This window comes from Struthio camelus, chromosome 15, assembly GCF_040807025.1.
Source record: "Struthio camelus isolate bStrCam1 chromosome 15, bStrCam1.hap1, whole genome shotgun sequence".
Lineage (NCBI taxonomy): Eukaryota > Metazoa > Chordata > Aves > Struthioniformes > Struthionidae > Struthio > Struthio camelus.
The window spans coordinates 2,074,126-2,209,595 of NC_090956.1; the positions used below are offsets into that span (position 1 = coordinate 2,074,126).

The following is a 135,470-nucleotide window of genomic DNA, read 5'->3' on the forward strand; positions in this document are numbered from 1 at the left end:
GACATCAAATGGAGGTCTCTAAGGCGAGCAGATCTCTCAGCCCCCTCCACTCCATGATTCAGTCTTTCTCCTGGAAGTAATTTACAATAATGAAAGTGAGCAAATACCCACATGTGCGAAACGCAGAGTATATTTGGCTCCAACCCGAAGCATGTTTACTGTAAGGAGGAAGAGCTGTGAGATGAATCTTTTCTTTGACAGCTCTGAGATCTCTTAACCAAATCCCACACAACCTCGAAGCGCTCTCCGATTTTCTTGAAATTTAATTAGTGGAGGCTATATTGTACACCTAATTATATAGGTGTAAGTTAATTGGAGTGGAGGGCTCTAAGGCATGTAGCTGAGAACAAAATTTGTCTTTAAGCATATCTGCACAGGTGGAGTATGTTTTGTTTGGCAGGAACGCTTTGCTGGATTAAGAGCTGTATTTGTAAAACCCTCGGAGATAACAGAAAGCAGGCACATTAGCAGTCCTATTCCTGTATCAGCACTACAAGGAGAATTAAATACGCTACAATTGTGTTGCAATAACAAGAAGCGCAATGTCCTACACAAACGGCACGCAATTCTTGCTGCTATTTAGGCAGTTGTAGGTGTGAGATTGACGACCCCCCCCCCAAAATCCAGCAGCAATCAAACAAGTCAAATTATTCAGAGCAGCGTGGTATGGCTGGTGGGGCACCAAGTGAGGAGTCAGGAGCGCTGAGCTGCCCTCCCAAATTTATCAGTTATTTGCTATTTGACCTCTCCGACTTTCTGAGCCCTAGTATTGCTGACTGTAAGAAGAGGGTAAAACCATATCTCTCCATTTGAAAAGCACTTCAGATCTCGAGACAGAAGAACTCGTATTTGCCAAGTTTGATGCCAGACTGGGTTGAAGCAGGGTATCTAAGGCTTGGTTACAGCTCCCAGTTTCACAGATGCTCCCACCCTGCCCAGATCCTCGTGGAGCCCCTGCCACGGCTGCCCCTCTCTTGTTCTGTGTGCCCAGGCGTGAGCTTTCGTCCATGAACGAAAGCCAGGGCCACCGCAGCAAGGGAGCTCCTGATGCCAAGTTGCTTTGCTTTGGTCCATTTAAGTTAGCTCCCTTAATGTTATTTGAAAGTAGAGCTCTCTCAAGGCCCTCATCCTGTTCTGGGAATTTGCACATCGACTCTTCACCTTGAAAGCTTAATGCCGTCTCTTCCTGCCACTATTTCTTTGCATTCTCGTCTAGGTACTATATTTTCTGTTAGCTGCACTTATCATGCTCTCATCCTCCAACAAGCTGTTGCTAAAGAAAACACTATCACAAGATTAATGTTTATAAATGTCTTAAAATACAACTCCTCTTCCCAGCATGTATGTCTCCTCAGACTTTAAGGAAACCTCCCCTCCCTGTCCATCCTCCTCCCTTTAAGGAATCACTGCTTTTCAGAAAAGCTTTTGTCTCAACTGTATATTGGGAGGAAATTTTCCACTTCAAACCTGAAATCAGGCATTGTGCAAAGTGTATTATGCCTATTGGTGAATCAAAGGACTAAAGTATTCCTATACCTCTCTATAATTAAACTTTTGAATAGAAAAACATGTTTCAGTTTAAAAAAAAAGTGACCAACTAATGTGATTAGCAATTGTAGACTGAGATATTTTTTAAATGCAGGAAGATAACAGGCCAATTTTCTATCAAAGCCACAGGTTTTGACTGTTGATCCAAAATCTGGTAGAGTGAAGAAACTCCACGGACACCTGAGCACTTTGATATGTCACATACGGGTTTCCTCATTCACAATGGAATAGTTAAGTGATGTCTCAGAGGAAGCCAATGTGGTGTGTTTGGGCCAAACAGTGCTGATTTCCTGGTAACCTAAAATGCTATTTTGAATCTTAGAAACATGGTCCCTGATCTCTAAAGATAAACAGATGTTCAGGACCATAATTTTAAACCTGCCTTGAAATGAGGTATCTGAGTGAAGCTACAGCTATAAACAGAACAGTAGGGAAGTGAAGCGTAGCCCTAAGACAAGAGCAGCAGACTTACTAGCTTGTCACTCTTAAACTTGGCTTTTTTAGCTTTCATATAAAGCACTGGTTTGGGGCATCAAGTCCAGCAGATATAGAAGCCAGAGCTCCTTCTTCAAGGAATGGATTATTCCTCCCCTACAGACTGTTTACTTCGCTGCGGACCACCACGCTGTCCTAGCTGCAAAACCTGAAATTACAGCCGCAGTGTCAGACTGCTGCTACCACAGTGAGCGGCACACTTCAGGTAACACCAGGAGGAGGAGTAAGGTCTCTGCAAAGAGTCCCTCTACTAAGTCCCTCCCAGATAAACGAAATGTTTGTGATTTACTCAAAAAATAAGAAGCCCTGACAAAATCATCACTTTTCACAGAAACTTTGTCAAATGAAAGCATATGTTGCTGTTATGCACTAAGTATCTCCACCGCAAATGAACCAAATCCACTTCACGCTGTGAATGTGAAATTAATCTAAGGCATAACCTTTAGGTCTACACTTTGACAATATTTTAGAGCTAAATATAATTATTTGATCTGTTGCTCTTCTGAATACAATGGATTTGTTGTGCCCATCTGCACAGTTATCAGTTATTTCAAGGAATATTGCTGATTAAATGATTTGAAACAAGGTATTTTCTTCTGATATTATTACACGATATTTGGCTGGTAAACATGGAAATTAACTATTGCTAGCATTAATATTAACTCTTTTTCTTCGGCAGAAAGCATTTCCTGCTCGACAACACACGGAACTAAGTACCAATCAAGATATTTATAATGCATACTGAAGCCTAGTTAATTATATATGATTATACTTCTTTATGTTTTTGGGTCATACTTAGTGCTAAGATCCAGTTTCCATTTGCAATTAGTAGAGAAATAAAACAGAAGTCATCAGCAACGAATGATTCAGTCCATTGAAAGAGTATTATAAAAACCTCTTTGCACTGTGAAATAAATTAATCGCAATCCATGACTCACATACACTAGCAGTATAATTTTTCAGAATGATGATGAGTTGAAAGTAAGCTTTGGAGAAAAGTTCGAACGCTGGCTACTTAGCAGTTCTATTGTTCTGCTTGCTCAAAGTACTGACACTAAGAAAACAGTCACACGTTGCATAATGATAATGAAACAGGACAGAGAATTTTTATTAGATTTTACAGGTGTGTAAAGATCTATCACACAGCTATAAAAGTCCTCCTACAAACACACAGAGTTGCAGTTTACAGGACAGCGCACAAAGGATTGCTCAAACCTGGTATGCGACAGTGCTATGGAGTGAGTACAAGAAGCAAGAGTTCAAAGAAAGCTAACTTTTGCTGCGGCTGTATGGCAGCTTGCCAGGCGCTTGGGGACTGGGTTTGTTTGGTTCATCTTTGGGCTACATGTAGAGAACCGGGCAGAACCGGGCCTCCCAGCTTGCACTTGAAGGATTAACACCTTACCTGCTCTTCACTCAAAATAAACTTCCCGGTTCCACTTTAAAACCGAGAGCTCCGTGAGACTGGGGAAATCTGACTGGGGAAATTTTTCTGGCAAGAAAAAAAAAAGTCCAACTTTAATGGCTCGTGAAGCTTGGCTTCACTGTTAAAGGGACACGAAACCTTCAGCAGTTCCCCCTTCAGACACTGATTATAGTAAAAATCATCTTGGAAGGAGAAAATGTCCTAACTGCTCGGAGGCCTGGAACGTTGCCTGCAAGCCACTGCAGCACCCTGGAAAATAGCCAGCGACCGCTTTTCACCAGGAATGCCCCAAACACTATTTACAGGGAAAACAAACTTGTATGAACGCGCTTTGCAGGATTCGGTGCTCAGCTCGCGCCAGCCGTGAGTTCTGGCGAGCGACACGGATCAGCTCCTACTGTCATAACAGAAAGCCTCTGAGAGGAAATCTCAAAAGTGCAAACTGTGGTTCTGCCCAGTTGTTTTGTCACAATGTTCATTGTGATGAGTAATGTCACTTTTAAGCCTAATTATGCAGGTGTATTTATTATCCTATACTTGGCCATATCGCTGGGGTACTTGCGTAATTTCACAGACGAGTGACACTTAAGACAGCACATTACTGTCAGCAGCCTCCATCTCATTTCATGCTAATTGCTCTCCAAAATTGTGTGATGCAGCTTTGACATGAAAACATTTTCAACAGTGCCATTAACTTAGGGGGGCACATTTCCTGAAGTAATTACAGCCAACATCCTCGGTCATTCCTAATTATTTATTACAGCCCCACCCTACCCACACTTTAGTGTTGATTACCAAAAAGACATATACTATCCACTCTCTAATTGGAAGTGTGATAAATGGCTCACTTTAAGAGAAAGCAAATATTACCTGTTGTATCTAATGACCCAAAACATTCAATTACTTAGTTTTTCTGTTGGCCAAAATACTTATCTAACCTATAACTTTATTTATTTTACAGCACAGGTGTTGCTACATGCTACTGGTGTTGGACTAGGTAACACATTTTAATGAACTGGCCACATTTTATATGCTCCTTTGTCCTAAACTGATCATTTATGCATCACAAAAAAAGTGAAGGGTCTCTTTTAACTTAAATGTCAAAGAACTCTAGTGCAAAAGAAAGCAGATCTGAATGATTCAGATGTTGCTAATCCAACCTTCCAACTAGCCACGATGCACAACACAGTAGCGCTCCAGAATTTACCATCAATTTTAATGTGTAATTTAAAATGTTTTGTCTCCATTTCCCTTCCTAGAAAAAAAAAATTTTGAGATGTTTTATCTTCCTAAGGCTATCATACTGTGCCACTGAGTAACCTAAGCATGGACTATTTACCTGCTCCTCTGAGGCATGGTGTGCCCTGGAATCATTCGTCATTCATCCTGTAACAACAGGTTTGCAAGTCATGGGAGGAGCCCATGAAAAATTGGACCGTTTTGTCATTTCCAGAACAGATGGCAGCCCTTGACTCAAGGGACAAGACTCCAGTAATGTTTGCTAACCTGAGTGATGTGGTGCTCAGCCGGTGACACATTTGATGACGTGGCAGAACAAGAGCCTCCTGCGAATATCTTTGGGTTTCTTGAGACTTTTGGAATAGACTTAGATGCAAAACTTGTGTTTTAAAGGGATCTGATTTTTCATATTTCGCAGGGAAAGTGAATCCAGCACAGGTTATGTAGTGGGAATCTAGGAGGAAAGAGTGGGTAAGCAGAGAAGTTTGCAAAACAGTGTTTGCCTCTTCTTCGGTGCTGTATGCAGAGAAGCTTTTACAGTTTTTTGTTTTACTTTCAGAGGAACATGGCTGCTCAGACCCTGTTAATCGGCTCTGGGCGCTACTAGAGCACCCTCTTCTGTTTGAAGGGCTGCAACCAGTCTCTGAGGCCCCGGCGAGCAACCCAGGACCTTTCAAACACGAACTGGGCCCTCACAGCCGGTGCCCAAACGCATGCTCCTCTACCAAATAAACAGCCATATCGATGATTAACTCGGGGGCTGCATTAACTCACGCCTGCAACACCCGAGAGCCACCACACGCTCGGGTACCGAGCGCATTCGTCACTGTGCGCGGCCCACCTCCAGCGAGCGGAGGAGCCCGCGCGGCCACCGCGCGCCGTCAGGCTAACGCTGCCCGTTGGCCGCGCTGCGCCAACACCCGCAATGTCCTATCTCCCGCAGCCTCGCGAGGCTGCTTTTAAGCAGTTTGTCTCCAGGCCCACCCAGCTCATTCTGCACCGAGGGCGCCGGACCAAAGGCCCCAGAGGTGCCCGCAGGCCTCGGCCCTGCCCGGGCAGGCCTGACGCCACGAGCGAGGCCGCCGCGGCCCGGGGCAGCGTTTCGGGCACCCGTGTCGGAGGGCCGCGGCCCTTCGCCCCGCGCAGGGGAGCCGGGGGAGGGGGAAGCCAGCCGCGGGCACACGGGCCGCAGCTCCCCGCCCTCCCCGTCGGCGGCCGGGCCCGCACCGCGGCCTGGGGCCGCCCAAGGCCTCCCCGGCGGCCTCCCACCGCCGCCGTCTCAGGAGACCAGCGAGAGGCAGCTAGAGAGACCCCGCCAGCGGTGGGCGCTCCTGGCAGCGCTTTTCCGTGGTAGACAGAGCACAGCCAGCGAGGTGCCGGGGGCGCTCTAGGCCGCTTCTCTATGGTTGGCCGCCGGAGGACGTGCGGGCTGACGTAAAGAGGAGTGGCGCTCTAGCTCTTTTTGGAGCGAGATCGGAGAGGTGTCGTGCCGCTCTAGGCGGGGGGGGCTCTATGGTCAGCCTAGGCTAGCGCGACGCGAGGAGGAGGCCGGCTCTCTATGGTCGGAGGCCGGGCGGAGCGTCGCGCGGCGGGCCGGGCGGCGCTCTAGGCCGGTGCCGGGCGCGCCGGGGCGGTTGCTAGGCGGTGCGGGGCCAGGCCGCGGCGTGTCGGCGCCGCCATGGCGGCCTCGCCGGGCGCGGCGGCGGCGGACGGGCCCTGCGTGCTGTGCTGCGGGGAGCTGGAGGTGCTGGCGCTGGGCCGCTGCGACCACCCCATCTGCTACCGGTGCTCGGTGCGGATGCGGGCGCTGTGCGGCGTGCGGTACTGCGCGGTGTGCCGCGAGGAGCTGGGCCAGGTGAGGGGCCGCCGCGCTCGCCAGGCCGCGCCGCCCCCGGGAGCCGCCGGGCAGGGCCGGGGGGAGGCCGGGGCCGGGCGGGGGCCCCCGCGGCGGCGGCGGCGGGGGCCCAGCGTGGGAGGGAGGCATGTGGGCGTCGAAACGTGGAGAAAACGGGGTGTAAAGCGCGTGTGTGTTTTCGTGAGGTCAGCACGGCTCCTTCTCTGAAGTTGGCATGAGATAACGTCAGCTCGCTCTGGCATCTTGCTGAATTTCTGACCTGATTTTTAGGACGGGGAGGGACACGTTTTGTATTGCGTCTGGGCTTGGTCGCGTCAGGATATCGTTCTGCGCTTGCCTCTTCGCTTCCTGATAGCGTGAGCCCGTATGCTTAAAAAGTAACGTCACCTTAGCTACAGTTTTTCTGACAGTTTTTTTTGTTTTCTTCACGGCCCACTGGTCCGTAGTTGCGGAGTGTCGTGGAGTTAGGAGGAGACGCTCTGCTGCTGCCTTGCATGGGCGGAGCGGGGGGTCTGGTGCAGTGTTGAACTGTTGTGAAAAACTTTCTTCCAGGATTGTTTACCAAAACAAATCTTTATATGTGAATTTGTTCTTGCAGAGCCGATGCGGAGAGAAACAAACCCCCCAAAGGAAAGAATTGGTTCTAGCATTAAATGAAATGCTGTAATAAGATGGTTTAGAAAATGAAGTAAAATAAGTGTGTGCGTGGAGGGCTCTTGTGTTCCCCCCTCCCTTGACAAAGGGAGAGCCTCCTAAACAAACCCCTTGGGCTGCTTGTCGTGTGGTTGAAATGGTTGGAGAGAGCGGCAATCTTAAGCCGCGTGCTTAAGATCCTTAGACTTTGTGGAGGCCAGAAATGTTGATGTGGTTTTTAGTGAGCTGACTGGCACATGAGGGGCCTCTGTGTTCAGAAGGATATTCTCTCAGAGCAGGTATGTCACGGATCGTCCTCTGAGCAGCTGCTGCTCTGCCCTTTCTGTCGTAGGGAGAAGCAAGCTGGGATATTGGTGTTCTTCCTTAAAACTGCTTGTCTTAGGGTCACAGATGGACTGTTAATCTCGAGAGCTTTTCAATTTTGTAATAATTGCTTTATTATGTGGGCTGAACTTCAGTTCATTAAGCCATCTTTTTCTCTCATTTATTAACTGTTTAAAACGATCCTTTTATTATAATTGCCTGAGAGGGCCTTTTTAATGTCTGTTCTTTTTTTCACTTGTCTTTAAGTGCCGCTATGATACTGTTCTGTCTGTTCACTCGTCTCCCCCAAAGGATAAAAAAAAAAAAAAAGACATTGGGGCTGTGCAAATCAAACCAAAAAATGTCCTTGAATGAACTGAACATATATGTAGGTTCCAAAACAGGGTTTGTTAATTTGAATAGTCTGTGTGGAGTTAGAAGTAGTACACCCCACTACTAAATCTTGAGAGGTGTCATATTGATTAGCGTAGACTGCACTGGTAAGTGTAATAGCCTAATGTCGAAAGGGAATAAAAATAACTACAAAGATGACTGCGTCAGAGTACCAAATGGAGGAGGCAGCAGGATATACTTGTTATGGTAATATGTGCTCTCAGTGATGCATAATTACTGCAGTTAAGTTAGGAAGGATTACTTGTTGACCTGTAAAATAACCCTGAAATATACTTAGGGCTTGGAGGGTCAGTCGATGTGCTTATTATATACATATGTGAGATTGTTCTTGTAACTGTTGTAGGAAGTTGTGTTGGTCTCCTGCAAAAAAAAAAAAAAAAAAGAAAAGAGAAAAGCTGCTTTTCAGCAATGAATTCCTCCCTTCTAGAACTCACTTCAGGCTGAAATGAAATGTCTATGAAATTTCACTGAAACTGAATTTTTTTAAATAATTGGAATTAGACATAGTTGTCATCTCTCCAGCCAACTTTGACTTTTATTCTCTTATTCTATTTTAAGACTGACGTTTCAGAGATTGGGTAATTTTTGTTTTGGTTAACTTACAATTAACTACGCTGTAAAGAAAACTTAAAAAAAAAAAAAAAAACCCACAAAAGACTTATTCCAAGCTATTTCACCTTAACAGAGGTAGAGGAGCAGTTATTTTGTGATTTAACAAGATTAAACTACATGTGTATTATATAATTAAATGCTTTTGTTAAGGTTGTAAGTATTTCTAGATTTACAATGTTCACTGCAACAACTGAAAGACAATTACTGTATTTTGTATTTTTGTACACCTTTGTGAGCTGGCACAAGTAAGTCCAGCTGTTTCATAAATGCTGCTGCTGCTACCCCAGCATTTCCCAAATTGGTACTATATGTTGAAGTGGAATGGTGGCAGGCAGCTTCTAAAGAAAGACTTAATGTAATAAATTGCTGCAGTATGATACACAAGCTGTTTGGAGGTCGTTAGGAGCAATTGCAAACAACCAGGTTGTCTGAGAAGGAATACGTGGTACAAATAACTTTGGAAGTGATGTAGTGTTTTGTTTCTCTCTTTCCTTGTTAGAGAAGGAAAAAGGAAACTGCTCTTTCCCAATCAGACTCTGAGTAATGTCAGTTTGTACTTTCCGAGTGTGAATTTCTGTGATCTGCTACTGAGAAACAGGAGGAAGCTGAGTGCAGGGCTCTGGACAGACATTTGCTGTGCGAGGGCCTGAATTGGTTGAAGATACTTACCCCCAGCACAGTTATGGTGGCAAAACATGTCATAAGAGTTCCCTCATCCAAAGGGCTAGTCCAAAATCCAAAAACCAGGACAGTCCAATCCACCTTCATCTGACTCGCTTGCTAGAAGCTGATTAAGGGAGGAGCAGTCACAGTTGCTTTGCTGACAGTTGTGGTGACAGTAGCTGGTAGCTGGTGGGCAGTGACAAGCAGCTGGGGCTGGCACAGAGCTCTGGAAATGCTATCCAAGCCCTCGGCTAGGAAGAGTTCCCTAACAAATGAAGTTTGTGCCGAGGAGTTTGACTGTAATCCCGAAGACTCTACGGCTCACATGCGCTCTCTCTGATCCTTGTGTTGTCTGCAGGTTGTCTTTGGAAGAAAGCTTACATCTTTCTCGACAATAGCACTTAACCAGCTGCAGCATGAGAAGAAATACAACATCTATTTTACTGATGGAAATGTTTATGCACTGTACAGGTAAATATTGGAATCCTTTCTGTAGCGTATCCCTAAAACACCACATTCTTATCCATGTTATGTAACAGGAAACGCGTGCCTTAAGAGAACAGTGTGGTTTTGTTTTATGGAAATAGAGTGACTGTTTGTGCTGTGTACCTTAGTCACTCTGCAGTACAGGTGGCTTTGGTAAAAGGAGAGGCTGGAGCAGCGTGGTTCATGTGAACTCTCGGGCCCAAGGTCAGCGAAGGGAGCAACTCAAGACTGGAGTTTTAGATTTTCAGATGCATAATATAGAAGTGTTGCTCTAAGCTTCTTTACCAAGAGCAAACTTGCTGAAAGGCTTTTCATTTGTTGCATGACTGTTGTGTAAATTAGAAAGGACAGTATTACTATCATAATTGTGTTTTTTGCTGTGTTGCATAAGGGCTAATCAAAAACAATTGTATCATACATTGCATGAAAAGAAGAGCAGCCCCTTCTTCCTGCAAAAATCTTGATTCTAAATGGGTGAAGTAAAAAAAACAGTACAGAGTAAAAATAAAAATCAGCATCATGTTCTTCAAATATTTTTTTCATAACATCTTTTAACTGGAAGGATTTAAATTTAAATAAAATCAGTTAAATGGAAAGAGAGTGAAAATAAGAGGCAAAACAACGTAGGCAGTGGTGCCTTTTTCTTAGAGACTTGTGCAGTATGGCCAGCCTGATTCGTGCTAAGACTGTAGCTTTGCTGATATAGTTTTGTATAACTTCATGTTTATGGAACTGGGCAGTAGGTTTAGTGAGCAGGATCAGCTCAAAGCATATTCTGATTAATTATAAACCAGCTCTGAGGGTTGCTTTTGATGTTTCTGGAGAGTTGCTGAGATTTCAGTTCCATGGGTAGCAATCAAGAGCGAGTTAGTGGGGTCTCCCACTGAGACCAGTTCTCGGTCTTCAGCTGTTGTTGGGAATCGTGGTACTTATTTTAGGCTCCTTTTCTCTTATAATTCTTTGTGTCCTCCTTGCTTCCTGTCATATTCTTCAGTTACAGACAGCTGAAAGCATAATTGGATGTGAATGTTGCATGAATTGGCTGAGTCTTCAATAAGCTGGAGATCTGTTGCATGGACATATTACAGGCCACTCACAAGCTTTGTACTGGTAGCGTATTACTTGCACAGTAGCTATTCAGCTTTTGTCTTACAGTTCAAGCCTCTATGTAATATGGTTCTGTTCTGTTCCTGACAAGTGACAAGGTAGCTTTAGAATAAAAAGGACTCTAACCTCATTACAGATTGCTGGAGGAGCTATAAAATTGCAGTGTTCTGCCACTGATGGAACCTTTGCTTTTTGGTAAAGGTATAAGATTGCTGAGAGGGAATAGGATAACTGTAATAAACCTTTCTTTGTCCCTTAGGAAACTGCTGCAGCATGAATGCTCTTTATGTCCAGATGCGAGGCCGTTCAATACTTTTGCAGATCTGGAACAGCATATGAGAAAGCAGCATGAACTCTTCTGTTGCAAACTCTGTGTTAAACACTTAAAGGTGAGCTAGCTCAGTGTTTTTAAGGTATGGGAAGGAAGGGTGCTTCCTTACATGAGCTCAAAGAGTATTCGGGGAGGTGGGAGGACGAGGGTGGCTGAAGAGCACCAATTTATTTTTTAAGTTTCCTCTGTCTGCCTGCAGTGAGACCAGTTGCTTCATTTCAACTCTTTCTCCTTCATAAACTGATTAATGAAGGAGGTCTAAAGATTCTAAATGGATTATGCTTTAAATTTAAACCCAACCAGATTAATAAGCTTTTGAGGTTAGCTCCATCCCACAATGTATACAAGTACCAAAGACCCAACCTTCTGATAGGAAGTTGATCCTGACTTGTAGGCAGGCTTTGTTATAACTGTAACAATAGAGATTTGATGTGTATAAGACTTGCACCTGTAGCAACTTTACAAAATAAAACTGCAATTGAGAAAATATTTCGTGCCAGTTCGGAAAACGGAGCGCGTCACGGAACGTTAGTTTCCTTTCTGAGATCAGAATCAACTTAGCATTTACAGTCAGATCATGCACAGGATGAGAGTTCATCTTGCTGGCTTAATGAAATATAATTGTATTTCGTTATCTTATTTATTTGTTCAGGGCAAAATTCCTATATCTTGTTATAATCAAAATGTTGATTTGCTAGGAAGATGAAACCTGCTGTTCTCAGTGGTTGAGGTCCGCTGTGCTTGATGTACCCAAGTAGAACATGGCCAGTGGTAGTTTTAGAACATTTCTTACCGCCCGCTAAAGATGAAAACAGTTGCTGGAAAGCTGAGTTGTCTCCGTCTGGAAAGGTGCTGTGTCTTGAGCCGTTAAACTATTCATCTTCCTGTCACCATCGTCTCCCTTTCCCACCCCCCAAAATTTCACTTAGAATGGCTGCTATGTTAGTCAAAAAGGCGATGCTTTTTTACACTCTGGACGTCTGGATTCCATCTTTCCCTAGAGCCAGAGTGCTTTTTTGCATTTCTGAATTGCATGTCAGCCAAAACCAGTAGCTACTGTTAAATCAATGCATATGACCGCTAACCTGCGTCCAACTGTTGTCAGCATTGCTTATTATGATAGGAGGGAGTTTAATGCACAAACGAGTATTTTTAGTACTCATTACACATGGTTGTGTATGTGTGTTTGTTTTCTCTGAAGCTGATTAAGTATCAAACTAGAGAGATGCGTTTATCCTGTGGTGTCGTGGTTGGCTTATGTCAATTGAATTGTAGGTTATTGCCAGAAGGGGCAGGATCCAAAAGTGATTAGAGCATTCATCTGAATGAAGACTAATATTTTTCCTTCTTTTTGCAGGGTTAACTCTCAGTGAACTGATTTGACTCTCTTTCCCATGGTCGCGCAATCACTAGAGCTAATTCAAGGGAAGTAGGCAGGGAAGGGCAAAACTGCTTCTTTTGGTTGCAGTGTGCTTTTGGCTCTGGTTAAGAACTGTTTCTACGGTCAGCAGGAAGCTAGTTTATCATAGTCGCTTTGAGGGAAGGCACAAACAATAGTAGAATTTGTTGCGTTTTAATTTCAGAATACTGCAGAGGCATTTTTATTTTGGAGAAATGATGTCATATTGCTAGCGATTCCTGAAGAGAAGTTCTTAAACATACCAAAGTTTCAGGCAGTCAACCATCGCTAAGCCAAACTAACCTTTTCCCAGAATAAGTTAACGTTCTTTGTCTAAGCAAGAAATAAAGGATATCTGTTCTCGAGAACGTGTTGATCTTTTTGGCGTCTTCAGAACCCTTTCTACCAAAATAGCCTGTATGTAGGGGCAGAGTATTGGCTCATAATGCAGAATTTGTTCACTAAACCGTATCGATTATATGTAGCTATATGGGGTAGTTGCTATTGGAGGAATGCAAAACAGCTTACCTCTATTTTGCATTTTTTTTCAAGTTCAAGTATGCAAATACTGTATGTTCATAAACACATATTTAGGCTTTTTTCCACCAGAGATTGTAATTTAAACTTTGTTACGTTATGTTACAAAAAAAAAATCTCATGAAGAGAAAAAGTGAATTTGTTTCTTTCCAATGTTTAAACTGAGTGAACTGCAAGTTGGATTTAATTTGGATGGATTGCTTGAATTTTGGCTCCTATTCACTGAAGTTTTTGGGTGTCAGTTGTGAAATTGCACCTTTCTGAGGCTGGTCAAAGCAAATCTTCCACTCTTACAAATGAAAAAGTTGTGCAGAATCTGGCTTATTCCATGAAGTATTCTATTCACATGAAGTAATACATATATATATTTCTTAAGATTTTTACGTATGAACGGAAATGGTATTCTCGTAAGGACCTTGCCCGCCATCGAATCCATGGAGATCCAGATGACACCTCTCATCGTGGGCATCCCCTCTGTAAATTTTGTGACGAGCGTTATTTGGATAATGATGAGTTACTGAAACACCTAAGACGAGATCATTATTTTTGTCATTTCTGTGACTCTGATGGTGCTCAGGAATACTACAGGTTTGTGAAAGTGGCTTATTTCTCTTTCTGTAGCTTAACTTTTAAAGGAAAACTGTTTGCATCTGCTTTCAGTTTTGTGGAAAGTAATGCTTGAAGACAGAGGGCCTGAACGTGAACAGATTGGCTGTAGTTTATACTTTTTTTTTATACTGAACAGGACTAAGAATTCTGAAATGCCATCTATCTTTGTTTGATCTGTTGTTCCTTAAACTAGTGGCAGCACTAGTCACTTCCTGTCTAGTTCTTATTTTAGTTTTCTTCATTGGCTGTGTGGTATGTTAACTCTAGTAGTCCAAAGTTTTTGTGCAAAGGAGATGGGGAAGAACCTTTCCTTTGAGACACATATTTTATGTACTGCTGGATGTGATAATTATCATCTGGTAGGTTTAGTTTAGCTTCTGGGGTCATGCATTAAGGTATATGTCTACACTGCACAGAAGTGGTTTCGGTTGGAGGACTCCTGCAGCTAAAGGAAGAACCAGCAGATAGGCTTGCCTTCACTCCATCTTGCAAAGAATAACTGTACATCATTAGTAAAATGTATTGGGAGAGTTGCAACTCAGCCTCTTTTCTCTCTACAGTGATTATGAATACCTTCGTGAACACTTCCGCGAAAAGCACTTCCTTTGCGAAGAGGGACGGTGCAGTACGGAACAGTTTACCCATGCTTTCCGCACAGAAATAGATTATAAAGCGCACAAAACAGCCTATCACAGTAAGAACAGGGCAGAGGCTAGGCAGAACCGGCAAATAGACCTTCAATTTAACTATGCTCCTAGGCATCAGAGGAGGAATGAGGGTAAGTGGGGTTGTGGGCAATGAGATTAACAAAAATGTACTCATAGGAAAATTGGTGCGAATGATCTTAATGGCTGACTTTCTGTTCCCGTTTGCCATTACCTGAATTACTTAGATTACAGGTAATATAAAGTAGGGATGAACGTGGAGCATGAGACCAGAGTAGCATATCCACTTAGGAGCGCAGAGATTGACATACATGCAAACTTTTATTTTATGTAGAACTCTGTATAGAGGTGTCTGCACATAAAAATGAAAGTACTCAAAACTCGCATCACAGGTTACCATGTGTGGAATCCATCTACTGCAGAAAATGTTTTAACGTATCAGTCCTGAAGGTTATATAGAGTACATAATCATTACAGGTGAAAGAAATCAAAATAGATTTGTTTGTACTAGTTTATTTTTGCTTTTTCTTGGCATAGCGTGATGCCGAGATTAGAGAAATAACTTTTAAGACTGATCAACCATCCCTCCTGTTCAGGTGTTATAGGTGGAGAGGACTATGAAGAAGTGGACAGGTATAACAGGCAAGGGAGGTCAGGCAGACTCGGAGGCCGAGGAAGTCAGCAAAACAGAAGAGGCAGCTGGAGATACAAGAGGTGAGTAGCACAAATCTTGTAGATTTGTATTGCTGCTTAGTGCTATTTCTTAATTACCACTTAAGGCTATGTTAGTGGGCCAGTAGGAGAGAAGTGAATGCAAAACCTGGAAGCTTCTGTAGTAGATCTTTAGCTGAGGTCAGAATTAGCTTTCAGTCTAAGCCTGCATGCTGATTACTTGGTCAAAGTGAAATCTATTTTGTATGAAGTTTCAGCTCTCTGGACTTGCCAAAGGAAATGAGCAATGTAATCTTCAACAAGTGGGTTAACTAAGCTCAGAGTACTAAATTAATTTTCAGCAACTGTTTTTTGTGCGAACTTTTCTAAATAGGATTTTCTGAAGTAAGTGACAAGCCTTTGCAGGTTTAATGGACTTTTTGGTCTGGGTAATCATGACATTCTTATTCTAAGGACCATACTTTTCATTGAACTAACAGATCTCTGTGTGGCCAGACTGAGTGCTTTGGAAAAAGAAGAGGGTTAAGTATTGATATGAAATTTTGCATTTATATGTCTTTTCATCCACACAAGACCTGAGTGCTTTATACATACTGCACATCTATTTTTCTTCTTTTCTTGCTGGACAGTCAGCTGGTTCATTACTGGTAATTCACTGGGGAAAAATTCCATCTCCAAGCACCTTATATGTCAGTGTCGCATGTGAATTGTGCATGTGTTGAGAGTTCATGACAACTCATGTTTCAAAGAGTTACTTCGACCTACAGATAAGATTTTCATACATTTGAAAATGAATGGGAGAGACAAGTGTCCTCATGCATCCTTGCTACTGTCTCTCCCAGTTCACCCGGGTCTCTTCTGTACTGAATTGTTATCACCACATGTAGAACTTGCAAATCCAGGGGTTGAATGTTGCCTGTCTCACCAGACCGCGCTGGGGGTGTATTGGAGTAGCGGGTTTGTTTCAGCCTTCTCAGCAGGTGGCAGCACAAGGCCAGGGAGTGCCATCGGGATGTGACTCTGGAGAGGTGAGAGCTGGAGTGAGACAAAGGTGCTTAGTAATCCTTACTGTTTGACCAAGAAAATCTATACTGTCCTGTAGGGAAGAAGAAGACAGAGACATTGCAGCAGCAGTCAGGGCATCTGTTGCAGCTAAACGGCAAGAAGAGAAAAAACGGGTAGAAGATAAAGATGACAGCAGCAGCCGAGGTAAAAAGGAGGACCTGAGGGATTCGGAAGTACCCAGCTCCAAACGTGTGCCAAAGTCTTCAAATGAAGCTACAGGTTAGTGTTGAACATACTCTGCAGCTGCAAGGAGGCACGACTGGTCTGGAGATCAGCCTGGCAAAGGTGTGACTTGCCATGCAGTGTTTTCAGAAGCTAGTGGATATGGAGAGAGCTGTGGAGAATCTTAATGCAGCAATACTCATCTGCACTGAAACGTGTCAGAGTGCACTAAGATTCATGCAGCTGGTTATTCTGAAAATGGAACCGGGTAGAAACGTTAAATGCAGTCTTAAATGCTATTTCCTACTGTAGCATGCAAGAGCTGATTTGTTGTGATGCTTGCTTGAGCTAAATGTACCCTTTGTTGGGAAGAAGTTATTCCCAGTAAAAGCCTGTAACTGATGGAAGCAAGATTTGAATTGTTTCAACTTGGGTCCAGTTTGGGGACAAACATGTTTAATGCAGCGGTCTGATATGGCTGCTCCAAACCTCTTTTCTACTGTTTACTGTTCCAACAGCAGATTCCTAGTTAAAGGTTATATACTTTAATTTTGAACTGAAGCGGCTGAGAGCTCTAGTTGGTTTATGGGTACAGCTTGACTGGGGATGACTGGCAAGGTGATCTCCCCCAGCTTCGTACCCTGCTTTTGCTGCGTTCATGTCTAAACTATTTTCAATCTGTCCCTGAACTGCTGCTGCCTGCCACGCTGCGTTTTAAGGCAAATCCAAATTGGGGGTGCTTCGTATTTAAATGCTGCACTGTAAACTGACTGTCCAAGAGCTTATTGCTGAGCAGCTTGGGCATCTGTACAGCAGAGATGTAATGGACAGCTCAGAGGAGTAACTTCCCAAGTGAAGCTATTTTCATTTCTCGGTCCGAGCACTGGGGCTCAAATGAGCATCCTAAACCAGCACAGACAACTGAGTGCTAACCTCTGGTAGAGGCGTGGAGCAGACAGCTGGGGGCAGTAACATCTTAGTCTCTTGAAGGTTCGCTCAGAATGCACTTATCAGCCAATGTTTTGCTCATGTTAAGTATCATGAATTTGCTACATGCTAAAGCTAATGCACAATGACGTAGTGGTGAATGCAGTGAATTGAAGGAAATGGTGACACATGGATTTAAATTGTCCTTTTGGAATGTCGCAGTTAATGACATCATCAGCGGCTGAAAATAGGACCTGATAATGCTGATGTGATGTTCATTGATAGCTTTTATTCTGAAATGAATGGATTTTGGTTGAAAACATATCTTTGGTCTTTTTGTTAATACTCCAAAAGAAGCAGCTGCTAATGGTGCTTTACGCCAAGATGACTTTCCAGCGATTGGTTCAGCAGCGGGACCTCTACAAAGGTAAGTTTGTGCAAGGCTGCAGCAATGAGAAAAATGATTTAGAGGCTTATTCCAGGTCTGTGTTTTTTGCAGAAAATAATTTTACACATCACTTAGGCTGCAAATGCTTCCTTCCCCTCCCTCTTTTTCCCTCGAACTCTTGCTCTGCTAGTCACCCGCATGACAAAGCATAGGCTGTTGCTTCAATATGTGCCTTGATCTTTGAGTAGTTTCAGTGAAATTCTCCACATCCTTCATTCTGGTAATTTTAACTTCATAGTTTATCTTGATGGAGCCATATATTTTGGGTTGTAAAACGCATCATCTCCTTAAATCGGAGATTATTAGGATAGAGTCTGTGCAAGGCAGGGTGGCTAGACTGCCCCCCTGAAGCCTGCGTACAGCTTGCTGGTCAAAGTGAGGTGTACAAAAATAGTACTGATAACGCAGGAAGGCTAATGTGACTTCTTTGAGGAAACGCATTTCAGACACAACTGATAAGCCTGAGTGCATTTTCATTCTGTTAACAGTTATGGTAGTTGTGCTATCCTGAGTGATAGTTGGAGGAAGACTGCAGTCAGGTGTTAAGCTTGTTCTGCTTGTTGGAGTTGCACTGCCTCTACAGCACCACTGTAACTCGGTGTACTTTTCCTTTCTCACAGTTCTGCCCAGCTAGCGGCAGTTAAGCTTAAAGAAGAAGATTTCCCAAGCTTGTCATCTTCTGCAGCACCCACCATCTCTTCTGGAATGTCTTTGACATATACAGCTACTGCAAAGAAAACAGCTTTTCAAGAGGAGGATTTTCCAGCTCTGGTGTCCAAAATGAGGCCTAACAACAAAACAGTAACTAACATCACGTCTGCGTGGAACAATGGTTCCAGTAAAAGTGTGGTCAAAGCCATTAGTAGCCCCAGTGCAAACCAGATAACCAAAAAGCCACCCTCCTTAAATAGCAGTAAAGGAAGCAAGAAGAGCAATAAACTCTCTCTGTCAGATGATGAAGACAGTGGCAGTGGCTTGACAACGCAGGAGATCAGAAACACACCGACGATGTTTGATGTATCATCCTTGCTGGCAGCTTCTACCTCACAAACTTTTACAAAAGCGAGCAAGAAAAAAAAGATGGGGGTTGAAAAGCAGAGACCATCCTCCCCGCACCTCTTACAGGATACGCCCTTTCCCAGGTCATCTGCTGAAAAGTTGCCAGAAGCAGAGCAGACATCAAATGCCTCCTCTGCTCTTCATGCCCCTGACAGATCCGCAACTGTCATGAATGGTCATTCGGAAAAAACATTATCAACCTGTAGTACACCCAAAGAGCCCCCTGGCCTTAAAAAGCCCACAGTGACTAACCAATGCCCTTTACCTCAGGAAGACTTCCCAGCTCTTGGGAGCTCAGGATCAGCTAGAATGCCACCGCCACCAGGTAAGCGCTACAGGGCAGTCAGCCCTGTTTGGTTGTAGCTCAGAGAAATGCAGCATGTGGCACATGGAAGAGAAGGACAGTCTGCTCCTTCTGGCTCCCACGTGAAGAGCAGTTCTGGCACATGGTTAGCGTTTGAAGTAAAAAAGGCAGCCTGGGCAACTTCGACTCTCCTGAACGTCCGCTGTAAAACACTGTTGAAGTGGTGGCAGTGTTAGGACACCTTTGCTCCGTGCAGCCACAGGTGTCCGCTCTCGCAGGGTGGCTCAAGGATGAGCAGCCAGTCACGCGTACATTACTCATCAGAAAAGCAGCGTTTTCATGTTTTAAGGTCGAGCTTGGAAGCTCCTGTGGGCACTCTCTGTAGCTGAGACCAGTACCTGCTGGCACCACTGCATTGTCAGTTGGCTTGCTTGGTCCCTTTTGTTCTGTGTTTGCAAAGATGTAACGCCCATGCTTTTAGCGGTACCACAATCTTGTAAAACTGGAGTAACATAGCAACAAATGCAACCTAGAGTGTTTTTTAGCGAAAGTAGCCTCACATCAGGAGATGCTTGCACAGCTATTTTGTTCTGTGGTGCTCTGCAGATACTGCTAGGTGGACTCTGCTATAACATATGTGACGTTTAGTGCTGCTGCAACTTCTGGAGTGATTTTCAGTTCATTTCAGTAATGTAAAAATATCTTTCGTCATGAGTTTTAGTGTTTTCTAAATTATTTTCCTAAAGCTCTCTGGTAGAGTAACATCAGCTCTATGAAGTATTTCTTAACTTGACTGTTAAAGCAACGGATCTCTCTACCTCTTAACATTTTAGGTTTCTTCAAACACGGTGATATATGTTGCTGACTCTTACTCCTTGGTGCTTCTGGAGAGTACATCAGACCATCGATGCCAATTTTAGATGGTAGTATATGGGTGCCACAGATACATGCTATAACTTCCTGCCCGTTCTCTGCTTTCATTTAGGCTTTAACACTGTGGTGCTATTAAAGAGTCCTCCTCCCCCTCCAGGACTGTCGGTGCCTGTTAGCAAACCCCCTCCAGGTTTTGCTGTTATTCCATCCACCAATATCTCTGAATCTGTCACTACATCTTTGAAAGAGTAAGTAAAGGTGCTTTGAATTAATGTTACTTTACACACATTGCATCTCAGTTCTGTCATATAGGCTTCAGATGAAGCACGAAATACTCGGAAGGGATTATTCTAAACAGGTATTGTGGCAGAGGCCAGCCACATAATAAAATAAAGAGCAAACTGAGAATCCTGTTGTAGAGTCCTGTAGCCACTGCGGGCTGGGTTCAGGAGAGTTGTGTGAGAGTAGGCACAAGTGTGCGTTTGGATGAAAGCCTGAGGAAACAAAATGTGCACTTTGGCAGTTGAGATTTATCTCTTCTAGATTTGTTTGGAAATCTGCAGCTTGAACATATTTCTTAACCTTGCCATTGATTCTGTCTGAGTCCCGGAAGCAAGGTGCTGAAACATGCTTTTCTTGGTAACCTCTAAATGCTTTCATTGCTCTGATCTTCCAGAAGTTGGTGTCTTTTACTGGCTTTCTTCTGGGCTGGGAAGATGAGCTTATGGGAAAAGGGGAAGGGAAAATTTGTAGAAGTTTAATACAGAAGTCTGTATTAATCTGTTCTGCTTTATTCCTAGTGTGGACCTGGTCTTTTTTGCTCGTGTCTCTATAGTAAACTTGGCTTACAAAATGGCTAGTCAAGACTGTTAAGCTTGCATTTTGAATATCTGGAATCAGATGCACTAGTCCTGTGGGATGCATTTCAACATGCCATCAAGAGAGCTATATGCTGCTAACAGTAATTGCATGTCAAGTTGGGTGGAGGAGGGGAGTGTATCCTATAGAAAAGAATCAGCATATAACATACAGGCATTCTGTAGCATCTTTCTGTAACTGTCAAATTCACTTTTTTTTTTTTTCTTCCCCCCCCTCCCCAAATGCAGACCAAAATCCTGTCATGGGTCATATTTGATACCCGAAAACTTTCAGCAAAGGAACATTCAGCTAATACAATCTATTAAAGAATTTCTTCAAAGTGATGAGTCTAAGTTCAATAAATTTAAAACTCATTCTGGGCAATTCAGACAGGTGAGTAGGCAAGAACCTTAGGATTCTTGAAATCTCTCTTGAATCTGTTCAGTTCATGTAGTGCATCTGTAACGGTTTGCTATCAGTAGGTGGACTAGATGGGAGATTTTTTTATTTTCCGTGCCAGTGCAGCTCTTCTCTAGTGCTGAGGTAGCAAAGAAGCAGTGAGAATGATGTGATCTGGAAGAAAGGAGTTGAATCCTTTTATAGACCAGTGAAATCATTGTTGTGTTCTCTCATTTCTAATCGTTCTAATCCTCTTTTTACTGAAGGGTCTGATTTCTGCAGCGCAGTATTACAAAAGCTGCCGAGACCTGCTTGGGGATAACTTCAAGAAAATCTTTAATGAGTTGTTGGTGTTGTTGCCAGACACCGTTAAGCAACAAGAACTGCTTTCTGCTCACAATGATTTCAGAATCAAGGAAAAGCAAAGCTCAAACAAACCCAAAAAGAACAAAAAGAACGTTTGGCAAACAGACTCCAGCTCTGACCTCGACTGCTGCATCTGCCCAACATGTAAGCAAGTGCTAACTCAGCAGGACGTTGTCACCCATAAAGCTTTGCATATTGAGGATGAGGAATTCCCTTCGTTACAGGCAATCAGCAGAATCATCAGTTAGCTTTCCTGAAGACCAATAAAACAGTCTCAACCTATGAATATGCACTTTTTGGAATGAGGTTTGGCAGTGTAGTGTGGCTGAGAGCCAGTGCCAGTTGAGTAGTAATACACAGGTAACTGTTAGAGCCCTCCCAGTGCTGTTCGTAAATATTGTGCAAAGGGATCACTGGACTGCGCTGTAGCTAATTAACATCCAAAGTCTGAGCTTCTGAAATGCCTGAGTAGAATTAGGCTGAAACTGCAGGGTGGGCAGGCAGGGGGCCACCTTTCCCCTGTAACATGCAATAGCTGAGAAAATACTTTCTGATCTGAAGACCGATGGGGACACAATAGGAGGGGAATAAGCATATAGTTTTGTTTCTTCTTTCTTTTTGGGGGGGGTTGGGGGGAGATTTTGAGTCATTGGAACAAACGGAAGCAAAAGTGGCTTCCTTCGTATTCTGATTTTGTGCTTATTTTGTTTTTTTGTTTTTTTTTTTTTTTTCCTTTGCTTGTTTGTGACCATGAAGATCAAGGTAGTCAGGGGTGCAAAGGTGTAGAAAAGGAAAAGATGCTACTCACTGGTGAATAAGACCATTGCAATTTTGTGTCTGTAAACATTGGGCTGCTCATATGGCAAAGAATAGTCCTGTCTGAAACCTGAATTAATTATACTACTTGAAGAATTGGACTGATCTGTGTGATTAGTTGAACGTGAGATTTGAAGTTGCCTCTGACCTTTTACGTAATCATGTTCTTTAAAGAAACTTATTTTGTAGCACTGCATGTAGAATAATAATGTTAATGCTTTACTTTCTGTAAAGCGCACTTCATTCACGGTAATTTTATTTAATGACTGCCATGTTTCTAATTTCTTGGATGTATTAACGGTGGTAGCTCAAAACAACAGCATATTGGGACATTAAATGCTGCTGATCACTGACCATGTTTATATGCAGTGCCTTTAAGTGCATTTATCTGTTTACAGTGGTCTGCACTAACAAGGATAACTTGCTCAGACTGTAAGGAGTGTTTACATCCTTGGTGATAACAGTCTTACGTTGCTTGGCATCTATAAATTCCACCTCTAAGAGATGAGAGGGGAATCGGTTAAATTGTTTGAAGTAACTCCTCCAGCAGCAGCGATGACTGATGGAGTGACAAGACTCCTCCCTGTGGTGCACTTCCAGAGCTGTAACGCCGTGTCTGAGTCTCACCCATCCTGGCAGACCAGATTTAGCTATTTTTTCACATGTAGGAGTAAATGAAATTAATTTATGTAATTTTTTAATGACAAAACACTGCTTTTACAGAAGCATCATTTCTATGAAACTGAGCTCAAACTATTACTGAGGAGCTAGTCCTGGCTACACAGAGTTTTTCTCGCCTTATACTTCTTAGTTTGCTTGCTCTCAGGCTGCAAAGTGCTTTTGGTTTCTTTTCCAAATACTTCCGACTGTTTTGAATACCTGAATGTCTAGGCATCACAGGGGCCAGGCTACATGGCCTGAAATGAAGGGAGGGGGGATTATTTGGCTGCATGGCTGTTTATAAAATGCATGAAAACATGGCAAGTAGTGATGCTTCCGTATTGCTGTTCCTGCTTTGAGTCAGGTTCCTCTGGACAGAGCTGGGTTTCATGCCCATCGCGCTACCCCAGCCGACCCCGCTGACTACAGTGGTGCTTCTGCGCTCAAGTTTTGATGCCAGCTGCCCATAAGGCATCTAGTGAGCGAGTGCTCCACAAGGTAAACAGTTTCCCCTGTCTCTTCCTTCTGGTTTGTAAAGCTCAGAGGAAACGAAACACATGTTCTCTGAAGGAGCATCTTATGTCTTCCCTTTACTTTCAGTTAATTTCTTCTGTATTATCAGACACAGCGTTAGTTCCTGCCTAGTGGGTTGAGAACTGGAAGTGCTGCTTTAGGTTTCCTGGAGGCGATCGTTCTCTTTGGCCTGATGATGCAGTTTCTTTGTTCCCTGTGCTCACCTGGTTAAATAAAATATTACCAAATTTTTTCAGGCCGCTTCTATTCATTTTTAACTCTTTATTGAAAATAAGTTGCAGTTGGTACACAGACACTAAAGATACATAATCACAGATTGTTCTCTCAAAAGATATTTTTATATATATACAAAAGCTGTAAACATTTTAAACTTATTTCCATACACAGTCCACTTTATACTACAATGCACATAAGATTAGTGACAACTGCAACTCTTTGAAGCGGTCCGCCTATACAGAGGTATCTGCAAAAAAAACTTAAATTTGCAAACCACATTTGGTATCAGTTTGATATTAAAACTCTTAAAGAATCTGAGGTTTAAATGCATATTGCAACTAAATACAGGCAGCTGAACTTGGGTTTCAAGTTGATAGAGTGAAGGCTGTTTTTAAGCCTCAATGGGTGGGGGAGGGTTTTCTGACACACACAGCTTCAAAAATGCTATCTAGAAAAGTACTGTGAATAAAACAGCATGGAACTAGACTATCTGCTCTTCCCCAGCACGCTTCAGGGCTGGAAGGGCGTTTGCAAATATATACAGTAGTTTTTATATAGAGCGAAATACTGATTCCACAAAAGTAATGATGTGATTCACTAATGAAGAGACGAATGACCACAGTTAGTTTCGCTTTGTTCAAATGCAGCGGGGTAGAACTAAGAATGAGCCAGCAATGCAAAGTTTGGGGGGACAGAGACAGGTAGGAACTACCCGCAGTAAAAAAATTGATGGGGAAGAACTAAAAAAGTAAAGTAATGTTTCTCACTTCTCTTAGAACATGAGCTAATTTTTAACGCTGCTATGTAGCTATCTGCACTTTGCTTGATGGGAAACTCATCTTTTTACGTGGCATCGAGGCGAAAACAAGCAAAATCCAACAGATGTCATGTCTATGACATCACTTAAGAGCCGGGGAGGGGGGGAGGTCCTGCTCAAAACTCATGAGATTGAGAGGCATATAGTTAAGGGGGTATATTTTCTAAGTATCAGTTAAGCAAAACCTCCACCTTGCTAGGAATAACTTAAAAGGTTGGAAACAATTTCCAATCAACAGCTCTTCCTTCACATCTTCTTTTGTTAATATGCTTAAAATACAGTAAAGTTTATACAAAAATCATAATGTGGTTAACTTCAGTGCTGAGAAATATCTGTTGTCACAACGAAGTGTCCTGGAGCAAGATGGTCGTGTAGAATGAATCTCAGGACAGGTATGGTATTCTTGTTTTAATTCTATTCTTTACACCCAAATTCAGTGCTAACGCTGCGCAGAAGCTTTCGGCACGTTATCTGAGAGCGATATAATCTTGCCCTCTGCAAGCTTGAGTTAGCTACAGGGCTTCTGGGGAGCTCGAGGGGAATACGGTGTGTATGAAACAGCTTGCAAGAACAGCATGAGGGGAGCAGCTGGCATGGCACAAATTCACAGCAAAATTCTGGCATGCGCTTAAGACTTGGTCTGGATAGTGGCAAGAAAAGCAGCTAGTGTCTAGTGTACCACAGTGATTTACAACGGGAGGAAGTGAGTGAAATTAGTATGAAGGTTGATGTAAGAATACTTGAACCCCAGTTAATATACTACAGTTATTACACTGATGGATCTAGTAATTCTCTAACCATAAGCCCATAAGGTTATATTTAATTACAATCCATACCTGTATACACTAGTCTGTCTGACAAATCACTGATACGTAGGATGTGCTACGACAGCTAATAAACAGCACTACTGACACTTAGAACAGCTCGAGGAAACACCGTAGGATCTTGCAAAGTGTTTGGAAACAGGATTTAGGGCAGTCGGCAGGCACGTGTCGTTGCTGGCCGGGGCTCGTGGCTTAACCGGGGCGTCAGCAGCGGTCCGGCCAACAAGCCGGAAAACCTTTCTGAGGTGGGTAAATGCTGTTTCCAAGGCATGTAGGTCTTACGCGTTGCGATACCACGTGAATTACATTCTGTCCCGTCCTGGCCGGCTGGGACAACCCCCAGAGGCTGCTGTACCTAATTCACCGCTGGTGCCTAGGGGGAAAAAAAAACCCTGCAGCGCGGTCGTGCCGAGCGCAGCCGGGCTCCGCACCGGCTCCTCTGCCCGGGGAGGCAGGCAGCGCCGAGGCCGCGCCGTCCCGTCCGTCCCGCCGCCGAGGAAGTCCCGCTCGCCGGCTGCAGAGGCAGCAGGCTTAAGGCTTCTCGCGGTGGCTGTTGGCGTCGCTGGACCGAACAGGTTGTTCCCAGCGCTAGTGTACTCGAGAAGCAATCTGTCCTGCCGTGGGGCTGCCAGGACCCGCGGCGGGGCGCCCGGTCCCTTCCTCCTCCCGCGCTTCGGGCGCGAGGCCTTGGCATCTGCGGCGCGCGGGTGCTTTGCTGCGCTAGCGCAGCTGAGCAGCGGCAGGCTGCTGCCGCGAGCCCCGGGTGGGAAGCAAAGCAACGCGCTGGGGGCCGCCGGTGCTTACAGTCGGATGTTGTAACAGCCCACACGGTTACACCGGGGAGCAGGACGCTTGTCGCAGTCAGACAGAACTTTTGTTCGTTACGATTACAAGGAAACTCTGGAACAGTTATAGCGTTAGAAAAAAAAAAATACAATGTACCGAACAAACATTATCTCACGTACAATCAATTTAAACATTTAAATTGATTATAATTTTGCTAAAATATTAACACAAGTACCGTTTGTGCTGCTAAAACGTCAGTGTTCCCTCTAAGGAAAATATTGCTACAGTTCTACTGTACCCTGCATTAAATCTTTTGCCCCCCCCCCCCCCCAAGACTGACTGTAGACATGGTCATGTAATTTAGGCTTGTACTGTGCTACGGGTTCGATGTCCCTGGTCTACTTCAAGCAAGGCTTTGTCCCCGTCTGCCTGGTCCCAGAGCCGCCTCCGCCGAGCGGGATGGGAAACGCTGCGGGAAAACTACCCGCGCGCCTGCGCCGCTCCAGCTGCAGCCGGGTGAGGATGGAGAGTTCAGAGCCAGTAAATCCAGTGTTTGCTGTAAATGCACGTTTTTAACCCACCCTGAATGGCACAGGATTCAAGTAATGCATTTTTTTTTTTTTGTCACAGACAATGACTGCTTAGGATGAGGTTTGCTGCTTATCAATAAATGTGTTTATTTGCAATTTAGCAGCAGAAATGAGCTGTGCTAACGATGACAAAAACAATCTTTTTTTATTTTATTTTTTGCTACCAGAAAAGCTAGGGCAGTTATTTAACTATTGCTTGTCATGAGGTCAGAAGGCATCAGAAGTTTCCCACAACTTTTGCCACTAAAAATACTGTTGTAAACTGGCAACGCAAAAGGGCTGCACGAGCCAACGGCTGCGGAGGCAGGCGAGCGGCGGCGGGGGGGGCCTTAGGGCCAGAGCATCCCCTGCGCTGGCTGGGCAGTCACGTTTCCCCTCATTTGCTCAGTCCTCAGTAACAAACAGCTCAAATCGCTGCCGCTGTGCAGTCAGCTACACCGGGAAAGCAGTCAAGTTGCTGACAAATATCTACTGGATTTTTTTTTTTAACATTTGCTTGTTTTTGATGAGGCGGTAATTTTGCAGCTGCAAACCAAAACTCAGCCTCTTTCAGGGGCTTTTTTTTTTTTTCCCACACCATTTGCAAACATGGGCCACATTTACTCTTTGCTTAGCACCCACAGGACGGACTTTGATGGCCTGTGAAGTCTTTCCAATTCTCCGTCTCACTTCTGTATTTCTGGAGCCTGCAGCGTAACATGTCTTCACACCTGAGGTTGTTTGGTTGTTTTTTTTTTTTTTGGCTGCAGTTTATGACAGATGGTGGCTGCTCCCAATATAAAAATACAAGTCCTAAACTGCTTCCTAATTAATTGACTTGAAATTGGAGTCACTCAGACACCCACAGCCGGGTGCTGGCAGCTCTGGGGCGGGCCGGTTGCCGCTTTGCAGAGGGCGCCGGGCCGCGCGGAGGCAGCCGGCACCGCCACGCGCCACGTCCCCCGCCGCCAACAGGCGAGGCCGAACTAGCAGACGGCTCTTGCCGACCGGTTTTTTTCCAACGCGAGTGTCAAACACCAGCTTTTTAATCGCGCCAACCAGCAGCACAGAGGCAAGCTGCTTTTCCACCGGCACGGCCGCTTTGCTACGCTAACGGCCAACAAACCAAAGCGCCGCAGCGCCGCCCCAGCTCGCTCTGAATTTGGCCCTTGCTGTAGGAGTGCGTGCTGGCGTTCGCAAACGGTGGGTGGGGAAGTGGGGGGGGGGGGAAAAACGCGTCGCCCGCTATTCCCGGGCGCGCGGCGCCGCCGGCCCGGCGCGGACGCCAGCCTCGGGGACGCCGGCCGCGGGGAGTAGCACCCTTCCTCCCGCGCGCCTTAGAGGGAACACTGCTCTCACAAAACCCCTGGGACAGGGAGGACAAGAACCAAGACCACTGCACGGCGCGCACGGCACAACTAGCGAACAGGAGGGAACCCGGCACGGACTTGCCACATGGAGGACACGGTACTGAACACATCTGCAAGCAGCCGCTGAGCGGCCGGCCCCGTCGGCCCGCGCAGCCCGCCGGCCCTCAGTACGCCGGCACTTGGTACCCTTTGGGGTTGGCGTCTAAGGTCTCGGTGAAGGGGGGGCTCTGGTAGGTCTCCGTGCTCTCGACGCCGCTGCCGGCGGGGTAGCCGGGGTACGCCGCGCCGGCGTCGGCCGCGAACTGCTCCGGGGCGAAGAGCGACATGTCCGTGCCCAGGCGGTATCTCTGCAGCGCCTTCACCGCCAGGGCGACCTGGGCCGGGGACGGAAGAGGGTTAGCGGAGGGAGGGGACGAGGCCGCGCGGCGGCCGCCAGCAGGCAGGCGCAGAGCGGGTTTCGGCGAGGGAGCCAGCCCGGCTCCTCCGGCAGCGGGGCCGGAGCGAACGGGGACGTTTCCAAAATCCCCCTGGAAGAGGATGGCCCCGGCAGGGGCTTCCCGAGCCCGGCCGGGCTCTGCGACGCCGTGGGACAGGCCGGCTGCGGGGACACGTCCCTGGGGACTTGGCTGCCAAGGAAGCCGCCGCCGGCGTCCGCTCCCGCAGCTTTCCGGCCCCAGGAGAAGGGGAAGTCTGGAATTCCCCAGCCAGACGGGAGCGAAGCCCGCGGGCGCTTCCCGGCGCGGGAACCACCACTTTCAGCTCGCCTGGCCCGTGGCAGCGACTGCAGGTTTCCTCAGGGCAGCCCCTCGCCGCCTGCCGGGGTTCGCTTCCCCAAACGGCGTCCGGGCTCCTCCGCGCAGCCCAGCGCTGAGCCCAGACCAGCTTTCGTTTCCCCTCTCCCCACCTCGGCTCTAAGCCGGGCCCGCTGGCCTGCAGACTGCCGGCTCGTGCCGGGCCGCCGGCAGCGGCGTCGCAGCGCGGGCAGGCCCCGAGCTGCCGAGGAAGGCGCGACGCCTAGGGCCTGCACGTGCCGAGGGCCTGGCCGCGACCAGTGCAACGAGAGCCACCCAGGCCTCAGCCTCGGGCTGCTGCTGGCCGGAGCTCCTGCTCTCCCGTCCAGGGAAGAAACGGGAAGGATGCCTGCCCCGCTGCCCCGGGAGGACGATGGCCCTAAGGGCCAACACAGCCGGCCAGGGAAGAGCAGCGGCAAAGAGCTCTACGTGCCGCCGGGTCCCTGGCACCGCGCCCGGCCCCACTTCACGCTCCCCGACCACCCTGGATGCCGCGGCGGCCGGTCGAGGCGGACGCTGCTCGGGTCCCTACCAGACGTGCCGCTCCTCTGGCCAGACCCTCCTTCCCACTCCCCAGGGCGCAGCCCCGCCAGCTCCGCCGGCATGGGCAGAGGTCACGGAGACACCCGGCCCACGGCCCGCTCCCTCCCTCCACACCCTGCTCTCGGGGGCTACCCGCACCCCCGAGCATCCTCCCGGCAGCGGCTCAGTGCCAGGACTGTGCCCTGCTGCCCCTCGCCCCCACGCAGCAACGTGCGGCAGAGCCCCGTCAAGGCTGCGCTCCGGCCGCAGGTGGCAGCAAGCCCTTGACCACCTTGTGCCCGGGACGGTCCCAACCCCCGGGGCTGTGCTGCACCCCGGGATAAGGACCAGCAGGTCCCCAACCGCACTGCCAGCCTAGGGTCCTCTGAACGTCCAGAAGCTGAACTCACCCAGGCGATGATGGAGAAGAAGGAGAAGGCGATCGCTGCCCGGGCGGCATCTGCTCCTTGCGAAACCCCTTTGCTCATCGTTGTCCGTTGCCACTGGTTTGCGAGAAAGCAGAAAGCTACAAACCACAGGAAGGACAAGAAACCTGAAAGAGAACAGAGCTGGTTAGCGCTGCCATTGCCCACCGTCTCTGTGCTGTAAAGAGCCCGGATCGCCGGGGACCACCGCTGCACGAACACAGCGCCAGCAAGCTTTTCAAAAGGAAGCAGGGACCTTGGGTGCCTTGGTCTGCAGTAGGGCCCAAAAAGAGCTATTTTAAAAGGAGCTGGTTTTCTCGAAGTGCTGCACACCTACTGCCTGCAGGCTAAGCCCCTTTGCAATCCCTGGAAAACAGGTCTGGAAGGAACCTGGGTCATCGAGTCTGTCGCCTGCCTCAAGTTTAGGTCACCTCTATCTAAAGCAGATCTTAAAGGCCTCTAGGGACGGCGCACCCTCTCTAGACACGATCTCAGTGGTTCAATGTTCTCACGGTCTGTAGGATTTCAGACTGGTCACAGGCATCAAGGCGCTACCAGATCAGTTCCCAGCACCCTAGCACAGCCACCTACGATGCCCTTTATTCCTGGACGCCACGGGCTTTTGGAAACCTTGGTCGGGATGCACCAAAGCTCACCCAGGCAAGAAGCTCCTCACCGCCAGCCCCCATGCACGGCGCTCCCGTTTTCAGCCTCTCTGGGGCATTGAGCAAAAACTCAAAAATTGAGCTCAGGGGATTATTTCTTACTGGAGCCGAGGCTGGCTGAGCAAGACAGGGCTGCAGCTCCCCTAATTCAATCAGCAGCCAGCAGCAGCGGCCGGCACCCCGCAGCTCGGGAGGACAGAGGCACAAAGCAAGCCACAGCCGCACGCTCTAGCGGGCAGTAACGCTTTCCAGGGGCTGGGGAGAGGAGCTGCCCAGCCTGGAGCCCGTGCAAGTCCCACGGGGCAGCTGGCTGCAAAGCACGATGTGACTGCAGAGAAGGAAAGCGGCTTTCTTTTCACCCCTTCATCATGCCAGTTGTCCCTACGTACTGTATAAAACGCACGCGGGTAGCCACGCGCGGTGCAAGGTTTACCCAGCTCCTCGCACACCTTGCTTTCCTGCAGAACTTGCTCATAACTGCAGTTTCAGAAAACACACTCCTCGCTTCCTTCATCTGGGCGATCGGGCCCGGGGCTTCCTCTCTGGTGGGGGGCACCTTCGTCTGCTTGGCCGTGCCTGAGCCCGTGAGCTGCCCTCACAGCAACGCAACCTCCTGCCAGCATCTTCCGTGTTTTCCAAATTGCAGAGAGTAATAAAACAGCCTCTTTTTTTGCAGAAATGGCTAATGCCTGCTAACAAAACTGCCCCAAATCTCTGCATATATTTCCACTTCCATTCAGGATGATCCACTTGTCTCCAGCATTAAACCAGACCTCTGGGTACTCAAAGGTCATCTTCAGGGACGGACGCACCTTCTAGTTCTCCATCTGGGTTATAGCGGGACTTTACCAGTGGCTGGCCTGGGTTAAGGGAAGTAGAACCTACCCCTAAAAGCGGACACAGAAATCAACGCTTGCAGTATCTCCTCCGGAGCACGACAGCAGGAGGACACGTGCCCAAGATACGGCATCAGCCGCAGAGAGGACAACCGGCGTTTGGTGAACCTGGCGTTAGCGGTGCCCTGGCAGGTCTCAGGGCAGGGGACGCTGTCCCACAGGGCACTGCCACCGAGTTCCCACCTCCAGCTGTTTGGGGAGCAAATGCCACGTCAGCCAGGAGCGCTGCCCGCCTGAGCTCAAAGCACAATCCTTGGTGAGACGTTCCTCGCTCAGAAACGCACCTTCCGGGAGGCAGCAGTGGCTGGAAGTGCGAGGGACCAGGGAGGAAACGCAGGAGCAGCTCCTGACGGGTTCACGCTGAGTAGTGCTGCAGGGGGCAGAGCGATGCTCAGGGACACGCTCTGGGACCATGCAGGCTGGAAGAAGGGGACATGGGTGTTATGGCAGTAACAGGCTCTCCAGCAGCACTAGGCTGTATCATTGGTTCACAGGGGGTAAGCCTGTTTGGGAGAAGTGTTTCTTTGCTTTATACTCAATCTAGTGCAGTAGGTCCTCTCCCATACGCTGCTGGGTGCTACAGTAATGCAGAGCATGAGTCACAGCAGGGTCATGGGGGGTACCCACCAAGCAGCAGCATAAAGCTCCATCTATTGATGATGTCTTCGAAGGGTTTTCAAGAGTTAAAATGACATCATCTGCATCTCTGAATGTGTGCTGGCTGCTCTGAGTATTGCAGTTACTGGCTTCCTCTGCAATACTGAGATATCCAGACGCTGACCTTCCCAGTGCTAATCATCTGGGTCCAAAACCATTAGCTTCTTCAGCCAGAAACGCCTCGATGGTATCACTTCTGCTACTGCCCTCTTGCACTTCACTGAGGTTTCCCGACGAAGAGATCAGCCACAGTTTCCATCCCATGTCACGACAGCTCTGCTGGAGCCCTTAAAAGAAAAAAGATTCTCTCCACTGCACTGGGAAATAGGGAATAGACATATCTGTGCATGGACAAGACAGGATCAGGCATGGAGAAGGTTTCCAGAATGACCAGACAGGCGCTGGAGGAAGGCTGGAGGACTGACACATGCCGGAGTGTGAGATCAGACTTCCCAGGGAGCTCTACGAAGAACTATTTTTGTTTCTGTACCAGCACTCGTTTTCATTTATGATCATGTTCATCTTCTGTTAGCATTCTTTGGAGATGAGACTTTGTACCCAATAATATGAATCATGTACCCAGGATTACAGCTACCCTGCGCCTGTTCAGGCAACAAGGCTGCCCTTGTAACTGCAGCTCTACTCCATCCGGCAACTGCACGGGTAAGGTCCAGTGACTTTAGCAGTGGTGGTCCCGCAAACGGGCCAGGCAGCCTACTCGGGTTAGCGCTGCCCATACCGACCCACTGGTGTATTTACTGCATCAAATGAGAGTGGATCATTTTGGAGGTGTTTGTTGATACCCATGAAATTTAAAACTCAAAGAAGGGGGCTGGGCTGATGCTGGCTTGGTGTGGCTACCGGTGCTGGTTTTGACTGGAGGCTGCACGCAGGTGGAGATAGGCACTGCAGTGGGTTTGCACCCTCCAGCACACTGGGGAGAAGGAGAATACCAGGAAGAACCAGCAGATAATTATAGTTTTAGGATCTGTAGACAACAGAGTGCAAACACCAGGAAAGATATGCTACAGCCATAATTACAGCCTGGTTCCAAACAAGCGCACTTCTACGGGAGCAGCTGAAAAGAGCAGATGGAAAATTGCAAACGCCATTTTGCTCAGCACCGTGGCCGTGTCGTTCCTGCTCGTGCCTCGGCATTGCGTCCCAGCAGCCTCCAGGAGGCCTGCAGGAGTCAGATCTCTCTCCCCTCTGCAGGGGCAGCCAAAATGCAGGAAAAGCCTCGATAATTCAGGCACGTTAATGCTCCTTGCACAGCCGGGGCGAGGAACGGCACCGCTGTCGAGACCGGCCCTCTGGGCGCCCTGAGCAAAGGGCCAGAAACGACCTTCTTTTCTCATCCTATCTATACACTGCTTGATTTTCACCACTTCCTCTTACCCCAGCATGTTCCTCACCCAGTTATTTCCCAGATGCATTTTCAGCTTTTATATCTGAACAAGCAACAATGCAGAGATCACACACAGAGAGAAAGGATGAAACCGCCACAGGCAAGTAGGAGGAAACCAAGAATACCATTGCTGGCAGGGAAGAAAAAAGGAAGGGGCCAGCATAAAAGACTGCCACATGTAGTCTCAAGGGATTAATGTGGCGGGAGTTAAACAATGCAAATTGCTTGTAGAGTTTGCACCCTGCGCAGGTGAGCTCAGCTCCGCTTCCTGGCAGGCCTGGCAGGTTCGGTGCCCGGGGCCGCTCGGAGCAGCACGAGCGGCTAGGACGGACTGTGATCTCTGCACCTGCGGAGGCTTCACGTGCCAATAAAATCCTGCACTTAATCTCTGCTGCGAGAGCTGTTTGTATCGACTCTCGTTCCGAAAGCAACCAACTGCCTGACATTTATGTGCGAGTGGGCGTACAGGCTATGGCAGCATGGGTGTAAAAAACGTTTGGGACAGCCATAATTTTAGAAAAGTGAAGGCACAGAAGTAGGAACAGAACAAAATATACTGGGCATGAAGCGGCCCTGACATCTTTTCTCCCAGTGAAACGACCCCATCGCTTGTCCAGGCAGCTGAAGGCAGTTTTGCATGCACAGTTTCATGTGCAGCTAAGAGTTCGTGCTGTGGCTTGAATCACCAAGTGATCCGGGTGGGAAGGGACCTCTTGACCAGCGCGGTTGGCTGCAGAGACACCGCAGGGCGGCTGGGGAGGGGACGGACCGGGCTGGTCGATTCCTCTGTCCCCTGGCAGTGACCTGCGCCCTTCCCCTGGGAGAAGCAACCACACATCAGCGATGCTCGACTGAATTCGGGCCTCAGAAGAAAATGCAAAAATGCAGAACTAGGTGTAGGCAGGTTTAGCTATGTTTAGTCCATGGTGACCATGGACTTTGTTACAGAAGTCTCCAACAATGTTCCCATTTACAGCAGCATCAAGTCTCTCTATTTAGACTTCAGCCCAGCATTTAGTATGGTGCCATGTGGGATGGGATTAGTTAAGCTAGGAAAGATGAGACTGTACAAGAACAGCGAAAAAGATAAGGAACTGCTAACAAGCAGATGTGTTAGGCAGTGTTAAAAGAGGAAACGTCAGGCTGGAGGGGAGTTAAAGAAGACTGCTCTTTGCAGCAAGACAGTTTTCTTTTTTCATTAATGAGCAGCAAAAGGGAAGAGAAGCAGGAAATCTGCTGCCAGCAGCAGGTGAGGAAGAGCGATCGGGGCCAAGCAGAACTGCACGACCACGAGCCTGGGGGGGAATCTCCTTTTCCACCGTGGGTTGTTGGTTAAGAAGCGTTAGTGCCTTTGTAAAGGCCTTGGTGACACATCCACGGAGTGTGCACTGCTCTGGCCACCCATAACCAAGAGAGGTGACGTTGGGCCGCAGTAAGGACTGGAGGGACACTGGCCGTGCCAACGGGAGCGGTAACCCCCTGCTGCGGGGAGGCACGCGGAGAGGGTCCCCCCCGGGGACGAGAGCAGCAACAGCGCTAGCTTTGGGACGGAGCTTGCTTAATGCATGAACTGGATCCTATGGTGCAACGACAGGGTCTGGGCTGGACGGTCCCCTCCGGCCCCGTGTCCCCGCGTGCTGTCTGCCCGCTGGCTCCGCTGCAGCGGCTCCAGGGCTTTCGATTCAAACCTGGCTGCGTGGGGTCACCTCGAACCCAACCCCCCGCCCCGGCCGAGCCCGCAGCCGGCAGCAGCGACGTGCAGGGCGCACGGGCAGACACACCGCCATCTGCCCAAACCTGGGGCCTGACACCTGGCACTGTGTCGGTCACAAGCTCACGTCCGCATGACCTGCACGTAGGTGATCTGTTTTAGCAGTGAGGAAGTGGCTTGCTAGTTTCCTACCAAGAACCCTTCAGCGGGGAAGGCCCAAGGGAGCAGGAAGTCTCTGCCCAGATACAATAAACTGTTGACACACCCCACCCAGAAGACACACAAGGACCGCTGGGCTGCAACGTGCTCCTGGGGTAATTAAAAGCCACGGGTGGCTGCAGGGCTGCATTCGGCACGGTGGATTTGCCAACAGACTGCTGCAATGCCACAGCCTTTCCCCAAATACCAGCACGCACGGGCTGCGTGACAGCTGCTTGGCAGGGCAGAAACCCGGCGTGCTGCTGAAGTCCATGGAAGCGCACGTGAAGTATGACGGTGCGAAAGAAAAACGAGGCAGAGATTGAGCAGGGTAAGGTTTTGCACATGCCTCGCAGGCGGGAGAACAGCTATTACAGGGTGAGAGGCAGGGAAGGATCACAGCCTCACACTGAGACACCCCGAGTCAGCCAGGAGATGGATGGGGATGCTCCATTTCCCTCTGGATTAAAGGGTTGCAGGCACCTAGCCTCACGGAAGGGGCTGTAAATATCTAAAAAAGGCTGGATGCTGGAGTTCAAACACCGCAGAAATAAGCTTTCCAGGGAGGACAGAACATCCTTAACAACAGGGAGGAGATGATGGATGTTTTCATCTGGGACCAGAGAGCCACCAGCTATGCTGTGCTGGATAAATCACCTTCAGACTTTGCAAACACAAGAGCCTGGAAATCAGGAACATCAGCTGCAAACGAAGCCAGAAAACGCCCAGAGGCGCCGAGGTGAGGCCAGCTCAATGCATCCCGCTTGTTTGCGTTCACACGCCTGAGCCTGACCCCCCCCAGGCCAAGGGGCTGCCGATGGCACGGATCTGCGCCAGGCTTGAGTCCCCAGCCCGTCTGCAGGAACAGTGGAGACAGCGAGGGGCTGTGCTGGCACCTCAGCTCCCGCTGAGCCAGCACGTTTCTGCTTTGTGCAATAACACACACACCCAAAGTGAAGACAGACCCAGATATAAGAGATGAAACGATGTTTGCTTGAGCCACGGAACAAGAGATCGGGGAGAGAAAAGTACCCTGTCTGGTTTCTGAGACACGGGCACCAAGGCGCGCTTCTCTGGGTGGCCTCACAGATCCCACCTCAACAAATGTCTCTGGTTGCAGAAGTAACAGAGAAGAGTGGGACACCCCTTGTCCTCCCACTGCCATACGCTGGCTTTTCTGCTGCTAATTCTCAACTCGCTGTTGGACAGGATAACCCATCTGCCCGCCCTGTTCTTCCACCCACGGGTGTCTGAGCTGTGCCCAGCCATGGGGAGCAGAGGACACAACGTGAGGAGCTGCAGGGCACAGCAAAAGCCCCTGTGGAGCCAGCCGCCTCCTTTGCAAACAGAGCAAAGCCAAAGACCTACCTGAAAACCCAAGGTCCAGCAGGACGGCCCGTTTGCGGTCCTTCACGCTGCTGATCTGCTGGAAGTAGAGGTCCACAACAAAGAAGAAGATGCAGCCAAAGAAGGCCATAATGCCAACGGCGATGCCATAACTGCAGGCACTCTCATTCTGGTTGAAGATGCAGAGGAGCTCGGGGTCCTGGCTGTCCTTGTTCACGTAGCATTCGTTCACGATGGAGCCAAACACCACGATGGAGAAGATCTGCAGAAGGAAGGGGAAAGCACAACTTGCAGCTGTTTACAGTTAACTCCGTTTTCCAACAGCAACAAAATTGGATTCACTCCTGTGTTTGACTCCATGGCAACATGGCATTCGTTAGACAGGTCCCCGCACTTGTCTGGTTAGTGGCTTTAAATAACGGGCTGGTGGACAGCACCTGAGCCTCTCATCATTGTGAACCTGTTTGCTTTTCAGCAGCTTGGTTTGCAGTGCATTTTAGGAGACGTTATTCTCCAGACAGGCTGGGGAGGGACAAAATAAATAGATCAGCCAGATCTCCGCGCGGTCTTGCTGCTGGCGCTGCGCTCTGCTGTCAGGCTGAGCTCGATAAACCCCCTTGTGTAACCGCAGAGCAGGGAGAAATGAAGTTACGGAGGATAATTGAGTTGCTGAGCAGCCTGGCCCCGGGGAGGGCTGACCGGCCGGCGGAGGCGGCTGCCGGGAGGCACGGGGCAGCTCGCCTGGGGCAGCGCGGCGGGCAGGAGCGGAGCAGGATGGCGGCTGTGTAAATTAATAGCGCTGGCGATGCCGCGCGCGAAAGCCGTTCCCTTCTCCCTCGGAAGCCGGAGGCAGCGAGCGGGAGGCGGGGGACCAGCTCCGTCACGATCCGCCCGCGCCGCCGTCCGCCGGCAGCGAGGAGGGCCCGGCCTGCGGGCGCCCTTCCCTCCCGCTGCCCGGCACCCTCCAGACGCCGCGCTGCGAGGCGAGCGCCGTCCTGCCAAGCGCTGGCCGGGGGGGGGACGCCTCGCTGCCGGCTGCCCCGCGGGGTTGCATCCGTCTGCGGGGAGCCCGTCGCCCCTCTCTCCGCAGCCTCCCTCCAGCGCCGGGGCTAGGCTGGGGCAGGGGCGCGTTTGCCTGAAGCTGCTCCCCAAAGGCAGCGTCTCGTTAGCAGACAGCTCCGACACCATCTCGCTAACGATCCCCCAGACCGGAGGGAGCAGCAAAGAGGTGGCTGAGCAAGGGAGCGAAGCGCTGAACGGTGAGGGGCTGCTGCGCGGTATTTGCTCTCTACGCGGGGCGTCCCCCGAAATTAATGATGAGCAGAAGCCGCAGGAAAGAGCCTCCGGAGCAGGTAGCGCAACGCTGCCGCAGCACCCGAGCCCGGGGCTCGGCCAGCCGCTCCTGGCGCTCCCGCAAGCGCCCAGCGGCCGAGAGACTCGGGCCACCCTCACCGCCCACCCGCGCTGCTCGTCCTCAAACCCTCTCGGCCGGGAGCCGGGTTAGCGGCCGGTGGAGACGCTCCCAGAGCAACGCCACAGGCGCGCTGCAGCAAGGGCACGCGGCGCGTCCGACCCGGCGACCCGCGCGCAGCCCCGAGCTCCCGGGACGCTGCGTCACCCGCCGGCGCTTGCTGCTCTCCCGCGGCCACGGCCTCGTACGAAAGAAACGACAACAAACAGTAATAATAATTTTCCCAGCGCTTTGGCAGCAGCTGTAATATCAGCGGTTGTAAAAATCTGTTCATAAGTAATGCAAAATTGTTATTTACCATCAGAAATAGCAGCAGCGTTTATAAAACAGGCCCTGGAAGAAATAATGTGATTCTGGAAAACATGAATAATTGAGAACCTCTGAGTCCCCAGGATTATTTCCCTGGCGGGCCAGTGAACTTGCACTTAGCTCCTCAGAGCACGGTTTTACTTCGCCCTTCCAGGATCAGCAGCCTGGACCACTTCTTTCTGCTTGCAGATGCCCAGGCAGGGCTGGCGGGGCTCAGCGGGCTGCAAGGAGCTCCGTCAGGACACGAAAGCCAAGAGCTAAAGCGCAGCTGGGGCGCGCGACGCGTCCAGAAGGGACCTCGGCTCCCAAGGCACGGAGACACCGCAGACACCAAGGACAGGCGACGCTTCACTGCCTAACTCTGAATTCCAGCGGGTTTAGCTAGGACGCTCCGCTGCGCCCCTTCCTGCTCCACCGTGCCCACGGTGCGGGACGGGACGGGACGCTGCGCCCCTTCCTGCTCCACCGTGCCCACGGTGCGGGACGGGACGGGACGCTGCACCGCCTCCTGCACTGCCGCGCCCGGGATGCGGGACGGGACGGGATGGGATGCTGCACTGCCTCCTGCACTGCCGTGCCCACGGTGCGGGACACCAGCAGGACGGGATGGGACACTCCGCTGCGCCCCTTCCCGCTCCACTGTGCACGAGGTGCAGGATGCTGGCAGGATGGGATGGGACACTCCGCTGCACCCCTTCCCACCCTGCCGTGTATGTGCTGCGGGACGCCAGCGGGACGGGACGGTCCGCTGCACCCCTTTCCATGCCACTGTGCACGGGGTGCAGGACGCCAGCGGGATGGGACAGGATGCTCCACTGCACCCCTTCCCGCGCTGCTGTGCCCGGGGTGCAGGACGCCAGCGGGAAACGCACGGTCTCTTCTCCAGAGGCCAAAATAGAAACAAAACTCAAGTGCACAGATTTGAAAGATGCACTCAAAACATCAGAGCTGGCTGAAATATTCCTGTCAAAACATGCTTTTTAGTGAAAACAAATCTTCCCATGATTTTTTTTCCCCCTTGAGATTGAAATTTTACAGATTTTCTTTAATCAAAAAAAAATGGTGCTGTAAAACGTTGTAATGAGAACAAGATTTGGGTTTTTTTCTCCAGCTATAGGTTAAAAAACAAGAGTTTCCAAGAAAGGTGGGTAGATGGGGGAAAACAAAACTCCTACAATTTTTTAAAAACTCATGAAAAACAAGTGATGTTTTCCAAATACCTCTACCAAGCACAGTCACTCCAGTCCATAACCTCTTCATCGCAGCCTGGAAAGAGGAAATCTCAGGCCCGATTTCCCGCAGTGACGGAGAACTTCTGGGTCTGCCTGCCAGATGTGAGGAAAGCACCGCTTTCCAGAAGGAGATGGCGCCTCGCCACCGCCTCGTCCCCCGAAATCCCAGGCCCGAGACCCCACCGGCACACGGCCAGCGCAGATGCCGAAGACGGGCGTTCACGGTGAGCGGTCCCGGGCAGCGGTGGCGCTGGCCGGCCTGGGAAACCGGTGGCGTTTTGAGCATCGCGCTGTAAGCACGGATGCTCGCCGGCCGGCCGAGGGGCCGTCGCCGTTTTGCAGAGCCGCAGTCGCTCCTGGGGCTCCAGCCTGCCCACCCTGGCACCGGCACGGCTCTCACCCCCGTCCTTTAAAGCCTTCGGTAGCCCGGGCACCCAAAACGTGCTGGCGGAGACCTGACAACGTGCACGCAGCCACCCCAAGGAAAACCAAAAGGACGTCATGCAAGAGAGCAAAGCCGAGAGCTTCAGCGTGCAAACCATCAGCTGTTTTAAGGCGAGACGTTTCTATCGCTCATATGCTGTGCTTGGACTCGGGACCTCCGGAAAGCACACCGGCAAGGCGTGGGGCGGCAGGAGCCTGCGGTGCCCCTTACATGTGCCAGCCGCCCCGCAAGCCCACAGCAGGGAAATTATCGCAGCAAGAAAAATACCTGCCCCTAATTTGCTCCGCCCTAGCCGCCGATCGATGATGCCAGGCGGGGACGGCACGCGCAGAGCTAAGCCCTCAGCCCTCCGGCCCCGGGGGCACCAGCAATCACGGCCCCGGGAGCGTGGGCCGCATCCTGCCGAGCGCTTTGGCAAACCCCGGCCAAGCCGTCGCCTTCAGCTGCACCCGCTCCCCGGGCGGACACCGGCTCCGAGGGGAGCTCCCTCCACCCCGGGCAGAGCGCCGGCTGCCTTACGTGCCCACCGTCCTCCCGTCCGGGGCCAGCCGGGTCCCCATTCCCGCTCTGGTTGCCTGATCCCTCTCCGGTGCCTGGTCCCCCTCCAGTTGCCTGGTCCCTCTCCAGTTTCCCGGTCCCTCTCCAGTTGCCCGGTCCCTCTCCAGTTGCCCGGTCCCCCTCCGGTTTGCTGGTCCCCCTCCGGTTTGCTGGTCCCCCTCCGGTTTGCTGGTCCCCCTCCAGTTGCCCGGTCCCCCTCCAGTTGCCCGGTCCCTCTCTGGTTTGCTGGTCCCTCTCCAGACCCTGGTCCCTCTCCAGTTGCCCGGTCCCCCTCCGGTTTGCTGGTCCCTCTCTGGTTTGCTGGTCCCTCTCCAGACCCTGGTCCCTCTCCAGTTGCCCGGTCCCCCTCCGGTTTGCTGGTCCCCCTCTGGTTTGCTGGTCCCTCTCCAGTTGCCCGGTCCCTCTCTGGTTTGCTGGTCCCTCTCTGGTTTGCTGGTCCCCCTCCGGTTTCCCTTTAACCATCGTCAGGCCCAGGGAAGCCTACAGTGGCGGCCGGGGGGACGCTGACCGGGACAGGGCTACAGACGCGTCCGACCGCCTCTCGGCTCCGCAGGGAGGCTGCTGAGGGCCACCTGAGCGATTTTTCCTCAATCGCTTTTTCTAATGTGGCAAGAGGAAAAAATAAAAAATAAATAAAAATAGCCAGCAGGCTAAAACACAGCGGCCCTTCGCGGTCCCTCATCCAGCAACGCAAGCGGAGCTCGCGCCGGAGCCGGCAGCGTTTGGCGCTGGCGCTGACAGCAAAACGGTGATTCAGTAGCATTTTACGCTTAGACACTCCTGCGTTAACGCCGTCACCAGACGGTCAAACCGAAGTTCTGCCTTTCTCAAGCCGCGGAGAGGCCGAACGAAGGCGGCGATCTGGCGACCCTGCTGCAAAGCAGCCGAACCCAGACCCAACCCCCAAGGGTGAAGGTCCCGGCAGGGCCACCAGCCTTCGCCAAGACCCCCGACGGGGGGAGGCCGCCGTCGCCACCGGGCAGGCGAGGAGCCGGGCTCGCAGCGCCGTTCGCAAGAGCTGGGTCTGCCAGAGCGATAACACCGCCGGCACCATCTTGTCCCGGCGCCCCTGCCCGCCTCTTCCACCCCTGGGCCTGCTCTTTTCCAATACAAATAAATACCGGTTTCACCAGGAGCAGAAAGACTGCCCAGGCACAGCCCCTCTCGCGCCCTTTCGGCCGGCCAGCCGGCCCACAGCCGGCCCAGGAAGCCGAGGCCGCGCGCTCCCTCTCCAGGAACCGCCACCGACGGCCAAGGCCCGGCTGCCCCGCGAGGCGCCGACCGGCCTGGCGCGGCCCGAGGCCCCGCTCCGGGCAGAGCGACCGCAGCCGCCGCGGCGCCGGCCGGCCGCCCTGCCCCGCCGCGCACGGCAAGGCCGCGGGGGCTGCGCTGGGGGGGCCGCCGCTGCGCTGTGGGGGGCTCACACCGCGCCATAGGGACTCACGCTGCGCTGTGGGGACTGCCGCTTCGCTATAGGGGCTGCTTTGCTATGGGGACTGTCGCTTCGCTATAGGGGCTGCTGCTTCGCTGTGGGGACTGCTTCGCTGGGGGGGCTGCCGCTTCGCTATAGGGACTGTCGCTTCACTATAGGGACTGCCGCTGCTTCGCTATGGGGACTGCCGCTGCTTCGCTATGGGGACTGCCGCTTCGCTATGGGGACTGCCGCCGCTTCGCTATGGGGACTGCCGCTTCGCTATGGGGACTGCCGCTTCGCTATGGGGGCTGCTGCTGCTTCACTATAGGGGCTGCTGCTGCTTCGCTATAGGGCCTGCCGCTTCACTGTGGGGGCTGCTTTGCTATGGGGGCTGCCGCTCTGCTACAGGGGCTGCTGCTTTGCTATAGGGGCTGCCACTTCACTGTGGGGGCTGCTCTGCTATGGGGACTGCCACTCCGCTACAGGGGCTGCCGCTTCGCTGTGGGAGCTGCCGCTTCACTATAGGGGCTGCTGCTGCTTCGCTATAGGGACTGCCGCTTTGCTGTGGGGACTGTCGCTTCGCTATAGGCACTGCTGCTCCACTATGGGGACTGCTGCTTCGCTATAGGCACTGCTGCTCCACTATGGGGACTGCTGCTTTGCTATAGACACTGCCGCTTCGCTGTGGGGGCTGCTTTGCTATGGGGGCTGCCGCTTCGCTGTGGGGGCTGCTCCGCTATGGGGGCTGCTGCTTCGCTGTGGGGGCTGCCGCTTTGCTATAGGGACTGCTCTGCTATGGGGACTGCCGCTTTGCTACGGGGACTGCCACTCCGCTGCGGGGACTGCTTTGCTATAGGCACTGCCGCCCCGCTATGGGGACTGCTTTGCTATAGGCACTGCCGCCCCGCTGCGGGGACTGCCGCCCCGCTATGGGGACTGCCAGCGCTGCTTCTAGGAGTCAAACCGAAGCGAGCAGAAAGCCCTTTAAAAGCGGCACGGCCCCGGCCCCGGGCAAGCGCGGCGGGGCAGCCCCGGCCGGGCCGGCGGCCCCCGGCCACGCACACAAAGTTCATCTCGCAGCCCGAAAACAACGTGCCGGCAGGAAACCACCAGAGCGAGCGCAGCTTCGTCTGACGAACGGCGCCAGACGGAGGGGGAAGAGGTGGACGAGGAACTGCTAAATGGTTCTTTCCAGCTTTTTGATTTTTCAGCTCATGCCAGCGGCGGTTTTATTTTTATTGAGGCAGTTGAAAACCACCGCATACGTCACGGAAAGGTTTTTATCTGAGGCAGAAACAGGAATCCCCTTTTATCAAACCGGCCGTGCCCCAAACCGCCACCGCTGCCACCCACTTGCCATCGCTGCCCGAGGACGGTCTGGACGGACCTAGACCGAGTTTTCCGGGCGGAGGTAACGCTCCTAGGGAAAGACGCGGCCAGGCACCACGTGAGCCCGCTGCAAAACCCCTAATCCACCCCGCGCTTTGATGTCCGGATCCATAACAGGCCTCCACCTTACTCCAGTAACGCACTCGGGGGCTTTTCCTCACAGCCCTGGAAAATAAACTGGCTCCGAGCCTGCCAAACGCTTAAGCCTGTGGTTTAACTTCAAGCACCTGATTGCAGCTGGGATCGCTCACGGCGCTGAAAGAGAAGCACGCGCTCCCGCGCCGCGCCACACCTGGGCCGGGGCGCCCCCGACGCCCCGGCCTCGCCGCCAGCCGCTGAGGCCGCACGCTCTCATCACGCCTTTGAGTCGCAGCAGCGCTCGGCACAGCGGGAGGGGACACGGGGGCAGCGCTGGCGGCCGAGGGCCCCCGTGCACGGGGAGGCAGCAGGCGAGGCTGTGCCTGCTGGCCCGGGGGGGAGCCAGGAGCCGGCCGGGGCTCGGGATTTGGGCTCTTGCCCCCTGGGCCAGGCACGCCTGCAGGTTTAGGCAGGGAAAGGGTGGGGGGCGCAGGAGCGCCGCAGCCCCCAGCAAGGCCGGCCGCGCAGCTCAGCGCTCCGTCCGCCGCCTGCTCCCCGCGGCGCGGACTCGTACGTGGGAAACGGCTGCAAAACGCGATGACATCGTTTCAGAATAGCCGGGCCACCTGGGCAGGGCCGGCGCTAGGATTTCTTCTCACGCGCCCGGAGGCACGCACGGAGCAAAGCACGGCAGGAAAAACGTCCTCTGCCTCCGGATTTACACCCCATTCCCCCTTGCCCTTCGCTCAAGCACCAGGGACAAAACGGGAAAAGGGCAGTGACAACACCCGCCGCTGCACCTTGCCGCCTTCCCCAGGAAAATCCCCGCGAATGCCCACGGGAGCCACCCCGGCCCCACGCCGCACGCCTGGCCGCCACCCGCGGCCAGCTGCACCGGCAACGCGCGGCTGCAAAGGCGCTGCCCCTGGCACGGGCACTGCACGCTGCCCGAGCACTGCACACTGCACGGGCGCTGCACGGGTACTGCACCCTGCGCACACGCTGCACATTGCACCGACATCGCATGAGCACCGGCCAGCGCACGGGCACCGCACCCAGCACGAGCGCCGGGCAGTGCCCGGCCGCTGCCCCAGCCCGCTGCCCCCTCTCCCGCCGGTCGGACCCTTCCCCTTACCCAGGCCGTCACCCGGAGGATGGTCTGCAGCTGCTTGAGGAAATCCACGGGGTCCACGGCGCCCCCGGCCCGGCCCGCTCCGAAGGAGGCTCCTTCCATCTTCCGCCGCCGCCCGCTCCGCGCCGAGCCGCGCCGCTCCGAGCCGCCGCCGCCGCCGGGCGCGCGCTCCCCGCCCACCCCTGCGCTCCTCCCGCGTGGGCTCGTCCGCAGCGCCGCGTGCCGGACGGCGGGAGGAACCACGCGCCCGCGGGGGGGGGGAGGGGAGGGCGCCCGCGGGGCTCCGCCCACCCGCCAGCGCCCGCTGCCGCCGGGGTCACCGGGCCGCCGCCGGGCACGGGGAGGGCATGCTGCCGCCGGGGTCACCGTGCTGTTGCCAGGGTCGGTGCGCTATGGCCAACGTCACTGTGCCACAGCTGGGGTATCTGTGCTACAGCCAGGGACGCCATGCTACGGTTGCTATTACCATGCTGCAGCCAGAGTCACCGTGCTGTTGCAAGGATCACTGTGCTGCAGCCAGGGTCTCTGCGCAACTGCAAGGCCACCGTGCTGCAGCCAGAGTCACTGTGCTGTTACAAGGGCCACCGTGCTGCAGCCAGGGTCTCTGCGCAACTGCAAAGCCACCGTGCTGCATCCACAGTCCCCGTGCTGTTGCCAGGGTCAGTGCGCTATGGCCAACGTCACTGTGCCACAGCTGGGGTATCTGTGCTACAGCCAGGGACGCCATGCTACAGTTGCCATTACCATGCTGCAGCCAGGGTTACTGTGCTGTTGCAAGAGTCACCAGGCTGTTGCAAGGGCCACCGTGCTGCAGCCAGGGTCTCTGTGCAACTGCGAGGGCCATCGTGCAAGGACGCACGCTGTTGCAAGGAGGCAGACACTGTGGCTGGGAGCGCAGGGAGGCAGATGAACCAGGAGGTGCAAAGAGCAGCCTGGTCCTGCCCGTCCCCCGGGGTGCTGCAAGAGCAGGCGCTGCCTCTCCCAGGGCAGCCGCCCTTGCTCCCCTCCAAGCAGCTGCCCCCAGCTCCCCATTCCCTCGCTACCCGCAGGCACAGGCAGCAGCCAGGCAAGCCCCTCAGCCGTAAGGCATCCCTGGAGCCTGGCTCAGCAACCCCCGGGCCCCTCCAGGACACTGCTGGGTCCTGCGCACCCGCTGCCAGCCCTGGCGCAGCCCCTGCTTGATGCCACGCGCTCCTGCACACCAGCAATGCACAGCTGGGGCACAGCGGCAGCCCGGGACACGGCCTGCGGGCGAGAGCTTCTGCTCAGGCTTGGTGGAGGGGAGTGCGCTCCCTGACATGCAGCTCAACACCAGCAAGGTCTTCTGAGGTGTGGTAAGAGCAAAGCTCTCAGCTGCTGCCACAGCTGAGGCCTCTGGTTCAGAGCAACCCGCTCCTCGCAGCGCAGGGAGAGGCTCAGCACAGCACTTCAGGGCAAGCGAAACACGTTCTCACCTGCGCTCTGCTAGGAGCAATGGGAAGCGCAGACTGATGGGGCTGCCGCTCTCGCTGTCCCCCAGCAGGAAACGCAGCCCAGCTCCGGCCCCGCAGCCCCCTGCCCGCTCCCACCCCGGGACAGCAGGAAGGAGGCAACAGAGAGCAACCTTACCGGGGGGGGGGGGGGGAACCCTCGACTGCTGCAAAGGGAGTTTCCCCCGAGGCTGGAGGCTCATCTCCGAGCGAGAGAGGTTCGTACCACCGGGATGCTGATCCCGGTTCCATAGATACCGATGCCATGACAACTCTGACGTCACCCCTCTGCCCAGGACAGGCGTTGCAGGGAAAGTCGCAGCCAGGAACGCGCCTGCACTGCTGGCACGGAGCAGGCCGCTGGCCAGGCCCACCCGGGTCTCCGTGCCCCCGCCGCCGCGCGACCTGGGGAAACGCGTGTGCCGCCTGCACGGCTCCGCTTCCCCAGCCCGCAAACAGCGTGGCTGCGGCTGGACCGGGCGCAGGTGGAGCGCGCACTAAACCGCACGACAAGGGGCCGTAACAAAGCAGAGGGGTCCCGGGCTCGGGGCCGCGGCGCCCAGCTCCCTTTGGCCTTTTGCAGCCTGTCAGGCTCCTCTTCTTCCTGGCAAGGGGAATGGTGACTTAACTGTCACAGCTCATGACGATGCCATTCAGTTTTTCTCAATTACAGGTGAGTCATCATCTCTCCAGATCTATTTCTGACTCTCCAGAGGAAAAGCAGCATTCAGCCTTTCATTCCTCAATGTCACCAGCCTGGTAGAAATCATATTTTACTACGTGGAAAAGAAACGGCTATTAAGAGAACGGCGGGCTGGTACCTCCTGCTCTTTTCCTGGCAAACGCCCTGCGGGGCTGGCCAGGGATACTCACCCCCATGTCAAGAGCACCATCACAGCCTCATCCCCGAGCTGCAGATTAAGACCAAGACTATAGTTATTCGAAGGCTTACCACAGGTGAGATTTTCAAAACTGCGACACCGCAGGCAGACGGAGGGGCTTCGCCGCCTCACCTCGTGGGTGCCAGAAGGGGATTTTCTTGCTTATTAGACTGGGACTCCTTGGTCCTTTGTCCGCATTTAAAGTAAAGCCCAACTGGGCGACTGTCATGAGAAGGGACGCTACAAAGCCCCGGCTGCTAGGCAGCGTGCTGCTTCGTGCTCGTTTGGGTCAGGCCAGCAATTTGCTAATGCTCTGTAGCGGCTGCTCTTGCTATTCTTGCACTTTGTAAGCACACGGGGAAGAGCTGCCGCTGCCAGCGTTGTGGTAAGAGGTCACAGTTGGCTACACTCGATACGGGAGCTGCCTTCAATGAAACTCAGAAATTCCCCCAAACGTGATCTGTCATTTCATTTTGTCCTTTAGAAGTGGATTTTCTAGAGCCTGTGAGCGCGCTTCGTCCCAGCTACTTGTACAACCCCACAGAGGCATCTGTGCGGTGTAGGAGGCTGTGGACAGACCCCGAGAAAAGTCAACGACATGAAGAAAAGCCGTGTGGTAGGGCTCATGCACAGGGCAGCGGCGTGCTCTTGGGGCTCCTGCACAAGGAACCATCTAGAGCTCTGGGGTCTCTTCTTGGTTTTCTAGTGACATCGGACAAGACGCTTCCTTCCTTCCTTCCATCCTTTCCTGCTTCTAAACTTGTCCTCTTCCCTTGAGTTTCATCTCTCCAACTTCTGCTGCATAGTGTTTTATACAGTCATTTTTCGTGTCACGGTGTGCTAGCTTTTGTCCCCTGCTAGAGCTGCGCTGGTAAGGCAGAGCAGCTCTCTCTCACCTACATGTAAACTGTACTTCTACTTCCTATTGCTGCAAATAAGTTAACAGACATACATGGCCAGCCAATAGCAGAGAAGTATGTTAGATCTTGAACATTTTCCCCACCAAACAGGGAACGAGAACAAGGTTCAGAGATGGCGCTTTCCACAGCATTTTGCCAGTTCTAATTAGTTCTGTCTGCATTTACCTTTCTCCCTCCATTCCAGGGACAGGGAGAAGAGAGAACAGCAGACACACAAGGGCCCGAGATCTGTCCATGTTCTGGTTTTACACAACTTTAAGGGAGTTGCAAAATATGGATTTACCTCATGCTTCTTGTAGCACAAGACTTCTTAATCTTCATCTCTAACAACAACAAAATGTAGTTCTTGCACAGGGCTGAGTACCTGGATGTGACATCCTTGAGGAGACAAGATGGGGGGCTTTTTCTTCTTCTTCAAAGCTTGTTCGAGTCAGCCATATCCATTCAGCTAAGGGCTGATTTTACCTAGCTGGGCAGAGGTAAGAGCAGCAATGTTTTTATGGGCATATGACTGAACACAGCAGTTTATGAGAGCTTACCAAGTTACCTCTCGCCAGCCAAATGTTAAGGGACTGCATGAGATCCTAGCCTGCCCCAGCTGCGAAGCACAACATATTTGCTAAAATTTCCAAGCAGGTGGCTGAGACTAATGCACCCTGCCTTACAGTTGCAGTGCTGCTGTTCCTGGATCTGGCCCATAGGAAGCCCAGGTACAGCCGTGGTAAGCTAACACAATTACATTCAGTAGGACTGATCAGATTTTCTGTGGCAGAGGGTAGCAGTGGGATGCCCCAGTTTTACAAACGGAACAGCCACATCTACTGCTTTAACATCCTCAAATTAAAATACTGATGTGAAACTGCCTTGCCCTCAAAACACTTTTGACAATGCACTTATAAAGAAACTGCTTCAGCCAAGCACTCCAAATAAGCTAAAAGCAGGCGCTTTGCGGCCACGTGGTCCGGGTGAGCCAGCCTGACTTCAGCCGTGGTTTATAGTCCGCTGACCTCAGAGCTCCATGAGGTCAGACGTTATCTTCTACACCAGCGCAGGCGGTAAAATGGCTTGGTTTTTGTGTCGCCTGAACAGTACACTTGGAGCAATATTTTTGATCTATGTTCATTTACTTTGAAATGCTTTGCTTGACACTCATTAGAGTTTGGCTAATATTGCTTTCAGCCATTAGTCTCTTAAAAAAAAAAAAAAACCAACAGGAGAGTCAATGGAAACATCTTTAAGAAGTGCTTGGAAATTTATAGTGTCCAGTAACAGAGAAAATGGGCTTGCTTCCTGATTAATAATACCTAAGCATGCTATCACTAGAAAGGATGGAGAGCATTAAGTAGCTAAGAGATCCAAAAATAACTGGAAGACCATTTATTAGGGGGTTACTCATCCACACCTGAAATGCAGTCATTTCTCAGGTGGGATTCAGCAGTAACTGTGCAAGTATAAACACAAGAAAAAAGCGCTGAGAAAATGCAGCAAACTTCTAATAAGAATTGCCAGGGAAGATTTGGATAGCAGAATTCAATTAATTAAGATAGCATTTGTTTTGAACAGAAGAGTTAATATCTCAGCACTTGCATAAAAAACCAAACTGAACAAAAAGCCCCAGAGGGTTTCAAAATGCTTCCCAGTGGTGAAATCATAGGCTTCATATCTCATCTGGTAAACTTACTCTTTGCTTCTCTAAAAATTTCATAGCACAAAGTGTTGGGGATTTTTTGCAAACCAGTAATCTAACCCGATTCGGTCACAGGGCTGAACCCTGCTAGGTGAATGAGCACAAACATCCTGCGATGAGCAAAATGAAAGGGCAAAAAAATCTCTAGCTGTTTCCCAAATTAACATCAGTAGGACCACAACAGCAAGTCACATTGACCAGAAAGTTGACTTCTGTGCTTGTCATCTGCTACGTGATCACTGTTTCAGCTAAGCAGGTATGGTAATGAGAGCAGGGCTGACAGCTACAAGGACACGGGGCAGGCTCCGAGCAGCTCGAGCTGTACTCTGACATGTGTCGCTCCTACAGTTTTGTTTGAGCAAGCTTTGCTGCCAAAGGAGCTCTCCCAGCTCAGTCATTTCGCTATTATTTCTGCCTGCGTTACTTGACAATGCAAGATCCATAGGGCAAGTTCTGGGAAAAAAAGGCCCACAAACTTTGCACAGTGAACATATTTGTAGTGACGTGCTGAAAATAAGAGGTGCCTTCAATTCTAACTGAACACACAGCATATGTTAAACAGGTCCTTGGAGTTCAAAGAAAAATGTAACTTGATGTAAAGGAGATTTGTGGGGCCAATTCAGATGAGTGATTTGTATTATGGTGACCAATCTCAGGCCCAGGATGCATACAAGCATGTTAAAATAACCTCCCTGAAAGAGACTGTAATCTAAATAGGAAAGACAGGCAAAGGCTGGTGAAGCTGCTATTTTTATACCCATTTTGCAGAAGGGGAAGCGTGGCTCCAAAAGATGAAGCAACTTACCTGGAGCCCAGCAAGGCGGCTGTGGCTAAGGAAGAACTGAATTTTGATCTCCTGAGTCTCACCTAAGTGCTCCAGCCACATGGCCCTTCTCTCACATGCCTTGCGTAGGGTATTATCTTTTATCTCATCTAAGGAGCGTGAGATGAGACACAGTCTCGATATCCGCTTTTTCACACCACTGGTAGCTTGAGCCCTCCGTCAATGATGGAAAGCCTGGGTTCTGCCTGACTATACTCAGTGTTTGAAAGGAAAGCCCCTGTCCACCACCATCCAGTACCAGGACTTGAGACTAGAGCTAAAGCTTGGTGTTCTGGGAAAGACAGAAGTATTTGCCTGATGTCTGCTGTGGGAAGGGAGCTAACTTAACTCAGCTGTTTACTCTCTCTCAGATTGCAAATTCAGAGTGAGGCTTCCATGGAACTTATTGCAGTTTCTTCCTGCCTCCTGCCATGCAAAAACATTGGGTTGTATCCCTGTATCTCAACAGGTTTCTTGAAATCACAGTTGTCCTGATATTCCCTCCAGTATTCTTTCTTCAATAAAGCAACCAGAATAGATGATGACTGTAGCAAGAGAGTTTGATCTCTTCTACTGACTAAAAATTGCACCGCTTTCATGACTGCTGTTCACCTTTCTCCTTTCCTGTGTCTGGTCTGTGCAAGTGACCACGCACGTCTGTGCATATATTAAAGAGATTATTGGTGCAGAACGGATATGGTGGAAAATCCTGAAAAGTTCAAATACCACATGCAGAAAGTTTTGGGAAGAAAACTTCAGTTGTGCCAGTATGGACCAGTTCAGCTTTAGGCAAGGTAGGCATCTGGCTCTCATTTGCTTTTGGCTCAGATCACAGGAGAAACAAGAGCAAGCAATATGCTGGTTGCACAAGATCTAACCAGAGCAGTCTCTGCCATCAAGAGACCATCTGAAGGCTGGCCACAACTAAGTTGCTTTTGTACAGCAGCAAGTCACCCAAAGGGCATAGCGAGACAGACTTCTACTGAGGAACTGACTTCCACTGAGAAAGGCAGGACTCACTAGCTATTACACCATTGACTTAGACTAAGTGCCTCAGTTCTCTGCTGTCTTCTGGCTATGTTTGTAGGATACCTAGAGCAGTTCACAGTGCAAAACAAGTAACACCCTGTATTACACACAGAAAATGCTCTGTATGAGAAAGTGACTTTTAAACTCATCAGATAAAACATATTCACCTTTTCCAATTTGTTAATTGCTCCATAGAAGCAGCCAGGATTTCTCCATATGCAAGCAGCTAAGGGCTGGAGTTCAGGTAGGAAGCATGCTGGAAACAGCATCCAGACTTTATTATACTCCCAAGTACAGATTTTAGCTTCAAGCAGAGAAATAACACATCCTTCATTTAGGTAAGTATAGAGGATATATTGTACATAGTAGGTTATAACCAAATTACGGTTTCAAGCCACTAGTTTGAAAAGTAACTGAAGTCAACAAAATCTCTTCCCACAACCCACAGGAAAGGGACTAGCACATGGTGAAACCTTTGTTATCTGGGGAAGTTTGCAAAGTGTGCTAAAAAAAGAAATGAGAAAGTCAACTAAATATACTCTGTGTTGCCCTCTACTGTTTGCTTGGTCAAGATGCAAAGTTACTTTTCTGCATAGCTCACGCAGCTCTCCAAAGCACAATGCAGTAAGAGACAACAGAAGCCAAGAAGCATTATGGTGCGCGATATTTGTGAGGGAGAACCTGAGACCACGATGAGACTTCCACATTACAAGTGCTCCAAAGAAAAACAACAGCCTGTACTCTCATAGTGCACAGACACAGAGGGCACCTTTCAGGAGGAAGCAACGCAGCAAGGTGAGGGGAAAGAGGAGCAGAACTTGGCAGGCCTGAAGGCCGTGACCACTGACTCCTAGACCACTCCAGATGCTGCACGCCCAGACAAACTAACTTGCAGGACTGTACTAGCTAGCCTTCACTAGCTCAATACGTGAAGACAGAATCATCGCTCACCAAGGAAGACGGAACAGTTTCCAAGTTTGGCAGACAAGTACTAGTGCTTCTGGTTAACCTTTACCTCCAGATACATCAAGGATAACTACAAAAATGAAAAACTGACAGCAATAAGACAACGGATATCCTCCATACAAATAAGGGTATTGAGTTACATTTATCCTTAGTTGGTAGGAACCAATCTCTGCTCTAGAGTTTCGTAGCGAGTTTTCTGAGTTCCAGCAGATGTATCCTGCCTTATAACTACCATCCTCTCTCAGGTCCCTTGGCTGTGAATTAATTGCGCAGCAGTGCAGACACCTGATTCTGCATGAGCCAGCTTGGAAGCAGTATAGTGGTGTTCAGGTACACTTCCCTGGGGGACTTGCCAATTCGGGTCAGGGCTCTGGCTGATCATAATGCTGACCTCCTTCCTCTCTGGCAGTGTTCTGGGTTCCTATTGCTGATTTGCTTATTTGCTATTAGTTGTGATTTGGCTTTGCATACTTTATCTCACTTCTGCTATTAGTCAAAAATAGGAAGAGCTGACTTCACACACAACCTAGTTGGCAGTTTCTACTGAAATATCAATTCCTGATTGCACAAAATACTGAACAGGTCCTCTCCACCTCTCCATCGCACCAGAGAAGTGGCCTGAACAGCCATTCCAAAAACTTGAGGGGGAAAAAAAAAGTCAATGCTGATAGGAAGAAAGAAAAAGAAGTTATCAAACCCCACCCCATCCAAAGCCTGGATCACAGAACAAAGTCATGGCCAATCACAGAGGATGGAGACTAAAACTTCTACAAGAAGAAATATCATACACTGCCTGCAACAGGCTGGAACAAAAAAAAAACCACATGCAAGCAAAGCCACTCCTGGGAATCTTGACTGTGCACATCTACCACACTGCAAAGGAACAGCTAATCCCTGGAAAAATGTTAAAAGCATCATAGTGCTTCTGTCAACATCTGCACTTGTTACTGCTCAAGGCCACTCTGCCTCCCATTCATGAAGCACGCAATTCCCTTGTGGCTCCCTGCTCTTTGCTTTCAGGAGTGGTGGTGATGTTTTAAAAAAAAAAAAAAAAAAAAGTCAGAGCTACCAGTGCAAATCAGTTCATGAAAACAGTACCTTTGCGAAGCTGGAGGTTAGCCAGGTGCCTATTACACAGGAGCAGCTCTTGAGTAAGGTCCTGCAAGTTCCTCAGGCAGCACCTGCTCCTCCTCACTACTTTGTCTTGCAAGAGCTCCTCATATTAATAGAAAGCATTTTCCCCTTTCTGGCAAATGCGATGGGAAGGGCATGGTTGTATGGTGAATATGCAGCCAACATAAAACATTGCCCTTCAGCGGATGACACCCCCATCTGACATCCTGCTCAAATTCAGCAAGATTGGAGCTTACTCCCAACTACTGTTACCCTTAATGCTGAAACATACAGCAAAAACACTTGATCATCATAAAAAACCCCCCACCAATCCCCAAATATAACCAAGCTACAAATTCATGGGCAAGGACCTGGTCTACAAAAATCTGTTTCTGTAGCTTCTTTGTCTGAAGAGAATTGCATCAGTTCATCAGCTCAACAGAAAAGGACTAATTGCAGCCCCAGCTTCTCTGATCGATACACAGAGACGCACAACTGATCAAGCTCAGGCAGCAATATACTGGCATGCACAACATTAGACGCAGCAGCATATCAGGATGCCTTTTCATAAGGCCTTATGCAGTAGGGAAGCCAGGGAGGCACTCGGTTGCTCTATTATTTTTACATCAACAGAAATATAATCTGAATAAATATATTTTTAAAACTACATTTAATCAAGTGCTTTAGAGAATTCACACTTTTTCCTTCTTTCTCTGTAAACAAATACAAGTATCTTCAAAAAAAGTGTCATACATAAGATTAAACCTTTAGATTTAGTCCAAGCAGCAAAAGATCCCCCACACAGTCAAGTCCACAGAGATGATGTTATGCCTGAGAAACATATGGCAAGTCAAAGCTTTCCTACTTATGGCTGTACAGAAGAGAACAGAAAATGCAAGCACACGCTTTACCAAATGGCAAAGTTCACAGCAGAACACAAAGATTTAGCAAAGTTACAAATTGCCCCAACTTCCTAGTACCCACAATTGGTGGTCTCATTATTAAGAAGCATTTGCTAAGGATACTGGCTTCACCTTTAAGGCTCTTCCTTTACTAGCATAACAGAGCAGAGCATACCGACAGAGGGGGCTTTTCCTTCTGTACACCTCTATCTCCTTGACCAATGCAAGGCAAGACAACAAAAGAGTTGTTCTGTTCCCATAGCTGGTCCCCAACCCTGATTTTGAAAGGGTTGTCTGATTCCCCCCCCCCCCCCCCAACACACTCTTAGCATGGTGGAGGGCAACCACTCACCTGCCTGTCACCAATTGCGTGACAGCACAGGACAGCAGTGGTCATATGACTTATCTGCAGAGCTTAGGCAGGCTGGCACGAGTAAGTGCATTTAAATGACCTGGCTCATTTTCAGTGTTAAGATGAGACAGGAAGCATTTTACCAGCCTGGTTATTTACACTGAAGCAGATTAGAATGAAATTTCTTCATCTCCTCCAAGGACAATGAAACGGTCATACAGAGTAGTTAAGGGCAGAGTGGAAAGGAAGAGCAGTAAGTTTCTACTTTAGCGCAACCAAGTCCAGAAGAAAATGTCTCCCCACAGCTGCAGCTGCTAAAGCTATCCTGACAGGAAGGGCTAAATTATGACTGTCACGACAGACAAAAGCAGTACTACAGCCTTTGTGCTGGTCCTCTCCCCACTAGTGGATACCAACGTGCTTAACTTTAGAGACCGAGTTCATTATTAAAAAGCAAGAACTAGGGACTGGAACTTGACTGCCCTAAGAAACTCAACATGTTAATAGAAAAGCTGCTAGGTTATTAAAAGTGCTCTGACAATATCCTGAAGTTGTAAGTTGGATTGCATACATCACAAGATAACTATATTCAGTTTTGCATTTAGGAAAGTTATTACATAAAACCTGCAATAATGCATAGTCACCTGAGTGTTACAAATCTATAAAATCTGATACTGTTTTAACAGGTCTAACTTGAAAGGACTTGAATAAGCCATAATCCAGCCGAACTATTTCCAAAGCTCTAATTGCTTTTTTTAAAACACTGAAGAGCCCCATACACGAATGATTCAAGATCAAAGTTCTCAGATATGAACTGTCATCTCCCTGGATGACCTGTTAACATTTTCATATAACTCGCTTTATCAGTGAGAGTAAATTTACAAAGGTACCGTAGTGCATGAAATAAGGAAACTCATTAAACATGCAAGAAATATCAGCAGGAAATCCAGAGGGAAAAAGCCTACTGTTGTCATGGTTTGTGCAAACTCCTGCAAACTTTTCATAGCCAGAAATGCAATAAGAAGGGCATCATATTGCTATTTTAAGAACATGAAACTATTCTGACTCTTTCGTAAGCTGATTATAAATACATTGTGGTATAAATCATTTATACTATTTCACTTGAATCTGAAATTCACACATATATCAGTAACATGCTGATGCAGTATAGATGACCTAAGAAAAATACATATAGTAAGGATTCTGACTGCTTTCTAGGGAGGCAATCTACTTTAGAGACTACTTTGAATCCTGTGCAATAAATATTACGTAAAGCTAGCATCACAGTCTTAAGCAAAACTCAAACGCTGCACGGGTTTATAAAGTCCTTTTGTTCTAGAGGCATTTTAGCTAGAGGTACACCAGAGCATCAATCTTGTCAGCAAGTACCAGTCAAGAATTTCAAAACACAAATGACATCTCAGAAATACTGTATGCTAAACAAATCCGAACACACTTCATAACAGGTATCAGTCTGTCTCAGATCATTAGAGTTATTTCCATAACTGACAAGAGTTCACAGCAGAGAAGAAAGCAGCAGCGGAAACTGCTTCAAGAGAAAGTGGCTCAGTAGAACTCCTTATTAAACCCTGCCTGAATCCAAACAAAATTGCAATCAGTTTAAAATACTTGAATGTCACCCAGTTGATACCTCATTCCACTCACCCAAATGGCTTTTTTGCCATGCTTTAACTTCCCTTTCAACAACGCCCTCTTACGTGAAAAGTTGAGGCACAAAGATGGAATGAGGTCTGGGTTCTGTGACCTTAGCATTTAAATCAAACGTACCTGCCTTCAGGCATTTTAGCAAATTAACAGGATGCAAGTTTAACAACAAGCACTGGAGAGCTCCGATAAAGAGATCGAGGACTACAGACTTGTCACAAAACACAGTATGAGTTTGCTGTATCAGAACAACAGAGGTAAAAGAGAGATGAAAAGAGAGACGTGTTTTCTAAAACGTTAAGCCAATGCTTGCAGATAAATGAAAAATGCTGAAGGGAAGTCCCCTACAACTACAGGCAGGGAGAAGAAACTCTAGACACAGAATGCCCATAAAATAAGGAAATGTAAAAATGAAAAAGTCTCTACAAGCTCGTCAGTAACGTAATTTCACAGGTTTCTGCCAATTCCTGTGCCAAAGGTAAGGCCTCAGCCCTTCAGATTATGGGCAGTATATTCTATGCAAGCATTCATCAAAATACTCTTAGGATAAGATTTTCAAATTGTCTTTTAGAATTGGTTTCACCTTTATTTCCACAAGCCACATCAGTCATGCACACATGCACACGCACATTTACTTGCACTTCTCCATGTAGTGACTTCACACCAGACTGAATTAGGTCTGTTAAATTTCCCGAGTACTCTCTACAGATTAATCACAACTACCATCTTTCCAACCATCTCGCCAGCGCTCATCCACACGAGAGCAGTCAAATTCAGTTTTCCCCAGTTTCCTGTTCACTTCATTATGAAGAAGACACAACCACTGGCAGAAGTTATTTCTGTTGCTAGTATCAGGCTGATTTGTACGTAATCTGCAGACAGGGAAGAGGAAATACATGTTATTTTTATTTAGTTATTTATTGATTTTTTACATTCACCAAGTCAATCCCCAAAGCAGGAATACTGCACACAGATAGCTGGAGTCTCCTCTTCCATTATTGCAAGATGAGTCCCCAAAAGGCCTCAGAACAAGCACATTGAGATTGGTAATCACCAGAGGCTGCACCTCTCCAATAAAACCCCAACAGCTGCAACTAGATTGGTTTCATTCAACTCCTAGTCTTGTGCTCAGCTGGGAAAGATGCAGGAGTCAAACGGCCTATCCATCATGAGAAGCAGGAAATACTCAAGTATATTAATACATTCCATAGTAGTAATAATAAAATCTTAACCATGTAAGTGGAGAACATCGAGCAGTTTTTTTTTCTACCGCGTGATACCTGCTGACTTTTCGTCATTAATTAGGTTTCAAATAGGAAAAAAAATGTTTTTGCTCTATTCGGTTACGTTTTGGTCAAAGAATCAGCCTAGCTTATAATATATTTAGCTCTAGTTACACTCAGCCTGTAAAGTGTTCCTAAACACTACTTCAAGTTTTCAGTTGTTTTTGTACTAGCCAGCCTAATACTGTTCAATCTTCTCAGCAGCTAAGGAGAACCTTTTCTAGAGATGAAAATCACCGATTCCATGTCCCCCAACATGACAAAGTCTGTTGCCACTAGATGATACGTAATTTCACCCCAACCAAGATAAATTAGTACCCACTCCATACTATCTGATTGAGTTTTTTTGTTATTTTTAAAAACATTCGTCATTTGGAAAATAGGAGTTGAAGTTTTCTAGAAACACGTTGACAGTAACAGGGGTAGAAAACTTTACCAAACATCACAGCCCATTGCAGTCTTTAGCTCCACTGCTGAGACCGCCAATAAAGGTGCATTTTTGAGGTAGAAGCACACACTTACCTCCCAAAAGCCAAATTAGTCCCAGTCTAATTCCATGACTAGTCAGGTCAGGTTTGAACCAGAAAAAAACTACAAAACCTCTTCTGGGAGGTCTTGGAGGCAGCACACAACTTAACAGCACTAGAAAAAGCCTTTTTTTTTTTTTTTTAAGTAAGCATATACATGATTTATGCAGTAACAAAAAAAGAAAAACCAGTTCAGATGGCTATAAACCCCAATTACAGGAAGAGCAGATGATACGCAAACAGCTACCGCAGTCCCGCACTTGAGCGGCACCCATAAAAACACTGATAAGGCTGCTCACCTTTCCCTCAGATCTTCAGCACACTGCTCGCAGGGATAAAACTTGGAGAAGAGGTTGATAAACTGCCTCATCTCCCGCTGCTGGGCGCCAGTGGGCTGGTCGGGGTAATACGCGGCCATGGTGTGGAGGAAAGCCCAGGTGCTGCGGCCCAGCTGCTCGCTGTCCAGGGGACAGTCCGCCGGCGGCTCCTTCTCCTCGGCGGCAACGCTGGCGTCCTGCAGCGGGACAGGGGGCGGCAGGGGGACATCAGGGACAGAGCTCCTCGCAGGCGGGGGATGAACGGGGAGGGGGACAGGCCCTTCACACCCCAACAAGGAAGGACAACAGGCCTCTGCTAAATCCGGGGGGTGACAGAGGCCGTTTGGGGGGGGGGGGGAGCTCCCTTGACACCTCCACAGGAGACAGAAGAGGGGGGACCCCATAGCACCCCCGGGGTTGGCAGTAGAGCAGGAGCCCCATCACCCCCACCGGGCAGCTGTGGGGGCACCACAGACCCTTCCCACCCCCGGAGGGAGGTGCACAAACCCCTTCACCCCCCCCCCCCACGGCTGCGGTGGGGACTGGCCCCCTTCACACACCCCCCCCCGGGGCTCCGGGCAGAGGGACCGGCCCCACCGGCCCCCTTCAACCCCCCCGGGGCTCCGGGCAGACAGACCGGCCCCACGGGCCCTCTTCACACTCCCCCCCCCCCGGGGCTCCGGGCAGACGGACCGGCCCCACCGGCCCCCTTCACACTCCCCCCCGCCCCGGGGCTCCGGGCAGACGGACCGGCCCCACGGGCCCTCTTCACACTCCCCCCCCCCCGGGGCTCCGGGCAGACGGACCGGCCCCACCGGCCCCCTTCAACCCCCCCCCCCGGGGCTCCGGGCAGACGGACCGACCCCACCGGCCCCCTTCACACACACCCCCCCGGGGCTCCGGGCAGACGGACCGACCCCACCGGCCCCCTTCACACACCCCCCCCCCCGGGGCTCCGGGCAGACGGACCGGCCCCACCGGCCCCCTTCAACCCCCCTCCCCCGGGGCTCCGGGCAGACGGACCGACCCCACCGGCCCCCTTCAACCCCCCCCCCGGGGCTCCGGGCAGACGGACCGGCCCCACCGGCCCCCTTCAACCCCCCCCCCGGGGCTCCGGGCAGACGGACCGGCCCCACCGGCCCCCTTCACACCCCCCCCCCCGGGGCTCCGGGCAGACGGACCGGCCCCACCGGCCCCCTTCAACCCCCCCCCCCGGGGCTCCGGGCAGACGGACCGGCCCCTTCCCGCCCCCGGCGCCGCCGCCGCCTCCTCACCGCGCCGCCCGGCGCCGCCCGCCTCCTCTGCTCGCGCAGCCAGCTCTTGAAGTCCGTGCAGGCCCGGCACGGCTTCCTGGGCGGCTCCTGCGCCCCGGAGCCGGCGACGGCGCCGGGCGGGACGGGGAAAGGGAAGGCGCCGCTGTCGGTGCCCGGGAAAGGCGTCGCGCCGCGCCTGCCCTCACCGGGCGCCGCCATCTTGCGGCCGCGGTGCACGTCGGGCCGGGGGAGGCCGCCATGTCCGGGCGGGGGGGGTGGCGGGGGAGGGGCTTTACCTGAATTTCACCCTTTTTTTCCTGGACTTCTCTCAGCGCGCCGTGATGCAATTATCCCCTTGACGCCTCATAGGGGACCAGCGGGAGCTGCGCTGCGGACACCCACGCCGCGGCCTCTGCACACGCCGTGTCCTCGGCACGCGCGCTGCCGTGTCCTCCACGCGTGTTGCGGCCTCCACACGCCGTGTCCTCCACATGCACCGCATCCCCCCCACACATGCTGCGTCCTCCACACATGCCGTGTCCTCCACACGCCGTGTCCTCCACATGCACCGCATCCCCCCCACACATGCTGTGTCCTCCACACATGCTGTGTCCTCCACATGCACCGCATCCCCCACACACATGCTGCGTCCTCCACACATGCCGTGTCCTCCACACGCCGTGTCCTCCACATGCACCACATCCCCCACACACATGCTGTGTCCTCCACACATGCTGTGTCCTCCACATGCACCGCATCCCCCACACACATGCTGCGTCCTCCACACATGCCGTGTCCTCCACACATGCTGCGTCCTCCACACATGCCGTGTCCTCCACATGCACCGCATCCCCCACACACATGCTGTGTCCTCCACACATGCCGTGTCCTCCACACGCCGTGTCCTCCACATGCACCGCATCCCCCACACACATGCTGCGTCCTCCACACATGCTGTGTCCTCCACACGCCGTGTCCTCCACATGCACCGCATCCCCCACACACATGCTGCGTCCTCCACACATGCCGTGTCCTCCACACACCGTGTCCTCCACATGCCGTGTCCTCCACACACGTCGTGTCCTCCACACGTGCGCCGCATCCCCCTCTCCCAGCACCACATCCCTCTCACACACACCACATCCTACGTTCCTGCTCCCGCTGGGTAATGCCGAGTCCGGCGGTGGTACCGGTGTGGGCACCGCAAGGTGAGCGCTGGCAGGAGGCCAAAATGTCTGTTTCTGTGCGTTTGTGAAATCATTGCCGTGAGAGAAGGCTGCGGTCGCAGCTATACAATCACACAGCAGCAATTTCATCTGCCCCCAGAGCTCACTTGGAAAGACAGTTTTCCCGGATAGCTGGTGAGACGATTTGACCTGATTATTCTCTCAAGCTGTGTTAAACACTGCGCGCAAATCTGCTTCTTTGTATAATTTTTAATGATACTGCACCAGACTCAGTTTTGAATGTCATTGCATTTGAAGAGAATAGGTTTGCTTTTCTTTCTGGTAGCACGTCCGTGCGCTAGTGGGACGAACCACTTTTGCAGCCTTCTCGCCAGCGCTCGTCCACCTGGGAGCAGTTAAAGGGAGGTTTGCCCAACATTTTATTCACATCGTTATGAAGTGCACAGAGCCACTGGCATAGGTTCTTCCGGCTGCTGGTATCTGGCTTTTTCGTGTTTAAGCTGTAGAGGCAGAAAAAAAACAGACACAAATGGAGCCCATGCAGAATCAATGAATTCACTGTCCAGACAAGGAAAGACTAAAACGTAGCCTGCTTTGCTCTGTAAAATATCCAGAGACTACATTCCAGCTTCTAGAGTTCTGCCTTCCACCTTGATCAGAAAAAAGGATAATTCAGATCAAGGGGGACATACCTCCTCTGCAATCTATATCTATCTTTATCATTTATTTGCCACCACTACAAAGATATCAGTAATTGCTTATTTTACACCTCTTCAAGCCTTGCTCATAACGTGTGCTATTCACGTAGGATAAAGTTGAGCTGTTCCAGGTCCCCCCATTGCTTTCTCGCTATAAAAGCCTTCAAACCCTTAGGGCACATGAATATCTCAAAATCCTTTCGGACCAGCTCCTTCTAGTGGAAATATCATTGCTAGTTGTCTGCTTTCGGTGTGCTGCTGGGTACCTAGCTGGTCAGCAGGCCGCACTTAAGAGAGCTCAGCGGCACAGACTAGCTTTCCTGCCTGCAGGTTGTCTTGAAGGGGGCCTAAATATTATCTCCAGTGTAGTGATTTACGCAACAATGTGATTTAAAAAAAAAATCAGTTAAATTAGACTTCTGCACCTGTAGCAAAATGTCTCCATTTCAAATTTTGCTTTTTTAAAAACTGCTACATGCTTGTGTTTAGGTAAAAGTATATTGAGAAGGGATTTATTTACCTGTTCCTGAGATTGTTTGCACATGTTACGCAAGGGTAGAACTTGCTAAGTAGGTTAAAGAACTGAGCCATCTCCTGCTGCTGGGTGCTGCTGGGCTGCTCTGGGTAATATGCCGCCATGGTGTGAAGGAAAGCCCAGGTCTTTCGCCCCAGCTCTTCTGTGTTGAGTGGACATTCAGCAGCTTGCTTTCTCCTCCTTTTCTGGAAAGCCAGACGGTTTGCAAGCGTGTGAGGACTGTGATTGACTTACCTCGTCTAAATGAGGTTGGTTCAGTCAGTCGTCCTAATAAAGGGAGCTAACGAGACATTGTAGATGCACATGTGTGTATATACAGGGGATGTGACCCAGCTCTGATCCAAACCTGGGTGATCACGCAGCACAGCATCAGGTTCACAGCTGTGTCCCTCACCCCTTCAAAGGCTAATGAGCTGGGGCTTGGCACTGTGCTAAAAGTGCAGGTAAAGCTTTGGTCAATTCATACCACAGTTCAGAGAGCGTGACTGCCTAAAGTGCACCCCACAGCCAGGCTCCGTGAGACAGAACAGTGTTAGAAAATTCTTAAGGGGGATTCTGAGGATGAAAAGAAGTAGGGCTGGGACCTCTGAAGCCTCATTAAAATGCACGGACTAGATGAGCTCATTCAGACAACGGGCAACCTGTGTCTCCTCTCTAGCTGTAAGAGAGGATGGAGTGAGGAGGGAACTTTCAAAACGTATGTGGAAGAAGAGCAGCCTGATCACAGGACTGGCGTCTGGCTCACTTCCTGGGGTAAAAGGAATATCCAGAATACTGATTTAACTGCTGCTTATTCCCTAAGTCCTCACCTAAGCTCTTCTCTTTGTCTATGCCTAGTGAGGATGCCCTCCCTTCCACGTCATTTCTGTCACGGTTTAGTTCTCACCTTCTGTTAGCCCTGGAGGATCACAGCTCATCAGCTGCTAGCCATCTTTTTATGGTAAAAAGAGACACCCTAGCTGCATATGCACTGCCCAAACCTTCCTCACTGAGTTGCTCTTACCCTCCTCCTTAAGTTCATGCCTCTTGTCATCCTCAAGTACTTCCTCTTGTTTTTTGACTTCTTGCAGATGAGGCATTTTCTTCTCTTTGGTCTGCCCAATGTTGTAGGCTGGTCTAGTGCAGATGAAGTGGAGGGACTGTCCACATCAGAAGAACGTGAAGATGAGCCAGAGGGTAGACAAAGCAATTTCTTTCCTGACTTCTTGTCCTTTTCCCAGTAAAACACCAGCATAAGGTCATTCTTTTTCTTCTTTTTGGCTTGATGCTGTGGTGCCATTAGAGAGAGATTTCAAGGCCGGAGGATGAGTCTCCCACCGTGGACAGTGCACTCTAGAATGTGAAGTTTGTGTCCATTTCCACTTTTCACATCTTCGTGTCCTGCAGGTCAAGAAAAAACTATGACACTTTGCTTAATACATGAAACTTGACTTGGCCAGAACAGTCTTACAGGCTCTCCCCTGAGGGCTGGGATGGAGGTGGCCCAGTACAAGCGAAGACACTGCGAGAATAGGAATAAATTGCGTCCGCCGGGGTCAGCATGCGCAGAGGGCCATGCCCGGCAGCACTGTGCGGAAGGCGATGACGGCAGGAGCAGCGCGGTGATCTCACAATGCCCCGGCGCAGGCCGTTTGCCAGCCCGAGCCACAGGCTGGGGCAGTTTCTGCCACTCCCGACACCTTTGATACTGTTGTCTCCTCTGACCTTCAGAGTCATTTCTGCTCAGTTTTACCCTGTTAGGAGCTGGGGGAAAAACGGGGACTCAGGGAGTTGTATAGGTGTGTAACTCACCTGGCCAGCTCTCTATCTTTGCAAAGTGTGGATGTGCGGTTTTGCCAAGTTATCAATGGGGAAACTGAGGCACTCACGTTTCCCAGATGAATGGATGTAGCAGAGTCAGCAGCAGAAGAGGGGAATCCTGGTTTTGCTCTTTCATATTTAAATTTTGTTTTTTTCTGATCTTTGCAAGCAGATAAAAAGTGCTGCATTTTATCTGCATTTCGGCTGCCTGGGTGAGGAGGCCTTTCTGTGCAGCCTTGGTTCCACCTGGGCACCTGAATCCTCTGGTGAGCACTGCCCTCTTTGTTCAGAAAATTCCAGAATATTTTCTTTAGCAATTAGCTTGGCACTGTTTAGTGCTTTTGCTTGTTATCACCTGAGATTTCTCCAGGTGGTCCCTCCAAAATATCATCTTAAGAAATTTTATAACAGTTGCTGGGGATAGGTTTTTGCCTCTCCTCCCCACTTCTCTTGCCCCTCAGCCAGCACCAGCTCTTCTCATGTGCCTTCAGGCAGCTCTGATGTGGCAGCCTTCTCCTCAGCAGTTCTTGCCTTCTAGAAATAGCCATACTTCTCCACATCCACTTTCTTCCAGGCCGTTCAGAGTCTATTGGCAATGCATCTTGAGTCTTTTTCCTGATGTTAAATTAGGGCTGTTATGCCCCAAATTCTGCAAAGAGGCAATTTGTATGAAAGCTGCTGAAAAGATACCGCTCATTTTTAAGCTGTTATCCTCTGATCTATTTAACACAGCATGGTGTAAAATGTTTACTAGGTAATGCATCATGTTTAGAAAGATGCTTCAAAGACATGCCTTCGAAGAGGGTTTCAAAACTTAATGTACATTTCGTGGAAATGGCTGATAAGTTTTCTAGTCTGTGTAGCACTGAACCGATGATCTAGATGGCCATCTTTGGGCCTAGCATTTACTAGTGTTCTGTTTTTCATATATGCAATTTTATGAGAACATTTCTTTGCTGATATTCGTGAGAGAGGAGAAGAGACATGAGTAACTGATAGGAACTACTGAGGTGGCTTTGTCTAAAGTTACAGACAACTGTATCTATATAAATTTCAGACATAAGGGAAAGATCTACTGGGGAAAAAGACATTCCTTATATTTGTTGTCCTTGCACACCAATAAATATTTAAATGATGTTGATGACCTCATTGTTTAGTTTCATTCTGGAGAAAAGGTAAGTCAGTATCTAGGAAAATGAGCAGGGGAATTTCCTACAGTGCTTTATTGTCCAGCATTTAAGTAATTAAATCGTTGCAGAGATGTTTTTAAGTAAAAGCAGTCTCCTTGATTGGCTGTTAACACAGTCTGTTTGCTTCCTTGTAAGTGATTTCATTTATTTAGTTAAGATTATAAGCAAGTTTGACATTTATTTAAAATTAAAATATAAATTGGAAAGACGCTGTTAGCTGAGGAGGGATTTGTGCTCGGTGTTGCTTCCCCTGCCCTTTTTCTGGTCAGCTGTAAGAACAGAACTGGTTCTTTATGAAGAGGCGCTCCTGATTTTCTCTCTTTGCCATCATAGCCAGCATGGTCTTGGTTGAAAGTAGATGAGGAACAAATGGAGAGACGCTCAGATTCTAATCAGAGTGAGGAAATCCACTTTCCTGTCTCTAAGTGAATCCAAACGCAGAGTCAAACCTTAAATTTGACCCAGCTGGAGGAAGGAATATTGCACTGAGCAGAGCAAGGACACAGAAGCCCTCCATTCTTCTCTCCAGCTGTGACCTTGGGTTCTTCACTTAGAGTCTGAGCCAAGTTCTGCCTTTCCGTATGAACCCCTTTTACTTAGTGACATCACTGGGTTTTGCCAGCTATCAGGAAATGAATCTGCCTGTTCTCCCCTTCTGCTGAATAGAGATAATGATAGTAATATATTATAAAGGTAAAAATAACTAGTCAATGTAAAGCTGTATAATAATACAGATTGTAGAAGTACAAAGGAATAATGGTGATGGTGTTGCTATTAAGGCTTAATAATGAATATTAATATACAAGCAAGACAATATAGTGTCTTTTAAAGATGTTTGTGTCATGTTTTTCCTCCCTTGCTCAATGACCGTCCCTTCCTGCCTGTTGTGCCTACTTGCTGATATAAGTGCTTCACTGAGGAGCTATTGGGAGGATCTGTCTTTGCTGCTTCTCTGTTTAAATCTTTTGCATCAGCAATTCCCAATTTTGCACCTGGATGAGCCACTGCAACAGCTGTGCAATCTCTAACCCTACAAGAAATGAATGCACTTCCGATATCACTCCAAGAGAGCTATTTCATTTGGCAGATGCCCCGCACATATTGCTTCATGATGCCCAGTCTGTAAGGTGCACATGTGGGGCCTGGACAGGTGCTGGTGTTCAGCCAGGCATCCGCCAGGTGGGACTGAGTGATACTGGAGCGCCTCTATGACTGGGCTGCTGCTAAAGGGTTCTCCTGTTCCCTCTTGCACCACTGCTGCCTCTCTTCCAGCACTGGCTGGAAATACGTGAGCCTTTGCTGTTGCCCTTGGGGGACTTGAGCCCTAGAGCCAAAGGAACCGGTGTCGCACGCAGCAGTGAGCCCCAGCAGGCTGGTGCGTTACAACATTCCCACCCAGCCCTCCGGTTCCAGGACTTTGATGTAGTAGCTGGGAATGTGACAAAGACTGTTTCCAAATAAGCACTTACAAAAACCCAAACCCTCCTGAAAGAACCTGTTTCCTGGAGGCAGTGACCAAAGGGCTCCTCCATCCCTGCCCTGTGCCCCGCTGGGGTTTCCTCAGTCTGTAATCAAGGCACCTGGCAGTAGCGGTGCCTCAGAGCACTCCTGGGCACAAACACTACCAACAATGCATCTATTTTTTGTATAATTATATCTGAAGGCAGGGCTCAGTAAAGTCTGCTGAATAGGTGCCTCTTCCTAACAGCTGCTTAATCTGTGCCTGGAATAGGGTAATGCACAGGACTATAATGACGGTAATTACCAGGAAGCATTAGTGAACTCTGCTTGAGAAAATGAAAAGGGTGTGTTTGAGTTTCTCAGAGGAAGACTGCTGTTTGATGTTCTGCTCTTATCTTTGGTATTTGCTAAACAAGAGCTTATGAACTGGCAGCTAATGCCTGGTGTACAGGAAAGGAAGGAGGAATGAGCTGGCAATGGGAGATGATCTCTACTTGGGGCAAGATACTCATCCTTCTGTTCCTTCTGTATCATCACAAGGGTGAATGACGGCTAGGAGAGGGACACACTGCTCGCCCCCTGAGCCCTGGTTATACCATGGCCAGCTCCCTAGGGATGCAGGCCTGGAAGTCAGGGTTGGGGAACCCCAGGAGCAGGCTGCTCCACCAGGAAGGTGAGGTGGGAGCCAAGGGTGGCAGCAAGGCAGGCAGGGCAAGGCCCTCCCTGAGAAGAGGCACGCTCCTGCAGTAGATAGGCAAGAAGTACGGAGCAGGTCTGGTGGCAGTAAGCGGAGTCAGCCAGCAATCCAGCGATTGGCAGACAGGTCCATAGAAACAAGGCAGCCCGAGGCCAAGCTAGGAAGTCAAGATAGGATCAGCAGAGTGCGTGGCTGGGCACAGGCATACCTGCAGCAGAGTTCAGACAAAAGCAAAGGCCTCAGCTTAAATGCAGCTCTCGCGCAAAGGAGGGGAGACCTCAAGGAGGCTTCACACAGCTCTTTTCCCAGCTACCTGAGCCCAGTTTTGCAGCTGTGCCACATCAGAGCTGGCCTTGAGCACAGGCAGACAAAGCCCAGAGAGTAGGGAAGGCTGTAGGGCCTTTGGTGCGCTCAGGAGGTGCTCCAGTGGTCAGCCTACAGCATAGACCCTTAATGTCTGATGGAGAGGTCTGTGAAAGGTAAAATGTGTTTTCACAGGTGGCAGGATGCATATAAGGGTATGATTGCATCTAGAGAAAAGCTGTTAAAAACTGAAGATACCTTGCTCAATAACATGGAGAGGACGAGACTCTTACTACTACCCTATAGCTGGCTTTTAGGAGGCAACAGGATTCTGTGGAGATATAATGCCCTGAAAAGCCAGAGAGCCCTGACTGTCTGCTGGCATGCATTTTACTTGGTTGTTGCAGTAGAAAGTTAGATTTTGGTCAGAGAACAAGGAAAAATATGTTTTAAGTCTTCTACTTCATTTGGAAACCTAAACACCATTGACTTCCCATTAAGTTATTCAAAGTGCTTTGGAAAATTTTGCCCTGTAACATAACTGTTGCCTTCTCCAGGGTGATACCAAAACACTTAACAGGAAACTGTGTTCTATTTATACATAAGGATGTTAGCCTAGAGTCCAATCAGTTACAAAAAACTAGTTTGCCATTCTTAGTAATTAGTCATACAGATGTTTGCAATTACAATCAACTAGGAAATAGCAGCATTAAAAAACAAACAAATGTGCATTTCCAGGTAAATAAATCATTGCAGAAGCATTTCTGTTAACCATATTATATGGGGGAGGTTTGCTTGCATGGAAGAAATGCATCACTTGCAAAATTTCCTGAGGTATGACATCAGGAAGGGGCCCACTGCTATACTGATACAGTTCAGTGCCAGTGAATGCAGGAGTGAGCTGCTCCTTAAGGCATCAGTCTCATTTCAGAGCTGTCCAGAAGTGTCTAAAACTGTTCAGGACTGTCTGAGGTGTGAGACTTTGCACAGAGTATACCAAGACTCTGCCTTACTCGAATTTGGGAGTTTATACTGAGAGACTACAGCACATTATTTTAAAGTTAATGCAGTTCTTGTGTGTGGATGCTGTTGGTGGTTAAAGTGAGAATTCAGGAACAGTGGTGTACACATTCACAAGGGCAGGGACAGGGAGAAAACCAAACCCGATTATGCTAGTGGTAACAGGCAGTCCTCCGATTCTCATGCGCCGCGCTCCATTCTTTGTCTCCTATACCCCAGTGTCTCTCTGAGCATCTGTGAAATTAATTACTGCCTTCCCAGTTCAAACATGCCTTGTTTTAGTAAGGAGACATTATTTGAAATTAATTAAAAATGTGTTAGATCTTTGTTACCATGCGGTTTCTGATGTGGATTTTGAGGGTCCTTTCTTATCAGAGATTCCCATTTTGCCTCCTAAAACCAATGAACAGTTTGCTATAAGAGTTGTATGTTTAAAATAACTTGTACCGTATACAAAAGATATACCTGGAGGTTTCTGTCTTTATCCTTATCCTTATGCAGTGCTCTCTGTTTTTTTTTTTTTTTGTTGAGTGACTCATTTTCCTTGTAATAGGACAAGGCAAGTGGGTAGTAGTAAGTCTTAGTTGGTGGCGGAGGAACAGATTTTTCACAGATAACAACTGCCATGAAAATGTGTTGAATCTTTAAGGACGAAACAATAATGAAATAACATTTCTCCTCTCACATTACTCTTTTTCTCTCTCAGGCTTCTAAGTGAGGATTAAGTATTGTCCTCTCTGGACAATATTTTGGAGGGGAATAGGCACACAAAGGCTTTGTCTTTGCTCTGAAGTGAAGGTGAACTTTTAGCTAATGCTGATGAAAACGCCAGGAGAGAGATAAGGCACTTTGCATATTCTGCTTATCGATGGGAGTGGGGAATGAGGAAAGGAAAAGAATAGGATGAACATTACTCTGATTAAGCTGTGAAGAATACAAGGGTCTTGTTTATGATTTTACCCTATGCTAGCATGAACAGTGCTAACAAGCGCTAACCGAATATCTACGCGTTCCTTGATCTTGTTCTGTTTGTTGCTGGCCCTACAGGTTGTGTCCCTGAAGATTTCCCCTGAAGGGTTTCCAAGCGTGCCGGGCAGTCTGTATACTGCTGAAGTGCAGCCTCTTCGGGGTTCGTGGGACAAGCAGCATCAGTAGTCAAACACCTTTTTGGTTTTTTTGATGTAGGAAACAATGCAGGAATCTTTCCCTTGCAATGTATTAAGTTACATTGTCATCCTTCCTGGAAATTTCATTCCTGAATCATGCCCTTGTCCTTTGTATAACCTTAGAAATACATGCAGCTTTCACAAAGGAATTAGGAAATTGTTGCAACAGGTGCTTGGTAAACAGGGGCCTTTCAGGTGTTTTATAGCCCCTGAATATACAGCCTCTTGTGAAAGGCTACTTTCTCCAGTGGGCCTGGTGGCTGAATCACAAGGACATCTGAAGGAAAAACAGGCCAGTTTGCTCTGTTGCTTTCACCCCCACCCCGAGTTGACGGATGAGGGGTGATTTCTCCGTGACGCTTTCTATGCAGTGCTTTCCCTGTAACATTTCAATCAAGAGTACTTAATGAAGAGTAAAGTTCTCATGTTGCGATTTCCAAGGACGAGGTCAGGAGTTGTCCTCCCTGCTTACAGACTAGGAAGTAGAGGATGCCTTGCTTTGGTCAGATAAATCACACCCTCAATTCTGTTGCCTTATATTAGGTTTCGATTGCCTCTCTAGGAAGCATGATGCGACTAGGGCAGACAGAGGCACCCATGCTACAGATGTCTGTAGTTAGGCAGGATGAATCCCATGTCAAGTGTCTTCCAGTGACAGATTAACCAAGGAGTGACTTGGCTATGTATTATTTGCTTTCTTCTATCCTTTCTCCAGGAGAAGTAAGGTTTTTTGTTTTGTTTTTGTTTTTTTTTTTTTGGAGGGAGTTTGGTATGCTGCTATGATTTTATACAGGCTGTCTGGCTAAGGCCATGCTGTCGGTGACCTGGAAGGGGATGGGACCACCATATCCTTACCCCCATCTCCTGTGCCAGGGACAATAACCGAGGTTGTCCTGGGCGCGTGTCTGCCACGGGAGATCGGCCTACGTCACAGCAGTTGCAGATTAAAAGAAGTGGAACTCATGTAGTAATTTGAGGATGGCAGAGCAAAGCTTGTAAGGAAAATGGAAATAGGCACAGAGGAGAAAGAGCCTCTCAGAAGAGAAGGAAAGTGCACTAGGAGGTCTGTCATTACTGTGCCTCTTCCATGTGCGTTGCTGGCCTTACACATGTCCTCCAGGGAGTATGACCTGCTGGTTCATGAGAAGTCACAAAGATCACATGCAGTTTCATTGCGGAAAAGATAGATCAAGACCTTTCAGAAACTGAACAGTGACCTTTCTCGGCACCACCATAGGATGCCTTGCTGGTTGGGACTGTATCTAAAATAGATCATGTAGCAGCAGTGCAAACTTACTTTCTCTGTCTTCCAGAAAATGGTATTTGCCAACCTAAGCTCTTTAACTGCTGATGGAGAACAGACAAACATACTCAGTCTTAATGCATCTTCAGTTCTTCTAGCAGGAGGAAACTGTTATGAACTGCAAAAATTCATTGTGATCCGAATGAAAGCTCTGCTTATAGGTATTGTAAAATGCTTAGCACTATGCAGATCATACCAGTTATTACCTGGAGAGAAAGGTCATGCCATGCAGTCTTGCTGCAGACCTCTACCCATCTATCTCCAGATATTACACGTACAATACCAGTTATCATAGGTGTTCACACTCAAACCCTTATCATGGGGAAACTCTGCCTATGATTAGTTAATGAACCACCTGCGTCGCAGGTGAACGTGCATTGCAGCATGATTTGCTACAGTGCCCTTCCTTGAAAACCCCTTCGGAAGCTCTTGAGATGCGGCTGTTTCTGTGGATGGAGAAGAGCAGCACTGTTGTGTATGCTCAAAGCATTTCTGAATCAGATTCAGCTGGCTTCTGAAAAATGCCTTATTTCATGCAGCAGCTGCTGAAGTTAGGAGGAAATAAAATACATTCTTCTGGATTAGGTACCGCAAAATCTCTCATCCCAGCCTGTGTGAAAATTCAACTGCTTAGCGTGTTTATAAGGTGAAGGATATTTTTGTCAACTTTTTTTTTTTTTTAAATTAGGGCCTGTTTCTGTATTTAATAAGAGTCTAAAACCTCTTTGTACTTTTAAAATCAGCTTTTAGCAGCTGGGCTTTTCATTAAAGTTGCTGATAGGTCATGTGTTATCACAGGTGACCTTCAAGAACAGTAAAGGACAGGTTTTTGATCCTGAAAGTGATGGTGGCAAAAGATTAAGCTCTCATACCAGCAGCGTTCCAAGTGAGGGCCCCCCTTTGCTGTGCCCACAGTGTGAACTAGGGCTATTCTTCCGGGTATCTCTACCTTGCAGCTGTACTATCTCAAGGGTAGTTTGGGGACTTTTTCTGTCGTTGTCTTTTCCTGGTAGGTTTGCAAGAGTAAGTCTAACCAGTGGCAATTCCTTCTGTGCTATACATGAAATGGGAAATGCATGATTTGGAGTCCCACACAGCCCAGACCTAAATTTTGTACGTGGTAAAGGATGTTCATAGCATGATTCTTTCTCTTTCTTCTGCATGTGCGTTTATAACAAGATCATTGCTTGTTACACTTTGAAAATGCCTGCTGCGGAGCTGTGTTTTGTTACAGCTGGTGAAGAGCTGCCTTTTGATACCATTGGGCACCTGGGCTCTGAAACACTAGTTTTGGTTCTTCTAGGACGTAGTTAAGGATTGGTCTAGGCTTTTCTCCCACTTAGGCTGCTTGTACACCTTTTAATCTGGTCTGTTTAAAAGTTATTCCATACTGAAATGATAAGTAAATCAGACCTGTGGTGTTTACTTGTCATGGACATTTTACACAGGGTGGAGATGTTGGCCTTGTAATTGAAATATCGGAGGGGAAAGTCTAGGTGGTCCTGGGTTTATGTGCAGCTCTGCTGTAGACTTCTATACTTTTGGATGAGTCACTGAATTGCTGTGGCCCTCTGCTCTTCTTCCCCCCCGACAGTTACCTACCATGTCTTTTCAGACTGTGAGCTCCTGGGGCAGATACTCTAATTTTACTCTTTCTCCACAGTGCAGCCATGACTATATTTGCCCCTTTCTGTGATACGAAAAACACTTAATATACTTAAAGCAGCTGTTTTGTGCTGGTAGCAACGTCTCTCAAGTCAGTAGAAGGCAAAACTCCACCTCTGCGAGGAAGGCGTGGGTTTCTTGAAGCGAACTACAAACTGGCAGTGACAAAAAATATTCGAAAGGAAAACTTGTATTTCTATTCTTATTGTTGAAGTTGGACAGTCAACTCCTATACATTTCTTGTCAATTTACAATCTCCTTTATGCCCTTTAAAATGACTAAAGAAAAAAGCAAATGCTGACATTAAAAACTATGTAAATATGTACCGATGATAAAATAACAGCACCCTGCAGTACTTGCTGGATTTTTGCTTCTTCCGGGCAGACCTCTCCTAACCTTAAGTTAATAATCACACATAAGGATGTACCAGTTTATGGCAGGATGATGTGGAAGTAGAAGAGGAAACAAAATAAACTTGACTTACTGTCAGTAAAACTGTTTGTGTGTGTGCTTGCACGCATGACTTTGAAGTGTGCTCAAATTATCTGGCAAATAAGTGGAATTAATGGCCTCTTCTCACCAGTCATCCATCTTTCTCAGCAGAAGGGGCACTAATCTGTATGGCTTTTGCAAACAAAGTGCAATAACGTCATCGAGGAGTGTTTGTGCTGGTCCAGAGGCAAACTGGCACAGCACTTCAGTTCCTCAGAGCTGGTCACTTCAGATTAAGGTAATATAACTCATTAGATGAATCTCTTGAATGAGCAGTTTCTCGTTTCTTCTTTTCCCAGCAGGTTTGACAACAATGAGCCAGTGCTGCTTATGTAATGGGACTGCAGAGCCTGATAAGTGAGCCCTAAGTGATCAGACCAGAAATATGTGCTTTCTTAAGAACTGAGTTTCCAGTAGTTTTGCTCTTAATCTTGGTTTGTGTGAGATCCCAGTCTCCAGTCAATCTCTTCCCAGGAAATTAGCTCTCCAAATTGTATGACTTGGATTCTCAGCCTCACATAGCTTGCTAACCTTCATGCACTTTCACCTTTTTGTTGTAAAATTTGCTTATATTTTTTCCATGTTCCTCTAGTGAGCACTTCTGCTTGAAATCACTGAAAAATGTGAAATATGGCAAGGCGTTTGGAATTAGCAATTGTCAAAAACAAGGCTACTTCCTAATGTTTTCATTTTTACTGGCATTTGCAGTTATTGCAGATGTGGTATGAAGTGCTAGTTGAACTTTCTCCAGCAGTCTTGTATTCATCCAAAGATTTCAGGTCTTCTGAAGGTTTTAATTTTGTTTGACTTTTGCTGTTCAGTGTAATTATTTTTAAACCTTTCTACTCTTGGAAATGCATTGTGTTCCATGTTTGCTCTGAGGCAGGATACCAGCTTTGCTTAGTGTCTTGGCTCCAGCTAGTTCTGAGAGCTACATAATAGACCCTTGTAAAGGTGAGCTTGGCCTCCTTTAGGAGGCTTCCAAGGAAGCTGCACATGACTGCAGGCAAAACGACAGAGTCTGAGCAGGAGTTTTCCACCTCAGGGACAGATAAGCATACAGATCATAGGTAATAAACTCTCTGGATGAAGTGATTTCCTCTCTCAAAAAAAACTATTCTTGTTTTTGATCTGGGTAGCTTTAGTGGCTTTTGCTAGACCCCTTGTGAACAGAAAGATGGAGGACCTGACTGAGGTGAGGGGTTGTCGAGGGCAGTGAGCTGGCTCCGTATGGGCTCTCTGCAGGGCAGCTCCTGTGTGACTTTGTTAGCCAGGAAATATCCTGGAGACGGCAGTTAAGGGGTTTTCCCACCTAGCTTGTGGCATGGGACTGAACTGCTCCGTGAATAACTTCCCCAAGGGGAAGATGCAGCAGCGATAGATCCAGGAGCAATGAAATTACCTCCGGAGAAACTTCCACTGTGCTCTGCAGGTTTTCATGAAAAGCAAATGCAGCGCCTGATTGTTGTGTTTTTTAGCTAGCCAGAAGTAATTTGCTTGGCTTCCTGTTGGGATTCTGGTTTTTCTTCTCTGCCGGTGAAAAATCACCCACACTTCTTGCTGAGGGTTTTAAGAAGTTTCTTGTACTTAGAAAACGAAAGGGAAGGCCTGAGATTCACAATTTGGCCAGCAATGATGCTGATTGCATTTAGGCTTCCTCAAAAAAGAGGGGGAGGGAGGACGGAGAAGGAGGTTTGATCATACACAGATGCCCATCAGCCAAGTCATAACTTCAGACGTGGTAAAGGTCAGCAGATTAGTGAAAGGGCTGGCTTTCCAGAGCTGTAATCACTGGTCATGCAGTGCCGCAAGGCAGCAAGGGGATAGCCGACTTAAACGAAGCAAATCCATCTCCTTGTTCTTTTTTATGCCCACTGTGCAGAGCCTCTTCAGATAGCTGCGTCCTCGGGCTTAGGCAGCGCCGCGAGCAGAGCGGGCGCCCTGCAGCCTCGTGCTGGCATGTTCCGGCCTGTTGGCCGGAGGCTGTGAGCTTGCGGGGCTGCGACCTGTGTGCCATCACCTTGTAAAGCCATTCCTGCACTGCCACATTTCTGGTAGGCTGTGCCTTTGAAGCTGTTCTGGCTGCCGAGATTATCTGCATTGGGCCCCTAGCTCCTGCTTTCTTCATGATTTCATGCAGTGATTTCATGATTCTTCTTTTGTCAGATCAAGGGGTGGGTTCTCCCCCTCCCACTGAAGAACTGTTATCATCTTGAGGTTGATATGAAAGCCCCAGATTGATGCAGGACAGAGCGCACAGATTACTTGGGTCTCTGTGGTATCTTTACAAATCAGAAGCTTTGGGACTTTTTCAGTGACAGCCCAGGGGATTTGTTCATCTTTCGCTCGGGCAGTGATGGCACCGACATCTCGCGTTTCTTTCTGAGAGCGTGCAAATGTTGATGTAGCTGCAAGAAATCTCTTTAAAGTGAAGTACCTTTTACTAAGCAGATGGCACAAAGCATTAGAGAAAAGGGATTTGTAACAAACAGCTGGCACACACAGAAGTCGCATCTGATTTGTGGTTTACAACAAGCCATGTTTATGATCAGTTTTTGGAATCGGTGTGAATTGCAGCCCCAGCTGCCGTGGCGGCAGACGATGCTGGTAAGCGGATGGACAGAGGAACCACCGCTATCCTCTCACCTGCTGAGGCCGCCCAGCTTTCTGCTGGTTAAACTGCAGCATTTTCGATGAAGGCACTGTAAGGAGGAACCATTTCTATTGAGAGCACTCGTGTTCCCTTGCACCCCGTGTTTTGCTCAGCTGCACCAACCATAGCCTGCACTGCACCAGCGAGTTCCTCTGTCTCCCGGAGATGACAAATTGACCCAGCTGCAGGGAAGAGTCACTCTGGCATTGTTCTACTAAGGACCAGATAACAGAAGATGCCTGTCCTTTCCCAACTTTCTGAACTATGCCCCTGGCATCTACGGTCAGCGTTAATTGCATCCTAAAAGCAGGAGAGCAAATAAGAGGCATGTGATAGTTTGCCAAATTATGGAATTTCTCCTTGTGCATTTCTGGGTGGAGGAGGAAACAAGGAAGGCAATTTTACACCGAACTGTTTGGGAACGCCTACTGCTCTCCCTCCCGCTCCAGTCTATTTAGCCTCCAGGAGGCCGTGCCTGGAGCCACCTCTCTGCAGGACTCCCAGCTGCCTACGGTGAGAGAGCGTCTGGCCTCTGGGAAGATGAACTGCAGCAGGTACCCAGTGGATGTGAAGGCTGTAGGCGTGATGCAATGCCAAAAGCAGAAGGTACTTTAACCTGATGGTTTTTTTTCCCTTAAGCACTGTTTACCAATTAGGAAACTACAGGGCTTTTTCAGTTACTCTTACAGGGGTATGTTTCTCCTTTCTATTGCAGTGCTGGAATGAGGGTGTTATTATCTAGGCAAGGGCTCTTTTAGATTTGTTTTTCAATGGTCAATATCATAAGAAAATGATCGTCTTGGATTCTGCTGTCTTTCTGTGGACAATTTCTTAACTTTCTTCTCATTTCAACAATGATCACCTGTGGCCCTAAAATTAAGGAAATATTTTGTGTAGATCTAGTTTAAAATTTTGTTTTTAATGTGCCAGTCTTGCAGCCTGAAACCAGAACTTAGCCGAATGCTGGTTGCTTGAAAGCATCCGATATTGAACAGCATGACTAAAAATGCATTTCTTTTCTCTTTTTTTGTTCAGAACTACATGATGTTTGTGTCCTGGTCAGACAGAAACAACATTCTCATCTACCGGACAGTTGAAGAATTTAAGAGATTCCATGTAAGCGAAGAACTGCCTGAAAATAATATTCACATCCTAGGGAGGGAGGGAGGCAGGCAGGCAGGGAAAGAGCTCAGCCATGTGAAGGGGCTTCAAAGCGCCATTATTCTCTCTTTCTGTCTCACTTTCAGAAAGACCTGAAGAGAAAATTCCCCATTGAGAGTGGTTCGCTGAGGAGATCTGACCGGACTATACCCAAGTTTAAAGGTAAGGAGGCCAAATCTTCCATGGACATCAAAGACCAAGAAACATGATAAAGCTGTTCAGGCCAGTCATAACTAACGACGTAGATTTCAGTCGCTGAGTCTGACCTTCTCTGAAGCAGATTAACAAATAGCTTCTGCTTGTTACACAGTGTAACTGGATCATATCAAAGCACTGGGGTCTATTGTTGACTTAAAATGATCTAGAAAGACTTTTTTTTTTATAGATAAATACACTCGGTAAACGAACACATAACAGTTTAAATATTGGCCCAGGCACCTTGGAACATTGACTTGTGAACAAAGACAAACTTTAGATATTCAAAAACTGTATCAGGAGCTCTTTAAAATGATAGGAAGGCACAAATATTGACAGCCACTGTCTCTGCTCCTGGCAATTTGGGCCTGTGCAAAGATGGGCGCTAGGTGAGGGCACCAGCACGTAGAGGCAGAAAGTGCTGCTCTCAAGGCATCCAGATCCGTTCTCTCATACCGACTTGGCCTTTCTTATTTTAAAGACGCAAGTGTGAAGCAGAGAAAGAGCGGGAAGTTGAACAGGTCCTTGGAGAGATTAAAACTGCTGGAAACTTACTCCCAGGAGCTGCTGAAAATGGATGCTAAGATCTCCCAGAGTGAAAGTGTGGTTCAGTTTTTCAAGGCACAAACCCAAGATCTAGATCCTTCCTTTCCTGAAAACAGGTATGAATCTGTGTTTTTCTTGTTGGTATATCTCTACTCTGTAACATGTCTGTTTCATGGATGGATAGAAGAGAAATATCAGCTGCATTTGGCTGGTGGGGAAAAGCTGTCTCTTTCTCTCTCTTTTTTTTTTTTTTTTTTGCTTTGAGAATGTTTGCCATTTTTTAGCACTGAAGTAATTAGGAACGAGGAAAAAGGGAAGTGCTGGCAAATGGGAAGGATGCCATTAAGTAACTCAGCTTTCTAATAACTGTTGCCCTTGTTCCTTGCACTTTTTTCTTTTATTCTGTTTCTTTCTTGATGATCAGTGTGTCACACTCAGCATTTTCTTATTTTTCTGACTTTGCTGGCATATTTAGGCAGCAGAGGAGGGATGGTCTGGTGATTGCTTTGAGACCTTTGGGTGCTGCTTTTGGGTGCCTTTTTTTAGTCTATTGCATAGACATGACTTTCCCCAAAATAAATAACAAACCCAACCTTCCAGGTGGCTTTTTAGTAAACCAGTGCTTAACTTTATTTTTCAGTGTTGTGATCATGCCATCAGAAATTGGAGGAGAAAGGAAAAAACAGCCACAGCAACCTCTCTCCTCTATTACGCACCCACAGGCATCTCAGAGCTACAGATGCATTGAAACCTTTGAAACCAAAGACACAAAAAACAAGACTTTCAAAGTTGCTAAGAGGGAAATTGTTGAAGTGCTAATCAAGGACATGACCGGTATGTTTAACTGGGATTCTTCTGTTTCAGTTTCAGGGACAGATGTTAAAAGATTTCTAGCTTGATCCATAGCTTGGCAAATGGTATGTTTATAACAGCATTTGTAGCATCACTGGTTTGGCTGTGTGTTTGTGCATGTAATGCACTTACCTGGCTTTATCAAGGATGAAAGAATAAGTGCTGGGGCTTTTTCTAGCAGAAACAGGGAAGGAGTTTGAGCTGAGACTTGAGGCCTTATTCCCAGCCCAAGCTGAAAGCTTCTCAGATTTTGCTTTGTGGACCCCAACACACTTGCCTGGTGGAAAACACTGGTCTCGATGGAGCTCTGCCAAAGTGTCAGTATGACATTTGACAGTCGCTGAACTGGTCTGCAGAACTTCTCTCCTGTCTCCTTTTCATGGCTGGGGCAGCCCTTACCCAGGGTTTACGGTCATTTCTCCTGTGATACTTAGGTCTACCTCTTGCAGGTTCTTAAAAACTTCCTTTTGCTGTTTGCTGCAGGGTGGTGGCTAGTGGAAAATGCAGACAAGCAGATAGCCTGGTTCCCAGCCCCGTACCTGGAAGAGATTGACACCCACAAGGACATCCAGAATGCCTTGAGCTCGAAGAAAGAGGGTAAGTCTACTTATGGCTACTGTGACCCAAAGCTTCCCTCGCTGTTCTGCGCTCCCAACTACACCATGTTCCTCCCTTTAAAAAAAGGGGGGAGGAGGGGAGGAGCTGCAAAAATACACTTTAACCATTGGCTGAAGCCCCTGCCTGGATTTCTGTAGCTCTGATTTTTTTAGTCATCTCTGCCACCGGCTGTGGGTGGCTGAGCAAATAAATCACTTACTGGGACAGTGCTACTGTGCAGCTCTGCTGCACGCCACGCCTGCTGACCTGATCTTTCACAGAGGTGGGGGCATCTTGTAATAGTTATTTGTGTAACTATTAGCTTTAACTATTAACTTAGTTAATTTTTCTTTATTAACTTATTACTTGTGTAACTAATAGTTACACATGTACCAGTGTGCTCTGCACACTTAGTTTCCCTGTAGCTGAGAGTTACCTGCTTCTTTCCCGTCTTACAGGTCACACTAGCTTACAGGTGCAGAACTGGGAACTTCCTGCGTTGCTGGAGGATGCTGCCCCTCGTAACCTCTCAGGGCTGCATGTTCTCTCTCCATCTCTGTCCTGGGAAGGGAGCCGTGTTCACAGTGCTGACACTCACCTGTCAGAGGGCCAGCATGTAGCCTATCTGCTGATTTCTTATCTATCAAAGCCTCCCCAGACCTCAGGCTGTGCTTGCACACTCAGCAGACAGGCAACGTTCTGGTCTATTTTCCTTCCACACTTTGCCGTGATTTTTTCTCCACAAAGCAGAAATATCTCCCCCTTCTTTCTCCAGGCAGCTTGTATTTTGCTGTGCGAGCCTATGAGTCTCAGAAGGCAGACGAGCTCTCTCTGAACAACGGGGTCATCGTGGAGGTGGTTAGGAAATCTGACGATGGCTGGTGGCTGACCCGGTAAGGAGGTTTCCTGAAGCTGTCATTCAGTGTTCCCCGAGAGCACGTTACCTGCTGCAGGTGCTCTTTGCCTGTTCCTCCCCAAGCAGTGTGCAGAGAAGCTCTCACCGAGTTGACTGTCCCTTGGCTAGGGACAGTTTCCCCTTCTTTATGTCCTGTATGCAGTTGTGGGCTGAATCCTCGCCAACATCCACCACCTTGAGTGCACTCCTCCTCCCTCTTGAGTCTCAGGTGGGAGAAGGGCTCTTCTTTTCAGTGTTGCTTTCCATCCTGCCCCTCTCAGGTACAATGGACGTACTGGCTACATCCCCTCCATTTGCCTCCAGCCCTACAAGAATCCTCACAGCAGGCTCCAGACCATTGTGAGCTGCGGGCTCAACGCCTCCACCCCTAACCTCTCCTCCTCCGTGGGGGCTCTTCAGGCCCTGGATGAGGCGGCAGGAGAGAGTGTGGTTCAGACTTGCCCTCCCCTTGGCCAGACTGAAGAAGGAACTTCTTTGAGAAGCAGATCAAGATCTCTGCCCAGGGCCAGTTCCACTCCAGATTTGGAGACCGATAGCTCATCTCTCAGCTCGGGGAGCGGGAGCGAGCGGGACGGCAGGCCGGACTGGAAGCCTGACTTATCAAGGTCTCTGCCTGAAGTTGAGCAGGCCAGGAGCTCTTCCCTGGGGAAGGCCTTGGCCACACACAGCAGCAAATCCCCACACCTCACCCACAAAGACAGGAATGATTCCGGCTTTGTGGAGTCATCTGCAGTTGATTTAAGTTACTCCCTCGCTGACTCAGACTTGGCTGCCTGTGTCCCCAAGGTGCCTGTGCGTCCCTCAGCCCATGAGATTCTTCAGAAGTGCAGCACCGTCACGAAGCGAGCCATGCAGCAGTCAGCCTCCCGGCCAGCCCTCCTGGCTCTGCACACTCTCCAGAGCACGCAGTAGCGTGCCTGTGCCTCGGAGAGGTACAGCTGCTGCCCAGGCCAGCACCACGGCTGAAACAAAATGCCAGGCACCCTCCTCGCCGCAGCTGCAGGCAGCTGGCACGAGGAGGGTCAGTGCTGGGGACTGTCGCTTTTTAAGGACATAGTGTTTAACTCCTGACGGAACAGACTACGTTTGTGAACGTTACTCAACAGGAGTAACGCTTACAGGTTACGCTTAATCGTTCTGCAGCTTGCAGGGGAAGGCCGAGGAGTGTGGAAGGGCTCTTATGCCTGTGAGTGGTCTGGATCTGCTGAATGGATGTCAGAACACAAAATACCTAGTGGCTAGAAACTTCATCTTTGACCTTTCCCTATAGAGATGTCTGTGCAGGCACAGAAGAAAACACAGTTACAGTATAGTTTGTTTCCTTACTGGGTAAGTTGCCTGGGGCCAGAGCTCCTGTTAATGAGTAAAACATCCCCCTTTCAAGGGGGTTCTGACATTTGCTAAAATTTTCAGTAATTCCTACTACTAAACTCATTTGCTAAAACTGAATTAGAAAAATAAAAAAAATTAAGACTTCTATATAGATTGCTACTTCTGATTTTAGTTAATCTTCTAGGTATCTGTTAATTTTTCTGAAACAAACATTTTAACCAATGTGCAAGGTTTTTTGTATTGTTCTAGATTATATACATTTCTGTCTCGGAAATAAACGAAAACACATGTAAATAGGGGACTGCTTTTTTTTTTTTTTACATTTTAAAATACTGCTTTTTTTTTTTTACATTTTAAAAAACTTAGTTTGGGAATTAAAATTGTGCTTATCTCCCTCCCAGATGCTAACCTTCTTGGGGGGGGGGGGGCGGGGGGGAGGGATGAGACCTGTTTTGGGACAGGGTACATTTTGCCCAAGCAAAGAAAGTTGTCAACGCTTAGACATAAAAATAATCTATACACACTCCCCAGCTGGGCTTTGGGACATGATACAACACTGTGAGTAGCGTGCAGGGATCCCATCTTATTACAGTGGATTTAAAGACTTAAAAAAAGGCTTGTTCAGAGCCACATTCTTTTTTCCAAACTAACCACTATCTTCCTGGCTCTGCCTGCAAGGTGCAGGATGCTGTATGGGAAGACAGACCTCAAAATTCAGCCTGTTAAAATATAATGGGAAACCTGAGCTTGGACAAAGGACTGACCCCCTTCCTCACATTAAGCCCCAAAGAGTCTATAAAGAGATACTGGGCTTGTTTACCTTTTTAAAACAAACTTTTAAAAAAATAATAAAAAATACAAATATTCCAGTTGTCATGCATGGTGGGAGAGCTGGCCAAGTTCATCTCTCCCCCCAGGAAAGGGCAACTGGTTGAAGGGTCATAAAGTCACATCTTCCTGCTGGGATGCATCAGCCAGTCTCATGTTTTGCCACATGAAATCAATGAACATGGAGGCCTGCAGTAATCGGCTCAGTCTCTGGAAATGGCGCTCTGCAGAGAAAGAAAACCAATGGTTGACACCACAGAGGGGCAAGTTCACCAGGAGAAGGAGGTGCAAAAATTCTTCTGTTTAGACCAAGGCAAACTGGGAACATCCACAACACAGGAGGAGACCTCAGCCTCACAGACTATGAAAAACTATTTGTCAGTGTTGGTAAAGAGGCCAGGAAGTGCTAATAATCAGGTAGCGCCAGGATCAAGATAACAGAACTGAGCAGCGTAAGAGCTCAGAGCTCAAAGGAGCAGAGGGCAGCTGAGATTGCGTACAATGAAGCGCTGGGCATGTCATCACAGGCATCACCAGCTCTGAGCTCCCAACAGATCCAACAGGCTGACCCACCAATGACCCGAACGTTCCCCCAGCATGACTCACCAGTGTAAGGCAGCAGGGACTCCACAGCAGTTTTAATGCCCGAGTACTGCAGGAGGCAATCTGGTGTTTCGTGCTTTAGGAGGGTTTCAATGACAGCCTGGGCCTCGTGACAGTTCCGAGAGTTTGTATTCCACGTCACCAAGAATGTTAACACCGCCTCTAGGGAGGAAGGAGGCAATTTGTACATGCTAGCTGGGCTGAGGGCGCTGCACCCTGCAAGAGAGGCCAGGCTAGAAAGCACCTCTCGTACCTTAGGGAGCAGTTCAGCTCCCATGCACGATGACTGACAAGCCTGGAGAGGTCAAAGAGCTATATGGAGAACCCTTTCCTGAGCTGTCACGGGGATGTCCTAAACAAGGGGGCGGGTAAGGTAGGGCAAAGCCCTTTGGGCAGATGTGACAGAAGGAAAGCAGATTTTGGGGTGCGGCAGTTATGACTTGGTGATTAGCTCAGTGCACTTGTCTCTCAATGCAGGACGGTCTCAGATGATGCAGCACCAAGGGGCACGGCCATGTCAGAGGCTGATGACCTCAGACTAGCTCATAGCAGTTTCTGGTGTTTATCACGAGTAGCACCATAACCAAGAGGCTGGCCCTGGGCAGCAGTCCTGCTCAATGTCGGTGGGAGCTCACTGGTGAAAGACAAGTCTAGGGAGACTCTTCTTTTAATTTTAGTTGAGAAAACAAGTCCCTCACCTGAAAGGTTTTAGTGTATAAACCATGTTGCAACAAACCTTTTTGATCCTTCCGCAGCCGAAGGATGTTCTCTTCCAAGTGCTTTCTCCCATCGATTTCCTTGAGGATGGCTGCAAAAGAGAGAAATGAAGAGGCAAGGAAAGAAAAAGAATTTCAGTTCAAGAGCAAGATTCCTGCCCTCCTTCTGCACTGAGGATCCTGAAGGAAATAGCATGCAGGCTCACAAGAGCCTGTGGACAGAGAGAGAGGCCAATACACTTTAGATACACAGCTACCTTCCCTTCTGGCCGTTCTAAACCTGCAAGCACTTCAGTATGTGATCTGAACATCCCTCTGTTGGAACAGGCTTTCTCAGGCATAAGAGTGGCTCCTGACGTGCTGTTTAACCTGTCTGTCCATGTACCAGAGGAGAGACAAAACTCCTGCCAACTCACTGCATGTCTATGCAGAGCCTGGCTTGGGAGGAGCTAAAGCCACCACCCTGACACCCAGTGCTGCTGAGAGCCCCTCACACACAGCAGCTGATTTTTCACATGAGCCCCTGACCCCAGGCAAAGAGAATCAAATAACAGGTAGCTCCTGTATAAACTCTTGAGTGTAGGTTGCTACGCTGGGAATGACAGCTGGCCAGACTTCTAACATGAGACTTAGTGCTCCTCAGCAATCAGCCATGCCTGTCACACTCGGAGGAACAGTGACATCTGATGTCCCTGCTGTGATGGATCCCTTCTAAAACGCACCCATAGTTTGAGAGCTGGGAGACCGTTTGTTATCAGGAGCACTAAGCATTGATTTCAGTTAGGAAAACAGGAGTGATATGAGAAAGGGAAAACAAAAGTTCTCAGACAATTAGGCTTTGTAGTCTTCACCTACCTGGAAGAGATGTTCTGAAATGCTAGAAGCAGACAATGCCTTCAGAGCTTAACATGGACTCACCTTTGACCACCATCAACACTGTGTGTGGACGATCCAGAGAGATTGCCAAACCTAAAGCTTTGAGATATCTTTTCTCATGAAGCAGGTTAGAAAGCTCTTGTTCTCTGGAAAACAATTTGGGTCAAGAGAATGTCAGAGGAGTATTTGGTTGATGTAGCAAAACGCTATGCAGAAAGTAAATTGGGCAACAATAGCGTGCAGAAGCGTAAGCCAAGAAGTTAATACCGCTTTCCAATGAACAGCTCAGCGCCCTCATTGTGCAGATAATTACCCTGGCACGTTGAAGGACTCCCTGAGCTATTCAGTGCTGGCTGATGCAGGAGGAAATGAATGATAATAGGTTTCAGCAGTTTGACTTGGCTTATCTCAGCAGTACGTAAACATGAAACTAATCGATTGTCAAGCTGACGGTATTGTAAGCAAGGCTTTACAGTAACTAAAGATAAACTACAAGGTAGAAGAAGAGACTACTGCAATTTGATATCACCTAAATAGTTAAACAACAGACTCCATAGATTAGAAGGAACTGGATGACCAAGTGTGGACAGTCTCATTGGGCAGAAGTCGCCTTTTCACAGCCCGCCACTCTACAGTATCAACTTACTTCATAATCTGCTCTTCCTGTTTAGCTTGTGCCTCTTCCTGTTCAATTTCAGTGACATCCTTTAACAGACCAGAACACAATCACATCAAATCTTGCTTTAATACGGATGAATTTTTGTTTAGCCTTCAAGTGATCAGAAGATTTTTGTAGAAAGATCTTCAGGTCAAATAATTGCTAAATCTACCAACTCACAACTTCCTTCCAAATGATCTTTAGAACACCAGTGCTTGGGCAGGCTGCTAAGGCTCACCTGCCGTCTGGGTGTGCGCTCCCCACCCTCCCCCCCAAAAAAAATAGAAATCAAGACATGCCTTACTGAACCAATTTCAAAATGCAGAAAATGAGGGGAGCGCGCATGTCATGCTGGAAACAGGGTTAGGAACAAACCACTGGGATCCTGATCTCTGCACTGCATTCTGATTACTAACCTAGAGAGGAAACAGAAAGACTCCATACTGTACCTTCCACAGCGTGATGCAGGAGTCACTGGATGCTGTCACAACCATGTCATCTTGCTTGTTGGAGTGAAGACCCCAGATTTTATCTTCATGACCATCTAATGTTTTCACACACTCATTTGTTTTAATTGTCCAGAGTTTTAAGAGACCATCAGAACCGCTTTTGGAAGACAAAAAACCAGAACTAATTAACTCAGAGGATCACTAGATAGATCCATTCTTGCTCTGCCTTGCCTCCAGTACTGGATAAACACTTCTCATTCCATTGCCTTCCAAACGGGAAGCAAAACCAACTACAGATGTCAAGAGAGCTTAAGAATCTAAAGCCATGCAGCTCTGAAGGCAGGGCCCAACTTTAGAGGCTCTCCAATAGCAGAAAAAGGCACTAGCTTATTAAAACTCATTCCAAACAAGATACACTGCCTTTCCAGTGTTACTAAGATCTCTCAAGTGATTCCTTCTTGGAAAAACCTATTACTTACATATCACCATAAGCTCCAATATTCCAGTCTCCCACATTTCAGCTTTTCTGTAAGGAAAGGCAGCACAGAGGACAAACTGAGGCCCAGAAAAGCTACATTATGTCCTGCTTCTAGCTAGAGCACCAACTTTTGCAGGTACCAATTCCAACTGTTTAACTCTTGCTGCTTTTCCCTCGCCAAAGACAGTAGGGTGAGGTGCACCCTTGGCTCTGCTCAGCTACAGTGTATCTCACCAGCTCAGCAATGTCAGTGGAGGTAACTAGAATCTGCAGCATAACTGGAGAACTAGAGGAAGATAAGCTAGTCCATGCAAGAAGCTTAGCAGAAACAGGAGATTTTCCTATCAGATTTTCCAAAACTAAATCCATTGCTCAAGACTCTGCTCTCTTGCTGCTGACATCATCTAAGGGACTTCCTTCCTGATTAGTTTTAATAGCTTTCTTTGATGTCCTGACTTACCTGCTAAGCAGCTGTGTCCCCCGGCTTACAAAAATGATCTTCAGTACAGAGGCATCATGACCTTCAAAAGTCTGGAAAATAGGAAGTTCAAGAGAGTTGTTGCCAGGCTTTTCAAAGACAGCCTTCTCTAAGGGGATGAAATGTACTCCCACAGCCCTAATAGGTAAGGTCCAATAAGCAGCCTCTACTCTTGGGACTTTCTCTTACTGTAGGTTGAAAGGGCAGTAGAATATGCCTTGTCCACATAGCATTTTTTCAAAAGACCTGCTTGCTTAAACTTGTTGCACAAGGCTAAATTGCAAGCGGTCTGAACAGCGAGACCAGCTGCCTAAGTCATCTTCTAAAAGGTTGATTCCCCTGACGCTCAATAAAGCACACACTCAGAGGCACATGAGGTAACACCGCCGGGCAGAAGTGGCACAGAATAAGCAACTGCCTTCTCATTGTCTTAGCGAGATGCTGTCGGACTGCACAGATAACTCTTCTGTGAAGACCGAGTGTCAAACAAATTTCTGTGTTTTTCCTTCATGCCTACAGCTGTGTCAGGCATAGCCAACTTTCTTTCCAAAATTGGATTATGCTTTTCCCCTACAATCCACCATGTTGCTCTTCAGTCAGCTAGAAAAGAAAGATCACTTAGGCAAATACTTTTGTCCCGGAGCTTTCCAGGCAGCTCATGCATCCAAGATCCTAGAGAACAAGGCTAGGCCTGGATGGCTATCCCTTCAGCATGGCCACGTTGCTGTATTTCATCCGCACTAACCAGCATATACCTTTCTGAAGCTGCCTTAATCAATCCTCATTTTATGCAAGGTTTTCATAGAGCAAGGGGCAGTCTGAGCTCTCATTACCTTCAGACAGCTGAAGTCCTGAAGACCCCAAAGCTTCAGGGTCCCATCCGCTGAGGAGGTGGCCAAGATCTGATCCACCGGGGAAAACTGCACACACCAGATTCCACGCTTATGTCCAGTGAAGACACCCAACAAGGAGCAATCAGAACAGGACCACAGCTTGGCCAGCCGATCCTGCGAGCCTGTGGCAATGAGCTTGTCATTCGGAGAAACTGCCACACTGTTTATATCCTGGAAAAGTCATACAAGTACAAAGCAGTTTAAGCCTTTGCTGTTGTTATCGAACATTAGTAAATTCAGAGTACAAAATAGGGGAGAAGGATTTAAGTGCCAGTGTTCGTTCAGCCATCCTGACATCCTCAAACTGCTTGGCTTTTACCTATTTTCCAGCTAACTCATTGGACTGCTCATTCCTATTAAACTAGGAAATAGACAAACTGCCAACCATATGATCACCTCAGCATTAAAGAAGAAAGTCTTAACCAGGCTTGGTTTACTTTTGAGAAGAGGGGAAGAGAAAGCCTGTAGCCTGTTGAGTACAAGTGTGAACAGAGGAGAGAATTGTGAGGATCACAGAAGATAGCTAAGAAATGAAAACAAAAGACGGACAAACAAGCAGATTCAGCTGGAATTCCCTGGTCTTCACCTTACAATTAAGTCCTCAGTTTCCTTCCCTGAAGCGTCAGGGTTTCTACTTCACCCAAACTATTGTCCATCTCAACCACTCCTGAACTTACTTGCAAACTCCATGCTAACATTGACCGCATTACTAGATTTACTAGAAATATTTCTATAGAAAAGTACATTTTCAGGCCTGGTGGAGCTCTACCTTGTTGTGACCTCTCTCAGTCACTTGGGCATGAAGGGTTTCTGGACTGGAGATCAAGGCTGCTTTTGCTTTGGAAGTGAGGGATTCCGGGATATTCCAGATCTTGATTGTGCAGTCCTGGCTGCTGGTCACTACAAAGCTTTCTTTCAGTCTGGGGAAAAAAAAAAAGTATAAAAAGAAAAGAAGTGTCAGGTGTAAGGAAGGAAAACAGTGGCTTCACCCGTGCAGAAAAAAGGCCTTCTCTTCCTTGCCCTACCAGGACCTACACTCGTCCAGTCACTCTGCTGGGATGCTAAACAGAGCACTTCAACAATTTTACAAGCTCGCTTTCATTTTCCTGAAGTTCTTGCGATAGCCTACAGCAATTCAGACATTAGTCAAGAGCACTGCTAGCTCTCTTCATTTACACGCTCAGGTATACTGCAGCCCCTGAATAGGCAAGCTGGGCTTCAAAACTATTAGGCAGCACGGAGAAAAGAGAAGAGCTGATTAACAGACACGCTGTTCAAACGAACACCTTCATATACACGTTCTCTCCATTCCCCCACCCTTCCTCTCCAATTTGCTTGAGTTTTACCCATCAACTTATCCAGCTGCTGCTCCTTAAGACAAACAGAAGTTATACTGACAGAGAAGTGCAAGGTCAACAATGTACAGATAGGCAATTTGCATCCAAAAAAATTTCCTTCAAACTCAAAGCACCGTAACAAGCTGGCACCAGGAGCGAACAGCATGGTTCAGAGGCAGGCATTCACCAAAACGTTTATCCTGAGGATCGACAGAACAGGCGCAACTCATGCCTGCAAAGGTAGCTCTGCTAATCTTTATTACCTTGAGCAAGACACAGCGCCCACCCCATGTGCATGACCCAATCCTTGGGCTACACAGATCACTTGTCCATCTTTGTTCATCCGCCAGACTCGAAGGCTTTTATCCTGTAGCGGGAGAAGAGAAACTGCTGTGCTTTTCTGACAAGTAATCAGTCTCATGCATTTACCACATCCGTGAGCCTGGCTAGTCACCGTTTTTAAAGCTAGAACCTGAGCCTGCATTCTTCAGAGCATCTGAGGGCAGACATGGCCAAGCAGGCTGCACCGCAGCTTGGAGGTTTACTTCTGAGCATATCTTTTCTTCCAGTACTTTATCTTGCCCACAGCGCCCCGTCAGCCTCTCACTAATGACATCTCTGAACTGCCATGCAAAAGCAAGAAATGCTTGGAGAACGAGGCACTTTCAGGCAATTAAAGTACAATCAATCAACATTTTCCAAGGGATATTATTAAGAAAAGGATAACGGAAGAACCTTATATTTGGGGGGCATAGCAGATAGGAATTTCCATCTGAACAAAAGCCCTTTCCAGATCACCAAAAAGGAATAAGAGAACTACCCATAAAGATCACTAGAAATAACACTTCATTCAATGAAGAAAAAAGCTTCCATACCTTAGCACAGCTTACAAACATCAGGCCTTTTCTGAAAACATCCAAGGCAAGAATCGTTTCTAAACAGATGAAGAAGAAACAGCTGAACATAAAGCAATACTGTAATGGGACAACAGAAAAGTATGATTAATATGGAGTCTACTGCTTACTGATTGGGGCACAGAGCTTTGAGAGACTTCGGAACATATTTGCATGCATTACAAAGCAACTGGCTGTTTACAGCACTGGTGTGAATCTGTCACGTGTAGCCACAAAACAGCCTTTAAAACTCATGCTCATCTACCTACATCTTTAACTCTAATTTAAATGGATCTCTCTGCTAGTCAAAGGGACTGAACGGATAGACCTGGAAAAGGAAAGCTCATGTTTGCAAAATCAGGACAGCATGAATATATACTTTTTCCACACCACTGCAAAGTACTGTTGTGATGCTGTTCCAGAGAACTCGAGGACTCCAGCCTCCGCGTAACAGTTGTCAGAGAGAAGCTAGATACAGAAACACCTTCACGTCTCCCTCCCACCCACAGCAGAGCTGCCCACGCACACCTGTGTGGCCATAGAGGATCTGACAGTGTGATGTTGCTAGTTCAAACACTTTCAGCTGAGGGCTGTTGGTAGCCACAACAATGTGAGAATCAGCAGGCCCAAGGAACTTCACATCCAGAACCTCATCGTTGTAACCTGCAAACTGAGGATGTTGGAACAGCTTAACAGGGGGAAGTCAGCTGGTTAGAGAAGTACCAAATGGCACCATGCTCAAAGTGGCTGCATTACTGACACCTTGTGTTTAATATTGCCTGAAAATGTTTTATTAGACATAAGCTGGAGCACAGAAGGGGCTTCTGGCCAGGCCTATTATGCACTTTTCTTTTGCCTATGTTTGCTTCTGTGCAATATTCCTTCAAACAACCACACCAGTGAAACTGGCTTTATGGCTTGTAAACATATATGGGAAGCAAGAAACAGTTCAAGGACAGGTAGGAGAAGAGGGAAGCCCTGGACAAAGCTGTCACCAGAAGTAGAGCTGATCCTAAATTGTGCATAAAGGAACAGGAAAAGGGAGACTGAAGATCGTTACCTGCTTCCTGAGCTGGAGAGTTTGAGCATCGTATAAAACAATGTTGTGTTCCACGGACACTGTGACAACTTCATTCCTCTCAGGCACAAGCATGCAGTGGGTCAGACTACGCTCGCTGGCCTCCTCCTTGGATTCCACAGGCTCAAAGGGAGCAGCCTGGGTAAATACGCAGGCGGCTGTGGCAACTTCCCAGATTTTCAAGATGCCTAACACAAACGACGACACAAATTATCTCTCAGAGCCACTGTTTTTGACAATGATCATCCAAGTAGTACCAAAACAAACCCTGGCCTCATCTACTGAAAAAAAGCTACACAGCTTTAAGGCAAGACTGCTAACTGGTCCAATTACAGTGGTGTGAAGGGTCACAGGGATTTTCCTCTTCATTCTAAATCAAACTATTATGATCAATTTAAGTCAATCACAGCACAAGCAGCATGTCCGGCTGCAGACTGTGACAAAACATACATAGCTAAATCAAAACTATACAGTGTGCCCGAGCAATGCGTTCATCCACTACTGTCAGAGAAACTCAGGAGAAGGCTCTGCTCTACAGCCCTTAAGAGTTCGGACCAAGGCTTCTGCCACACAAAGAACGCACGTCCCAGCAATAACGGCAACGTAGGCCTAAAGCATGGTCCTTCCTCAGCCTCTAAATCAGGCAACAACATGGCACAACACTCACCTTTGCTGCCAGCTGTGAGAAAGTGCAACCCTTGGTTCTTCACACCCAGCTGAGAGAACTCTCCTTTTTCAGGTAACAGGACAGCAGCTTCCACACTCTGCAAGAGAGTTGGCCAGGCACTGGCTGAGATTTCAGGGACTAGAGTCCCATTTCAACAAACAAAGCTGTTCAACGCCAGCTAGAGTCAACAGGCCCACACACAACATATGCCACTGCCCCAGATGGCATGGCTACGTAGGAAAGGCAGGCAGACACAACAAAAGAACAAAATTTTCTCATGACTGTCCTTCCTTCCGCCTCTGGCGCTGGGAAAAGTAAAGGCAGTGGCAGCATGTATCTTCTCATGCTCCCCAGAAATAACTCCACTAAGCAAGGAGAGAATGAAAATAACAGCTTTAGAACAGAGTTTAATGACTTCTGTAAAGTACAAGGGAGACAAAGCTTGATTTCACAATACACAGAAACTTAAGGAGAAAGCGGCATCATGGCAACAGTGACCTAGAAACTGCAGAGGATCTCAAAGGAACAAATGAAATGCAATTTCACCTCGTAGACAGGGATAGTTTGTTTAGTTTCTCCCGTTTTCAAGTTCCACACCATACAGATTTTATCACGACCAGAACTGCAAGTTAAAAGAGAGTGTCAGTGTTAATAAAACCATTCACCTCAGGCGCCGAGCGCAATTTCGAAAGGAGTTCTACACCCTTCTGAAGAGGCCCATAACAAAAAAAGATATCAGCCTTCCAGAGGGTGGCATAGCATTGTCACCAGAAACACAGGTACTGAGAGTCTCAGTCACTTCCTTATACCAACCAGCTGGGATTGGGCACCTTCAGCAATCTTTCCCCTCAAAGGACAAACTTCCCAGACATCACAGAAACGCCCTGTTTCTGGCAGGGAGTAGGATGAATGGGACAGAAAGGCTAAGCCTCCACAAGTTTTTACCTGATGAGTGTATTTCTATCTGCAGCAAAGGCCAAGGAGGTGACAGCACTGAAATGGCCACTCAGCACAGCGACACACTTGCTAGAATTCAGGTCCCAGATTCGGATTTTGTAGTCCATTGAGGAAGAGAAAAGTTGCAGACGTGAAATATCAGGGTGGAATTCAACAAGGCTAGATAGAGAGAGATAAAGAGAGACTTGAACAGGGCAGGAATAAGCTATTTGGCATCCCCTCAGCTTTAGCCCAGTATTTAAATATATATTCTACACATAGACTGTGACAGATCAATCAAACCGAATTTGTACTGGGACTTCCTTTGTAAGACTTCATTCATTCCTCTTCTGCCCCCCAGGGAACTTTCAACTGTTCTTTGCTAGCCTTACACTTTCTCACAGTACATCAGTTACCAAGCACAGATATTCCACTAGGATCCTAAGAAACTTCTTGATCAAATTGTTTCCTCTCTAAGCTAAAGTCAGTTTTAGCCTTAGTCCTTCACTAAGCACCTCAAAAAGCAGGAAACAGAAGGGTCTGGGACATGCTCTGAACGATGCTTTACATTCCATTAACTCAAGACATCCACATCAGTCCCAGTGTCCACGCATCACACTAACACCAGAAGAACGGAAGTGACTGATAAATATGACTTGTCCTTACTGTACAACTCCTGAAGATCCTTTTAGGTTGTGGGTGCAGTACTGTTTGATCATATCCCAGATCTTAATGGTGCTGTCACAGCCACCTTGGAAGATAAGGGCATAAAAAAATAAATTATGGAGAAAGGAACTACAAGAGCTTCAATATATCAGCAATTGTAAAATTTCACAAATTACAAAAGCAGCAGAGAGTAAAATGAAACCAGTGACAACCATCAACACCAAGAGGAGCTCAAGGACTACTTTACACTTTCAGAGCAATGGGCAAAACCTGACTGCTTGCAGGCAAGAAACCTCAAGTACAATTAAGTTCCATGTCATGACTGCCTTTCTCCATCTCCAGAGTCCCAGTTCTATGCTGGGACAACTGGGCCACACTGCTTTGTAGATTTCTTATAGTTAATGTTTAAGTAAGTAATACGTTCGAGGTATAACATTAGAATATTGAAAGCATCCTTGTTAAAAGTGAGGCCTTGATAGATACTGCCTAGGCAAAATCTCTTCTGGTTTTGCCTGAATTCAAAAGACCGCTGCCTCACACTGTGTCAAGTTGGGCTAAATTATTCAAATTAAGCAAAAGCACAATGGGCATTCCCATTGCGTGACAATGAAATAGGACTGTACCTGTGGCTAACAACGTTGAAGTGGAGTCAAAGGCCATGCTAGCTATTGGTGCTACATGCACTGCTTTCCACGTGCGAACACACTTGTTCTCTCGCCAGTTCCACTGCTTCAGCAACAGGGCTCGGCTTCCTGTCACAAGGATCTATCCAAAAGCAACACCAAGGAAGATTAACTATTAAGTAGATTTTCTGCAGCGCATCAGCGTGCACCTGGATACACGAAAGGAGCCAGAAATAACTCGGGATGTAAACGCAACATCAATCAATGCAGTCTCTGCAGGCACATACAAAATAGATTAAATTGCGCTTCTGTCCCTGGATCTGTCCCCTATCTTCAGCTGCAGGGATCATTCCCATGTCTGATTTCAACCCGGACCGCAAGCCAGATGGAAGCACCTGATGACACTATATAGAGACGTCTGGAAACAGACAGTGCTTCCAGGCAGACTTCAGCGCTCACCAGCATTATCAGGAGGCCCGAGAGAGCAGTAAAAAAAACCCACAAAGCAAACACATACCTCGTCATCAGGGCTAAGAATGAAGGAAGTAATATCCTCTTGATCATCCTATAAAATTGGAAGGAAAAGACAGTTAAATCCTCTGTGTGGTGCTTCTGAAGGCTCTCAAGACTCTTTTCTACACGCTTCCATTGACACCAAGCACATGTAACAGCTCTGCAGTTGTGCTTACAGAGAACACCAATAACATAACTGTCTGGATTAAGATACATTTCTCATCCTCCCATCTAACTTTCACTCTTGAGAGCTGCAGAAGAACAGCTGGCAAAAAAGGTAAAATACCCTAGGGGCCTTCAAAAACATTCAACAGTTTCAAACGTCATCAGGCATTGGCTCATCTCACCTGTTCGAGGCTGTGAAGAACTGCTCCTGTTTCTATATCGATTATATTCAGCTTGATCCCACAGGGGCAAAACATGAATTTTCCATCGCGGTTTACCTGGAGGGAAGAGAAAGGAAACCAGAAGCATTTACAGGACCAGAGAGGCGAGGCACGTTTAAACAGACACATCACTGTACTAGCGGCCCTCTCTCAAGACTTCGACAGAAGAGAGCAAAGTCGCTCTTCCTACCTGAACTCGTCCTCCTTTGTAGAAAGGCTCGATCTTCCGCGACACGGCATAGCTGAAAGGGAAAAACAAGCAACATGTCCCCGACAGCGCAGATAAAGCGGCTCCTCAACGCCAAACCCGCCGGCGGCTTCGCCACACGCGCTCGGGAAGGGGCCGCCGGCCGGCCCCGGGGCCAGCTCCTCGCCTCAGTCCCGGGGGACCCGCCACCCCGGGACGGTCCCCCCCCGCTCGCCCGCCCGCCCTCACTTGCTCTTGAAGCGCACGGGGCTGCTGGCAGCCCCGGCAGCCGCCATGTTCCTCGCCCCGCGTGCCGGCCGCTTCCGGCGCTCCCCGTTGCCATGGAGAAGGGCGGGACTTCCGGCGCTCGCTAGTGACGCGAGAGGTCACACGGGGGTGGGCGGGGGGAGCCGGCCGCCATCTTGGGTGCGGCCCCGCTCCCCGCCGGCTCCAGGACCGCGCTACCAGCCGTAGGGCCGAAACGCAAGGGCCACGTGGAGCAGCAGCAAGTTTCTCAGCGCTCCGAACAAGCGCTTTTTCAGCGAAGCAAAACAGGAAGATGGCTTTTCTCGACTACATAGGAGCTCCAAAGAAAAACTTCAAGAACACACTTACACATCATTAGTATTTTATTGCATATAAACAGATACAACTCCTTTGGTACATAAAATCTTCCACAAAGATCCCGAAGCACTCCAAAAGATGTCCCAGCTGTAATACTATTATCCTCTACAGCTATTAGAGGCTTCTTTCATTTTCCTACAAAACTCTCTTGCTACGAGGCAACAATCAAATCCTCTCCCAACAACTCAGAGTTTGTCTGGCACATTAATCATGCCCCCTCACCTTTTAATTAACAAGGGCACTTTAGATGAATCTCATTTAGCAGTCCCCAGTGGCTAGATAACACTTTCTCTTGGCAGGAACAACAGCCTTTCAACAGTTAATGGAATACACCTTACTGCGTGCTTGGCCATCACAGGAACACACACAGCCCTAACCCATTTTACAGACTTTTACAACTTTGTGCTTTACAGTACCCACCATTATAGCCTTCCCTTTGTTTTGTAGGCTCATTTCCACAACAGCATCAAAAAAGGAAAACCCCAACAGTCACTAGGAGGAGGTAAGATAACTACAGGGTGCCACACAATGCGGGCTGGGCAGCTCTTCCTCGGGAGAGGAGGCCTAAGCACAATCTACAGCCTGTGCAGCCAGCCCTATGTCCAGCACACAGGCTCCTTTCACACCGTCCTGTGGGGACACTCACTGCTCCAGGACCACGTTTCAGGCCGCCAAAATTCCTGCAAGAAGAAGAAAAAAAGCCCTTAATAACAGCCGTTACCCCAGCGAGTGCTAATCCCCGAGGCCCGCTCAGCCCCGTAGTGCTCTCAGGAAGAGCAGTTATGGGAACATGGGTTTCACTCCCCACACACCAGTACCGTGGGCAATAAGCTTAATGCTCCCTATGCTGTGGGCACAGTTATCTCACCAGGGGCCACGGGAGGCCAGCGGTGACTTTCAGACCGTGCCCGGCACACGCGGCCAACGCGACCCGCAAACCACCTTCCCCAGGCTCGCTCCTCCCCGCGACGCCAAGAGCCTCAGGAGACCTTTAAAAGCAGCCCCCCACACAAAGGCAGCAACAGGCCGCAGGCCCCGCCGCGCTCCCCTCTCCAACACGCACCCCCCCCCCCACCTTACCCTCACACCGCACCGCCCCCTACTGCGCGCCGCGCGCCTGCGCGTCTATTATATATGCTCTGCCACGCATGCGCGAGCCTAGCACATGCGCATATCTCTTTGCCAACCCCGCACCCTGTATAAGTCGGCGGCCGAGCGCGCCCCGCCCCCGGAGCCTGTTTCTCATTCAGCGCGCGGGGCCGGCCCCGGGGGGGCGGAGCTCTCGCGAGAGCGCCGGGTATAAATAGGCAGTGGGGGCAGGCGGGCGGCCTTCTACTCTGAGAGAACACGTAAGCAGGGCCGGGCGGGATGGCGGCGGGCGCGGCCGCCTCATCCGCGCCCATCCGGGCCGCCGCCGGCGCGGGGCGGCCCGCAGCCGCCTGGGCCGGCGGCGGCCCGGCCTCTGTCGCCGCGCCGCGGGGCTATTTCCCGCCGGGGGAGGCGGGAGCGGTATGGCGGCTAACGCGGCCCTTTCTCTGCCGTAGCAAATGGCGGACGACGCCGGTGCTGCGGGAGGTGCAGGAGCCGCCCGAGGGGGCTTCCGCGGCGGCTTCGGGACCGGGCTGCGGGGCCGCGGCCGCGGTCGAGGCAGGGGCCGCGGGAGAGGCCGAGGGGCCCGCGGAGGCAAGGCCGAAGACAAGGAAGTAAGTCGGGGGCGGGGGGCAGGACGGGGCCGCCGGGCCGTGTGAGGGCCCTCCCGGGCGGCGGGGTACCGTGCCAGGGGTGGTCTCCAGTCACGCGTATAAAGCTCTGCATGAGGCAGTGCGTGTTTGCCTTCCTGCCGAGGCCTTACGGAAAGCTAGATCCGAAAGGGAGCCCCGATAGGGCGGTTCCTGCGTGGTGCTGGGAGGTGGTGGTGCTGCCGTTGGCCTTTGTCAGCTAATTTTGTTTCCTAGTGGGTTCCTGTCACCAAACTTGGTCGCCTGGTCAAGGATATGAAGATCAAGTCTCTTGAGGAGATCTATCTCTTCTCGCTTCCAATCAAGGTAAGTTTGTGTGAATGGCTAGAGTCAGCACGTAATGCACAACAGAAACTTAATCTGAATTGTAAGGCTAACAGTAGTTGCTGCCTTCTCTGATTGAAACGCAGTTGAACTTAAACTGTAGGAACCCTGCTAGCTATATCTGATTTAACTGAAGAGTGCAGCTTTGTGACTGATAGAATGATTGGATCTTGTAGGAATCAGAAATCATTGATTTCTTCTTGGGGTCTTCTCTGAAAGATGAGGTTCTGAAGATCATGCCTGTTCAGAAACAGACTCGCGCTGGTCAGCGTACCAGGTTTAAGGTAACCTTTTTTGTTTTATGGCCTGTTGTATATATTGGAAACTGGGCATGTTTTGACTGCTGCCTTTTTGGTGTCACGTTACAGAATTAGTGTAGTATTTGATACTCTTCTGTAGCTTATAGCAGATGCTCAGATGTGTAGACTAGTTCATGTAAGCTATAAGATTCTTTTAACTTTAAATTCTAGTAATGCCTTTAAATGCTGTTACAGGCTGCCCTAGCATGTTTCCAAGTTGTATTTGTGTAGTGATGCTGGCTTTTTCAGGGGCTGTGGTGGATGGAGAATTCTTAGATGTTGAGGGGATGCTGTTTGAAAGTTATTGGGACTTTTGACCAGTATGAGGCTGTAGCAGGGATTTGGAACCCAGTTCTGTAGCCTTAGCTGCCTTTGAAACCCAGTTCTGTAGCCTTAGCTGCCTTTGACTTAAAGACAAGAGTTGAGGGAAAATGGGCTGTTTGGACTCTGTGCTCCTCTATGTAAATTGTAAGAGGTAGGACTTGTTTTAATGTGTACTTGCTCATAATGAGCTGTAAGCGTTACAGCTGAGCATGTACTTGGGGTAATCCTTGGTGAGAGCCTGATGAATTGTGGTTTTGAGAGAATGCTCCAGTACAGTGCAGCCACTATTGAAAGCTTTTCTTTTACTTTTAGGCCTTTGTTGCCATTGGAGACTACAATGGCCATGTTGGTCTCGGTGTCAAATGCTCCAAAGAAGTTGCCACTGCTATTCGTGGGGCAATCATTTTGGCTAAATTGTCCATTGTACCAGTACGGCGAGGCTACTGGGGGAACAAGATTGGCAAGCCCCATACTGTACCTTGCAAGGTAAGAATGACTTGCTGTGGTGTGCTCCACTGATTCAACCTCACGGCGTTTTGAGGAATTGTAACCTGTTCTCTCTGCATAGGTTACTGGTCGGTGTGGATCCGTCCTGGTGCGTCTGATTCCAGCCCCCCGTGGTACAGGAATTGTATCTGCCCCTGTTCCCAAGAAACTGCTGATGATGGCTGGTATTGATGACTGCTACACTTCAGCCAGGGGCTGTACTGCCACACTGGGCAACTTTGGTAAGTTTTAGGCTTTTCCACTGCAGCCTAGCTGCATGTGTGGTCATTTTTGCTGTTGACAGGAACATGACGTGCCCATTTTCCTAGTACTTTTTAAGCTGTGCTTTTAGTGTTCAAACAGGAGTCAAGACTTCTGGTACTTCTTACAATACAGGCTAGTCCTGCTATGGGTTATTCTGAAGTTACTGTGAAAATGCTAATTATAAGAAATTGTCTCTTTATATATCCATCAATTAAAAATCTCCTAAATCTGCGCGGTTACACTTGGTTGAAGTAGTGTAATTGTCGTAAATGGAGAGAAAGAAACTTGAGTTTTGTATGTATAGCAGAGGGACCCTGTTATGGTCTCCCTGTTTCATCTTAAATTCTACATTTTTGGAACTCTGTGTTGGTACAACAGAGCTAGTTTCTTTAACGGTAATCTGTAATGTTTGCCTTCTGTCGATAGCTAAAGCCACCTTTGATGCCATCTCCAAGACCTACAGCTATCTGACCCCTGATCTCTGGAAAGAGACTGTGTTCACCAAGTCTCCTTACCAGGTAAGAGCATAAAATGCCTACAGTTCACAGCTCAAATCTGGCCTCCCCTACTCTGTCAAATTCAAAAGTTGGCACCTTTTGACCCCAAAGACTTTGTAATTTCTTAATGGAGAGTAGAGCTACAGGAGCAGCTGACTGCAAGGTGGGGTGCCTAGCATGTGATTTTCCAGTGTGATGGCTGTGCTAGTAACTGCCTGTGTCCACACTCCTTTATTAGGCATACAGGAGCCCAGCTCTGTTACTAAGGTCTGAAAAGCAGACTGGCCCTATTAGAAATACTTGAGGCTAAATTTACCTCAAAAAATGTAAAACTACTTTTGCCTGCTCCTAGCCTTGTAATTGTCTCCTGCATTGTTTGGAGGGTGGCTTTGAGTTTGCTTTTGTTGCTTGCCTCTACATGGAGTTCTGTTTAGATGCTAATTTGGCTGACAAAAGCTAGTCTCTGTTCCTACACAGGTGAGCACCCAGTGTGATTATAAGCTGGCTTAGATTTTTTCCTTAGGAAAGCTAAATGGAATCAGGCTTGTACAGCCAAACCTGTTGGTTTCCTAGTGCTAACAGTATCTATTAGCCCTTTGAAATGGAGGCACAGAATCTTCTTCCTGATGACTGTCTTTCCATCTGAATTCCCTAGCTAGCAGGAGCCCAGTATGATGAGTTGTTATTCACCAGTTTTAAGACCAGATAGTATTCTGTGGTTATTTGGTATGTTTTGAGTAGTACTTGAAAATGACATTTCATGAACAAAGGAGAAAACAGGAAGAGGAAAGCTTGAAGGATTAAGCAGAAATAGAAGCAATAGAAGCAGAATGCTTCTCCCACCTTGTTGAAAAGGGATCCACTGCCGAGAAAGCTGGCAGTGGTTTAAGGAAAAAATGCTGCATTTCTTTATTTTATTTTTTTGCAGGAGTTCACTGATCATCTGGCTAAGACCCACACCAGAGTCTCAGTGCAGAGAACCCAAGCAGCTGCTGTGGCAACTACTTAAGTGTTTTTTGTACGAGAGAATAAAGTGATCAGTGGACAAGAAACTGTGATTGGATTGACTGGTATGTTTAATGCAGGGGGCAGGCAGATTAAATCGGTGCCTAGGGATAAGAGTATGCTCAGACCATGTGCCAGAACCTGAACATCTGTTGAGTAAAAGAGAACGTTATCTTACTAACCCTTGTGTTAATCATGCATTAATCTTATATGGGTTCCAGAACCAGCTCTGGAGAGAAACAAATGTAATACTTGCCTTTATACTGTCCTTCTACAGCATATAATCTTTACGCTAACTCAGGGAATTCCCTACCAGCACTGGGAGAGAATACTGCTCTGGATACAGCAGTGTAGTGCATTTGCCTTGGTTCATGGGGGTAAGGGAGAGGTTCAGGGGAGAAACTCTAATGCAGTCAGTTCCTGAATTTAGGGGCTGACCTCTCAGAGTATGGTAACAGCCTGTTGGAATTCAAGGATAAACACAGACATGAAAAAAATTGTGCCTGTTGGAATTCAAGGATAAACACAGACATGAAAAAAATTGTACAATAGGCTTTTGCAAAACTGCACCTCAAAAAACAACTCTAGATTCTAGAGGTATGGCAGATGTCTGGGCTGCAAGTTTATTGTACGGGTCAACGTCACAGTTCAAAGATGCACCATGCATTGTTGGGTTCATGCACCACTGACAAGTGCTAACCATTTTGTATTCAGATCTACTCATCTGCGTTTGCTTGTGCCTTCCTTTCTTCCATCATCCTGTGCTTCTGCTTCATCAAACATGTCCTCGCATTTCCATGGACACCAAGATCTCCGTCTAAAAAAGGAAATCAAGCAAACCTCTAAGAGTGCCCCCCGGTAGCTATTAAAAAAAATGAACCTCTATCCACTGTGAAATCTGGCAGCTGGGCTTAAAACCACTTTTTGGGGCATGGCAAGCTGCAGTGTGAAGGCAGAGATGTGCACACACCTGACTGCTCTGGGGTGCAGTAAGAGTGCCAGCACTGCTCTGTGCTGTGCTGCTTTAATGTTCCCCACTCAGGCCTAGCAGTTTCAACATACCTGAACAGAAAACCAAGCCCAGGTCTTTGCAGCATTTGTGAAGAGAGAATTTCAGCACACAGATGAGGAATCTTAATTTTGAATCCTCCTTTCCCTGTGTGCTGTTAAAACCACAGCAGATGAGTGAACAGGTTCTTGCCATACTCACATTTGTCCTGATAGGCTTTGGTGACTTGAACCAGCTGCTCCATCTCCTTTGCACAGTTCTGATACTGATTTGGTCCTTCCCTTTGCTGGCACGCACCCACCCTTTCCCGGACAATTGCCACAATTTCTTGATCCACCATCCTGTGGGAAAGATGAGTATGACTGCAACCACAGCCAACTGTTTGCAGCAGAGCTGAATAAAGGGCCCATGATACAGTATGGAACTTCAGCTCTGGCTTTTTACAGCATCCTGGTCTGCTTATCCTGCAGCAGTACTGTCAGGACTTGGCACTGCAGGAGAATGTCTCCTAATGTGGCTCTGCTCTCAGCCCAGGCGTGCTGCAGGAGACAGCAGGCCTGTGTGACCACCGGTGTTGTGAAAGGAAGCAGGAGCTGCTTTTCTAATTTAGTGGATTTAGCAAACCTTCCCTATCCCCTGCTGCCTCAACACCCCAAAAGTTTCCACCAAAGCCCAAGAAAAGGCTATGAATTCAAGCCAACTACTGCACAGTGCTGACAGGTTGGAGCTCTGTGCTGCGGTCTCCCAGAGGGCAGCTCTGCGACATACCTATCCCTCCTCCACTGTGCTTCGGCCTCAAAGAAGCAGAGGTAGTCGCCCTCCATGCACTCGCTCAGGTCGGGCACGCGGCGAAACTTCTGGTGGTAATAGTAGAATTTGTTCTTGGCTTGCTGGCGCTCGATCCACTCTGCAACGACCAGCGCTGTGGTCAGGCGTCCCCCAGGCCCAGCGAGACACGGCACCGCTCCAGAGCTGGCCGTGGCCTCGCCGTGCTCCCCAGCTCCTGCCTTCCGGCAGAGTCCGTGTGTGTGTGTGTGTCCACGTCCCCATGTCCGTGTCCATGCCTGTGTCCTTGTGCTTGTGTCTCACGTTCCTGCGTCTGTCTCAGTGTCTGCCCCTGTGTTTGTCCCACGTCCCTGCGTGTCTGTCCTTGCATGCACCACGTCCCTGTGTCCGTGTCCTTGTGTTTGTCCCACGTCCCTGCGTGCCCGTCTCAGCGTCCACGTCTGTGTCCTTGTGTGTTTGTGTCCCGCGTCCCTGCGTGTCTCTGCCTGCCCGTGTCGCTGCGTGTTGGTCCCGTGTCCCTGCCCCCTGTCCCTCCGTGTGTCGCCGCGCCCGTGCCGCGGGGCCCCGTCCCCGCATCCCCCCGTGTCCCCGTGTCCCCGTGCCGGTGCCCGGCTCCCGCCGCCGTCAGGCCCCGCTCACCGGGGAGCGGCGCTCGTGACGCGCGCGGGCACCGGGGTGGCGGCGGCAGCGGGCCCAGCGCCGGGGCGCGCCCGGCCGCCGCGGGGGAGGACACCGGGGCGCGCCCGGCCCGCCGGTACCTCGGACGAAGGTGACGGGCCTGTCGATGACATAGTTGAAAACGTTCTGGAAGATGTGGACCGGGTTGGGCAGCGACGTGCTGCTCTCCGGGACGGGGGTGCGGGTCGGCGGCGCCTTGTACACCTCCCAGTCCCTGTCCTCCGGCATGGCGGCGGCGGCGGCACCCGGCCCTCGCGGGCGGCGCGGACGCGGACAAGATGGCGACGCCCCTCACAGTCCCCCAGGGGCGCCGCGGCGGCGGCGCCGAGGTCAGAGGGCGCCGTTCTGCGCATGCTCCGCCAGAGGGCACCGCTAGTGCGCACGCGTGTTCCTCCCGGTGCATCTTGGGAAAAGTAGTCCCACCCCCCCCCTTGTCCTAAGGGAGCCCGGCAGTGACCGCGTTAAGGGAAATGGCGGCCGTGGCGCCGTTCCCGGCGCCTGCCGGGGCTTCCTCGTTGTCGCTCGACACAGGGAGGGGGGAAGCTCGGGGCACAGCTGGGCTTCACCTAGCTTTGGGGCAGAGCCAGGGCTCGGCCCAGCGAGGAAAGCCCTAGTAACGGCCCGCTAGGCCTCACCGGCGGCCCCTTTCCCCTGCCGTGGCGCCCGGGCCCGGGCCGCGGGCGGGGCCTGCACGGCTGTGGCCTTGCCGCTGGGAGGAGGCTGGGCTACCAGGGTAGCTGCCAGCTGGCTTTAGCACGAGCCAAGTGTTCCAATATTCACGTGTTCTGATGTTCAGAGCCAAGAAACTGCAATGTATCAAAGCAAGTAAGTGAATTTTTAAAATTGTAGCTTACTGGCAATTTTTAATCCTTCACTTGTGAGATATCTGTGACTTGTAATTGCCTGTAATCGCAGCAGTCGCTCCGTTCAGCGCGCTGTTCCATCCTCCCTAGTGCCTAAAGATCACCCACAGAAACGCTGCCACTTCTGTCAAAGCCAGTGTTAGCATTTTTCAGCAAAAGGGCTAGAGAAGGAGCAAAGCTCATCCTCACAATGAGATCTATTGCCTGGATCTCTTTTCCAGGCAGAATCACAAAGCCTTTCTTGTCTAGGCTAACATGAGGAATTTTCTTCTGTCTTTTTATCCATGAGCAGACTGATGGATGCAGTAAGTTTGGCTACTCCCGTGCCCAGTGCGAGGGTTCACGGCTTTTGTTATGTTGTCCTGTGGTTAGGAAGCTATTGTAATTGTATTGTATTCCATTCATGTTCAGCTTGCTTAGGAGGGAGAGGAGTAAACTGAGACACCAGCAATTGACCTTTATCACATCACAACTGTTAGTGCCAAACCTGCCAGCTTTGCTGAGTGTGAAATGAATATAGCACCGAATGAAGCTAGCAGCTAAATTTGTGTCTTCAGACCGATAAACATCTTAAGTATTAGACGGGGAAAGCACTTACTGATAGCATCTTCCTGCTGCTGACCTGGGCTGAAGACGTCCCATGGTTTGTAAAGCTCGGCACTGCTACCTTTTGGATTGTGTAGAGAGGGACAGTGAGCAGGGCCGGGTTATTGGTTAAGTTAGCACATTTGAAATGGGGTTGGACTAGACAAAGGTCCACTTGGTTTGGAAAACAAGCTTGGTGGAAAGTGCAACTAGGTGCTAGGACTGATCTTAGCAGGAAGGGAGCTTCAGTGGATGTAAATCTAACTCTTAACTGCTTGGACTGGCTCCCTACCTCCCCTTCCTTCAAGCCAATATTGTAAGGGTTTGTCCATGTCTCTCTAAGGCTCTGTTGCTTTTTTTTTTTTGCCTGGTGCAACATGACCTTGTGATTGGGGTTTATATATTTAGCATTTATAATTCAGTTTTCAAGGTGCACGTTTAACATGCGCATGTTCTTATTACTGACTCCTTTGGGCATCCTTTCCTGTTTCTTCTGATTGTTAGCTGTGTTCGTTTGCTGCCGTTTGCCTTGACAACACTGGAAGGACTGAACATGCCCCCACGAATGCTAAACAGGCCATTTTGGTGCTTTTGAGCACATAATTAAAAATTCTGATTAACATCCCAGTAGGACAAACCCGTTAAAGAACACATTTCTCCTTGAAAGTCCTTGAACAGAAAGAGGGGGGGGTGGTGTTCAAGATGTTTTTAGTTAATCTGCATTGTTTGTCCAGAAACTTAAATTCTTTGATACACGTGATGGAAGTTTAAATAAAACTCTTTCTGTTTCTGTTAGGGAGTTCTTTCTCTCATGCTGGAAATGAAAAGCCAAGAACCCCCTCCAGTGCTCACTGATGTTAAAGGGGAGACATCCCTTTGTGCTTTGGGCCTCGTCCCTTGGGTGTCTTCTAGGACGGGAAAGTAAAGTGGATCTTTTTTGTTCTTCCTCTCTGTAGTCCCACCGCAAGTTCTCTGCTCCCCGGCATGGCCACCTGGGCTTCCTCCCCCACAAGAGGAGCCGTCGCCACCGAGGGAAGGTGAAGACGTGGCCTAAGGATGACCCCAGCAAACCAGTTCACTTGACAGCTTTCCTGGGCTACAAAGCTGGCATGACACACACCCTGCGGGAGGTGCACAGGCCTGGGCTGAGTAAGGCTTGGCTGAAGGAGGGGGGTCACATCCAGGAGAGAAAAGAGGGAACAAGCTTGGTGGTGGGAGAGGCTGCTCGTGGAAATGGGTGACAAAGCATGCCACTTCTGGCTGTCACTTCAGGCTGTCTCCTGTAATGCCGTCCAGATCTTGGATGGCCAAAGGCCACCTCGTGACCAGTGTAGGCTGAGCTTGGAGGCGCCTGGGACATCCCCACACCAGTATGGTGACTGGTGGTTTGTTGGATCCTGCTGGCAGAGGGACCCTGCAGGGTAACTACCTGACAAGTGCCAGGCTTGGGAAATCTTGCTGGGGAAGTTTTATGAAGTTGCCCTCTGGGATGCCCACAGGATAGGACCCAAACTCCAGAGTGCGCAGGAACTACCCAATTTACTGCTCCCTCCAGCATGAGGGGAGATGGGTTAAAGCGTGTTTGGTTGCAGGGACTGTTGGGTGTCTCATGATCAGACCCTGCGTGGCCCTCCAGCTTGCGGCCATGGGAGATCAGAAGGGCTGAGGCTGGCCGTGAGAGCAAAGTGCAACCTTGTCCGCAGCACGCTGCTTGTTCAGTATAACAGCACGGGCCATGACTGGCCCCCAGGCGATAAGCTGATCCCAGATGATGCTGAGCACCGTTTTCCTTTGCAGAGATCTCCAAGAGGGAGGAGGTAGAGGCAGTGACCATCATCGAGACCCCCCCCATGGTGGTGGTGGGAGTCGTGGGGTACATCGAAACGCCGAAGGGCTTGAGAAATTTCAAGACTGTTTTTGCGGAGCACATCAGTGATGAGTGCAGACGCCGCTTCTACAAGAACTGGTATGAGCTTCCCTGGCTGGGCTGGGTCACTGGGGTATTGTGCGAGGGGGAGCTTCTCCCAGACCTTCCCTGAAGCTCTCCACAATGTACAGCCGTTGGAAACTGTTCAGCTACGGGCAGCTGGCTCTAGGGTGGAGTGAAACAGCTATTTAGTCATGCACAGAAGTACTGCAAACAGCTTTTTTGTTGGGAATCAGCACAGGCCCATGTAAATTTATTTTAATAGTTGAACCAGGTAGCTATCTCCAGAATATCATTCAGCAGTGTGTGCTGCAGGTTCCTTTTCCTTTATGTAGGCTGGGCCCATCTACTCTCTGTTAAACTGAAATACTTCAGCCAAAGCACCAAATTAAAGGAATAAAACCTAGATTTATCAGATAGAAAATCCATGCAGATTGTGATCTCTGGCCCTTGCAAACATCAACTCCCCAAATCCCACCCTGGCAGAGAGGAAAATGGAAACATGAATTTCATAACTGTAGGAATCGTGTCTCCTGCAACAGCACCCATCATCCATCAGATCCACCCACCACATGTCTCTGATCCCTGTCAGAGACTTTTCTTCTTTCTCCACTTAGCTATGATTTTATCTTTGTATTTTGGTGGCACTGAATCAGTCGACGGGAGAGAGCTGGACTTCCATGGAAAAAGGTCTGAATTAGCAGCCCTTTTTGTGGCTCATTATTCACTTTTTCCCTTCTCACCTTGGATAAGGTGATGGCTCTGGGCAGCCAAGCTTGGCTGAGGTACCCGCAAGTACCCTGTGCTTCCAGGAAAGCACCCAGTGTTGCCCTGGGTTTCTGCACTTCGCTGTTCAGCTATGCTGAAGTTAAATACTTCTGTCGTAGGCACAAGAGCAAGAAGAAGGCCTTCACCAAGTACTGCAAAAAATGGCAGGATGAGGAGGGCAAAAAGCAGCTGGAGAAGGATTTTGCAGCTATGAAAAAGTACTGCAAGGTCATTCGTGTCATTGTGCACACACAGGTCAGAGCCTCACCCAGAGAGATAGGAGTGGGGGGGGGGGGGCAGCGTCTTACTCGGCTCAGGAGCATGCTGAGGCCTGGGAGCTGGTAATGTGGGGGTGTCCTGGTGGGGTCGTCCTGGTGGGGTCATGGGAAGCAGAGCAGGCAGACACCAGTCAGAGCGTGTGGGACAGGGCATGTCGACAGTGGGAGGTGCTGGCTGGCCTTTCCAGCTACCTCTTGACACCAGGCCTGTCCCTTTGAGTTGGGCTCAGCCGAGCTCCCTGTCCAGGATTGCCATGGATCCCCTTGCAGCAGGAGGCCGTGGCTCCGGCAGGCTGCCCCTCCTCGTAGCAGGGAGCCCATGCACCCCGCAGAGGGGAGCAGACCTAGCACATTGCCTCAGCAGGTGCCGAGCCTTGTGTTGGCAGGGGAACTCAGGCCCCATGATCATCTCAAATTAGCAACCGGTGTCAAATGTTGGGGTAAAAATAACCAATGGGCAGAGACAGTTTTGTCAGATGCTGGTTATTGGATACACAGGGGCCATCTGCATAATGATCCCTGGAGAGTTAATGGCTTCATTGGTGCCCAGGGCAGAGCTAAGCTACCTTGAAGCTTCTCTTGTGGCTGGCACAGACCCTTGGACTCCAGACAAAATCTGACTGTGGTGATGCGGTGGGGCTTTTCACGGAGCACTGGGACTGGGAGAAAGCGGAGGCATCTTGTGGTGGGAGCTAGAAACAACTGCTCCGTCTGGACGTGTGGATGGAGCATGACCAAAGGGGAGGTGCTGACTCTGGCTCACAGCACAGTGTTCAGCAGCCCCCAGACAGTGCCCTGGCAGTGGCGTCCTCTGGGGCAGTTCCTATAGCTACCACCACTGTGCTTAACCCTTGAGGTGAGCTGGGGCCAGCCAGTCCCTGGGCTCCCTGGGGAGAGGCTGTGCTGTGCGGCAGCCTCTGCCTGGACTGGGAGCGCTGGGAAGGTGCTCTGCATGCCAGGCTGTACAGCAGGAGTGGGCGCCTGGCTTGTAAGGCAGCAAAGGTTGGCATGCCGTCTGCAGCTGGGTGCTCCAGGATGCTGGATGCATCACGCTGTTAGCAGGATAGGGAAGCTGGGCTGCGGATGTGGGTAAGACCAGAGAGGCTTCGGGGACGGGACCCATAGCAATGACCTTTGGATCCTGACACAGGACAGCGACGTTGTGCTCTTATAGCAGGGAGAAGGGGGGGAGATGGGGTGGTTGCACTCAAGGTATTGGCTTCAAGAGGTCCCAAATGCGTAGGCGTGCTGACCCAGGTCGCTGGCTGTCATGAAATGGGTGGACTATGTGGTTGGGAAATGTAGTAGCTGGCCCTGCTTTCCCCTTGCGCCTCTCACAAGCGGTGGATGAGGCCCTGCGTCCACATTCATGCCTGTGGGGCGAGGTGTGACATTTTGCCCTAAGACGCTGCCTAACGCAGATGAAGCTGCTCCCGCTGCGGCAGAAGAAGGCCCATGTGATGGAGATCCAGCTGAACGGCGGGACAGTGGCAGACAAGGTTGACTGGGTCCGTGAGAGGCTGGAGAAGCAGGTCTCTGTGCACAGCGTCTTCAGCCAGAACGAGATGATTGATGTCATTGGTGTGACCAAGGGGCGTGGGATGAAAGGTACAAAACAGGGGGACCCTTGCCAGGGGCTTGGCTCTGTCCCTCTCAGCTGACACTGCCCACAAGGTAGTGCTGGGAGAAGGGAGTGGGAGCTGAGCTGAGACCTCACCAACTCCTTTCACAGGGGATAGCAAGGAGCCCCTGGACCTCAACCATGACATGCATTTCCCTCGCAGCAGAGCTTGGTTTGTTTATCTCAGCAAAGGCCATGTTGTCTGCCGTGCTCAGAGTCCTCCCGGGAGGCTCAGAGGCACTTTGAAGACGTAAAGGCATTGCACTGCTCACAAACCCCATGTGTGTGAAGGTGTGGGTGTTCCTGTGTGTGTGCGTGGATGTGTTCAGCAGGAACATGTCACACTCTGATCAGATCCATGGGAAGTGAGAAAAGTTTTGTGCTCTGGCCCCTCACTGTGGTGACAGCTCTTGGTTTCCTTCCAATACTGTGTCTTCTGAGAACTTCAGAAGAAAGATAAGATGCTCCCCTTCCCTTGCATCTCCTCCCTGGCACTTGGACACTAGCCCCGAATCTACTCCACTTCCTGGTGTTCTCACAGCCCTTTCTGGTCACGCTTCCAGGGGTGACGAGCCGTTGGCACTCCAAGAAGCTTCCCAGGAAGACACACAAAGGCTTGCGCAAAGTCGCCTGCATTGGAGCCTGGCACCCGGCTCGGGTTGGCTACTCCATAGCCCGGGCTGGCCAGAAGGGCTACCATCACCGCACTGAGCTCAACAAGAAGGTACGGCCTATATGGGCCCCCTCACAGCACCACTGCCTTCCTTCCCTGCTGTCACCATCCTTCTTTCCGCAGTGGCCTCGGTTCCCCCCAGCTGCTCAGACTTTGCCTTAGAGATCTGCAGTGCTGTTTTTCTGCTGGTCTCTTCAGCAGTGCTCGTTCCCTGCTCAGGGGACACATCGCAGGGGACACGTTTCAGTGGCTGTCGTGTAATCCCTGAAATGTCTGTCTGTGAGGGGGCAGGAGAGTTGCCAACTGCATTTCCTTCCTGTTCCTAGATTTACCGCATTGGCCATGGGATCCACATAGAAGATGGCAAACTGGTGAAGAACAATGCCTCGACACACTACGATGTCACGGAGAAGACCATCACGCCTCTGGTTAGGGCTAAAGGGGTAGCAGGGCTGTGACTGGCCGTGGCTTCAGGGATCTGGGCCAGGGAAGTAATTTCTCAGCTGGAGACAGCTGCATGGGAAGTGATTTGAATTCTACTGAAGGAAATGCAGTGATTCCCTTCCTCCTGTTTTAGACACAGAAAAAACTATCTCTGTGGGATTTTTTAGGCCCTTTGGTATTCCCAGACGTTTTGTTTTCAGCTGATATGCTGGGCAAGGACTGAGGACTTTGGTAAAAAAAACAGCAACAACAACAAAGTATAAATGTTGTTAAAATTGGATATTTAACAGAGAAATGTTTGTTACTTTGTTAAAATTCACTTTCCCATATAAAATCTGTTAACTCAGGAGCCTGGCCGGCTTTGCTCTCTGTTTACCCACACTCTCCACAGGAGGAAGCAGAGTAGCTGCCTCGGTAGGTCTTAATGAGTGCTCTTTTCCTCAGATCATGCAATTGGTGTGGCTGAAATGCTCCGGTGTCCCTGGGTAGGTGTCCTGATGGGTGCAGATTGCTGTTAGCTGGAAGTGCTGTCGGTTGCTACCCTCTCCTTCCATAAAAAATGTCAGTTGTGGGCACATCTGCTCCCATCCAGCTCTCCTGCCTTCCAACCCTCTCTCTGCCTCTCCCCACAGGGCGGCTTTCCTCACTACGGAGAGGTCAACAATGACTTCCTCATGCTGAAAGGCTGCGTTGTGGGCACGAAGAAGCGTGTGCTCACTCTGCGGAAGGTGAGAGTGCAGCTGGCACTGGGAAGGGACAGACTGTAGCTCTCTACTGATAGATTTGCCACATGCAGATCACTGCTAGCTCCAAACACTGGGCAGGGTGGCCAGACGGACCCTTGATGCTGTGTTGCAGTGGGCGTGTGATGCATTAGCGTGCTGCTTCATGAGACAGATTGTTCAGCTGAAGGCAGGGCAGGGCACCAACTAGATTTGGAAGGAAAGCCCTAAGTTACCCTGCAAGACTGGTGCCTGTGGGTCAGTTGCTATATGGTTTGCAGGCTCCGTTCCCTCTGCAGCTGAGTTGCAGTAATTTGGGTGCAGGAAGGGATTCTGCAGACCCCTCCAGGGGTCTGGGGCCACGAACACCTGTTTCTCTTGGCCTGCCTAGGACGAGGCATGACAAACATGCATGTTCCCTGCTCTGGAGCTAGCACGGGGCTCTCCCTGGAAAGTACTGCACGTGGCAGCAGGGCTTTTGCAGAGGGGCAGCACTGTGCAGCTCTTCTTGCCACGGTTTTCTGCTTTCAGATTGGTCAGTCTCCATTTGCAACTAGGTGGATCGTGGTTGTGTGCAATCTGATGTATTCTCTCACCACAGCTAGAAGCTGCAAGCCTTTGAGGCTGTGATGGGGGACCTGGGAGCAGAAACCTTGGCCATAAGCAGACTGTGAGGGAATGAAGTGGCAAGTGAAGAGCAGGGTCATTTCAGAGCTGCTCTGCAGTCCAAGGCCTCACCCACTGCCCGACCATCGGGGTGTTTCTCCGAGGAAGCAGATTTTCATGTCTAAGGGATGCACCTAGGATATTTGAACGCTGCTTCCGTCGAAGCAGGTGTCCAGATTTTTTGGCAAAAATAAGCTTGATGCATTGCGACTTCTCTCTTCCAGTCCCTTCTGGTGCACACAAACCGCCGGGCTCAGGAGGCCATTGAACTCAAGTTCATTGATACCACTTCCAAGTTTGGCCACGGCTGCTTCCAGACGGCTCAGGAGAAGCGGGCTTTCATGGTGAGTTACACTCTGTGCCAGCTCCAGCTCACAGGCCATACTCACAGCTGGGGCTGAAGCAACTGATTGACTCCAGCTAAGCATCTGCTTCTAGATACAGCAGCAGCCAAATGAGTGGTCAGGACTGTCTTGCATGAAAGACAGGCATGAATTAACTTCACACACCAGAAATTATGCTAAGGAAGAACATGATGGTTGTGTGAGTGATCCAAGACAGCCCAACTAGCAAATAATGTACCATATGGCCAATCAGTTTCCGTCCGCCATGGGATGTTTTAAACAAGCCGTTAACTTGGCAGGCACTGCAGTGGACATATGGTCTCTTTCACCCGTAATTGTGCATTTCTTTGATTTGGTTGGAATGATTTATAACTTCAGTGTTCTTAGGAGGAAAAGGTTGGGTCCAATTCAGCCACAAACTTGGGATTCTTTGGTCAGGAAGCTTTTAAAAAGGCCAGGCAGTATATTTTTCTTAAATCCAGTGCAAAAAAATTTCTATATAAAACCAGAACAAGCAGAGTTCCCTGGATGGCTTTGCAGCCTACACCAGGCTGGTGCATAATTCTGAATGTGAAACTGAGGAAACATTAAGTGAGCCAGGTCTCTGGCTAGCATAAAGAAAGAAACAAGTTCCAGGATACCATGCAGACGTAAACCAGGTCTGAATCTGGCCTGCCAGCCATAAAACCCATGTGAAACTGGCTAAGCTGCCTTAGCCCCAGGAAAGGGGGATTGGCTATTCAACGCCTTTGCAGAGCTCTTTAGAGCTTAAGTTGTTTGTCTTTAGCTCAGTGTTAGGAGCTTGTTCTGGAGTCAGAACATGTGTGTTCTGCTCTTGCTGTCACTGTAAGTCCTGAGTAGCTGTGACGTGGTCCTTAGTGACAGGAGGTGGTTTTACGTGGCTGGAGACGTTTATTTGCCTATTTTCTGCTGTGGGATGAGAGTATTCTCCATGTTTAAAGGGTAAAATTTAACATTCAGCTAGAAGTAGAAGCACAACAGTAATTCTTGCAACCTGCTCTCATGAGACTTACTTGGTCCAGTACGACCCCGTTTCTTAGCTGGTGGAAGCGTCTGCAGCTCTGTTGAGTTTGCTGATGAGAATCTGCCCCTTTGGCTGTGGGTGGCTTTGCCTAGGCCAGGGTTTGTACAGCATCTCAGCAGCTACTCTGCCATGGTGAGCTCCTGGGAGCAGCCATCAGAACGATTACTGCTCCCTTCCACGTCCCCTGACCGCAGGCCAGCTGCTGGGCTCAGCAGCAGGTCAATCGTTGCCACTCTCTGGCTGCTTTGTGCTGCCCAGATAAGCAAACTCTTTGTGCAAGGGCAATGGTTTTCTGCTCCTGATTCCTTCAGAGCTAGAAAGGCCCCTGGGGATGCTAGTGAATGAGAGCCCAGCGCTACTAGCCAGGGAGCAGAGACCATGAGTAGCTTTGCACAGCAGAAAGGGGCCAGAGCTGCAGTTCTGCTCCACCCAGCCTGGTAAGCCAGGTTTGTGTGCCACTAACCCTGAGAACTCTCCTCTCTGCTCTCTTTTAGGGCCCCCAGAAGAAACATTTGGTGAAAGGGAAGCCACATGTGCAGGAGGAGCTGTAAGGGCTGAGATACGCATGGCTACTATGACTAGGCACGTTCAATAAAAGGGCTTCAAGCCATGCCCGCTCCCTGTCTTCCTTCCAGAGGGGTTGTGTTACTCATATTCAGGGCTGCCTGGGGACAGCTCTGTGTCCCCCAGGCTCTTTGGTACGTGGGGATGGGACAGGTACCGCTCAGTACTACCTGGGATCACTGAGTGTCTGCTCTGTCCTTTGGATCCTCCCTTGCCCTTTCCCAATGAATTTCTTCACTGCCTGCATTCAGCTAAACCATAGTGAAGCCATGGTAGGATCAGATTCCCCTTCCTCTCCTCTAGAGGAGAGCAGAGCAGCGTTTCTGTCCCAGCTGCTGCTGGGAATACAGGGCCTCCTCATTACTTGCCTCTGCCTGGTTACACGGACAGAGTCTCTCCTCTTGCTGTCTTTCTCGCATGCACACACAGGCACACACTCCTCTTGCTAGGCTGCAAGCATGATTCGTGGACTTCCAGCTGCACAAAGCCCCATGATCCCATCCAACATCCTTGGCAGCTGTGGGAACTCACGTACAATAAGATGCCTCCCCAGGTAAGACTGGGCAGTGATGGATTTATTCAGATTTTGGACTCATTTCCCGCCTGTCTCTTCCTTGTAGCCCAGCGGCCTGCAGGGAGGATACTGCTGCGTCTGGGAGTTGTGATGTCTTGGATCAGCAGTGTTCACAACTCTGTGAGTGAAGGACCAGTCTGGGTATCCTGCACACTCTTTGGGAAATAGATAGTGGAAAGCCCAGCACTCCACTGGTCCATGTCTGCCCCCTTGGCCAGGAGTCTTAGGAACCTGGTGGGAGGTGGGTGAAGTTCTTGGGTCTCTCCAGAAAAACCTCTCCCTTGGGGTGTGGTTCTGCTCTGAACATGTGCTTGCAATATTTTAAGGAGGAGGAGGCTCATCTGAGGTCCAGATGAGCGGAGGTGCAAGATGGTGAAGATGAGATGAACCGAGAAGCTCAGACTCTGTGGTGTAGCACTGTGATGCAGTCAGTGGCCAAGCTCTGGCTGGCTGAGTGTCCCAGTGAGGTCTCCAGGCTCTGCACAGTGTCTCTGCCCTGCTAGCAGGGCTGAGCCTCAGAGCCTCTTTTCCTCCTTGGCTGGTAGGTCCCTGGGGAGTCCCACAGCAGGTGGCTGAGGATCCAGGCCGGAGTGCATGATGGGAATGATGAGATCATCCATGTTTGGCATCACCAAAATTTTCTGAAAATAGGAAGCCAGAAGATAGCACCAATAAGCAGTTTTAAATGACACTGCCTGAGGGATGGCATTTCTGCCTGGAAGCGGCCTTGGAAGGAGCCATAGGAGCTTGGAGCAGAGCTTGAAGCTGAGAACAGTAGGTGCTGGGCTCCCTTCCCTTCATCGGCGGCTGACCGTACCTGGCCCTAGATGACTATGCAGCTCTGGCTATCTCAGGGTGGGGAAAAACAGGAGTGGTTTTCCCTTGTTCTGCTCACCTGCACACAGAGTTTCAGGGGTGGTCGTGTCAGAGAGCAGAGACCAGGTCTTCAAAGACATTCAAACAGGCAGCTCTTTGGGGGTACTTGGGTACCTAAACATCTACAGGGTCTGGCTCTTCCCAGGCCATGCAGGCTCAGGAGCTTTACGAAAGGGCTCTGTCTACAGAGATGTTCCTGTTCTTTGGCCAGAGGTCTCCAGAATGAGAGGCAGAAAACCAAACCCATGGGTACCTGGTGATGGCAAATATCCCAACTATCCCAAAGCTGGAGTGGATGGGTGAATTTGGCCCTTCTGGGGGATGTCTGCCTGAGACTTGCTGGACACTCCTAATCCCTCCTGCTTTGAGTAGTACTGGACATTCTGTGGGAAAACAGCTTTTCCTCAAGCACTCTGGTGTTCAGAGCAACAGCCCCAAGAGGTGGTTATTCAAGCCATGTTTCTTGACTGTCCAAAGAGGGCCAGACCAGGTCAGATGTTAGCTTTTCCTAGGTATAACACTGGTCTGAACTGGCATCTGAATATCCCCCGTCTCAGCAATGCCCATGCTTCAGCAGGGTTTGCCCAGCCCTTTGGGATCCAAATGCTTGCCAACACACACGCTCTGCACAGAGCAGCCCTGGTAGGGTGCTCTGGCTCAGGAATGCCGCGGTTCTCTGGGGCTCTGCTCTGTGCCTGCTGTGATTGCTGCCTCCCTGCTTGGGACTAGGACAGGCACCTGAAATTCATGCTGTAGTTTCTTCTCAATCCACTCAGTGACGTGGAGGAACGTCACTTCCCGTTCGCCCAGCTTTGGGTGCACCTTCAGCTCCAGCTGTGGCGGGACCCGGAAGCTGTACCTGTGAGGAGAAAGGAAAGATGTGAGAAGCATCATGCCATGGCAGAGATGGCCAGGCAGCTGCTAGAGGCCCCGCTGCTAAATTCAAGAGACCTGTGTCCTGGGAAGAGGTGGCCGAGCTCCAGCTGGAGCACTTGGTCCCTAGAGCCTGGCCCGGCCTGGGCAGCGCCTGGGACCGGCGTGTCTCAGGTCTGAGGTATGTGAATCCCTTTGGCAGAACAGTCCTGGCTTGCTGAGGCCCCAAGGAAATGGAAATCCCAGACCTTGCTCCTTGGTCAAAGCGCAGGGAGCAAGGGGACATGGACTGAGGGTGTGCCAGAGGACACCGTGCCGGGAGGAAGGAGTGCTGCATACCACACACGGTCCGTTGGCGGCGGAGGGACGTTCACAGCCAAGGTGCCTGCCAGCTCCTGCACCTCTACGGTCAGGAGCAGCGGCGTGTTGGAAACTTCCTCGATCTTCTTTTTGATGAACTCATTTTCAGTGGCCTTCTGGAAGTACTTGGACTTGGCGATCTTGTCCACAAAGCGCAGGATCTTCCGGCTCGTGCTGTTGCCACTGATGTGGCTAAACCGAGGGAACCTGCAGCTCAGCAGCAGGGCGAGCACCGGAGCCGCCCTCGGCCCAGTCCTCCCTCCCTCCCGCAGGGCCGACTTCGGCACCCGCCGGCCGCCTCTCAGGAGCACCCACCGGGGATGGGAATCCCGGGTGAAGAGCTGCCACACCGGGCCAGGGTGCCTGCACGTGCCTTCCCTGGAAAACGGGCTCCGTGCCCTGCCTGCCGCTCCCCCGGGCGGTCAGAGCACGTCTCCCCGGCCGCCAGCAGCGCGGACCCCCGATGACCCTTACCCCTCTGCGCCAGGCAGGAGGACCCTCTCTCCCAGGGCTCCCAGGGGCTCCGTGGCGCAGACGTCTTCCTCGTCAGAGGAGCCGGCGCTGGACGACTCCGCGTCGCTGTCCGCCAGCAGGCTCAGCCGCGGCCCGGCCCTGCGAGTGGCGAGGTGAGCGTCAGCGGGGCCGACCGGCTCCTTCCCTCTCTCGGCTGGCTCCTCTCCTGCGCGCGGGCTCCCACAGCCCCCCCAGCCGCCTTGGGTGAGTGCACGCCGATTCGACCGTCGTCTCGGAGCTTGCGTTTGGGGATTACAGGGCTTGGCGGCCGGCTGCTGGCGGCGGCTTTGCAGGGGGTGCCGCGGGGCGAGCTGCGCCCGTGGCCCAGGCACGCCTCCTGCGCTGCCCAGCCTGCTGCGCTGGCAGAGCGGCAGGAGGAGGAGGATGAGGCCCGGCCATGCTTGGAGCCCCACACCTTACCCCTCTCCGCCTGCCTCTGCCGGGCCGCTCTCCTCTGCAGCGCTCTCCTTGCCCAGCTTGCAGAGGTTCATCTTCGTCTCGAGTGTCATCTGCAACGAGCCGCTGTAGGTGACTTCCATGTCCACCCAGAGCCCTGTGGGGAGAGGGAAAGGGTGAGCCCACTGGGGCTGAAGGCTTCCCGTGCGCCCGCCGACACCTCCCTGGTTTGGGGGCCCGGCTGGCGCCTCGACGACGGCAGCCGTGGAGCCAGTCCTGCCCTCGGCCCGAGCTCAGGAAGGGCCAGACTGGGAGGCCTGGCGGAAGCGGCCCCGCACCGCCCCGTGGGGCTGCAGGGCTCTTACCTCGGTCGTTGACGGTGGGGCTGGAGGTGCTGAGGATGGAGGGGATGGATGTGCCCATGTCCAGCTCTGTCAGCGTCAGCTCGTTCATGAAATACGGGAGCTGCAGGAGGGAAAATGCATGGGGACGGTCACCGCAGCCTTGTTGGAGGCTGCCGGCTGCCCCCCCGTCTCCCTGTGCGGGGATGGAGGCGGTGGGGACGGAGGAGCTGGCAACTTGGCCGGGTCCAGCGTGGAGGAGACGGGGCTGTGGGTGCCTGGCTCCCGTGGGGACCGCGAGGCTCGCAAGGTGCCTGCCCCGCTCGCTGCCCCGGGCGCTGTTCCTCTCACCTTGATCTTGCTCAGCTTCTTCTGGATCTTGTTGGAGACCTGCTCGGCCCAGTATCGCTCCCGCAGGAAGTCCCAGAAGATGCGCCCCAGCAGCGCGTTCATCCAGGCCACGCGGGCCCCGCGGCGCCCGCCCGCGTCCCCGCCGAGCTGCGGAGGCAGAGAAGCACCGGGGCCCTGGAGCGAGGCGGCGGCGGCGGGCGCCGGGGCCCCGCTCCCGCGTGCTGCCGCTCGAGCTGCGGCGCTGGCGCGGAGGAGACGAGCCACCTGGGCCTGGAAGCAGCAGCACGCGCGGTCGGCCTCCGCTTGCTGCCCAGGGCGGGTTTCCCGGGAGAGGGTTTGTCCCGCTCACCTGTGGGGCTGCGGGGCTATCCGGCATGCCCTGCGAGGGGCTGCACGCCGGGCTGCCCCCCGCCTCCGCCGGCACGACGCGGGCCATGTAGGTGCTGTAATCCAGCAAAATCTTCTGCCGGACGTTTCCCGCCAGGTCCTTGGCTCTGACAGCGGAGGGGATGTCCTCGGTGCTCCCTCCGCTGCTGCTGGTGCCTGGGCTGCTCTGCAGAGCTGGCCCCACGCCTGGGGACACAGGGGACATGAGTGGGGCTGGCCAGAGCAGGGAAGAGCTGTGGGGGAGAGCACTGCCCCAGAGCCTCGGGAGGAGAAACGGCGTAGAGGGCACCTGAGAGGCAATGCATGCACGGAGACGTGCTGCCCAGCCATGATGCATGCAGCGATGCACTGCCCAGCTGCGATGCATGCACGGGGACATGCTGCTCAGCCGTGATGCATGCAGCGAAGCACTGCCAAGTTGTGATGCATGCACGGAGACGTGCTGCCCAGCCATGATGCATGCAGCAATGCGCTGCCCAGCCATGATGCCTCCACAGAGACGCGCTGCCCAGCTGCGATGCATACACAGAGACGCGCTGCCCAGCTGCGATGCATGCACGGAGACGTGCCACCTAGCCGCAATGCATGTGGCAATGCACAGCCCAGCCATGATGCACGCGCAGAGACGCACTGCCCAGCTGCAATGCCTGCATGGACATGTCCTACCCGGCTGCGATGCATGCGTGGAGACATGCTGCCCAGCCGCGATGCCTGCACAGAGACGTGCTGTGCGCTGGAGCACAAGGACCCTCGCGGCTTTCCCTGCTGCTTCAAATCCTCTTGGCTGGCAAATCCTGTCCTAGGCTCCTCCATCTCCCTCCAGATCCCCGGCCACCAGCAAGGGCCCCTCGTAGCAGCCCTGGCGCCTGCAGCCCCAGCCCTGGCGCGTGCAGCTCCCGGCCCCGGCTCCGTCCCGGCACGGCGCTGCGTCTCACCCGGCCTGGCTTCGCCGCGGCTGCTGCTCGGGGCGCCGCAGCAGGCTCTCGCGAGGTGCTGGTACCACTCCTCCTTCTCCCTGCCCGTCCGCCCAAAGAGGTAGAGGGACCTTTCCCTGACGTCCCCCGCGACGTCCTGGCCCGGCACCTGCGGCTGAGCCCCTCCGGCCCTTTGCGGGTCCGTGTCAGGCTCGCCGCCGGCCCTGCACTCGGCGTCCGCCGGGAGGAGGACGCAGATGGGGTATTTCTTGTTCCACATCCGCTTTCGGGCCAGGCTGGGTGGGAACAGGGAGACCTGGCGCAGCGAGAGCAGCGGTCAGGCAGGGCCGGCCGGGGCCGCGGGCCGGCTCCGGCGCCGCCGAGGCTCACCCTGGCCTTGCTCACATCGTAGCAGCGGTGGCTGCCGAAGGCGACGTCGAGGCTCTCCTCCTCGCAGGCGGCTCGGCGCGGCGCGCCGCTCCTGGGGTAGGAGAGCTTGAGGGTGGCCCCGCGCAGCGTGGCGAGCACGGGGTGCGCCAGCGACGGGTGGTGGGTCTCGGGGTCGTAGACGCGCGTCTCGTGCAGCCAGCTCTGCCGGGCAGAGGCGACAGGTCGCTTCTCGTGGGACGGACGGCGAGGCTCGGCCGGACAGCGCCCGCCGTGCCGTGCCTTCGACCGGGCACGGCCCCGGCGCCTCCGGACCTGCTGGTGCTGGGGCCCCCGCGGGGAGCGTGCACCGCGGCGGGCGCCGCGCGTCCCGGCAGCGAGGGTGCACGGCAGCTCCGCGTCGCCCTCCGGCACCTGCGTCGCCCTCCGGCGTGCGGGGCCGAGGCCGCCGGCTCACCTAACCCCGCAGAAGCAACGAAGCAACTTCCCGTGGGCCCCGGGCAGGCAGGGGCGACGTCCCCCCCGCCCCGGCTCCCAGGCACCGCGCTCTCGCCCGCCCCGGCCCCGCGCGCCGCCGCTCTCCTCCTACCTGGAGGCCGCCGACTTCCCGCGGCTTCGCCGGGAGCAGCTCGGGGCGCCGGCGGCCCTGCCGCCGCGGCGCCTTGGGCCCGAGGAGCAGCACGAGGAGGAAGCCCAGCGCGAAGCCGCAGCCGAGCCCCAGGCAGAGCCCGGCCGCATAGGGCGGCAGCGGCAGGACCAAGTAGCCGTAGGCGGCGGCGGCGACGCAGGCCAGGGCTCGGCACGGCACGGCGGCCCCGGGCTGCGGCGGCCGCGGCTCCGCCGGCGCCCCGGCCCGCGGCTCGGCTTGCAGCGCCGGCTCCGGCTGCCGCACCTCCACCACCTGGATGAGGTCCCCGTAGGAGCAGATCTCGTAGCGGCAGTTCAGCGCCGGCTCCCAGGGGCAGCAGCGGTCCCCCGGCGGGCTCGTCCCGGCCGCTTTGCTGCCCGGCGGCGAGTCCTGCCCGGCGGCGCCCGCCTTGGCCTTGGGCGAGCCGCCGCTCTCGTCGCCCATGATGCGGCCGAGCCGGCTCAGGGGCTCCTGCACGGCCTCCGAAAACCGCCTCCTGGTGTCCTCGAACCTGGCGTCCCGCGGCCTGCCGCCGCGGCTCTCCGGCGGGGAGGCCGGCGCCGGGCGGGGGGACGCGAGCTCGCGGCCGTCCGGGGTGCCCCAGCTGGCCGAGAGCCGGGGGGCGACGCCAGCTGCATCCCCGCGCCGCGGGGAGCCCGGCGACGGCGCCAGCGCGGGAGCGGCGGTGGCAGCAGCGGCGGCGGCGGCGGCGTCCCGGTCTGCCATGGCCCGCATCGCCGACGGCACCGGCGCTGCAAGGGGAGAAAGCGGTCGTCGCCGCCGCGCTGCAGCGACTGCCCGCGGGACGCGCCGGGGGCCGGCGGAGGGCCGGCGAGGCGAGGGGAACGACGCGCACCGGCTCTTCTCGGCAAACCCTCGCGGCTCCTGGCACGACGCGCCGCCGAGCCCAGAAAAGCGCTCTTCGACTCCTCTAAACTCTTGTTTAACCGACGTTTGTTTGGCCCTCGCTGACGGCCTTGCATTGCCCTGAAACCCAAAAACCGGATTCGCCCTCCCGGTTCAGCCGGAGGATGCTCTGGGAGCAAGGGCTCCGCCGCTCTTCCGCGCGCTTGGCCGCCGCCGATTAATTGCAGGCTGCCCGGCAGCCGCCTCCGGCTCCGCTGACGTGACCACCTGCTTCGCGCTTGGCTTCGCGTTTGCACCAGCCGAGTGTTACCGCCACGTCGGCCACGCGGACGCCCCGGAGAGGGGCAGAAAAAAAAAAGCCCTGGGCCGGCCCCAGCTCAGGGCGCCTGGCCGCCGCGTACCGCCGCTCCCGCTTCCCTGCGCTTTACAAGCCAACAAATTAAAAAAAAAAGGGGGGGGGGGGGAGAAAAAGACCGTTTCCCGAGAGACCGTTAGCACAGTGGAAGACGAAGATAATAATAGGCTGGGCGTGCACGGGAGCTTTCAGCCGGCGGGACGGCGAGCGCCGCGGGGGCTATCCGCACACTGCCGCAACGCAGCTGCCTCCGGGGAGCGTGGGCGGCCGCTGCGGGCGCCGGCGCACCTGCGAGCGGGCACGGCGAGCACCCGGCGCCCCAAGCCGCCCTCGTTGCCCGCGCGCTTCCCGCACCTCTGTCCCGCTCCCGCCGAGCGCGTCGCAGCCCTGCCGGCGGGCGTCTTTGCTCTTGGTAGGAGAAGATGAAGGTGCTCACAAGCATTTTCATAAAGCGTTTGGGCTAGCCAGGTGGACGAGGGATGGACCCCGCTGCCGGGGCTTCGGAGGTGCCAGCGTACGGCTCCGGTGGGATGGTCTCCACATGCTCCGCACTGCACCTTCCCCGCTGAGCGCTGCAAGCCCGGGGCCCCAAATGTGCCCCAAAACTGGGCGTTGCAAGCTCGGCGCCCCGAAGGTGCGAGGCCAGTGCCCCGTTGCAGTGCCCCAAGCGGGGGGAGACACAAAAGTGCTAGCTGCTACTGAGGAGTCACAGGCTGCTCTTGGAAACACCTTAGCTATGAAGGTCACGGAAAGACCCTCAACTGGAGCCGATCTTCTAATTTCCGGACCCTGCTCTAAGGCCAGGTTCGATTCAGGAATCTGACTTGACCCGACACAGAAACGGAGACAAACCGCATCTGAGACGGTCCAGTGCCTTTGAGCATCTCCCCCAACAACCCTCCTTCAAACGCCCGAGGCTGCAGGAGCCGCCGGCGGGGATCATTTGAATTAACGCCCCCGATGGTAATTCAAGCCAACAGGCGACACTTCCAAAGGCAACGGCGCCATCCGGCAAAGCGAGGTGTCACCACGCTGGAGTCCGCCCAACGAGGGCTCGGCACAGATCGCTCCCGGGGAGCCAGTGCCAAACTGCCGGTTGCTTTTGTTGTGAAATCAGAGAGACCTAATCGAAAAATGAATTTCCAGCTGCCCTGCTCAGTCAGATCGACCTGCCGGCGGCTGCTGGAAAAGGGCTGGCGCTGCTCGTGGGGACCGTGGCAAAGCCGCCTCTCGAAGAGCGGCTCCTCTCGCCCAGCCAACCAGCCCAGGATCCCGATGCAGAAACCCGGCGCTTGGCTGATCTGCACTGGCAGGAAACCTGCCCCCGGAGGCCGTCGGAGCCTTCCCGACAGCCCGCTCCTTGCATCTCCGCGGAGCACGAGGGAAGAGTGCGGCGACACGGCGCGTCCTCGCCCCCGGCCGCCCCGGCGCGCCGCAGCATCGAACCTGCGGAGCCCGGCCGAGACGAACGCTCGACCTAATTTCGAAGCGCCCGGCCGCTCGGGCCGCGTCCTGGACGCGACCTGCCAAATGTCACACGTGGGCTCTGCTCCCTGGAGAGGCTGAGAGCAGCGGGACGGAGCCGAGCTCCGCGCCGGGGCTCGCGTTAGGGACCGAGGACCCGTGCAAGCTCTGTGCCGGGGCCGCAGGGCTCCCAGGCGCGAAGGGGCGCGAGCGGGGCCGGCTCCCGGCAGAGTCGCTGCAGATCGCCGGCGTTTTCGCTGCTGCATTAAGGAACACGCAATTTCACTTAAAGCCCGTGACCAGCTTTGAGTCATCCCGGAGCCCTCAGATAAAACTAGGGAAGCAATGACTCGCAGTGCCTGACGGAGAAGGACGCGGCACGCACAGCACCTCGCCGCGCGGGGCCCGCCGCGGCGCCGCTGTCTCCTGCTCCCACGGCTCACCCTCAACGCAAAGGGCCGGCGCGGGGTCCGGCGCGGGGAGCAGGCCCCCGGGCGCCCCGAGACCCCCCACCAGCCCCGGGCAGGGCCGCGTGGCCTCGCTGCATCCCGGGGAGGCCGAGCGCCCGTGGGGACGGTCCCCAGGGTGCGGGTGGCACCCTGACTCACGGCACACCCGCCGCTGTGCCGGAGCCTGGCCGGGGCGGTGGGACGGGGCACGCCGGCGGCAGGCCTTGCCCCCGGGTCTCTCCCCCCCAGCTCTCTGCCTCTGCAAACTCTTCGCCCTGTGGGAGCATGTCGGGGCCCCCCGCTCCCAGCCCTGCCGCTCTCTGGCCAGGGCCCTGCTGAGGCCGCCCAGCTCACGGCATGGATGGGTGCTGGGGCAGCGCCGCGGAAGGGCACGGGGGCTCCCCCGGCCCCGCGGGTCGCCCTGCAGCACCGGTACCTGGGCCAGAGCTGGGGCAGCGCCGGCGCCGCCGGGGAAGGGCCGGTCCCGGGGCTGGAGAAGGACGAGCGGAGCCGGCGCCGCCGGAGCGGGGGCCGGGGCCGGGGCCGGGGCCGGAGAAGGAGGCTGGTGCCGGTGCCGAAGAAGGAGGCTGGTGCCGGGGTCGGACTTGGAGAGCCGGTGCTGGTCTTAGTCCCGGTGCTGGGGGAGGAGGGTCGGTGCCGGTACCGGATTCGGGGGGGGCGGTCCCGGTGCCGGTGTTGCTGCCGGTGCCGGTGCTGGAGGAGAACCGGGGCCGGTCGCGGCGAAGCGGGGCGGGGGTCGGGCTGCGCTCCCCCCGCTCCAGCCCGCGGTGCCGGAGCATCCGCAGCACCGTGCGGGCCCCGCTCCGCCCCGCTCCCCCCGCGCACCGCCCCGCGCACCGCCCCGCGCACCGCCCCGTGCAGCCCCCGCTCCCCCCGCGCAGCCCCGCTCCCCCCGCACCGCCCCGCGCAGCCCCCGCTCCCCCCCCACGCACCGCCCCACTCCCCCCGCGCAGCCCCCGCTCCCCCCGCGCAGCCCCCGCTCCCCCCGCGCACCGCCCCACTCCCCCCGTGCAGCCCCCGCTCCCCCCGCGCAGCCCCCGCTCCCCCTGCGCAGCCCCTGTTCCCCCCGTGCAGCCCCCGCTCCCCCCGCGCAGCCCCCGCTCCCCCCGCGCACCGCTCCGCGCAGCCCCGCAGCCGCGATGCTCGGGGCAGGGCTCGGTCCCGGCCGGGGACACGGCACAGAAAGGCCCCGGCCGGGCTCCAGGGCCCAAAGCCAGCCTGGGGCCGGGGGGCGCCTCGCTGCATTGCCACCTCCGTCCCCTCCTATCCAGCTCCGTGAGACCGGGGGCCGGGGCACCTGGCGCGTGGCCCCTCGCCGTGGCTGCCCACCCCGGCACGCTGCCCCCGGCACGCCATCCACGCTGCCTGCCGCACCGGCGGGTCGGGAGCGTGACTTCCCACGTGCCACGATCACTTGAAAAATCTCTCATAACAGTATCTCTGTTAACTTTGCCTTCTACAACATTTTTAGGATGCCCTGCCTGACGGGAGGGGTGTCTGCGCCCACAAGCGGGCATGGATTTTCCCGGGGACCCTGCTTGTCCCATGGAGACGCAAGCGATGGAGGCTTCCCTGGGGCTCAGTGCTGATCCGATTGGACTCAGGGACTGAGGACACACATGGCTCAGGCCCTCCGGGGACCGCACCGGCCACGACGCCCGCGGGGATGCCTTTGGGGCCATCTCCCGGGGCACCCACCGGGACCCTCACGTGAACTGCTGGGATCCTTTGGGGCGGTGGGCTGGTTTCGCAGTTGGCAACGTGCTCCTCTCGGCCCAGCCAGCTCAGTGCAGCGTAAGGGGTCCGGAGCGTCCCCGCGGTGCCTGCCGGACACAGGGGACACGGCGCTGCAGGAGACACCGAGCGGGCTCCCGCAGCCAGGCCTGTCACGCTCCCCAGCCGGCACAAGAGCCAATGCGGTCTGTGGATTAACATGATAATCTCCTTTACAAACCTATAAACGCCTTGGGAGGTGGCCCCCGCGACGGAAGGAGAGCCCACCGAGAGCGGGAGGCCCAGGCAGGGAGCCGGAGCTCCCAGGGAGGCAGGACCCAGGCAGAGCTAATGAGGAAATGACATTTTGGGTGCAGGCTCTCGAAAGAAATGAGTTACTTCTATGTAACACTTTTGCAAGTGGTTTGCTTGCTTTTGAGAGTACCAACAAAAATGGAACCAGTTCCTCCCTCCCATATCTGACTGATTTTGCTTTCAGAGCTGCCCATTTCTCAGTTTTTGGATGTCAGCTGTTTGCTTCGGTAGTTCAGAAGGAATTTTGCTGTTGCTCGAAAGCTTAGAAAGGAGGAGAGTGTTTGGGGAAAGCCTTAGTTTATGCAACATGTTTCTGCACCGACCCGGCGCTCACAAAGGCGTGCGCGTATCCCTGAAGACACGAAGGAAGGCTCCTGCTCCAGATAAATCCCACGTCTTTGCCAGCGGTGGGGCAGGAGTTGCTGGTGTGGGCACAGCCTCCCGTCTCCCCGCACGCAGGTCAGGAGTGAACCGTCACGCGGGTTGATGATCGGCCTCCTGGCAAGCGCTGAAGGCAACACGCGAGGGCAACCAAGGGTCCCATTTCCTTAAAATAGCTTTTAATGCTAAGGTGACACTTGCCCCGCTCCCGGCCTGGCGGGCGGCTCTCAGCGCGGCAGCTGGGATTAGAGCTGTAGCTGGGATTAGCAGAGCAGGTATAAAACGGCGCTGGCACACTTTGAGAGGTGCTTATCGGGGCTTTCTCTGCAGTTTTGGAGAGGGAGCCGTCGCGTTGCTGGCAGACGCGTCCCAGAGGCAGCAGCGTGACAGCGCTCTGGCCGCACGGCGGCCGGGCAGAGCCGAGCCTCCCAGACCACCCGCGCCGGGATCCTTCCCGGAGCGGGGCCCAGGCGCTTGCCAGCCTCCCCACGGCCAAACCAGCCCGCTCTCAGCCCCCCCGTCCCCGTCCAGCGCGCCCCGGCCTCCACACGCTGGCCGCTTCTGGGGCAGAGGTGGTTTCTGCCCTGCTCGTTCCCGTGTCCTGCCGATGTCGCCGGGTCCCGGAGGGGCCGGGCAGGGAACTGCCGGCTGGTTTGGGCCGGGAAGGACCCGCGGGGGCTCCTGGCGCAGCGCCGGGCCCGAAGCAGGGCCGGGGAGCGCGGGGCGGCGGGGGGACGGGCACGCAGCGAGCGCGGCGCCTCCGGCGGGAAGGACGGAGACGTTTCCAGCCCCTTCGAGGGGACGCGCGAGGTCGCGACGTGCGAGACGGCAACTTGGGGACATCCCAAGGCGGCGAGCAGACGGCGGCGGCGGCCGGCCTCGCCCCGCTCCCCAGCGAGCCCCTTCGGCACAGCCCCCTCCCCCCCGCGCCGTGTCCCCCCAGGGCGGCCGCCCCGCTGTCGTCGGCGACCCCCGCGGACGGCACAAAGCCGCCGCCGGCGCCACCGCGGCGGCGGGAGCGGCGCCGCCTCCGTCCCGGCCCCGCCGCGGCCGCGCCGGCACCACGGCGCCACCTGGCGGGGGCGGGGCGCGCCGGCGGCGGGGGCGGGGCCTGGGCGAGGGCGTGTCCTGGGCGGGGCCTGGGGAGGGGCGGAGCCTATCCGGGCCGGGGCCGGAGCCGGTCGGCGGGGCGCAGCCATGTCCTTCTGCGCTTTTTTCGGCGGCGAGGTGTTCAAGAGCCACTTCGAGCCGGGTGAGCCGCCCCGGGGGAGCCCTGGGAGGGCGGGTTGTAGGGCCGGGAGGGGGCAGGAGGGAGGGTTTCCCCCACCGTGGGGTCCGGGGGGGCCCCCAAGGGCGCCGGGGGGGGGTAATGTCCCCCCCGGGGTCTGTAGGGAAGCCGTGTAGGGCCAGGATGGGCTCTGGTTGGGGGTAATGTCCCCCCCGGGGTCTGTAGGGAAGCCGTGTAGGGCCAGGATGGGCTCTGGTTGGGGGTAATGTCCCCCCCGGGGTCTGTAGGGAAGCCGTGTAGGGCCAGGATGGGCTCTGGTTGGGGGTAATGTCCCCCCTGGGGTCTGTAGGGAAGCCGTGTAGGGCCAGGATGGGCTCTGGTTGGGGGTAATGTCCCCCCCGGGGTCTGTAGGGAAGCCGTGTAGGGCCAGGATGGGCTCTGGTTGGGGGTAATGTCCCCCCCGGGGTCTGTAGGGAAGCCGTGTAGGGCCAGGATGGGCTCTGGTGGGGACCAGAGGGTGCTGCCCGACCCCCCCCCCCCCCCCCCCCCCGGCCAGGTTGCAGGGTGTGGGAGAGCTCCTGTCTATAAAGGGGGGAATTCCCCTATAGGGGCTGGTTTGACGGGGTTCCATGCTATAGGGCCTGGGCTGCAGAGGAGTCCCCTACAGGGGCTGCACGTCCTGCCCCAGGTCCCTAAGGGCCCAGCTCGTCTCCCTGGCCCTTCGGGCTTGGCAGCGGGAGCTCAGAGTCCGCCTCCCGGCTGGCCCGTGGCCGAGCCACGGGATAAAGTCCAGCACGCACAGACGTACCTCTGTCCGCCTGTCCCGCTGCCGCATCCCTCATCGCCAGCAATCGCGGCGCGCCGCTGCCCGGGGCTCTGCAGTCGAGCCCGGCTGGGGAGCTGCCACCTGGACTTACCCCTTTCCTGTCGCTGCCTGCAGGCATTTACGTGTGCGCCAAATGCGGCTACGAGCTCTTCTCCAGCCGTGCCAAGTACGAGCATTCGTCTCCGTGGCCAGCCTTCACTGAGACCATCCATGAAGACAGCGTGTCCAAGTACAAGGAGCGGCCAGGAGCTTTAAAGGTGCTGAGTCTAAAATGCTTGGAAAAAATAACACAAAAGCACAGCCCTTTTCTCACAGGAAGCTCTCTGACTGGCCTCTCTTGAGAGAGGCTGCTTATGATCTGACTCTCCTTGTGTTTCTAGGTATCTTGCGGCAAGTGTGGCAATGGGCTAGGCCATGAATTTCTCAATGACGGGCCAAAGAGGGGGCAGTCCCGTTTCTGAATATTTAGCAGCTCGCTGAAGTTCATCCCTAAAGGTGAGGGCTGCACTGCAATCGTTTTTTATGCTCTTTGGCTTGGCTAAGCGCTCCCACGATTGTCACAGTTGGAGCGAGGATGTCCTGTACCAAGCTCAGGCACAGGGATTCCCCCGGGAGCACCTTTATCCAGCCTTTCTGAGCTTCCTCTTCTTCCCCACGTAGCAGAACAGCCCTAATCTGGGATGTGGCTGCCCTGAACACCGCTGCAAAAAACACTGGAATGGTCATAAGATAAGTCAAACGAAAAAGCGAGGAGAAATGCTTCCCCAGGGCTGGGTCTTACTCCCACTGAGGCTGCTGAGACTTTCAGATCAGTCAGATTAGGACCAGGCACAAGGGAGAGAGTGTTACGTTCATGAACTTGTGCCCTTGTCCACGTGGTCATCCTTTTGGGGGGTTGCTGATGGCTGGGCCACGCTGTGTATAACGTGCTATTTTCCTCTGAACGTAGCTGGCGGTTCAGATAAGCCGAGGAACCACTTAAATCCTAAACAAATCCCTCATGCTTCAGTCTAGTCAGCTGGCGACCCTGTCAGGGATATTTGACCTACCAAGTTAAAATGCAGAGTGTGCTGCAAGCGCGCAGCCCCTCCTGGATGCTGCTGCAGGCCTGCAAGTGTCAGAGGAGCAGCTGAACATCAGAGGTCTTCAGCTGATCCTGCAAGGCAAGGGCGGAGAGTTCCTGAATTGACATACACATGACTGGGAGGATTTGCTGCTTCATTCCCCACAGAAATCACGTGGGAGGTTTGAATATTGCATCTGCTTTACAGATAGGGAACAGATCTACTGGGAAGGGAAGAGCTTCTCTCTCTTGTGGTTATTATGCTATTTTCTTTCCCCAGAGACAGAAGAAGGCTTTGGGGAGCCTTGTTTGAGTACAGAGCAGCACCAAAGCCATATATCTTGCAGCCCTACTTACCGGACTGTAACTCTTGTGAAATATTAGCTGCATGTAGCCAAATGACTGTATAAAATAGGCTGGGAGTTCTGGAGCAAGAAATGTGAACCCTGATTTTTTTTTTTTTTTCCCTCTCCTTCTTTTAGGCAAAGCCGAGGACCTGAAGGAGAAGTAAGCGAGCTACTCTACTTGGCACACTGTTCTTCAGCTGATTCTGAGCTCACGCTTTGGGATGGACTGTTGGGTCAATAGGGCACTCGGAGCGAGAGAAAGCCTGAAGAAGAGAAGCTACTGATTTCTCAAGGCCAGTTCTCTCCTCGGAGATGCTCTGATTCTGGGTGCGGGGGGGAGAGCTGTGGCAGGGGAGCATTGGGGAGGGGAGGGAAAAACGTGGTTGCTGGAGCTCTGCACTTGCTTGGGTGGTGGAGCTCTGCACTTGCTTGGGTGGTGGGTTGTATGACCTATGTCTGAGGTTATTTCACGTGAGTTGGACTAACGCAAATGCTGCAGCTCCTCATCTTACCTGCCCTTACCGTGTTTCAGCCGTCTGTTCCCTGAAACATCCTTGCCTCTGCCAGTATCAGCTATTAGGGAATCCTTTCTGGTTTTGTCCCCTTGAAAGTGGCACGTGTGCCTGCAGTCCTGGCTCTGCTGAGCTCTGTGGCAGTTCTGCTATCGAAAGCAGCAGAGCCAGGACTCCCTCAAACCCACTGCCCAGAGGGGCAGTTTCTGATTTGTCACCAACTGCAATCCAGAGTTGCTCCACTGCTGTTTCCAGGGAGTAACACTGGATTAACAGAGATCAGAGTCTGGGTTAATCTCTGGGTGCTCTTCTGGGCTGGGATCATGGTATGAATTGCCCTATGTAAACCCTTCCAGGATGCTAGGGCAAGGATGATTTTATGATCCTGCTAGACAAAATCCAGGTATTTTACCCTTTTACCATGTCTTGCACACAGCAGAGAGAGTTCTAGATTTATTGTGTTCTCTGGGCTTGATTCTGGCCTTGCCTCACAACAGATTTATTACTGTGTGACCACACTCCAGTGGTGTTAACGGTTCCTCCTTGCTTACACTGGTGCAAGGAAGACCAGAATCAGGCTCACTAACTGCAACTTGCATAACTCAGGCTTTAGGGATCACGTATTTGAATTTCCTTTGCACTTGGAAGGGCTATGACATTGATTTCTCCTTAATTCAGAGTCTGAATTTTGGCTTTCCCTAGCTGCCCGCATTTGCTCACTGGCCAGAAATCAAATTCTCCTCTTTGAAATCAATACAAAAGGATATAGTACCAGAGCCCCAGGACATTCTCTGCTCTTCCCTGGGTCTTTTGTCCTGTTCCTTGTTTGGGGCTAGACCTTCTGCTCTGTCACTGAGCATAAACCTATACTCTGGGACTGGCAATGGAGCAAGGCCTCAGTAGAGCTCCATCCTGCTGCTCTACTGGTAGGCAAAATTCCCCTCAAAGTCTGCTGTGGAGGAATGAACCTTGCAAACAAGCAGGATCTGACCCCTCAGTAGACCTGGTATTCGGTTACAGACATGCACAAATGGGTGGCGAACCCCCGACCCGTTGGTCGGCACGGCAAGCCTTTTACTTACCTGTGGGTCCAGAATTACAACCGCAGTGCAACGCGTGGATGGCTTTGTAAAGCCATGCTGCCCGCAATGTTATGGTTCAGCTGCACTCAGGGGCACTTTATAGGCTTTTCTCTTCCTGCATTTTTGCCTCCTCAAACTTCATCTGGGCTGGAGGTCACGAGGACACTGACAAACAGTGCAACACACCAGCTCATCACCTGGCGTTCACTGCTCATCTTGTACCTCTTTAAATACTGAAAATAAACCACTGATTCACTGTGTCAGAGAAAGAACTTCTTTTTCAAGAAGCACTTCTTGATGGCAAGTCCTGGGGGGATTATATGCCAGGATTCCTTCTCTCCTTAGTTTTCTTGGTATTGACTGTAGGAGTGGGAGAGGCTTCTGTCTGAATTGCTCTAGACTAGTCCAGCTGGGACATGGGCTAGGCCTGTAGAAGTGCAGGCTAGATTTCCCTGTGTCCAAAGATCTGGCCAGAAATCTCAGAGCAGGTTTTACCAGACGACTCAGAGACCTCTCCCAGATATCTCCATCTCCAGCCGTGGACATGGCAGCCCAAGATCCGGAAATGTACCTGTCTCACGTCCAGCACGTTCTGGGGCTTTGCAACCAAATCAGTTGGCCTGAGGTTGGTCTGTGTGGTTTTATCATGTATCCATCACCGTTATCCCAGGCTTTGCAATGGGAAAGGGGGAATGCTGATCTGTTAGAGGTTTTGGGCATATCCAGGACCAAAACATTCCTTGTGGAAGTTTTTTTCTTAAATTAGCACTTTTACTCAATTGTAGCTGCTTTTAGCTCACTTCATAGTTAATTGCTTTTGTTCTTGGTAACTTCTAGGCTGTGGGCTGGCAGGATTTACTGGGAAGAAGGAATATGAGTTTTAGCAGTGTCTAATGATAGTTTCCACGTGGGAAGCTGGACGTGAGACTGGAAGCTACAACTCTCATTCCCAACTGCCATGTTCTCTGCCTCAGAAATGTCTCTTCAGCCCGGCAGAGTCAGATGCCAGGTTCATGGAAGCTGAAAATTGAGCTGGACTTTGCCTGACTCTGCCATCCCCCATCGGAGGAGAGCACTCGGAGAGCCGGCTCCAGCCTTCCTCCTCCCCTGGGGCTGGCTTTTGGACCGGGGTGGTGGTGCACTCACTTGCTTTACCCTGTGCCCAGCGCTAACTCCAGCTCGTGCCGCTGGTGGTTCCTCGTGCCCTGGCTGTCATCAGGTGGATTAGGCACCTGACTGAGTGCTCACTCTGTTACACCAGTTACTGATTAGGTTTCAGTCTGAGGTTCAAGCTCCTTTTCAAGTGATTAATCCTCTGCTCTATTGCTTTTTGTCTGGTCTGGTCACCTCAAAGCAGCCCCAGAGGTCATAAGCTGCCAGTTTGCTTCTGACCCTGAAGCCAGGCTGAGGTGGTCTCTGCTCCTTCGCAGAAGCCACTGCCTGGCTGTGCTGGGACACCTCCCTCCTCCCTGCTCGCTGGCCGTTTGCGGGGTGCAGTGCTAGCAAAGGAAGATTTAGTGCTTTTGCTCTGAGCTGCTTGAAAGCTCCTTCACAACTGCAGAAGCGCAAACGGACAGGACTGCAAGAGCTTCCTCCTTCCTCTCGCAGCGTGAAACCACCATGTCTCCTAGGTCCTGCTTTGCCCAGGCAGGGCTGGAGCGGGACGGCCGTGGGCTCGTGCAGCGTGCTGCGATGGGCTGCGCGCCTGGGAGCAACGATGCAGCAGCCCAGGAGAGAGCCCGCTGCGCCCGCAGCCGCTCGGGCCGTCGCGCGGGTCTGGGTGTGCACGGCGTGCAGGGCTGCGCGCTGGCGGTGGTGCCCTGGGACGTGGTGCTGGACAGAGCAACTTTCCCCAGTGCAGGCGAGTGGCGCTTTCATACAGCCTTGCAGTGTGTGGATGCAGACGCAGGAGGGTGCAAGTGCTATTCCTAATCCTTCCTTCTCCCAAAAAGCAGAAGTCCCTGCTGGGAAGTCCTTGTTTTCCAACCGGTGCAGCTAGCAGGATAAACCAGATTCCCTCCTGCCTCCAGCTTCTGACCAGCAAAGGACGGTCAGGAAGGGGCTGTGCTCAGGCAAAGGGCGTTGGATGAGGTGGAAGAGCTGCCTCCTTGCCTGGGGCAGAAGGACACGTGTGACCCCCACGTCAGGGTCTCGCCCCGCTTGTCCGGGGGACGATCCCTGTGCTGGCCCGCCGAGGGCACGGGGCAGCGCTCTCCCTCGCCTCGCAGCCCCGCGCGCATCGCTGCGGCTGGCGCCGCGTCCTGCGGGAGCCCGGGCACGGGAAGCAGACGCTCTGCTCCGTGTCTGCAGCAGGGCCCAACAACCTCTCTCCTGCTCCAGGGTGCCCCGGTCGGACGGGGAGGGCGGCCCCGTTGCCCCCAGGCACGGGGCGCCCGCTGGTGCCTGCCTTGCTGGGAGCGGGTGGGACGCGGCTGCGGCCGGGCAGGTTTCGGCCAGGAGGATGCTCTGCCCCCTCCTTGCTCCCGGGGCGCTGCCCGGGGGTGGCACGTGGCTGTCCCAGCTGGGAGAGGGACAGCTTGTCCCTAGGTCCCCTCCCCGCACAGGGTGTCTCCCCCTGCCTCTTTTGGGGCCCGGGGAGGATGCGTGGAGGAAAATGCCGATGGCGAAGCTGCCATTAAGTCCTGGCAGCTGTGTTGCCAAGAGCCCCCTGCAGAAACCGGGTCCCACGGGGACGAGGGAGCCGGAGCCCCGCGCTGGCCTTGGCCCTGGCAGAGGGGATGAGGCTGTTTTGTACAGTTCTCCCCTTGCAGCAAAGAGAAAGAAAATTGCCTTGAGCCGAAAAACTCGGGATGTTTTCAGAGGGACGGGACGTTTTCCCAGGGAGCCAGAAAACCCAGCTGGAGCTGCTGAATCTAGCAGGAATTTTGGCAGGGATATTGCAGAGGCGATGCCTGAGGGCTCAAGGCAGCGTGCGGTGCTGGGGGGGAGGATGCGAGGCCCCGGGCAGATCCCAGCACCCCTGCTCCTTGGCGGCTCCTCCGAGCGCCTGCAGCCGGCCGGGGCGCTGCCGGCTCCCTTGTCCTGCCCCGGCAGCGCTGCAGGCGCCCGGCAGCCAGGAGCGAACCTGCCCCAAACGCTCGCTCCTTTTCGGGCTGTGCGCACTGCGCAGGGACAAGGCTGGACTTTATCTGTCCTTTCCCCTCCTGCCATCAATCCTAATTTTATTATTGCGCTAATGACGATTGTAGCTGAATAAGAGTATTTTGCTTAGTTGGGCAAAAGAGGCCCCATATCAGCGACATGAGTTTAATGACATAACAGGCTCTGAGGACAGAAATTGAATTATGTTACCAGGCCGATGTAAACTTCCTTAGTTGTTTAAAAAATCATTAATTTCCTCCACGTAGCCTCCAGCTGACCTCCCTTTCTAGTTTTTGAATGTTTTTTATTTGCATGACATGAAGTGGACCTGCCTCTTTGACCCTCCTCGAAATGGCTTCGGTGCCGAGCAAAACGGCCAGAGCACAGGGGGAGTCAGATTAATTCTCTTAATAAAGACGACAAGACCTATAGAAATTATGTTACGCGAGGAAAAAGAAGATGACCGGGAGGCATTAGGAAGCTCTAATTATTGTTATTCCTGCAGGCAAGCGCCGTGGGAGGAACGAGCAGGCTGGGCGCAGTCTGCAGCCTGCAGCCGCCTTTTTTTAACCTGAAATCGTCACTGCTCGTGCCCAGCAAGCCGCTGCGCCGGGGGGCGCAGAGGGCGCTGCCGGCGGTGCTGCTGCCCGGCCCAGGGCGGCTTTGGGCTCGGCAGGCCCCGCGCTGCGCTCCTGCCTGTTTCCTCTTTCCCGCTTTTTTCCCTTCCTCCCGTTTTTTCCTCTTTTTTCCCTCTCTTTTCCCCCCCCCTTTTCCTCTTTTCCCCCCCTTTTCCTCTTTTCCCCCCTTTTTCTTTTTCCCCCCTTTTTCTTTTTCCCCCCTTTTTCTTTTTCCCCCCTTTTTCTTTTTCCCCCCTTTTTCTTTTTCCCCCCTTTTTCTTTTCCCCCCCTTTTTCTTTTTCCCCCCCTTTTCCCTCTTTTTCCCCCCCTTTTCCCTCTTTTCCCCCCGCTTTTCCCTCTTTTCCCCCCGCTTTCCCCTCTTTCTTCCCCGCTTTCCCCTCTTTCTTCCCCCGCTTTTCCCTCCTTTTCCTTCCTCTTCCCCTCTCCCTTCCACCAACAGTTTCTTCCCACCCCAGCTCGCGCACGCGATCTGCCCGCTGAGCTCGCGCCGCCCGGGGCCCTGCTCCGTCTTCGGGGCTGGACGGCAGGTCTGGAAGCGGGTGCTGCAAACCTCTCCGGGCGTTTTGCCTGGCAGCGGGTGCCCGGGCGCGAGCCGGGCGGGCAGGGAGCGCCGGGGCTTCGCCGAGTGCCCGGGACGATGGGTCCGCGGAGCCACGGCCGCGCGGCTCGTCCCGGCAGCCCTCCGCGCCGGCGCCTCCGCGGGCACCCGGCGTCCTCGGCTCGCGGGAAAGCGACTGGTTTAGTTGTGTTTGGCACTGCAAAGACGCAGTAAGGGCTGGAGCACTTTTTTTTTGGTCGATTACAGAAAATAAAGTTATCGTAGCTAAAAAAAACCCCCAAACGCACTCGCCTGATGTTTCTGACACGCGGAGAGCTGCAATTAGGCGAGTTGTCTCCTCGTCGGATTCCTCTCCCGTTCCCGGTCCCCCGGAGAGCGCACCTGTCAATAGAGAAAATCCAGCAACATCTGCAGAAAATTAAAGGCTTATTTCACTTCAGTCGCTGATAATAACTTCATCCATCTTTATGCGGGGC

General features: G+C 51.4%; 10 protein-coding genes and 2 non-coding genes across 17 annotated transcripts; 6 read left to right on the forward strand and 6 right to left on the reverse strand.

Moving 5' to 3' along the window:
• The first annotated feature begins 6,321 nt into the window (after positions 1-6,321).
• Positions 6,322-23,717, forward strand: ZNF598 (zinc finger protein 598, E3 ubiquitin ligase). Of its 3 annotated transcripts, none has more exons than XM_068907771.1 (12): positions 6,322-6,563; positions 9,568-9,680; positions 11,062-11,191; positions 13,446-13,657; positions 14,239-14,456; positions 14,940-15,057; positions 16,118-16,299; positions 17,524-17,596; positions 18,238-19,001; positions 19,966-20,101; positions 20,960-21,104; positions 21,377-23,717. In XM_068907771.1, the coding sequence occupies exons 1-12, from the start codon at positions 6,387-6,389 to the stop codon at positions 21,722-21,724; spliced, it is 2,616 nt and encodes an 871-aa protein (XP_068763872.1). In that variant the 5' UTR covers positions 6,322-6,386; the 3' UTR covers positions 21,725-23,717. The 3 variants fall into 3 exon arrangements, with proteins under 3 accessions (XP_068763872.1, XP_068763873.1, XP_068763874.1); XM_068907772.1 differs by having other exon boundaries at positions 17,527-17,596; XM_068907773.1 differs by lacking the exons at positions 20,960-21,104; positions 21,377-23,717 and adding an exon at positions 20,397-20,560.
• Positions 23,718-27,434: 3,717 nt separating this feature from the next.
• On the reverse strand, positions 27,435-44,888 carry SYNGR3 (synaptogyrin 3). The gene is made up of 4 exons (XM_068907774.1): positions 44,720-44,888; positions 36,710-36,950; positions 29,792-29,934; positions 27,435-28,442 (listed from the first exon to the last, which is right to left on the reverse strand). The coding sequence occupies exons 1-4, from the start codon at positions 44,816-44,818 to the stop codon at positions 28,233-28,235; spliced, it is 693 nt and encodes a 230-aa protein (XP_068763875.1). The 5' UTR covers positions 44,819-44,888; the 3' UTR covers positions 27,435-28,232.
• An 8,645-nt stretch (positions 44,889-53,533) lies between these two features.
• On the reverse strand, positions 53,534-60,165 carry GFER (growth factor, augmenter of liver regeneration). Its single transcript, XM_068907775.1, has 3 exons — positions 59,925-60,165; positions 58,633-58,847; positions 53,534-57,395 (listed from the first exon to the last, which is right to left on the reverse strand). The coding sequence occupies exons 1-3, from the start codon at positions 60,120-60,122 to the stop codon at positions 57,233-57,235; spliced, it is 576 nt and encodes a 191-aa protein (XP_068763876.1). The 5' UTR covers positions 60,123-60,165; the 3' UTR covers positions 53,534-57,232.
• A 16,391-nt stretch (positions 60,166-76,556) lies between these two features.
• On the forward strand, positions 76,557-81,963 carry NOXO1 (NADPH oxidase organizer 1). The gene is made up of 8 exons (XM_009666015.2): positions 76,557-76,679; positions 77,109-77,189; positions 77,321-77,396; positions 77,911-78,091; positions 78,616-78,809; positions 79,311-79,424; positions 80,200-80,317; positions 80,601-81,963. Exons 1-8 carry the CDS (start codon positions 76,614-76,616, stop codon positions 81,250-81,252), a joined length of 1,482 nt encoding a protein of 493 aa, XP_009664310.2. The 5' UTR covers positions 76,557-76,613; the 3' UTR covers positions 81,253-81,963.
• Positions 81,964-82,096: 133 nt separating this feature from the next.
• On the reverse strand, positions 82,097-95,289 carry TBL3 (transducin beta like 3). Its single transcript, XM_068909273.1, has 22 exons — positions 95,187-95,289; positions 94,941-94,992; positions 94,712-94,807; positions 94,369-94,416; positions 93,852-93,993; positions 93,229-93,313; positions 92,572-92,742; positions 92,173-92,248; positions 91,627-91,723; positions 90,942-91,147; positions 90,410-90,551; positions 89,864-89,922; positions 89,252-89,355; positions 88,421-88,571; positions 87,592-87,822; positions 86,741-86,811; positions 85,803-85,959; positions 85,342-85,400; positions 84,738-84,841; positions 83,840-83,911; positions 83,107-83,265; positions 82,097-82,724 (listed from the first exon to the last, which is right to left on the reverse strand). Exons 1-22 carry the CDS (start codon positions 95,231-95,233, stop codon positions 82,612-82,614), a joined length of 2,442 nt encoding a protein of 813 aa, XP_068765374.1. The 5' UTR covers positions 95,234-95,289; the 3' UTR covers positions 82,097-82,611.
• Positions 95,290-96,339: 1,050 nt separating this feature from the next.
• On the reverse strand, positions 96,340-96,467 carry LOC138061128 (small nucleolar RNA ACA64). Its single transcript, XR_011134775.1, has one exon. It is a non-coding gene; the product is annotated as a small nucleolar RNA ACA64 (small nucleolar RNA).
• A 361-nt stretch (positions 96,468-96,828) lies between these two features.
• Positions 96,829-100,546, forward strand: RPS2 (ribosomal protein S2). Its single transcript, XM_068908745.1, has 8 exons — positions 96,829-96,910; positions 97,106-97,264; positions 97,517-97,606; positions 97,801-97,908; positions 98,560-98,733; positions 98,816-98,975; positions 99,424-99,515; positions 100,423-100,546. The coding sequence occupies exons 2-8, from the start codon at positions 97,109-97,111 to the stop codon at positions 100,501-100,503; spliced, it is 861 nt and encodes a 286-aa protein (XP_068764846.1). The 5' UTR covers positions 96,829-96,910; positions 97,106-97,108; the 3' UTR covers positions 100,504-100,546.
• On the forward strand, positions 99,214-99,350 carry LOC138061126 (small nucleolar RNA SNORA64/SNORA10 family). Its single transcript, XR_011134773.1, has one exon. It is a non-coding gene; the product is annotated as a small nucleolar RNA SNORA64/SNORA10 family (small nucleolar RNA).
• A 551-nt stretch (positions 100,547-101,097) lies between the features above and the next one.
• On the reverse strand, positions 101,098-103,343 carry NDUFB10 (NADH:ubiquinone oxidoreductase subunit B10). The gene is made up of 4 exons (XM_068908746.1): positions 103,053-103,343; positions 102,277-102,415; positions 101,710-101,849; positions 101,098-101,316 (listed from the first exon to the last, which is right to left on the reverse strand). Exons 1-4 carry the CDS (start codon positions 103,198-103,200, stop codon positions 101,216-101,218), a joined length of 528 nt encoding a protein of 175 aa, XP_068764847.1. The 5' UTR covers positions 103,201-103,343; the 3' UTR covers positions 101,098-101,215.
• Positions 103,344-103,397: 54 nt separating this feature from the next.
• On the forward strand, positions 103,398-113,517 carry RPL3L (ribosomal protein L3 like). Of its 4 annotated transcripts, none has more exons than XM_068908748.1 (10): positions 103,398-103,797; positions 105,377-105,569; positions 106,218-106,386; positions 107,235-107,370; positions 108,815-109,001; positions 109,578-109,738; positions 110,014-110,115; positions 110,764-110,859; positions 111,744-111,863; positions 113,403-113,517. In XM_068908748.1, exons 2-10 carry the CDS (start codon positions 105,530-105,532, stop codon positions 113,457-113,459), a joined length of 1,068 nt encoding a protein of 355 aa, XP_068764849.1. In that variant the 5' UTR covers positions 103,398-103,797; positions 105,377-105,529; the 3' UTR covers positions 113,460-113,517. The 4 variants fall into 4 exon arrangements, 3 of the variants coding, with proteins under 3 accessions (XP_068764849.1, XP_009664314.2, XP_009664313.1); XM_009666019.2 differs by having other exon boundaries at positions 105,377-105,457; XM_009666018.2 differs by lacking the exon at positions 103,398-103,797 and adding an exon at positions 104,247-104,478.
• Positions 113,518-114,553: 1,036 nt separating this feature from the next.
• LOC104138437 (testis-expressed protein 2-like) lies at positions 114,554-120,807 on the reverse strand. The gene is made up of 11 exons (XM_068908966.1): positions 120,034-120,807; positions 119,448-119,648; positions 119,079-119,373; positions 118,106-118,329; positions 117,757-117,903; positions 117,430-117,529; positions 117,089-117,221; positions 116,630-116,767; positions 116,135-116,347; positions 115,661-115,781; positions 114,554-114,687 (listed from the first exon to the last, which is right to left on the reverse strand). The coding sequence occupies exons 1-11, from the start codon at positions 120,805-120,807 to the stop codon at positions 114,562-114,564; spliced, it is 2,472 nt and encodes an 823-aa protein (XP_068765067.1). The 3' UTR covers positions 114,554-114,561.
• Positions 120,808-126,760: 5,953 nt separating this feature from the next.
• Positions 126,761-130,955, forward strand: MSRB1 (methionine sulfoxide reductase B1). Its single transcript, XM_068908363.1, has 4 exons — positions 126,761-126,889; positions 127,806-127,948; positions 128,072-128,186; positions 129,237-130,955. Exons 1-4 carry the CDS (start codon positions 126,835-126,837, stop codon positions 129,263-129,265), a joined length of 342 nt encoding a protein of 113 aa, XP_068764464.1. The 5' UTR covers positions 126,761-126,834; the 3' UTR covers positions 129,266-130,955.
• Positions 130,956-135,470: the final 4,515 nt, after the last annotated feature.

Excerpts from the sequence above, each read along its gene's own strand:
- ZNF598 (XM_068907771.1), top strand. The coding sequence starts at position 6,387 with ATGGCGGCCTCGCCGGGCGCGGCGGCGGCGGACGGGCCCTGCGTGCTG. Across the intron at positions 16,300-17,523 it reads GTCTTCAAATGAAGCTACAG|AAGCAGCTGCTAATGGTGCT; the intron begins GTTAGTGTTGAA and ends ATACTCCAAAAG. Across the intron at positions 21,105-21,376 it reads ATTCTGGGCAATTCAGACAG|GGTCTGATTTCTGCAGCGCA; the intron begins GTGAGTAGGCAA and ends TTTTTACTGAAG.
- SYNGR3 (XM_068907774.1), bottom strand. The coding sequence starts at position 44,818 with ATGGAAGGAGCCTCCTTCGGAGCGGGCCGGGCCGGGGGCGCCGTGGAC. Across the intron at positions 36,951-44,719 it reads TCCTCCGGGTGACGGCCTGG|ATCTTCTCCATCGTGGTGTT; the intron begins GTAAGGGGAAGG and ends TTCCTTCTGCAG. Across the intron at positions 28,443-29,791 it reads TCTTCTCCATCATCGCCTGG|GTCGCCCTGGCGGTGAAGGC; the intron begins GTGAGTTCAGCT and ends TCCCCGGCCCAG.
- GFER (XM_068907775.1), bottom strand. The coding sequence starts at position 60,122 with ATGGCGGCGCCCGGTGAGGGCAGGCGCGGCGCGACGCCTTTCCCGGGC. Across the intron at positions 58,848-59,924 it reads GGGCGGCGCCGGGCGGCGCG|GACGCCAGCGTTGCCGCCGA; the intron begins GTGAGGAGGCGG and ends GTCCCGCTGCAG. Across the intron at positions 57,396-58,632 it reads GCTGAAGATCTGAGGGAAAG|ATTACGTACAAATCAGCCTG; the intron begins GTGAGCAGCCTT and ends CCCTGTCTGCAG.
- NOXO1 (XM_009666015.2), top strand. The coding sequence starts at position 76,614 with ATGAACTGCAGCAGGTACCCAGTGGATGTGAAGGCTGTAGGCGTGATG. Across the intron at positions 77,190-77,320 it reads AAGAATTTAAGAGATTCCAT|AAAGACCTGAAGAGAAAATT; the intron begins GTAAGCGAAGAA and ends TCTCACTTTCAG. Across the intron at positions 77,397-77,910 it reads GACTATACCCAAGTTTAAAG|ACGCAAGTGTGAAGCAGAGA; the intron begins GTAAGGAGGCCA and ends CTTATTTTAAAG.
- TBL3 (XM_068909273.1), bottom strand. The coding sequence starts at position 95,233 with ATGGCGGCTGCCGGGGCTGCCAGCAGCCCCGTGCGCTTCAAGAGCAA. Across the intron at positions 92,249-92,571 it reads GATAGAAATACACTCATCAG|TTCTGGTCGTGATAAAATCT; the intron begins GTAAAAACTTGT and ends TTTAACTTGCAG. Across the intron at positions 89,356-89,863 it reads TGTTTGTAAGCTGTGCTAAG|GATAAAAGCCTTCGAGTCTG; the intron begins GTATGGAAGCTT and ends CTCCCGCTACAG.
- RPS2 (XM_068908745.1), top strand. The coding sequence starts at position 97,109 with ATGGCGGACGACGCCGGTGCTGCGGGAGGTGCAGGAGCCGCCCGAGGG. Across the intron at positions 97,607-97,800 it reads TCTTCTCGCTTCCAATCAAG|GAATCAGAAATCATTGATTT; the intron begins GTAAGTTTGTGT and ends TGGATCTTGTAG. Across the intron at positions 98,976-99,423 it reads TGCCACACTGGGCAACTTTG|CTAAAGCCACCTTTGATGCC; the intron begins GTAAGTTTTAGG and ends TTCTGTCGATAG.
- NDUFB10 (XM_068908746.1), bottom strand. The coding sequence starts at position 103,200 with ATGCCGGAGGACAGGGACTGGGAGGTGTACAAGGCGCCGCCGACCCGC. Across the intron at positions 102,416-103,052 it reads GCCCGTCACCTTCGTCCGAG|AGTGGATCGAGCGCCAGCAA; the intron begins GTACCGGCGGGC and ends TGGTCGTTGCAG. Across the intron at positions 101,317-101,709 it reads CAAAGCCTATCAGGACAAAT|ACGGAGATCTTGGTGTCCAT; the intron begins GTGAGTATGGCA and ends TTCCTTTTTTAG.
- RPL3L (XM_009666018.2), top strand. Across the intron at positions 106,387-107,234 it reads CGCCGCTTCTACAAGAACTG|GCACAAGAGCAAGAAGAAGG; the intron begins GTATGAGCTTCC and ends CTTCTGTCGTAG. Across the intron at positions 107,371-108,814 it reads GTGTCATTGTGCACACACAG|ATGAAGCTGCTCCCGCTGCG; the intron begins GTCAGAGCCTCA and ends TGCCTAACGCAG.
- LOC104138437 (XM_068908966.1), bottom strand. The coding sequence starts at position 120,807 with ATGCGGGCCATGGCAGACCGGGACGCCGCCGCCGCCGCCGCTGCTGCC. Across the intron at positions 119,374-119,447 it reads ACGATGTGAGCAAGGCCAGG|GTCTCCCTGTTCCCACCCAG; the intron begins GTGAGCCTCGGC and ends TCGCTGCGCCAG. Across the intron at positions 117,222-117,429 it reads CCCCACCGTCAACGACCGAG|GGCTCTGGGTGGACATGGAA; the intron begins GTAAGAGCCCTG and ends CTCTCCCCACAG.